The sequence below is a fragment of the Leuciscus leuciscus genome (genome assembly GCF_965113295.1).
Source record: "Leuciscus leuciscus genome assembly, chromosome: 19".
Taxonomy (NCBI): domain Eukaryota; kingdom Metazoa; phylum Chordata; class Actinopteri; order Cypriniformes; family Leuciscidae; genus Leuciscus; species Leuciscus leuciscus.
In genome coordinates, this window is record NC_138743.1 from 31,611,598 (window position 1) to 31,753,937 (window position 142,340).

Consider the following 142,340-nt stretch of genomic DNA (forward strand, 5'->3'; position numbering starts at 1 on the left):
ATGTATATGCACTGTTCATTTACACTACAAACAATTAATACTATGGCAGAGTGTATGAGTTTCAGAAAGGCAGTGTCATCTCAAATCAAACTTATCATGTGAAAATGCTATTCGTGCATACTGCAAAATGGCGTAGAAGTACAGAACGCCAAATAGGACACACGGTGATACCTACACTTGAATGCCTGAGTAGAGATTTGTGACTATCCCAACAAGTATCGGATCTTTGTGATTTAAAATGTATATTTTGCCCAAACAGTTTTAGTGCAGAAAAATGATAATAAAGAAGAAAATTATGAGTGTAGCCTATTTGTAACAACCTCTAAAGTATACTAAGCAGTCAAGACACCTATACTCAACCGCCTCTTCATTTTCATAACTAACTAACAAAGTGTGACAAGTAATTTACACCACAGATTCCTATCCTATCATATCGTTTACACAGGTAACTGCCATGCGTCATGGCATCTATGTAACCTATCTGCGCTGAACCACAGAAATAGAAAAGTCCTAAAGAAGGTGAGAGGATCGTATCAAATGTAATCGCATGCGGGAGAACACACAAACAGAACACTTCTTTATGGAGTGAAAAATACTGCAGAATTTAAGATCGGCAACCAGTGCACGAGCGCCAAATGGATTAATTTAGTAATCGCGCGCTCATTAACTCCTCTGTTGTAGCGTTCTAGACCATTACAACACAACAAAACACATATTTATATCTTCTTAGACAGACATGCACATCTCCCTCTCGCTAAAATTAAAGTGGCATAAACATCATTTGTCCTTGCACCTGCCTGATGCTCATTGAATTCCCATTCACGTGCGTTGACTACAGGTGCGTCGCGAGCGAAAACTCGCACCTGACTCAAGTTCCAAAAAAGGAATAATACTTTAAATAGCTGCTAATATGACACCTTGCTATAATATATGCATAAGGATGGAAAATAAATCAATATGACCACTGAGAAAAGCCCAACAGCGTTGCTTTAAACCCGGAGTACAAGCCAACATTTTTGATGTCTCAGCATTACACTGTCTTTATCGTAATTAATCATCAACAATGCGCAAAAAAACAAAACAAAACAAAAAATCTATATTGCATTTGCAAAAAAAAGACCGTGTTTTACTTACAGTTCGTAAGAACTGGACCTCATCTTCCCCTTCACCACCTTCGGCCATGGCTGTAGAAGAGCCTGCCTAGACTCCGAAAGCCACCACTGACAGCAGGCAGCGGAGCGGTGCTTCTCCTGTCCTGCCGATATTAGCATAGCGCTCCATCCACAGCCATATAAGGGAGAGCGGGCAAGCCCACTGCCGCTGCTGTCACTCAGTGTCTCAATGCCACCACGAGGACGAGCGCATCTGCATCACCTGCGGTCTTCCAGTCAATCGGAAAATATGGGGGGGTTAAGTTAAGTCAGCATGCAAAAATACTCTCCATGCTGCAATATTAAACGTATCTTAAAAGCAGATGAATGTGAGAAGGAATGATGCTGTATAAGGTTTTTTTTTCTTCTTTTTTTTTTCTTAATTTAAGCCACTGGGACGGTGTTATAAACACACCAAACAAAGAAATAATTGCATTATACTTTGATAAAGCTTACCAAAATCTATGCCGATACGACCATAAAGAAATAATGTTATTTCTGCTATATTTCTAATGCACTTTGGTAGCTAAAAAAATTTTAATAAAAAATTAATCATCAATTTTAAAGGTAGCCTACTTAATTGCCATAATTATTTTACATAACATAGGCTATAATATTGTCAAAGCATTAATGAAAAATAAGAGCAGGAAAATAACAAATAATCATGACATGCAAAATATAAAATTGAATAATATTTTTGTTTTCAATTTCAAATTTAGACCTATTGAAATTGGTATAATTAGGCTACATACAATAATCTATACAGCGTTATTAGCCAAGTACACACACACCATAAAAAAATAAAATAGGCTACTAGCTAATACAGGTTCAGTCAACTCAAAAAAAAAAAAAAAAGATACAATGGAATAAATTGACATTCAAACAGACATTAATGACTGTATCTTAAATATGAGATGCTGATTTTATATGAATGCTTGCCTATGACAGACAGGGCATAATACTAAGTAGGCTACTTGTTTACACGCGTCACATTCACGGTCGTCTTGGGTCACTTGGGTCTCTAGATTAAATTCTGGGGTAACAGCGCTCTCTGGCGGCCAACTCTGAACTGCAGTCACTGGATTCACAGCGCAGCTCTTCAAGAGGCTGTCGTGACACGCTATCAGTCATTTCCCCCTGCTAGATCATGCCTCCAAACACACACATTTCTAAATATTATACCTTTTTTTTTTTTTTTTTTTTTTTTTTACCTTTGCCTGCCCAATTAATACCTCTCCCATCGGTATCATTCCTGCTTGTTTTTATTTATCTATTTTTGTACAGAATACTTTGACATTGACCTCAGATCTTGGATTTGGATAATTCCTGTTCAAGTCAGTGTTGATTGGACAGTTATGTGTCAATCACAGCCAGAGGGGACAATACAGGAAAGACTCATGGGACAGACTACAGTTCGAATGAATACAGTGAAGTAGCCAGAGGATGATGCTGGTAAGAAATTAAAGTTCTATGGATTTTATATAAGCATTGATTGTAGATTTTATAAAGACTTTTACTTGCTTTATTTTGCAACCTGTTTATAGCAAATTCTCAACTTAAATGTTTTACTTTGTTGACACAACTGTTAAATTAATGCAGATAGCCCATAGTCAGAACTAAAATCAGTGTAAAGTTAAATTGAAATGTCTGAGAATATTTTTTTATTCACCCATGGTCCATTCTTTGGCGTAAAATCTTTATCATTAAGTATGTTGTATGAAATAATTCTCCACTATTACTGGCATTATATCAAATGATATATTAATTTATACACTACCGTTGAAAAGTTTTTGAAAGAAGCCTCTTGTGCTCACCAAGGCTGCATTTATTTAATCAAAAATACAGTAATATTGTGAAATATTACTCCGATTTAATATTTACTCGGATTTGTGGTGAACAAACTGAATTTTCAATTGCCACATGATCCTTCAGAAATCACTCTAATGTGCTGATTTGGTGCTCAAGAAACAGTTATTATTAGTTATATTATTATCATCAGTTATTATTTTTGTGGAAACCGTGATAAAAATAAATTTCAGACTTCTTTAATGAGTAGAAAGTTTAAACAGCATTTATTTGCAACTCATTTGGATAATTTCTTTTTTAGAAAGACCGTCATAATGGTTAACACTCTAATAAGGAAGCAGACTGTCAATGAGGGCACCAGCACTGTTCTTCAGCTTTACAAAACAATCAGAGAGAAAAACAAGATAAGTACATTTCTCCCAGTCATTAACGGTCCGGGCTCCGTAACGAAGAGAAGGGCAGCTCTTAAGGGCAAAGCTTTGATTAGTTCTGGCATGAAGGAGGTGGGACTGTCGGAAACTGAGCGTAAGGGTCTTGATGAGACAAATGAAGTCAGAAAAAAGCTGCTTTATGAGGACCTGTTGGATCTACGTGCGGATTGCAAAGCCGAGACTATAATGGGAAATCAACAGGGGAACAAGAATTCAGACTTGGAAAGTGACCATGGGAGTGGAGTGGATCTGTGTTGCACCAGCAGCCTGGAGCACAAGCTCATCATTTCTCCTAAAAGCCTGAGAAAAGCCTCCAGAGGGCGGAAAGAGAAGAAATTGTGGATGATGAGCTCGGTGAATGTGGAGAGGAGGATGCCCATGAGCACTACTGAACCACTCTCACTCAACGTTTTGACAAATGAAAAGGGGCAATGTGAGGATGAATGTCCCAGGACGCCGGCTGAATTGAAAAATAAAGAAATAGCTAAGGATTCAAGGAGTTTTGAGGAAGATCTGTCCAGTGAGCACTCCGAATATGAAAATGGATTCAATATTGACTCAGATGAGACACACAATCTAAATGCTAAGCATAGTCCTCAAGAGAAGTCTAAAACAACAGACATGATTCAACTGTACCGGTGTGGGAATGAAGGAATGGAGCAGCAGGAAGCGACGTCCAGAGTGAGAGACAAAATAGTCGAAGTGGAGAACATTATTCACCAAGTTTATTCCAGTTTAGACTGTTTGAGAGGTAGCACACATGCCTCGACCGCAGGTGGGATTTTGCATAAGGACAGTCACATACAGCACATGGAGAGTTTCCCTTTGGAGCTCTGCAAAGAATTTAAGCAAACAAATATAACATCAGGAATGAAGAACATTTCTTTCTCTTCTTTAGATGCTGCAATATCAACAAGTCTGGACACAGTTTCCACACCATTATCCCGTCTATCCTCACAAACCTCCAGGCTCCTGCCGCAATATCGTATTCTGCCGCTACCTGAAGGGGATGCAGTGGGTTACGACAGGATTTATGCATCCGGCAGCACAGAAACGAGCACCTATAATGGATCTGTATCAACAACAGTCATTGAGCAGAGTGTCAGTTGGACCCCATCCACTACAACAACCATCCCCACCTCTTCAACTATAGGTATGTGATCTCTCTGTCCTCAAGAATAGAACACTTCTGATTCTGTTCTTCTGTCTCTCACTTTTTTATGATAAATGAAATGAAATGAAATGAAATGAAATGAAATGAAATGAAAAGAAATGAAATGAAATGAAATGAAATGAAATGAAATGCATGATATTTAGTACTGGCCTGTGGCCTGTGATTCATTTCTACAGGGCAAATGTCAGTGAATCTTTATTTGAAAGAAATTAACACTTTTCTTTAGTAAAAACGCATTAAATCGATCAAAAGTGACAGCTGACATTCTTATTGTTACAAAAGATTTTCTATTCATCAAAGATTCCTGGGGGAAAAAAAATGCTCTGGAAAAAAAAACAGGGTTTCCACAGACGTGGAACGGTAGTTTTCACAAGTGTTCACAAGTGTTTTCAACGGTAATTATTATAAGAAACATGTAACATATTTACATTTTTAATTTTTATTTTATTTACATGAACATGAACATATTTTAAACTAATATTTGGATACACTTTATTTTGATGGTCCCAGACATTCTGTTGACTATGAGAATAAGTTGAAGTAGTTGCAAAGTTACTTATAGTCAGTGGAATGTCTAAATGGGACCATCAAAATAAAGTTTTACCTAATATTTTTACTGTATTTTTTAATCAAATAAATGCAGCCTTGGTGAGATTCAGAGACTTCTTTAAAAAATACAAAAAATATTAACCCCAAACTAACTTTTGAATAGTAGAGATTGTACACTATACACACTTTATACACACACACACATGCATATATATATATATATATATATATATATATATATACAGTATATACTGTATACACACACACGCACAGTATATACACTTGACGAGCCAAAACATTATGACCAGCAAATATCATTGATCATCTCCTAACAAGGCCACATATTAAGGTCTGGGTAGATTAGATGGTAAGCAAACAATAACTAACGTGTTGGATGCAGGAGAAATGGGCAGGAATAAAGACCAGAGTGACTTAGAAAAGGGCCAGATTGTTATGCCAAGGCGACTGGGTCAAAGCAAGGCTTGTGTGTTACTCCCAGTCAGCAGTGGTGAGATTTTACCAACAGAAGTCTGAGGAGGGACAAACCACAAACAGGCGACTTTCAGCAGGATAATTCACCCTGCCACACTGCACACATTGTTCAGGAATAGTTGGCCTCCAAATACCCCAGATCTCAATCCAATCCAAGTTCGATCCATAGCTGCTTCACCTCACAACCTACTGGACTTGAAGGATCTGCTGCTAATGTCTTGGTGCCAGATACCACAGGACACCTTGAGTGGTCTTGTAGAGTCCATGCCTCAGTGCTGTTTTGGCAGCACGCGGAGGACCAACAGCATATTAAGCATGTGGTCATAATGTTTTGGCTCATCAATGTGTGTGTGTGTGTGTCTATATATGTATATATGTGTATGTGGAGCTAAAGAGGCTAGATTAAGATGTGCAGCATTAATTCCTTATGCAATGCTCTTCAGCTTCAGTATTATGTATTGAAGGTACTTAGGTGTTTTGAAAGTAGAAACACATTGGGGAGGGGTTAAGAATACAGCAAAGCATAGGCTATTACTCCTCACAGAGTCTGTGATCACTGAGGTGGATAGGAATGCTAAACCTAAACCTTGTGATGGTTGTCATGATACAGATTAGCACGGGTGAGATGCTGAAACACTGAAGACTTCCCGTCCAAAACCTTAAGGCATTCTGTGTCAACCTCAATACTTTATTTTGCAGACGATCATATGATTTCAAGGGGTCAAAGAATGAAACATTATGGGCCTGTGGTCTGTTAACTGGTGGTGCTTGAGGTTTTCAGGAATGTGAACATTAAAACGCAAATGAGTCATCCTACCATGAAAGATTGTAGATGACTTTTGATCTCCCTGCTCTTGTTGAAGTAATGCCCAACTTGCCTAAAAAGGGAAAAGGATGAAGAATGAGGAAGTTACTTACTTGCAGTTGTGGTTAATCTCTTGGGAGATTCTTTCAGTCCAGATTTGTTTGAATACACATCAGTTAATAAGATTGTGTGATTTGTTGTGGGCTTACACCTGCTGTTCATCTATTGGCTGTAGGACACTCAGTGCCAGATAAAGCTAGTCAACCAATTTCTCAGGCTTGTGATCTATCAACTGTTATTAGATGTGCGGTGAATAGACCATGACATGTGGATGTGCAATCAATCCTGTGTGAAATTGGTTATTTAGAATGATATTTTTATTGCTTTATTTAACTCTGTATTGACTTTGCAATGACAGGCCTAAACTCCTTGGCTTTGATCTTATTTAAATTTCCTTTAGACATGTCGTCAATGCATGGACCCCATAGAATACAGGATGCTATAGAAAGCAATGAGAATGTGGCTACCTGCCGCATTGTGTTAAGACTCTCACGTATCACAGTAGCAGCAGTCGCAGCCCAACAGCTAGCTGTTAATGTTCCAATCCCTTGAGCTTTACAGGAAATGATATCCTGAAGATGAGTCAAGCCTCAAATGAGATTACAGGCACACAAAATGATTTGAGTTTGACAGCATGTGTGTGTGTGTGTGTGTGTGTGTGTGTGTGTGTGTGTGTGTGTGTGTGTGTGTGTGTGTGTGTGTGTGTGTGTGTGTGTGTGTGTGTGTGTGTGTGTGTGTGTGTGTGTGTGTCAGAATTCAATTGAGAATGCAAACTGAATTTGAACTGATGCAGTAATTTAAATTTGAATTCATTTGAAAAATAATGAAATTCTAAATTGCATATTTTTTACTTTAATGTGAAAAATACACATAAATAATTGTTTGGGTAATTACTCACCCTCATGTTGTTCCAACCCCGTAAGACTTTCGTTCATCTTCGGAACACAAATTAAGATATTTTTGATGAAATCTGAGAGCTGTCTCACTCCTCCATAGGCTTCTATGTAATTTCATTCTGCCAGCCTAGAAAAGTTAGTAAAGACATCGTTAAAATAGTCCAAGTGACTACAGTGGCTCAACCTTTAAGTTTATCAAGAGACGAGAATACTTTTTGTGCGCAAAAACAAACAAAAATAATGACTTTATTCAACTATTCATTTTCTTAATTATTTCAGTTTTGTTGCAAACAAGTGAGTCTGTTCTAACTGTATTTTAACTAATTCAGTGAAATTCCACTTAATGAATTGAAAGGGAGTCAAATCTAAATTTTGTTTGTGCCACAAAGTGTTTGAGCTATTGACATTTTTTTAGCCTCTTTTTGTTTTCTCTATTTTAATCCAACAGTCCGTAGAGTAGAATGAAGTTTAAATAAGGACAATGTGCTTGTTTCCCCACTACTATCTCTCAACTCATTAACCTACAGTATCTGGACCAAACAACAGTTTGCATCACTCCCCTCAGCGTTCTGTCCACTGCTTACAAAAATAACTCGCACTATGAAGCATTACCTCATGTCTACTATTATAGAGTTGTCCAAGAATAATGTTTAATCACAATGGATAAAAACTGAACTCCCAAGATAAATCAAAAGTGACCATCACATCACATATGTAACGTTACAATAAACCGGAATATTGTTCTGGGGCTGTTGGACACATTAAACAGTCCCAAGAATTATACAGTTTTGTTAAATAATAATAATAATAATCCAAAAAAAAATCTAATACAAATAATAATTAGTACCTGATTGAGACATTTTTCGTCGTCTGACATTGGATGTAGAAGTGACTTCACAGAGTAACTTTTCGGCCATCGAAAGAAGCAAACGGCAACATGGTGTCAAGTAAGTCACGTGAACAGAGATAATGGACAGAAAATTTACCCGCCAACATTACAGCACGTTTGCCAAAAATTAATAAGGTAAAATCGATATTACCGGTTAATGAGTCGAGATGTAATTCAGTGTTGTTATTTTTTTTTATTATTTTGTATTATTATTATTTACCTCAGGAGAGGAGTTGTCACTCTAGCTAGTTGTGCGGTAACGTTAGGCTAAAGTGCACGAGAAATGTGACCGTTATGATTACCATGCATGCAGGGGAAACACAATTGCACTATACATTATTTTTATTTACTATAAATGCACAACATTTTTATATACATTTTGTATGGAAGTATTGTGATTTATTTTAATTTACATAAAACATTGCAACAAGACGGTATCATTTCAATTTGAATGTATTTATGTATTTGAATGGTTTTTTTTTTCATAAAAGTACATGGATCTATAATATAAGCCTACATTTTATATGAAACTATGGTGTTTATTTGTTTATACCAATGTTAATCTGCGCGACTCTGATGCCGTCTGTATTTGATGACGTCATAGCCCGGCGTAAAGAACGCATTTTGTCAAATGTTAGCAAAATATTATAGCCTATATGCCAACATAAATGCAGATTACTTAAATGTTTAAGTACTTAATTGTAGCCCAGCTAGATGCACATTATTTAATTTCTAATAATGAAAAAAGCAACGACAGTCCTTTCGACAGTGTAGCTACCAGCTTGTCTTTCCACAACAGACAGCAATCTGTGACCTTTGCATGCCTAAAAAATTATGTAACTGTCTGCTGCACCGCACACTCCTGTTCTCTCCTGCACATTCAATGAAATCTGTCCATTGATTGTCTGTTCATTGTTTCCTGCTCTGCAGGGGGGAAGCCTGGGGAGAGGAGTGGATCTCAGGTCTCCTACACTCCCCTGCTGTGAACCTCAGCTGTATATTGGATAAAAGCTTTATTGATTCTTGGAGCTGTGTAGAGATTTTCCATGTGTTTTTCTGATTTATGTTCACTTTCAGAACGTCCAGCTATTGTGATCTGCATTTTTGTTTTTACTCTATATTATAATTTTAAAATGAAAGGTGATGAGGCAAGATACACTAACTGAAGACTAGAGTAAAATGCAGTACACTTCAATGTCCACTCTGTGGCAGTCTGTGTATTCCTGTTAGCTATGCTCACAGCAATCAGGAAAAACATGGATTTTCATATATTTCAATTTATAAGTTGACAAATACATCTTAAAATGATGTGCAACCGTTATCATGTGTCAAACAGCATTGCAGCTATAAATATGTATGCTTTTATTTTCTTCACTTTACTCAGGTCTACAGAGAGCTAGCGGCTGTCACTGACAAAACAACTTTTGGCTCATGCATCTGGCTAATGCATTGCATATTCATTACATTCTTTGTTGCAGAGTCCAAATCTAAAGCCACCTGTCTGGTGGGTTATTTTGAGTCATTAAAAACCTTGATTATGAATACATTTGTTTAGTTTAGTTTTGTTCGTTTGTTTGTGTTTTCACAGAGGAGAACGAGAACAGGGTGCATGCATTTGAGCACAGGGAAAATGTGCCCTTCTGCACCTCTGTGTCCAAGCACAAACAAGCTGAAGAAGATGAGATCGTCATTGTCCCACATGTCTCTCTTGACCATGACCTCACTGTGAGTATTAGTTTTATTTTTGACAGATTTGTAGTGAACCATTATTGTGTATTATTTTATACATTGATGTATGTCATACAAAAAAACAGTATTAAGAAAAAAACTATATTATGTATTTTCATGTGATGTAAAAATGTATATTTATTATTATTATTAGGTCTATTATTTAAAACGTGCTAAAGAATCTTTATTTACATTATTTCTTCCTCGTGGATAACTGTAGTAAAAACCTGACGGTGTCAGGAGGACTAGTCTCTACAAACAAAACCATAGGTGACAAAACAAGGATGTAGGTGGGGTTAACAGGTTAATCATGGTGATTAATGTGATGTTATCCAGTGTGAAGTGGACAGAAGGAGATATCCAGCTTTACAGAAGCAGGACAGACTGTCTTGTCTGGACAGTTACTCTTACTGGAGTTTTGTGTGCTCTTCTGGGTGTGGTACTGTGATGCTACGTCTTTCTCATGGATGACTGAGACCAGAAATCCTGTCATGTGGCAGAAAATAAGTGGGTGGAGCACTCACTGCCTGTATGCGTATCTCAGGATTGAATGTTTTGCCGTATGCGCTTTTGTTGCGAATTGTGGATTAAGAGCAAGTTCAAAATCTAACATGGAAAAGAAAGAAGAGGCTAAATAAAAGTAAAGGCTGGATAAAGGGAGCAAGCTGCATGCTGGCACTATTTTGGAATGTCCTTGCGGAATGTTTTTTCCATTTCTTCAGCTCTACTTTAATGAGAGCCTGAGAACAGCATCTCTGGTCTTTAATGCACATTTTCCTGGCATCCATGATTCTGGAAACTTCATGTAAGGACTACATGTTATGAAAAATAAAGACACATTAGACTTTAACCAAACTCAAATTATTTGAGTAAAACAGCAGTTGTTCATAACAGTAGAAGACTAATAAATGGAACTCATAGTAGGAATAAATTCGTATTCATAATTTGTCAATGGTTGTTGACATTCAGGGATGGGTGAATGGACTTGGGAAGGCTATTGGAAAGAACCTGGAATTATTATTATTTTTACTGCAAACATAGACATATCAGTTTTACCTATAGTTTGAATTTTGGTTTTGGTTTTAATCACTTGTTTGAATACAGACTACATTTGATCTGAAAGAGACTGTGAACCATACTGGAAGGAAATGGAGAGTAAGCCCATCAATAATTTTTTGGACAAATTAACTAACTTTTTTAATCACCATGAAAAACATGAACTCCGAACACTGACTGAGGAGAGTCCAGATTTGACTTCTTTTTGCTCGTTGACTAAGGAAAGAGAGGTTAATGGTCAACAAATAGTTGTTCAAAGGCAGGATGGTTTTGATGATCAAGGGGAGGATTTTGCTTTAATTGTTACAATTTTACATACAAACGCTGAGGAAGACAGGACAAATGACCATGTCAACAGATCGGAGCAACAGAATGTTAATGGAATAGATTTTTCTTCAGAAAAGGAGGAAGTGGACTTAGACCTCAATGTTATGCACCAGAGAGATAATTACAGTAAAACATCAGTTGTGCACCAGACTGTCCAGGATGTAGCAGATGGTCAAGCTGACACGCCGTCTAAATCACTTAGCGAAGTCTCAGCCAGTGGCAGCGCTAACAGACTGGACAAACAACTTGAGGATCCAGTAATCGGTACAGTGGATAATAAAGAACCTGTTTTCAGAGAAGGACACAGACTCAGTCAGGACATATCTGCAAATGAGACAGTTGTTATGGAATCGGATAACTCCAGCAATGAGGAGCTGTTTGCTGAGGAAGAACCATTGAAAGGGAGAGTCCTCACAGACAATCAAAGCAGAAATGATTTTTTAATAAAAGAGTCTTTGAATTCATCCACAAATAACAATAACGACATTTCAGTGCAAAGTCACCGGGAAGTATCGGCTCCTGAGAGCAAAATAGAGTCTGGTGGAAATCTTCAAAACACTGCAGATGTTCCAGAGGTGACCAAATCTGGTGTAAATGAACAAACTCTGACTAACCACGAGGCATCTGCAAACATGGACGATCAGACCACATTAGCACATTGTGAAGTTCACAATCTCATTGATAAAAATGTTCTTTCATCAAACTCACCTGTGAACACCAGACCTGTGGTCAACACCCTTACACGTGTTGAAGCTCTTTCTGCAGGACCGTGTGTTGATACTGAAGAGATCCAACTGAGAGATGAGACTGCAGGTAGCCAAGCTATATGCAATGAAAGCAGCGCAAGTTCAAACAGCATTTTTGTGGACGTCCATCCACCTACCACAAGCCAGGAGAACCAAATGAGACATTTTGAGGCTGGAGGTGCGATTTTAACATGTTCTGACCTCTGTGACACTGAAGAACACAGTTCCAGTTCATCTGAACTAGATAATAAGACTAATTCAGAAACAGAACCGGTGCCTTCAGTCGTCCAGGTGGAGACAAAAATGCATACAGAGGGGGAAATGAATAAAGAGAGCGTGGAAGAAATAATACAAGAAGACACCGTGTTAGATACAGATTCATCTTCCACTGAGAAGACCACAAAAGACCAAACCATACTCTCCCCCACTGCAGTAAAAGAGAAACCTCTCCAACTGTCGTCTCTCTTCACTGGGCTGCTCAACCCCAAGAAAGAAGCACTTGAGGAAAATGAAACTACAGAGCAGCCCCAAAGCCCTACCAAACGAGGACTTTTTACCAATCAGTCTAAGAAAGAAGTCAAGGGAGACTTACTGGAACAGCTTACCCAATTTCTCAGCAAGGGGGAAGGGAAGAGAAAGCAAGAGAGCATGTCAAGCCCCCCACTGTCTCCGATCGGTCAGGACCCTGCTGAAAAGCCAGAGACTGCTGTAGAGGAGCCGGTCATTCCCCAGTCTGAGGAAACCAACAAATCTACAAATGCAGAGACGGCCTTAGGTGCATTGAAGGCTTTCTTCACAGTTAAATCTGCCAAAAAAGACACTTCAAATCGCATGGACCTGGACATTGTAAAGAAGAAGATCAACAGGGACAAAGAGGTCCTCAGGGCTTTCTTTGACAGGAACTCAAGCAAGTCTCCAGACAACAAAGAAACGACGGATTCTAAAGTATGAAGTGAACAAGATGATTCCATTTATTGGTGACGTCTCAGTATCAATGCATAAAGTTTATATAAAGAGTCTTCCTATATGTACACCTAAAAAATATATGTATATTTTTTATTCATCCCTCTGCAGGGTTATGGGGATTCCTGCATCCTTTTTATTTTATTTTATTTTATTTTATTTTATTTTATTTTATTTTATTTTATTTTATTTTATTTTATTTTATTTTATTTTATTTTATTTTATTTTATTTTTTATTATTTTTTTTTATTTATATATATATATATATTTTTTTATTATTATTTTTTTCCAACAAATATTGACAGTACAATGCACATTAATTGTTGCTGTTTTGTGTCTTAGGCTGATGTGAGTGAGGAGCACACCCCAAAGCGACTTCAGACTGTCTGGCCTCCACCAAAACTGAAAAATGAGGAGGAGAAGATTGGTCTCAAATACACGGAAGCTGGTAAGGGCTTATTGTATAATTGAAGAAGAAAACAAGCAGTCAGTGTAAATGTTTGCTCTAATTCAAATATTTGCCTTTGTATAAAATGTGACAACACTGTCCAAACAAATCCCACTACACCTCCTCACTAAATGTGTTCCTAAAGGGCAACTCTGCAGATGAAATAACTTACTTTGGATACAATGTCAGATTGTTTGTTACTTGTAAGAAAATTAGTTTTCTCAGCTATGCAGTCATTCATCTTTTTGCATTGAAAACATACATGTTTACATCCATAACATTGCTCGTATTGCAGTATCTTGTAGATTTAAAGGGTGTGGAGTCCTCAAACACACCTAAGCACACATACTCAGTGTGTGTTGTTGTCATATGTCTAAGTATACTTGAGGAAATTATTTTTTCCCATGGTTCTCTTGACAAGGCAGTGATCATCCCTATATTACAGTCCTACCACTGCCATCTATTGGACAGTTTACATCTACAATATTTAATGGATATCCAATTCTTCATTTCATGTACACTACCATTCAAACGTTTATAGTCAGGAAGAAAAAAAGGACAGAAATTAATACTTTTATTCAGCCATTTTTTTATGTTACAAAAGATTTTTATTTCAAATAAATGCTGTTCTTTTGAACTTTCTATTAATCAAAGAATCCTGAAAAAAAATGATCACTGTTTCCATTAAGCAGCACAACTGTTTTCAACATTGATAATAGAAATGTTTCTTCATCAACAAATATGTAATATAATGATACAAAAAATTCAGCTTTGCCAACACATGAATATATTAAAATAGAAAACAGTTATTTGAAATTGTAATAATATTACTGTTTTTACTATATTATAGCATAAAAGGCTTTTTCCAAAGACATTAAAAAGTCTTACTGATCTCAAATGTTTGAACAGTAGTACATTTGTACACATTAGTTAGAGCACTATTTTATTGGGTTTCTGGCATTATTCAATGCATTTTGTGATATATTTAGCTATAATGATGTCCTTGTTTTATGTTCTCAGAGCATCAGGCTGCTCTTCTGCAACTAAAAAGAGAATGCAATGAAGAGGTGGAGAAGTTACAGGTGAGAAACTCAAGAACAGTATTTTACAACTGAAGGGAAACAGTTTACTAATAGCATCAAGAATTTAAAACCTCTCCCAGGAAAAGCGTGTTTCCAGAATCAGTGCTTTCAAATGTACTATGCTGCTTATTGAATATAGTCACACTTAATTCACACTTCTTCTATAAAAGTATCAAGCCAAATTACATTAAATTTAAAGAAAGCCAGCAAAACCCACTTTTCAAGAAAAAACATTTCAAGATTTCAAAGATTGTGTTGTCTGCTAGGACACTTCTGAATATGTTTACATTTACTTTACATTATATTTATCCATTTAACAGACACTTTTATCAAACGTTATACATTTTTTATTTTTGTTGTTTGGACTCTTTAATACAGGCCGACTTCAAACTTGAGCTCTTCCGGTTAAAAGAGAAGAACGAAGAAGATCTGTCCAGACTAGCGGTAACCATTGCAAGCTTACAAAGAGAGAAAGACAAAGATCTTCACAGAGATCACAGAGATGTTGCCGTGTCCACTGACGACAACATCAAAACACGGGCCTTCCACTCTGTGTGCATTCAGACAGACAGAGAGACATTCATCAGGTCTGAGGAGGCCAAGGAAGCGCAGAGCAGGAGTCTTGACCCCCTGCCTAAAAATGCTGACCTCAACTCAACAAAAAACTTTACTGAAAGACAAAAGACAGTTCCTCCTCCAGCTGCCCCACCTGTATCACCTCAGTTACAGATGGATAGAAACAATATTCCACCTCCTCCTCCACCTCCACCTGGCCCTGGCACTCCTAATGTACCTCCACTTCCTGCTCTGCCACTGGATCAGACAGGAAGTGTGCCTCCTCCTCCTCCTCCTCCTCCATCTGGCCCTTATATTCCTAATGTACCTCCACTTCCTGCTCCGCCACTGGACAAGACAGGGAGTGTGCCTCCTCCACCTCCTCCGCCACCTCCATCTGGCCCTTGTATTCCTAATGTACCTCCACTTCCTGCTCCGCCACTGGACAAGACAGGAAGTGTGCCTCCTCCACCTCCTCCGCCACCTCCATCTGGCCCTTGTATTCCTAATTTACCTCCACTTCCTGCTCCGCCACTGGATAAGACAGGAAGTGTGCCTCCTCCGCCACCTCCATCTGGCCCTTGTATTCATAATGTACCTCCACTTCCTGCTCCGCCACTGGACAGGACAGGAAGTGTGCCTCCTCCACCTCCTCCGCCACCTCCACCTGGCCCTTGTATTCCTAATTTACCTCCACTTCCTGCTCCGCCACTGGATAAGCCAGGAAGTGTGCCTCCTCCTCCACCTCCTCCGCCACCTCCACCCATGACAGGATGTGGTCTTCCACCGCCACCACCCGTCCTCCACTCGATCTCTAATCCCCCTCATGGAGTTGGTGTCTTCCTCAGTACAGCAGCAGACAATCCTCCTCGCAAACCTTTAGTGGATCCAGTGTGTCCAATGAAATCGCTCTACTGGACACGAATACAGATTCAAGATAACAGGTATCTCTCATCACCTTACCTCATGTTTTAATTAACACGGGGCAATGACATGATGCTCATTTGTTTAAATTGTATAATTTCTTTTATTGTTTAATTTCTGGGTTATTTTTATGGGGGAATAGTAAAAAAAAATGCTTATAATGAAGAAAAAACTCAATAATAAAATAATAAATGCTTATAATGAATAAAAAAATGAAATAATAAAAAAATTGTCATCTAAAAAAGACAATATTTGATCATATCTGCTTCACTACAGCGTCATTGAGTGTGGCCAAAAAAAACATAAAACAGGAAAATGTATTTTATAGAAAGCCCCTCATGACTGTGTGTGAATGTCAATAAGTCTTTTAAAATATCATATAAGTATTTAAAGGGTTAGTTCACCCAAAAATGAAAATTCTGTCAGTAATTACTCACCCTCATGTTGTTCCAAACCCGTAAGACCTTCGTTCATCTTCGGAACACAAATTAAGATATTTTTTATTAAATCTGAGAGCTGTCTCACTCCTCCATAGGCTTCTAAGACACTACATTTACATTTACATTTAGTCATTTAGCAGACGCCTTTATCCAAAGCGACTTACAAATTAGGACAAAAATTCAGCGAGGTGCACTATAACTATAAAATTCAGCACTATAACTTGCTGGCCCAGAAAATGTATTAAAAACATCGTTAATATAGTCCAAGTGACTACAGTGGCTCAATCTAAAGTTTATAAAGCGACGAGAATACTTTTTGTGCGCAAAACCCCCCCAAAATAACGACTTTATTCCACTATTCATTTCCTTCTCTCTGGGCCTCGAGTTTTTTCACGTAGTGTAATAGCGCAGCGCTTCTGTGTTGCACGTCACCACGTAGGCTCACTATTGGCCGACGCTGGTCATGTGTGTGACGTATAACACAGAAGCGCTGCGCTATTACACTACGTGAAAAAACTCGAGGCCCAGAGAGAAGGAAATTAATAGTGGAATAAAGTCGTTATTTTGGGGAGGTTTTGCACACAGAAAGTATTCTCGTCGCTTTATAAACTTAAGATTGAGCCACTGTAGTCACTTGGACTATATTAACGGTCTCTTTAATGCATTTTCTGGGCCAGCAAGTTATAGTGTCTTAGAAGCCTATGGAGGAGTGAGCCAGCTCTCAGATTTAATCAAAAATATCTTAATTTGTGTTCCGAAGATGAACGAAGGTCTTACGAGGTTGGAACAACATGAGGGTGAGTAATTACTGACAGAATTTTCATTTTTGGGTGAACTAACCCTTTAAAGTCTGATTGATTGATTGATTTAAGATATAATGAGATACAACATTGAACACAATTCATTTTTACAAATAGATAAAAAGTACTTTAAAGGGATAGTTCACCCAAAAATGAAAATTCTGTCATCATTTACTCACCCTCAAGTTGTTTCAAACCTGTATGAATTTCTATTTTCTGCGGAACACAAAAGAAGATATTTTGAAAAATGTCTGTAACCAAACAGTTGATGGACCCCATTGACTTATTTTTTTTCCTACTATGGAAGTCATTGGGGTCCATCAACTGTTTGGTTACCGACATTTTTCAAAATAACTTGAGGGTGAGTAAATGATGACAGAATTTTTTTTATTTTTGGGTGAACTATCCCTTTAAACTAAAAATAAACATCTTCCCACTCTACCTGTATTCAACCACAGACCTATAAACAACATTTCCATTGTTCCTCAATCAAAAGTTTCCTGAAACACGCAATGTATGTCCACAAGTGACGCTGACATTTTCAACTCTCCCTCGTCAGACCTCATGGGAAGTTTAAGACAGACCGCTGCAGACATTTGTCTGCATGAGGGGCCAGCCACAGGCTGAGCTGCAGTCTTTCCAGGACCTCTAGTGGCGGTGTGGATTTCTGTGGGATTCGGCTCCCCGGCCACCTCTGTGCTGTTGCAATGTTATTTGACTCCTCATGAAAGCTTTCTGCTCTCTTCGTGAGCATTTTGTCAAGCCAAAGCCGAACCCAGTCAAGCTTTGCTGAGCGCCGTCGTCCTGGCTCCTTAATTATTTTTATGGGAGAGAAAACTTAGCATGTCAGATCACTCACATGCTGCTCCTGTTGATTTTCCTTTTCCTGCTTTCAGCCAAGGTTGCTCAGCAACAGTAAATAACTTACGCAACACGTGTAACGTGGTTTTTACAGATGCTAGTATTAGAAAATGCTTTGGTTGGTGGCCTGTATGACTTTGATTCAATCTCGATAAGCCTTAGACTGAGCAGAAACTGTTGTAAATGCAAAATATTTGAAAACAATAAAATCTCTCATCATCTCTCTCTGTCTTTTCTTAGGAGCCATATGCTATGGAGTTCCCTGGAAGAGCCACAGATAATAAACACCAATGAATTTGCGGAACTGTTTGCTAAAGCCACATCGCCCACCAAAAGAAAGCCCCTATCCGAAGCCTATGAGAAGAAAACCAAAGCCAGGAAGGTACCGCTCTGCCCTGAAGATAAGAAAAAATTATATAACATAGAGTTGATCTTATTCTGAATGGCAGTCCCATTCATTTTATCCATGTGCTTATCTATATAGCAAATGCAGTTTGCTTCATGTTTTTTATAGCAAATGCAAGGTTGTGGGTTTGATTCAGCTCATTTAAAATATGTCCAAAGCGTCTGCAAAAATGCATAAATGTTATTCAAGATTTCAGATAGTTCAGATTTGAGACGTGTCCACTAGGTGGAGCAGTTGTCAACTCTTTCGAATTATATTTGACTAGAACACTAGCCTAACTGATGCATTCAACCATTCACCTCTGCTAATTACTTTTCTTAAACAGAAACATCATTTGTCAGGTGCAGTCACTTTGGACTTTAAAATCCATTAATTTAATACAAATGCTTGTGCGTAATATCAGGATCCCACAAATGCCTCTACAATTGCCTTTGAAATTGATATAATTATATAGGAAATGAGGATAATTTGAAATAAATGAACCTGTTTATGAAATGTGATCATGCCATTGTTACCTTTGGCAAGCGGATTTTATAATGGAGGTTTGGAATTTCCCAAAGGTTCTTTTGTTATTTATTCATTCCGCTTTTGCGTAATACAAGTCCTTAAGACATATGGTAGTGTAAGCTTTTTTTGATTGATGAACTTCTTTAGGTCATTAAATTACTGGATGGCAAGCGCTCTCAGGCTGTGGGCATCTTAATCTCAAGTCTCCACCTGGAGATGAAGGACATCCAGCAAGGTAAATCCCACCACCAGCTCAGCAGTGTCATTTATTTATTCTGTCCAGACTAATTTTGCCTCCACTAATAATAAACAGACATGTTAAAATGATACAAATTTGTGTGGCCTGGTTAGAAAAGGCTAGCTAAGACATGATGTTGAAATAATTCTGTATATAAAGACATATCTTGCAACAATGTGATTGGCTCCAGCTCTTATCAAGGATAAAATGGCTGTATGTTTGTTAAATAAACTTGTCTTGTGGTTTACCGCTAGAAATATTCTTTTGCACGTATAGCTATCAGCCCCACTTACCAAACATATACTTTTCACATTGACAATCTTGAATTCATCACAGCTTGCCTTAACATAGTCAGACAGGCAGATTTTTTTTTGATGATTTTAGTAAATTGAGCGAATTCAAAGTATATGTTTGGTAAGTGGGGCTGGTGGGGGTTTGGTTACAGGGGGGAAAAAAACTCTCAAATACATATTTAGACTTTTACATTCACATATCACATCCATGACACGAATGTCCAATAACTAATCAGTGTTCTTGTCTAGAGACTAATACTTCTTCATTTCACAGCTGTTTTGAATCTGGACAATTCTGTGGTTGACTTGGATGCTATTGAAGCCCTGTATGAAAATGTAAGTATACTGCCACATTGGAAACGTACTTATGTACAGGCCCACACTAAATCATAGCCTCCAAAACAGTAGAACTACACAAGTTCTTACACATTCGCACCACTTGCATGTTTTCTCCTTTTCAAATAGTACAAATTGAGGTTGAGTATAAGTGTATGAGGTAAATTTTTTAGAGGAGTAAGAAATATGGATATTATAATTGTTTATAAAGCACTTACATTCATTATTCTATTAAACTATTGTATTATGTGAGCTGTAAAACTATTTAAATCATAATTTGTAGTCACTTTAGGGATTATGGTATTTGTCATGGTGACAAAGTTGTAAAACTGGATATAACTTTACATTTTTACCACACTAAAATCATGGTAACACTCATTTTGTTTACATTTTGTGGCTATACTAAAATAGTGAATACTGAATATGCTGAAAAATCCTGAAATAGTGAGTATTTAATGTTTACGGATTGGCCACATTAACTTCCATTGTAAGTGTTTCACTGCAACTCGGAGATAAGTGGAAATAATTTTTGTTGTAATCAAGGAATATGGATATTCTTTTAAAAAAAGAAAGAAATTGATGACTTTCAGAGACCAATAAGATTTATTTAACTGTATTTAAGTTCATTCTACACACGTTTCTACCCAAAATCACTTCAAAAAAAGTCTGCAGATTCTGTATCACCAATCTTGTCTCTCTAGTTCCAGTTTCAACATAACTAAATAATAGATAGTTCCAGTGTGGTTTCATAAGTTTATGTGTGTATCATTGGTCAGTTTTCATATGAATGCGTCTGTTCTGTTTCTCCCAGAGAGCTCAGCCTGAGGAGTTAGAGAAGATTAAGAAACACTATGAAACCTCAGACGAGGAGCAGGTCAAACTACTGGACAAGCCTGAACAGTGAGATATTCCAGAAACACACCAGATAACTCACTTTTTAATGCAACTAGTGATACGTCAATTGTCACTTAAAAGGGCAATTTCTATATGCTCTTTGCAATGTATACTTCATTTGAAAACAAACGAAGAAAAAGTAGTGTTTTCAACACTACGCACTTTAGGTTGACAGATGTTCATTGCTTTTCCTTGACAGGTTCCTGTATGAACTCTCCCAGATCCCTGAGTTCTCCAATCGAGTTCACTGTTTCATTTTTCAGTCGAAGTTTACTGACGCCGTTGCCTCCATTCAGCGCAAGACCGAGATTATTCTCCAGGTCTGCAAGGTACAAAGGCACTTTCAAAGAGGTCAGATATTATCAAACATTTGATAAAGTATCGACGCTGGCATTTCTTCAGAGCCCTTCAGGCAGCTGCGGTTTATTCAAGAGAGGTTGTCTCCAACATCTCCATGTGATGAATGCACAAAATAAATGTTGATGTGTCTTTTGTGTTTTAGTGTCTTTTGGAGAAAGATAGTGTGAGGGAGGTTATGGGACTGGTGCTTGCTCTGGGAAACTACATGAATGGAGGGAGCAGAGCTAGAGGACAGGCCGACGGCTTTGGGCTTGAGATTCTTCCCAAGCTTAAAGATGTCAAGAGCAGGGTAAAGATTTCATGAGCCTATGTTTGGCACTGTTAAGACACTATAACCACACTGAGGTCTTTGATAGAACACGATTTGTTCTTTTTGTTTGCTAGCAGTTTGTACAGAATGACATACGTTTTTGACATAATTCTCCATAAATCTACAGGGAAATCACATTAGTCTGTTGGACTACATTGTTTCCTACTATCTGCGTCACTTTGATGAGGTAAAACTTGAACTTGTAATCTTTCACATGCAGTTTGTTTATTTTACACACTTCATCTTCATCTGTTCACATTGTTTTCAGTCAGTGACATGACTCATTTTTAATCCTATCTATTAATTTTTGGAGTGATGCATGACAAATGCAATTCATACAATGTCTTCAGTAAACCTCTTCTATGATAAACGTGTTTTTAATTTCTAAATTAAAATTAATTTTGATAGGTGGCATAGACTAAAAAATGTCAGGGTGCTATCATAATGAAAAAAATATTTTTAACAAAATTGCTTCACAGTGTATTAAATGTAAACTTTTCTTGTAAAGACGTTTATAATATTACAAAATATTTCTATTTCAAATAAACGCTGTTCTTTTGAACTTTCTATTCATCTGAGAATCCTGAAAAAAAAAATATCACGGTTTCCCCAAGCTTAATAGATTGATTTCTGAAGGATCATGTGACATTGAAGACACAGGAGCAAATTACATTTTAAAATAAATTAACTTAGAAAACAAATGTTTTAAATTGTACTAATATTGAACAATATTAGTGTTTTCACTGTATTTTTGATCAAATAAATGTAGGTGAGGAGAAGAGACTTCTTTCAAAAACATCCTTCCAACCACAAATATTTCTAAGAAAATGTGTTTTAATCTAAATCTTTAAGTCTTTCTTGGCCGTGGATATGTTTCACTGACCCTTCAATCTCTCTCCAGAACGCTGGGACAGAAAAGAGCATCTTTCCTTTGCCTGAACCTCAAGATGTTTTCCTTTCTTCTCAAGTGAAGTTTGATGACCTCTCGAAGGATCTCAGGAAGATGAACAGAGACTTGACAGGTAAGAATTACCAAAAACACTCTCAGGGTCTTCAGAAACGATTTTAGCGTGCCACTGATTTACTATAGCATCAAAAGAAGCAAGATTACATGGGTTTGGGTGGATGGATGTCTGCAATCCTGCAACATGGCTCCAGCTGAATCCTGAGGACTTTACAGCATCTGTTAGCAACAACTCATTATTAAACCACATTAGATCAGGTGGAATATACAGACGTGTTTGCCTATGTATATATGTGCACGCACAGATGCAGAGACGAAGTGGAGTCTGTGTGATTTTGCCATGGCGCCTTTTAGATATGACTTTAATCCTGCCCATCAGATGCTCTGGCATTGTGTGATTCTTTAGCTCCGTCGCAGGGGCCAAAGGCTACAGTGCTTTGGCGCTTATGTAATCTGAGAGAAGAGCAGCTTATCGCTGGCGGGATGGGCTTTATCTGCGCAGAGATGCACTGCCATTCTCCTGCTACACTGTATCAGTCCGTGTTCAGTGTGGCCCCGCAGATGTGTGTCAGAGATTCTTTTCTTTACCTCTCAACAAGCCTTTCTTATCGGGCGACGGAGAGACTGCCAAATCTGGCCCATCGCGCTCTCCCTTTTTTGTCCTGCTGTTTGAACTCCCCTCATGACTTAGAGAGAATCATGTCTTTGTTTTTTATGCTGTGTTTGTTCGATTTTTTTCGAATTACAGCCCCACTGAGGTTTTGGCTGCTCAAGGTGACCGCATTTGTCTGCGATGTAATTTTGCGGAGCAAAAAAGTGCTGCACTAATCAAATTAGTCACTGTGTGCCTACACAAAAAGGGAATGTCCCTGTGATTTTATTTTCCAGAGACAATGATGACAACATTGTGAAGCACATCTAATGCGTTGAGACTCCACAGCTGATTCATCTGGCTTGCGTTTGAGACATCTTTTTGATCTCTTTGAGATCATTGTGGCAGTGGTTTGGCTCGCCGAGGTTCACAGTTGAGAGAACCTGAATGTAGCTGTGAGCCGCCTTGGTGGACACACTATATGAGGATCCAATCAATTTAAGCTATAATTGATATTTCGCGTGGAAATGCTGCGGAAAAGATTCCCAACCGTTTCTTCATTTCCAGCTGTGTTCACAGTTTATACAAATGCTCAATGAAAACAGTAGTATGTGTAGCCTTATCCGGGGTGAGATGCAGATGGAGCATATCCAACAGTCCCGGGTTCCTATCAGGGTGTATTATGACTGAGGCAGGAGACTGGCTCCTCTGATCCTCTGATTGGACGTTGAACAAACAGTGCTGTGTAGGTCCACGGGTGATACAGTGACTATCTGAGGATGTGATCAGAGGTGCATCAAAACAGATCTTAGAGACAAAGACATTTGATTACCTCTGACTCTGTCACAGGTGGAGCTTTAGCTCTATGGTGTTTTCTTGACAATAGGTTATGAACAAGTGCAAACAAAAAGGGTTTAAAGGCAGGGTAGGTAGGATTTTTCAAAAAAAAAAAAAACATTCCAAATTTGTTTAAACTGTCTTTATATACCAATACATAATTAAAATGTAAGTACTCTGAAAAAGAGAGTATAAAAATCGAGTCTCTGTAGACCTTTTAATCTGCAATAAACACAGCTCATTATTTCCATTCACTCCACCCCCTCCCTTCTGAGCTCCTTCCAAAGCCACGCCCCCAAAACACATGAACGCGCGACGCCAAACGCTCAGGCTCAGCTGGAAGACACATTTATTTACTTACTTATTTATTTACCTGAGACGAGTGGAGAGGAAGGAGCGCAGTGCATGCAGTGACATCATATCAGAATCACATGTAATAAAATACCTAACTTTATCACTATAAATATAAACAAATAAGATGGCTTTTAGTAGGCTACTCACTATCAGAGCATGTGAGCGGAGTGGAGCGGGAGCGAGCGGGGAGCGTGAGCGGGCGGATCTTGGACAGAGCGCAGAGCGGCAATTTCAAAAGGACGGAGCGTCGCCCTATTTCCCGCTCCAATTCCGCTCCGCTCACGCCACGCATCAGTCAAAAAATGCGCCATGAAGAATACAAAACATATATAGGCATAGCCTAAGTCGCACTGGACTATAAGTCGCATATTTAGAAATTTATTAAAAAAAAAAATAAAAAAAAATGTTACAGATGGGACAGTTCTCCGTTACGGACGTGAGCGCTCTGACAGCGGCACTAAAAGACTGCTTTAAAACTTTCACTGAGACCTCAAACAGAAAGCACAAAGCCTGTCTTTAAATTTAATTTCGTTTTGTATTAATTGTATCTTAATTTTGATCAGTGTTTCATCAACCATTATTGTCTGGATTTAATAAATAAGTAAATATATTAGAAAATAGATAATCACGACACGAAGGCGCCGGCGGGTGAACCTGGAGTTTGTCTCATAAATGAACCGAAACTCAGCGTAGGCCTATAGCCTACTTGCCTGACAGACCTGAGACATAGGCTATATATAAAGCTTGAAATGTCTACTTTTAAACAGAACAATTCAAAACGAAAGAAAACAGACTGCTCTCTTATGTAATCCGTATGTGCATTTCTCTCTGGGGCGTTCAATACTGCGAAGATCGCGAGTCATCTTTCCAGCCGACACAGACATAAAAAAAATGGTTTATTAGTAAACAATTAAAATGTCTCCTGCTATATTTTACATATACATAATCATTCATTTTGCCAGTTCGTTGTGACAGCTTTTAGGTGCGTTATTGGCAGTGCCACCCAGGCCTACATGTTACATGAACGCATCAGCACCGAAAACATGGAGATTTTTTTCTTTTGAGGGCATTTTGTTTGTGTTCAGACTTTCTCAGTTGTCTTTAGGCGAGATGTTAGAGGACGCTGCTAATAAAGTTGCTAGTATGGCCTACACATATTGGATTCACGTTTATTATTATAGGCTATTTAAAAAAAATACCCCATTTTTTATGCCGTTCGTATCATTTTATTTTGTTGTAGCCTATTTATCCGCCACACCTTGGCCGGTCCGTGAAAATATTGTCTGATATTAAACCGGTCCGTGACGCAAAAAAGGTTGGGGACCGCTACAAGTGATATACATGTAGATTTTTTGCCTTTTTTTGAGCGAGCGGGGGGCGATTTGAGTGGAGCGCGAAGCAAACTGCGTTGAGCGCTGAGCGAAAATGAGCGGAGCGGCCTGATGTAGCTTTGAGAGGGGGAGCGGAGGGGTGAACAGTTACGTGAGCGATGAGCGGAGATTCTCACCGCTCCACTCCGCTCATATGCTCTGCTCACTATCAAGCTAGCATATCGATACTGGTAAAGTTTAAAATATATTTTGTTTGATTCGGTAACGAGCTATATTTAGGCTATAGGTAACGAGCTATATTTATAAGGCAAAGCTAAAAACAGTTTGCATTGATACACGTTTTTCCATTACCATCAGTTACACTGTGATGAAGGTGAATTTCGTGTAAGATTCATAATAGGCTACGGTGTTTTGCATGTAAGAGTTTCCATGATGAAAACATTGTTGAATCTGATGAGGACTAATGTTACACTCCGGAGACAAGTACCGCATCGTCGGTTCGAGGACAAGTCCGGGGTCGAGGGCGAAGCAGAGGAGGTCGTTCAAGAGTGCGGGCAACCAGGGTCCGAGGAAGTAGTTTTTGCCATGTTTGCCTTCGCTGATGCATATGCAGGTGCTTTGAATTTTGAATGCTCTTTCTCTGCCATAATTTTACTCTTCGTAGGTTTCGCGCCTCTCTTGCACTCCTCAAATCAAACGGGTGCGCGCGCATATGGGTAGATCTTGTAGCAACAGGGGTGGTAGCCATGGTTGCGAGAGTGAGTGACAGTCGCCCAAACCAATCAATTGTTTCTTCCCGGATGGAAATAATGAGCTGTGTTTATTGCAGATTAAAAGGTCTACAGTCACTCGATTTTTATACTCTCTTTTTCAGAGCACTTACATTTTAATTATGTATTGGTATATAAAGACAGTTTAAACAAATTTGAAAAAAAAATGTTTTAGAAAAATCCTACCTACCCTACCTTTAAAGGTGCATTGCGCAAGTCTCTGAGTTTTTGCAGAACTATGCCCCCTCTGGCGGCAAGCGAAACTGCAACCAGAAGTGTGCACGCTCACGGACAAAAGTTTTCTTTTTTTTATCTTACGTGGAGTTTGCGTTGGTGTTTGAAATGAACTACAAGCCGGTCTCTTAGAATCCATCTTCTACGGAGAATGGCGGCGAATACACAAACCTGCCAGACAGCCAGGTGAGCGTGCCGTGAACGCGCATGACGTCACGCCCAGTCTAAAATTCCGGCCCGAATCCCTCTTATTTATTTTACTTTACAGGATTATAGAGACAATCTCAGTAATCAGAGAAGGGCTCATTCAGCCCATCAGGCAATTGTTTAAGCATGTATGGGTTAGAAAACGGGTATTTTTAACATGAAAAGTTGCTTAATGCACCTTTAAAGAGAGAGTTCTCCCAAAAAAGAAAAACAAGGTAATCATTTATTCACCCTCATTAAATTTCAAACCTTTCTTTCTTCTGTGGGACAGAAAAGAAGATATTTTGAGAAATGTCATCATACAGTGAAATTCATGGGGGTTCAGTGCTGTTTTGGACCCCATTGACTTTCAATGTTGGAGCAGTTGTATGTACATTATACAGTTATTACAAGATCCAACATACATAGAAGGCTGACGCTCAGCTTGTTTATAGACTTTGGAAGTTCCCCCATTACTGTAACCATTGTTTTTACAGATGTAATCGACATAATTCACTGCACTGATGCCATAATTAAGGCACTAACAGCGTTTGCTTCACCAGCAGAAAGTGCTTTCATTCTATGTGCAAGTAATCAGTGATGCGCAAATGGCTTTGACCGCAGTAGCTGTTGTTTTAGATGACTTGATAAAACCAACGTAAGCTGAAGTTGTGAATGATTGTTGGACTTCTGGTAAAAAGCAATTGGTGCCTACTCAGAATGTGAGCGGACTGATAAACATGGCCACATACATTCTATTTAGTACATTATATTAAATAAATGTGTTTTATTAGTTTCACCAGCTGAATTTTCAGCTTCATTACTCCAATCTTCAGTGTCACATAATCCTTCAGAAATCATTGCTGCTTTAGAAACATTTCTTTCTATTATCAGTGTTGAAAACAGTTGTGCTGCTGAGTATTTTTGTAGAAAATAAATATTTTTCAGGATTATTTGTTGAATAGAAAGTTAAAAAGTTTTGTAACATTATAAATGTCTTTACTGTGACCTTCAATTTAATGCATCCTTGTTGAGTAAAAGTACTGATTTCTTTCACAAGAAATCTTACTGACCCCTAACTTCTGACCAGTAGTATATATTTAATTTTTTAATATATTATTTATTTAGAACTTTTTATTATTGTCACCAATAATGCCCAAATCACTTATCTTTATCATCTCAATCAACATTGTCTACTTGTAAAATAACATACTGGTTAAAATATTATATAAGCTTATTAGTAATGTGAAAGAGCTTCACTATATTTGCAGTTGTGTGCTTCTTGGCTTTTTTTTTTTTTTTTCAAGATCTGGGTTATTGGAATAAAAAGTAAGCGCTCATGGTGGTCTAACAGAAAAAAAAAAACTGTTTAGTTTAGAATAAAATATTGCGTTAAAGTAAGTGTAAACTTTGTTTTACAATGACTGGCTTCTGAAAATTGGACCTGATCGGGGATTTTACTCTAACCCAGTGTTATTCCTTTTGTCTCGTACAGTTTGTGAAAAGGATGCTCTAACCGTGTGTACCAACTCGTCTCAAGAGCACATACATCCCTTCAAGGAGAAAATTGACTTTTTCATTGCCAACGGTGAGCTAAGCTATGCTATGTTGCGTGAGATTAGGCCACATTACCTTTAAGAAGAGGATCTGCATTCAAAGTTTTTAAGTCTTCTTATTATATGATCCGTCACATCAGCCAATCCCTCTTGTCTTCCTTGTTCAGATATAAAGTCTAGTTAGTCTCTGAGACGACCTGCCTCTCTAGAAGATTGATGGAGAGGAGTACAAATGTTTGCTTGGATTGCACAAGATTGTTTTGTTTTGCAGATCATAGAGGCAGATATATGGAGATATAAACTGGATGAGACAATGCTAGTGAACTAGACTAATAAGATTAAGGGCCCTATCATACATCCGGCTCAATGCTGCGCCAGGCGCGACGCAAGTATTTTTTGCAAGTTTCAGCCCGACGCAGTTATCATTTTCACGTCCTGCGCCACGTTGTTTAAATATCAAATGCATTTGCGCCCATTTGTGCGCCCATGGGCGTGCTGGTCTGAAAACGAGGTGTGATTGATGCATTGATGGCGCGTTGCTATTTTGAGGCAACAGAAATAGACAATATTTTTGTTATTTAAAGAGTGCGTTAGTAATGTGCGCCTATAGGCGGGTCCACAACACTCTGCTTATTAAACACACGCAGCAGCACACAAACATGCCAAATATTAAAAATAAAAGGATTACAATGTAAACGATTATTATTGTGTACATAAAGATATGGTGGAATCCGGCTTGTCCCGTAGATGATCTGCTTGTGCACTTTAACCTTGCGCACGAGCAGATCCGTTTCCTCTCTGGAGAAGCGTTCAGTCTTTCCACTATCAAACTCTGTCATGTAAATAGCGAATCCGCCAGGCGCGAGCGCAACTGGCATTTAAAGGGAATGGGAGATGAGACTCTGATTGGTTTATTGCACGTAAAGCCCAAAACACACCCATTACTCATTAAGAGAATAGGGACATCCCTTTTAGACCATGCGCCTTAGACCTTTTTTCCCGTCGTAAAACTAGCAAAAGTGGAATCGGACACGGCCTAAGTGCACTTGCGCCGTGCGCTTTAGACCATGCGCTTAGATCGTTAAAATAGGGCCCTAATTCTGTATGTAGTTTATGTATATAGCAGCACGTTTAAAACCAAGCTTTTCCTTTCCTCACATTCTTCCTACTACAATTATTTGATTGTCTCCACTACACAGATAAGACAGCACACATCCTGCAGTCATGAAGAATATCTGCCGTATGCCCTTTTGGGGACCTGATAAGTGTCTGTGACTGCCTACCTGTACAAGATTGCTGGTCAGGTTCAGAAGACAGACGCAGAGATAGGAATCAGAGAGACTTTGGCTATGAAGGAGACTTCTTAGTAAAGGAGAAACATCAGTTTTAACATTGTCTTTGAGGCCCTGGCCAAAAGTAATGTTCCCATAATGTTTGCAAAATTCTAAAATGGAATGTGTCCTTAATGTTCTCATGGCAAAAAAAAAAACTAAAAAACTCAAGTTCAGAGAACATTCAGAAATAATGTTTTCATAACTGAATGGGAACGTCAGCAAAACGTTCTTAGAACATAATTTTGTTAGCTGGGATACGGCTGCTAAAGAGGTAAAATTAAGATCCTGAAGTAATAGAAGAGATATTGGCTCTCAATATTGAAACCATTTGCAGGAGTCTTTATGAAAATGAAAAATGTGGTACTGATTATGATACAATGCAAATGTTGATACACATCTTTTCATTTTACAGCACAAAAAGAGCTAACTGCTGTGGAACACCAAGTGATATCAGCACGTAAAAGGTACAAGCACATCACTCTTGTTGAAAATATTACAAAAAATGCAATCTTCATAAACATTTTTGACATTTAGTTACGTTCATTTACAATTATGGCCATCCTGAAAAAAGCCTGGTTGTTTTCTGGTTGCTTCATGTCTTTTCTTCCTCAGCTTCTCTTACCTAGTGGAGTATTTTGGGCTGCAGTCACGTTCCGGGGAGCAAGAGATTGTGCCAGGCCATGTTTTCACATTTTGGTTTGAATTTTGCAATGACTTCAAGATCAGATGGAAGAGAGAGAACAAGGTCATATCCAAACAGAGGTGAGAAGTTAACAGCATCTTGAGTATCTAGCATCATATTTTCTGATTTACAGAGCTCTAACCAACCACTCAATGTGATAACCAAGTTAAGGGTAATTTTGTCACCGACAGTTCATGTTTTTTGTTTTTTTTACTTCAGAATCAAAGAGGCCCAACAGTCAGTGCGCAACATGACAGCAGAGAAAAAGATTGAGACCAGAAGGGCCAATGCGAATGGACTGGTAAGCGTCTGTCCTCATTGGTGGCAGATACGCAAACACTAGCTGTTGTTCCTTTATGAATCCGATTTTTAAAACATTCATGAAGAATGTAAGCACAGCTGAATAAGAGTTCAAAATGATTTATGTTTCTGTATGTTTTTTATGACAGAAAGAGAGACTGCGTCTGAAAGAAGCAAGTCTGACCACCAGCTGACCCTTTCTCCAGACTGCATGTTACTGTACAACAGCCAATCATTCACTTGCACATTTATGATCCAAAGATCCCTTTGACTATGGTTTAGATATGAATGAATGCTGTTCAAAGTGAGTAACATTTAAGAAATGTTTATATTACAAGTTTAATCTGCTCTGGAATATTGACCAGTCTAAACAATTAAGCCTTCAAACATGTTGAAAATCTCGATATCTGACTTGGAAAAAGCAGTAACTTTATTTTGTATATTGAGTAACAAAGTTGTGTAACTTTTTATTGTCATATTAAATCATTACAGAATATTACAAAACATAAAGATAATGTACATGTAAAATAATATAATTTTAAACTTTTTATTTTGATCATCACACATTTTTTTATTGATGTCAGTTGTTGCTTCATCACATCTCATTGCCATTTAATCACAGTAATGTTGTTCCTTTTGCGATAAACGCATCATTGTAAAAAAAAATAAGAAAAAGTTATCATTGTTATACAAACATAATTGTCCATCCATTTAACTGTTCATCATCTTCATCAGTCATGAAATTCAAAGTGATCAAGAAGGTTGTAACTCTGACACCTCATTCATTTGACATTACTTTGAAGACCAGGACAACACGCGTTGGAATGTTTTTGTTTGTTTGTTTACAAAATGACTTATTTACACCCAAATGTATCTACATTACAAAGGTATATCTACATTGATCCACACAGTGGAAAACAATAAGCATATTGTTCATATGTCATTCTTTTTTTAGCAACTTGCTTATAGTAATGGCATAAATTGTATTTCTTCACAATATAAAGGCCACATTTAGATGATTTTTTTTGACTGAACGAGTAACGATGCAGGAAACAAATCGATAATGCTCCTTCATTATTAAGCTATAGGAGTGCATTGAATATTGACTTTCAGACAAACACACACACACACACAAGTTGCCCACACCAATGACGTCAGCAAGTTTAATCCAAGTCGACGGAAGTACAGCGGCACTGTTTCACGCGGCGCACGCGCTTCTTCTTGGTGCTGGGAATCTGCCCGGGACAGATGAGCGTGTAAGTGACAGTCGTGTAACTCTTTGGCTTACACACGGAGCACGACTGAAACGCACTGTCCTCTTGATAAACGTGTCGAGGTATGTAGAATGAGTTGCACTGTCCGTAACAGAAGCGATTGATGATGGTGCGCGGCTGGCACCCGTCCTCGTAAATCATCAGTTTCAGCGGCTGCGTTTTACACCAGTCAAGTTTGAGATAACGGCGCTCCGTTACGTGTAAAGCCTCCTGGCTGGAGTCCAGCACCTCGTCCCCGACTGAAGGCGGTCCCATTCCCCCAGAACTAGCCTGCGGTGTCTGCGGTGACTGTTCCGACTGGTTTGGGCTGTATTTATTTGGGTGAGGAATGGCGCCTTGAAATCCCCCGGTTCCCCTGATCCTCGCCGGATTGCAGAGCAGCCACAAGACCACTATAGTGACAGCTAATGCTTCTTTAGTCATTCTTTCACAAGAAAAAAAGAGATACAACATTATTTATATATATATATATATATATATATATATATATATATATATTATAATTTTTATAAAACTTTTCATATATAAAACTAACACAATACAGTTACCAAAACTATTTGAAAGCATATATAAAGTTATCAATTATTTAACCAAATTTAAATACAAAAAAAATTTAAATAACTAAAACTAAAAAAAAAACTATAAAAGTTCTCTACATAATTTTGAGAGACAACTGCTATTTCCCTCTGGCAACTTATTTCTTTAAACACATTTCAGATGTGATTTAAACCAAATATCCAGTACATATGCACACTTACCTCAGATTAATAATGGTTCAAACTTCTTCACATGGACTTCAGCTGTTCACAAAGTATTTGTATATCATAACAAACTACAATTAAAAATAGGTTGAACCAAAAGTTCCAGAGCTCAGAGTCAAAATAAGGTATGGAGCTGTGTTCTGAGCGCTGACATTTAAGAGAATGGGGCAGTCCACGCCTCCTCAGCCTAAAATCATTCACAGCACTTTGGGGATGGTCCAGTGCTTTTAGAGAGTACGGTCCTTCACGATGCAGGCATATCGGATGCGTATTGTGGTATTTGTAAGTTAGATGAATCTTGAAGTTAAAAATGCATGACCCTGATTATCTGCACATGAACATATACGTCATTTTTATTTGATTAAGTGGTATTACAACAAAAGTTGTGCCAAGAGAATAATCATTCATGTTACAATCACCATTTTGCACCCTTGCTCTATTAATAATATGATTTATTTGAATATCACACATAATTTAATGCTTACTTTACTGTGAAACAGAAAAGTCATTTTTATACAAATTTTATGAACATGATGTTCAGGCCTTGATATTGCTTGTAGCAGTTTCAACTTCATCTTCCTCAGGGAAATGTGGCACTGATTTCTTGGCCACTACGTTATCCAGCCTCTTTCCCATCAGATATGGATTTGCACTCTGAAACACAGTCAGTGACAGATCCTGTGACATTACTGAAAATACGAGACATGTATGGAATTATAAAATCTTATAATTCTTGTTCTGGTCTATTGAGAAGGATGCAGCAAAAAAAAAAAATGTTTTAGTTATTTCATATAGTTATGCATACTATTATATGAATTATAGTTTAATATAATAGTTATTATAGCATACCCTTTTTCTTCTCTTTGGCCCACCCTTCAGCTTTTCATACAACAGTCCTTTATTCTAAAAAAAGAAAGAAAATATATTTATGTGCAGTCTATTACAAACCAGTATTTACATATCTGTACATTATACATGCTCTGTACATTAACTTCTACAACACACTCTCATGGCAATTTGTAACTATTTAACATTTTGGTGAATTGGTGGCTTAGTCGAATGAATTCCTACAATCTCATTTACAAATATAAAAGGTTAGTTCACCCAGAAAATCAGAATTCTGTCATTAATTACTCATCTTCATGTCGTTCCAAACCCGTAAGACTTTTGTTCATTTTTGTAACACAAATAAATATCTTTTTGATGAAATCTGAGAGCTTTTGTCCTTCCTTAGACAGCTACACAACTACCACTTTGACGCTTCACGGAAAACTAATCCATATGAATTGAGTGGTTTAGTCCAGATTTTCTGAAGAGACTTTTAACTTAGCTATAGCTTTATATGATGAACAGAATTTTTAATATACATTATTAGCGAACACAAACAGAAGCTTAACTGAACCTGCTTGATGCGCGAGAACAAACACCATTGGTTCTTGCAGAAGCTCAAACGTGCTGCGTAAAACACAAGAATGAACCTCATTGGTTCTCGCACGTTAAGCAAACATGCTTGAGCTTCCGTTTACCATAACTGATGTATGAGTTGATGAATGTTCATATGTGAATAAAAACCTAAATTCAATCTGTTCATCATATAAGGTGATCTCTTCAAAAAAATTGGACTCAAGCGCTCAATCCGTATGGATTAGTTTTACGTTCTCCATCTTCATTTGTGTTCAGAAGATGAACGGAAGTCTAACGGGTTTGGAACGACATGAGGGTGAGTAATTAATGACAGAATTTTCATTTTTAGGTTAACTAACCCTTTAAGGTCCTTCTACACTGTTGTTTATATCATATTGTTATTTTGCATTAAATTACATAGTTATTTGTAGTAAATGTTATTTGTTATATGTAGTTAATTTGATTGATTCACCAATTAGGATGTATGAATCTTACTAAATAGAGGAGAACATGTATGTAAGTACAGGAAAGGTACTTGACAGAATCATCAAATATGATTAGTATAATAAAAGTCTGACAACTGAGAGAAACACTTTTCACTAAATTAATCATTCATTTCATTTAAATGAAAAATCAGAAGTCCAGCCTGTTTCAAGGTGCCAAGTGTGAACTTACCCACTTCGCCAGCGCAGGGTAGTCATGCTCAGGGTCAAAGAGGTGCTGATGTTTCTGGAATTCTCGGCTGAACTCAGCAGTGTCCGGAGCGTTCTCTAAACATCCATCAGCAGCTATGAAGACATGATCACATTTTTTCAACCAGGAGAAATGCATCCCATTCTCAAACCATTCACAGAAGTTTAGATTCCTTTAAATATTCCAAATATGGATTCTTCTTGGTTTTTATGTGATTGATAAACTAAATGAATGGTGACACCACTGTATATTTGTGCACTGCATTCGGTTGCATTTGGATCTGCATACCAGTCTTTCCAAGGGGGCAAGGATTGGGAGGGTCGGGGTAACCATGGTCCTCGCTGAAGTCTTTGGGAACACTATCCCCAGTTAACTCTGCAACAATGTTAGGGATGTTCCCATAAGGTCCGAGATGCTGGAGTCCCTCATGGGCACCACCTATTGGACAAAGTGTAAAATTACAGATAAAGGTAACCGCGTCATGAGTATTATACAGTTATTATATCCCCTGTATAATCATTTGCATCTTTTAAGACCTGCGCTTCTACAGAGAAACTCTTACCTTGGATGCTGAGAGGACCCACTATGTTGGTGGCCTGGTGCGCGGGATACTCGACCCTGGGCCGCGCGATTCCCAGTTGCTCCATCACTCCATGAAGCAGGCGCTGGATATCCGCCTCCGACACCTGATCCACCGTGCGTGGACTGCGGCCAGAAACCACGGCCATCGAGCATATAACGACACTCAGAAGAACCGTGTGTGTCATTTTCGGAGCCGAACCCATCGTTGACTTTCACTACGACAATAAACAACATGTAACGTTAGTGTACAAAATTATTGCTGCGATGTATGCTAGCTAAAACTTCAGATGTAAACAAAATATATACATTATTTTTTATTGTTTTATGTTCACCGACCAGATAATGTTGAAATTGGGTTGTTGAAACAATAATGTTGAATATCTAAATTAATAATTTTGATATTATTGCGCTCAAAGAAAACGCACATCCCAGATTGTAACTAAAATACGTATAACGTTACGTCACAAGGCTTGATAAAAACACAGGCCGTTATTTTATACGCGCACATTAAGAAACATTCGTTGTTCAGCTAAACATCCAACGTGTTGTAGACAATACAGAATAAAGAGTTAAGCAAACACAAAGAGGTGACCTACCATGTAATCTGGATTGAGAAAGAGTGTGTCGGGTCCTCCTCCTCCTCCTCCTCTTCCTAATCCTCGCTTCATTTGCTCTGTTGCCAAGCAGCAGAATCATCATCACACCTATTGGTTTACGTAGTGACTAGCACATAGCCGTTAAAACATCTGCTGTATTTTATAGGAAACGGAAAGCCTGGGGAAAAACTCATATTTTCCATATCATTATTTTTAATTATATAAAATAAAATAAATCACTTGGCTATGTATATCGTGTCGTCATATTCCTTTAATGTTAGGAACCTGTCCGTTTAATAGAATTATAATAAAAGATTAACGTTCACAATGCAAATACAGCCTCCAATGCAAAGAATAATAGCCAACAACAATGGTTAAATTATTCAGTGATGTCCTTGGTAGTCTATTCTCGCGAACAGACTTCGGCTGTAGGCTATAGCCTATTATGGAATATATATATGTGACATTCCAGTGCCAGTTCAATTGTTCACTTGTTTACACCGCAGTTAATAAAATATGATGGTATTGACATTTTACAATCCCATTTTTGTAAAATGCAATAAAATTAAGAATCTGTTATTTGTTAATTCTCTTTAATCTTTAATTAACTTACAAAAGATGTTCAATGTTTACAATGACCAACTTAATTGTATTTTATATAGGATATATTTGATGGCTGCCACACAATCCAAAAAAAGTTGGGACAGAGGCATGTTTACCACTGTGTCACATCACCTTTCCTTTTATTAATTTTTAATCATTTGGGAGTTGCATGAGGATACTAACTGTTTTTTGTTTGTTTGTTGTTGTTTTTTGGCCAATCTCTCCTGATACAAGACAGACCTAATAAAAGACCTAATCGCCGTGGTTGCCGTTGTCTGATTCTTCTTTTCATGATGCCATACATTTACAGTAGAAGACAGAACTGGACTGCAGGCAGGCAACTCTACGGTGTGTCTAGAAAACACTCTGTTGTAACGCGTGCATGAATCCTGGCATACAGCATCTCTGCATAGAATGGATGTAGGGCCTATAGATTTCTCCGTGCATAACAGAGATTCAAGTTGCATTTCTTGATGTTAAGTGACAACAGTTTTCCAAAGTACTTCCGAGCACATATGGCTATATTTAACACAGTAGCACGACGGTTTCTCATGCAGTGCCATCTGAGGGTTCGAAGGTCACACTCAACAGAGGTTTCCTGCCTTGCCCTATAAACTGAGATTTCTCTGGATCCCCTGAATCATTTCACAATGTTATGTAGGGTAGATGGTGTAAGACCTAAATACCTTGCAATCTTGCATTGAGACATGCCATTTATGAATTGTTTGACAATTCTCTCATGTAATTTGCCACAAAGTGATGAGTCATGACCTATATTTGCTTGCAAAGACAGAGTCTTTGGTTGGATGCTCCTTTTATACCCAAACACGATACCCTATTACCAATTCACCTAATTATCGTGGACTGTTTCAAAACAGTTTAACTTGGATATTCTGTAATCTTTTCACTTGTATTTTGCCTCTGCCCAAACTTTTTTGGAGTGCGTTGCTTCAAATTCAAAATTGGTTTATATTTTGGACAGTGAAAAGGAATTGGAATTTTTTCCTTTGTACTTTTGTCAGTTAAACAAAGGTTCAAGAGAATGAACTAATCACAGATTGTTGATTATTTTAGCATTTTACAAAATATCCCAACTTCTCTGAAATTGGGGCTGTAGTTTTTGAGGATTTAAAAAATGGAATAAGTTTAATTTAAGAACGCTAGAGAAACGTATTTTTGCTTTTGGACATTTTAGACCTTTTTGCACTAGGACTTGGACGATTCCACATTGTGTGTAAAGTTTTGAGGATTTCTAGAAATCCTTTTAAACAAAAAATATGTAGCCTACCAAATTTACAGATATTAAAAAACTGAGAGCTTTTGTTGAGTAAATGAGTAATACTTGCATTTTCTTCATTAAATATTTAGACAAAACACAAAGAGTACAGTTACACTTCACAACTTTTATTACAACAGTAAATGTATATACAGAACAAGACACAGTAACAAATGCATACGGAGGGTTAAATGGATTGACTTGAGGAGGATCGAAGGTTTAGAAGCACTTTCTATGAACGATGGAGGGACCTGCCTCATCATATTCCTGCTTGCTGATCCACATCTGCTGGAAGGTGGAGAGGGAAGCCAGGATGGAACCACCAATCCAGACGGAGTACTTACGTTCAGGGGGAGCAATGATCTAGAGAGGACGAACATGAGAACATGAATGTAGTTAGACTGTAAAACTGGAGCTATAAAGCAAACAAGAGCTCATTTAGAAAAGTTTACCTTGATCTTCATTGTGCTAGGGGCCAGAGCAGTGATCTCCTTCTGCATACGGTCAGCAATACCAGGGTACATGGTGGTACCACCAGACAGGACATTGTTGGCATACAGATCCTTGCGGATGTCAATGTCACACTTCATAATGCTGTTGTAGGCGGTTTCATGGATGCCAGCAGACTCCATACCTGTGAGGTGCAATGTCACAAACTGTTAGCGATATTTCCATATTTCAGAAGGGAGCACTATGTATGGACAGCAACATAGATGTAATGAAGTCATTTGAAGCCCAACTAAAACATACCAATGAAAGAGGGCTGGAAGAGGGTCTCGGGGCAGCGGAAACGCTCGTTTCCAATGGTGATGACCTGGCCATCAGGCAACTCATAGGACTTCTCCAAAGAGGAGGAAGAGGCAGCAGTGGCCATCTCATTCTCAAAGTCCAGAGCGACGTAGCAAAGCTTCTCCTTAATATCACGCACAATCTCACGCTCAGCTATGGAAGAGAAAAGTGAGAGTAAGTGAATTGGGAAAAGACAATGAAAACATTTGTTTTGAGTTAATGACAATACATGACTGTACGTTATCCTGTTTATTGCATGGCTTCTCACTGAATAAATGAATAACTTGGATATAATTTTTTTTTTTTTGTCTGTTAAGATTTTTTTTTACAGAAACGATCTGCCTAGCAACAATTTTACATTAATATTAAAACACTGAGGTAATTTATTTTTAGTGTTTACTAATTTCTAAACAAAATCATTAAAAGAAGTATGATTCTTCATAGAGCACCCACCAGTTGTCACGAAAGAGTAACCACGCTCTGTCAGGATCTTCATCAGGTAGTCAGTGAGATCTCGACCGGCCAGATCCAGACGCATGATGGCGTGAGGTAGAGCATAACCCTCATAGATGGGGACGTTGTGGGTCACACCATCACCAGAGTCCAGCACGATACCTGTAACATGATGCATTGGCATTTCAAGTTTTCTACTGGCATGTTAAGTATGTATTGCTTTCTATTACAGATTTATAGGATTGAATGCCTATAATGTTATGTATTGCTTCTGGTGATTTGATAGACACTGACCGGTGGTACGGCCAGAGGCGTACAGGGAGAGAACAGCCTGAATGGCAACATACATGGCAGGGACGTTGAAGGTTTCAAACATGATCTGAAAATAAAATTACAAAACATTTTCATTACTTGAAATAAAATAAACAAATGAAATATGTATAGATGATATATATGATGATTTGGTTTAGGGTTAGTTTTTTCCTGCCTTTTTCCACCTTAGAAACATTGCTAAGCTACGTAATATATGCTATCAGTTTCTAATGCAGAAAAGTTAGTTCATGCATTCATGACCTCGAGACTGGATTACTGTAATGCTTTAATAGCCGGTTGTCCTGCATCCTCAATAAACAAGCTACAGTTAGTCCAAAATGCCGCCGCTAGAGTTCTAACGAGATCAAGAAAATATGATCATATAACACCGATTTTATCATCACTGCATTGGTTACCTATAAAGCTCCGTATTAATTATAAGATATTGCTACTGACTTATAAAGCCCTAAACGGCTTAGCTCCAGTCTATTTAACGGATCTTCTATCGCCCTATAATCCATCGCGCTCTTTAAGATCACTAAATTCAAGGCTTTTGGTCATACCTAAGATATCCAGAACCACCAAAGGAGTGAGAGCATTTTCACATTTGGCTCCAAAACTCTGGAATAGTCTTCCTGATACTGTTCGTTGCTCAGACTCGCTCTCCCAGTTTAAAACTAGATTAAAGTCGCATCTCTTCAGCCAGGCATTCATATAATCCTACAGATCAAACTACAATCCGGCCTCTAGCTCATAAATGCCAGAGGAGAACTGGCCCCCGACTGAGCCTGGGTTCTCCCAAGGTTTTTTTTCTCCATTAGGTCACCTGATGGAGTTTTAGGACACCATTAGGTCACTTGATGGAGTTTTTCGGTTCCTTGCCACTGTTGCCTTTGGCTTGCTCAGTTGGGGATATTTTGGGGATATTTAATTTAATTTTATCAATCAATAAATTCCTCTTGAAACAAACTTTGTTGTATTATTTTAATTTAATACTGTGAAGCTGCTTTGATACAATCTGTATTGTGAAAAGCGCTATACAAATATACTTGACTTGACTTGACTTGACTTAGTTACTTGTAATTATGCATCATTTACTGTTATTACTATAGTAAGTAGTAGCGTGTACCTACTTCACCTTAAAATAAAGTGTTACCCAATTTTTTACAGTATAAATGTATTTGAATATTTGGCTGCTATTATACGCTTCCACATCATAGGGTCCCACACAAGGGGACATTCATATCCCTGCATTAGCTTACCTGTGTCATCTTCTCCCTGTTGGCTTTAGGGTTGAGGGGGGCCTCAGTGAGCAGAGTGGGGTGCTCCTCAGGGGCCACACGCAGCTCGTTGTAGAAGGTGTGGTGCCAGATCTGGAGAAATATATGAAATGAATGAATGAATGCATGGTGTGAATCCCTCGGTGACCAAACTAATAGGCGAAAAAATCCTTATGTTTGATTAATAGATGAAAAACAAATCAGCATTCTGTAATAATTCTGTGATTGCTACCTTCTCCATGTCATCCCAGTTGGTGATGATGCCGTGCTCGATGGGATATTTCAGAGTGAGGATACCCCTCTTGCTCTGAGCCTCGTCTCCCACATAGCTGTCTTTCTGACCCATACCGACCATCACACCCTGAGGTACAAGAGTCATGAATTACATCAGTAGTTCAGTTTGTTTGTATAATCTATTGCATACATTTTCCAATATGCAATATAATAAACATGCTTTGGAGGCCCACCTGGTGACGGGGTCTGCCAACAATAGAGGGAAAGACAGCACGGGGAGCATCATCACCGGCGAATCCAGCCTTGACCAAACCAGAACCATTGTCGCACACGAGCGCGGTAGTCTCATCGTCGTCACACATGATTGGTCTTTTTTAGAATGGTCCTGGGAGAAAGAAAACACGTGTTAGGAGAGTGTATAATTGTTCAACAATGGTAATAAAAGAAATATTAAATAACCTTTATATGTTTTTTTTAGCTTCAAAATGGTCAATATAGAGCCCGCAGTAGAAAACGTAGCATCAGGTAAGGTCAACAAAAGCAGCACAGCAGAACCACTTTAAACTATTTTAGGAATCAGCTCTTGTCAGTCTGAACAGAAGCCCCTGACCGAGTGTCCTATCTGTAGCTATTTCGCAGTTGTCTGATGACAAATGACAACAGGACCTAAAGATCGCCTCCTCAGCTGTCTAGAAACTGTAAGGAGATCCACTGGCAACATGTGTCACTTCACTACATCTGTTGATGACTCTCTTTATTAGAGCATTTTCAAGTGACCCTTATGAGATCTAGACATGGATTCCAATCCAGTCTAATACAACTCGTTCTATCCTTCATTACATCCAGTGTTATTTCTTTATGCCCACCAATCTGTTTTCATACATTTCTCTAGCTACAGCTACAGATATATTATCACAGAGGATGAGCAATTTTCAGTAGTTTCTGTTAAGACCATTGATGTAAAATCATCCACCATCTGCATCAACAATTCCAGAAATGTATGTTCCTTCCCATGAAGGAGATGAAGTGTTGGGTTATTCCATCTCAAATCTTTCTCTCTCTGTCTCTCTGAAGTAGTCCATATAGAGGAAGTAGCAAACACTCACCAAGTTGTAGCACAAGACTGGGGTTTCCACTGGGATGAAGGGCATCGGAGAAGGATGCCCCTTAAATATGCTGGTGGGTGGGGGGCGGGTTCAGGATTTCACACAACACCAAATAAGAGATGCTAGAAAACGGCCCACAGCCAGTATATCCTGTACTATATTCTCCTGCATGATTACCAAAATGGACAGATGTTTCTTAAGAGGGGACAGATCCTCTTTGGTAGCAATATTTGTTATGATTTCAGAGCCAAATGGAAGGCCTAAAGAAGCAAAGTACTATTCTTTCATCGTTCTCCATCTTTTATGTAATGTTTTATGTCATGTTCTGTTGTTATGTGTGTGACTGAATGTTACTAGATGTAATTTAGTCAAAAAATATAACGATAAATAGCATTGTTTTCTATGGATGTGGCTAAAGAGAAATGTTATGCTAACTGTTGCATTCTTCTAAAGATGCACAATAAATACAATAGCGGTAATCAGACCATATTAGAGTTTTTTTCTGCTGTCATCTAACATTTAAAAAATAATAATAATTTAACACTGTTAAACTTTAGCAAATATCAAAAGGAATATTCATTTTTCATACTGTACATTATAATATAATGGCAAAACCAGTGTTGCTAATGTTAACTAAAACTAAAATGATTAAAATGTGTTACCGTTACTTGAATACAGCTGAAATAAAATCAAATATAATTATTTGTTGGAAAACTTAAATGTAAAACAAAAAACAAAAATTGGAAATGCTGCCTTGGCAGATGACTGAAATAAAATAAGTTTAAGTTGAAGAACTATAACTTAAAAACTTTAAATAATTTTAAGTTAAATAAAAATATTCAAAAGTTATTAGCAAAAGTGACAAAAACACATAACAAAATTACTAAAACACTGAAATTAAACTTAATAGTAAAATAAAATAAAAGCTATTTTAAAATATTAATAAATACTAGTGTAAAAAATAATACTAAAATAGCCAACATTTTCTTGTACCATTTAAAATTTCAGATTTTTTTATTATTATTATTATTATTTAGACAAAATAGGATATAATTTAAACATTGATCACAATAGTGTAGTAATACTAAAATATCCCAAATTCACTTGTACCATTTTTTTTATATATTTTTTTTACAAAATAGTATGGAATTGTAATATTGACATTTTCTTGGCCAATAACAATCATATCAACCAGAATTGAAATATAAAATGTAGGCAAAAGGAGACAATAGCACATGCAAAATAGTTGGTTTGTGATGCCGTTACACACACCAAACAAATAAACTTAAAGGAATGTCAGGAAATCACACATCATGACCTTTGACACGGAACAATATATATGTACGGTCAGTCATCACTGATGACACAGTGTAAAAAAAATGATTTGACTTCACAGGCATTGGAAAGTTCAGGGGATGTAACACTAGACGTGTGGGGTCACGTCTAGGAGCCGGACCTGAGTAACGCCACCTTTGTCAAATGGCCTGGGCCCTGGTATGCGATCGGGCCCACGACATGCCAGACAGCTGAGAGGTGTTGGGGGTGTTAGGAAGGACCTGTGTCCTTTCTCTGCAACTGCTGTTCTCTGATTGGCTCAGCTCTGTCCTTTTAGGGTCATGGTGAGTGACAGGTGCTCCTGGCGACACATCAGTGCAGCTCCTTGCTTGGCTCCAACTCCTTATTTGTCACCTTCTCGCCCGTTATCTCTTTCACTCGACACTGTGAGAAAACAGAGAATGTTTCCTTTGTATATTCCTCTATATTTGCGAAAAAAGTTTGATTCTACGCATATAACCTGGGTTAAAACATGCATTTTACAGATTCATTTTCTTTCACCATTTGGTGTTAAAGGTGCTATTGCCTCCTGTTGTGGTGTGTGTGTGTGTATGTGTGTTATCTTGTGTTGTTTCAGGCTTGGTGAACAAGAGATAATGTTCTATTTGTGACCCTCAAAGCTCAAACCTGACTGAAAAAGGCCGTGATATCAGCGTGATAGTATTTTCTAACCTTTTGTTATCAGATTTCTGGAGTTTCTTACAGACCCTCTGGCTTGCTGAGCCAAAGTTGGATTATGTGTGAGCATTTTTGAGCATCATCCTCTATCCTCTCTGTTAGATGTGCTATTATTAGCAGTTTTTTTCACCCTAGCTTGATAGATATCTACAGCACACAATCCATTCGGATTCCCTTGAACCCTCACGTATACTGTGGCTGATACTAGCATCTTATTATAGCTCCGATGATGCCGTTTACCAAAATGAGATCATTGCTAATGATTTCTTCGCAGTTGTAGTGTGGTTTAGTATCTAGCGTGATGCTCAGTCAGGAAAGATAAATGAAGGAATTTGGGTGTCTTGTTGGGCTATTAAAGTACAGTAACAGTTGTGATTCTACCATGGCAATATTTACTGGGTTGATGATCTATTAGCGTCAGTTAAGAAGCACTGCTGTGTGGGAGGCCCAGTGGTCAAACAAAGCAGGCAACCAACACACGCACTTTGACAGGGTCCTGTCTCCTTAAAAGGGCATGGAGGGGACACAGGATTTGCCTGTTTCAGACAGCTGTGCTTGCCAGTAGACCACCACTTGGAGTGTGGCAACTGTTGGGCCCAAATGCTTTTTACATTGGGAACAATGGTTTGTTGATCAACCTGTTTGTGACATGAGCCTGCAGGGCCGTTCCAGCAAGTGATGTGGATCGTATGCTGGGCTGTTGATCCACATCATGTAGTGTTTGCAGGGCCTTTAGTATAGATGGTAAGGATGAATTCACCTTAAGTATGAAATGTGAGTACATAAAAGATGAGTAAATATCGATATTTCAGAATATCCAAAACAAATGACAAAATGGCTAAAAAATTGAGGGGGTAAATGCCAGTAAATAAGTCAGTGCTGTTAACTGTTAACTAAAACTATTGAAATTTGTTTTTAATAATTGAAATAAAGCTGAAAAAAAGTATATATATATACACACTACCGTTCAAAAGTTTGGCGTCAGTAAGATTTTTTTATGTTTTTAAAAGAAGTATCTTCTGCTCACCAAGGCTGCATTTATTTGATAAAAAAAACAATAAAAAAAAAAACAGAAATATTGTGAAATATTATGATAATTTAAAATGACTGTTTTCTATTTTAATATATTTTAAACTGTAATTTATTCCTGTAAACAAAAAGCTGAATTACTCCAATGATATTACTCCAATATCATTACTCCAGTCTTCAGTGTCACATGATCCTTCAGAAATCATTCTAATATGATGATTTGATGGTCAAGAAACAAGAAAGTTCAAAAGAACAGCATTTATTTAAAATAGAATATTTTCTAATATTATAAATGTCTTTACTGTAACTTTTGATCAGTTTAACTCCTCCTTGATGAATAAAAGTATTGATTTATTTTATTTCTTTGCCCCAAAAATAAAAGTAAAATTCTAAAATTCTAAAACCCCAAACTTTTGAACGGTAGTGTTTAATGTTACAAAAGCTTTAGATTTCAGGTTAAATGCTGTTCTTTTGAACTTTCCATTCATCATAGCATCATGAAATAAAAAATGTAAATAACTGTTTTCAACATTGATAATAATCATAAATGTTTCTTGAGCATCAAATCATCATATTAGAATGATTTCCGAAGGATCATGTGACACTGAAGACTGGAGTAATGATGCTGAAAATTCAGCTTTGATCACAAGATTAAATTACACTTTACTGTATATTCACATAGAAAACAGCTGTTTTAAATTGGAATAATATTTCACAATATTACAGTTTTTATTTCTATTTTTAATCAAATAAATGCAGCCTTGGTGAGCAGAAGATACTTCTTTTAAAAACATTAAAAATCTTACTGACCCCAAACTTTTGAACGATAGTGTGTATATATATCAAATGAGGAATACTGTACTTTAATACTTTTACGACCTGTTGTGCCACTGGGCTGTTTCAGTGATATGTCTGCTAACAAGATGTAATGTGTGTCAATGTGTCGGCTAAAGCAGCTGTTAACTCTTCAGAATGACGAACCACTGACAGGCATGCTAATAAGAAAAACCCCCTATAAATGATCCTCACAGTAATGTACATGTCCCAGCGTCAATCACTGTTCATACTCAGACACTCATACTGACTCTAGACAGGAAGTTCATGACTATCCATTACCGTGTTTTCACAGCAGTTACGGGTCAACTGACAAGTCAATGACAGTTGTGCCACTGATATAACAGTGTGGCATATAAGGAAAGATTTAACAGTTTTAGTACATGCAAAAGAAAACTGATATCAGCATATGTTAATAAGCATAAAAGATGATAATGTTAACGCTTTCTTCTTCGTGTTTAAGGAATGCGTTCCTACGACTTAAAGTTAACGCCGTCCCATTTCGAAATGTCCCGAGAGCACTTAGAGGAGAACAGCCGGTCACCAGCTCATGCCATGAGTGCCCCAGATAATGACTACTATAAATATATTGAGTGCTTTAGAAGTTTCCATGTCAGAAATGTTGTGCATTACAGGTGTGCATGGAGAAAACTATATAATCCACTAAGTCTATTTAAACAATAAGTCATGATTAACCTTGAGAAGTTGAAAAGAGAAAAAAAAAAGTTAATCAAAAAAATTGCACCGTGATTTTTTATATTGACTATTCAACAGCCAATAGTTACTGGCTTATTGTACTGACTAGCATTTCAAGATCAGTTATGAACTAACACTCAACAGTCAAGAGACTGAAGTCAGTTTGGGCAGAAGCTAAAAAGCTTTATATCAGCTGAAACAATTAAGCTTGTGTAGTAAACAATGGCAGCCAGGAGGAAAAACTTGCCAAATGTTACACGTTAAGTGGGATGTTTGGGATTTAAGGAAGTTAATCTGCACTATACATGTACCAACACGGCCATTTTACTCTCCTTTTCAATAAAACTATTGAAGAGGTACTTCTGTCTTACAAAATTAAACTAAATTACCTTATTTAAGCACTGATTAAGTCTGCTTTTAGTCACATCACTAATATTTGCAGTAGGCCGATGCATCAGTCACATTAAAAAAAACTCCCAGGCCCAGTTTTACAGATGGTTTAGATTAGGCCATAGAGTTCAATCAAGGCATTTAAGTAGCTTTAATGTGCCTTAGAAATAATTACTGGTGTGCATCTTGAGACAAAACACTGAATGGCACTGACAATCTTTAAGATATGTCAGTGCAAGTTCCTCTCAGTTAAAACAGCACAAACATGCATTTTAGTCTGGGACTAACTTAAGCCTTATCTGTGAAACCGGGGGCCAGAGTTGTAGACAGATGTCTAATCCTTGTCTCTGCCACACCCTAGAGGCAATGCAATGAGTAGAAAACCAGCAAGTAGATCAGTTCTTTTTATTATCATTTAAAACAACAAAAATAAAAAGTAATAGTAGAAGACATCATTAAAACAAATGAATAAAGAAAAATCATGTAAACGAGAATAAGTGAGTCTGAATCTCCTTAGAGTGCAAAGGGTCCATAGCTTACAAGTGTCCATTCAAGGCACTCAGAGCGAGTCTTTAAAAATCAGCATCCAGTGTGAAAGTGTTATCTGTAGATCCAGACATGACTCCCATCCGCTGGTACTCGCCAACTCGCTTCTCGAAGAAGTTGGTCTTGCCCTCCAAGGAAATGTTCTCCATAAAGTCAAAAGGGTTTTCCACTTTATAGACCTAGAGAGAAATTTAGAAGGTTAATGACACTTGAAATGCCATTTATTAAAGTGAAGGCACAGAACAAGCTTGATATTAGCCAAGGCTAACGATCTGAGGTCAGTCACAAAGACTACAGTACTATGAGCAAAGAAGCAAAACTACCACAAAATGCATAGTTTGACACGTCAGTTTAAGGTTTCCAAATAAACCTACCTTGTCAAATCCCAACTCCAGCAGTAGCCGGTCAGCCACAAACTCAATGTATTGTTTCATTAGGTCACAGTTCATGCCAATGAGCTTTACGGGCAGCGCATCAGTCAGGAACTCCTAGGAAGACAAGACAAATCACATGAGTTTCTTGCCAGTAGCATGCATTTCATTCAAAGCAGTTTAAAGTATAGCTTCTATACAAAGACTCCAAGGCCAAAGGAGACTGGCACTACTTGAAACCCTGAAAGAGACTGTTTTATACAAGCCCACAAACCTGTTCAATTTTAACTGCATTCATGATGATTTTCTTTACTGTAGCTTCTGATGGTTTGTTGATCAAGTGCTTGAACATGAGGCAGGCGAAGTCACAATGAAGACCCTGTGAAAAGAATGAGAATATAACTTAAGATCACATCTTCAACTTTCACACAACATATTCGAAAGCATTCATGCCCGTGTTAGAAGACACTTCTAAAATGGTTACCTCATCTCTGCTGATGAGTTCATTGGAGAAGGTGAGTCCAGGCATGAGTCCTCTCTTCTTTAGCCAGAAAATAGAAGCAAATGACCCAGAAAAGAAGATTCCTTCCACTGCAGCAAAAGCCACCACTCTCTCCCCTAAAGACAGACTTAAAATTAGCTCAGGCCATAATTTAAAGTCATTAGTAAATAAAATCTGAAGTAGTGCGTTAGTACAACATACCGAATTGTGCGTTTTTGTCACCAATCCAGTTGAGCGCCCAGTCAGCCTTCTTCTTTACACAAGGCATCGTCTCAATAGCATTGAACAGATATTCTCTACAGGAGCAAAACAAACAATTTATTAGTTAAATGTCTAAATGGATTGAAGTTAGACAAGCACATAGTTTTAAGGGCTCAGTCGCGGCGATATTTTCGTGCTGACACCCTACAACCAGTGGACCACATGTCCACTGATCTTGAGCAGTCAACACTCAGCTCCCATTATCAGCTGAGGTACGTACCCCTGCGCCACTCATCATCGCCCCCAATAACTCCCACGTGTGTCTAATAACTCACCTCTCTTTGGGATCTTTGATGTAGGTATTGATCAACAGGCTGTACATTTCAGAGTGAATGTTTTCCATTGCGATCTGGAAACCGTAGAAGCATCGGGCTTCTGTCACTTGGACTTCCTGAGTAAATCGCTCAACCTAGATTCAATCACAGAAGACATGATAAGAAAAGTGTGACTTCTTACAGAAGTTTAAAAACCTTGTGAAAGTTTGCCTCTGAACGCACCAAGTTCTCATTGACAATGCCATCACTTGCAGCAAAGAAAGCCAAAACATGAGAGATGAAGTATCTCTCCTCTTCTTTCAGGGAATCCCAGTGCTGAATATCTTTGGACAGGTCAACCTTGGAAAAATTAAAATATTTTAAAACACTGCAATATAAAAAAATCAAACAACCTTAAGCTGCTTGTATGCTTGCTTTGATGTCATGGTTTTAAGAACCATAAAAATGGTTAATGGAACAAACATGAATTTCTTCTGGTGTATCAAATATATATCGAAGCTCACCTCCTCAGCAGTCCAGAAGGAGGCCTCTGCCTTCTTGTACATCTGCCAGATGTCATGGTACTGAATTGGGAAGATGACAAAGCGATGGGGGTTCTCCTTTAGAAGGGGCTCTTCCACCACAGCTCCTTTCCTGACTTTTGTCTTCTCCTTAAAATAAATAAAAATGTACCTTTAAATCACCAGTGCCTATTCTGTTGCATGTGAATGGGAGGAGCATAGTTAATGCACAAACACTTCATGATTAACGATTCAAGTGCGTGACACATTTTGAAGATTTGATTGTTTTTAAACTACATGCATTTCCACCAACAAAAAAATATAATCTCAACTTTGCAGCGTTTAAATACTTCAAAATATTTACCATTTTGCATGAAAACCTAGTTTCACCTGGTTTGTTGCTTTGGTAACCAAACTTTTTTTTTCCTCATACTAAAAAGGTAGCAGCTAACGAGTTAGAGACTTCATAAAAGCATTAGCATATGCTATTTTCTGTAACTATTTATGTAGTACTACTATAAACGCAGTAAACGGGATTTTTTTCCCCCCAACTTGCCTCACTACTTCCGGTCTAGTTCGCCGGTGAAATAAGAGTTCTTCCAGTTGACAGAATAAAAGCCACAATAAAATATGGTAATGGGAACATCGCTCGAAACATGTACAGAATTTTTGCATATTTAATCGTACTTTTTTGCAACATTTCTGCGTAGCTTACACAACGAATCAGCTCGAGATACCGACCGCAAAAATCAGCATAAACCCTAATAAATTAACCGGCTTAAAATACACCGTAAACCCCCATTTTAGGTTACTATATAGCATGGTCTTCAGTTATATTCGCTTTTACGGGCCATTGTTCTCATTACAGTACTGGATAGTTTTGATGGACCAGCCCAACTTGGCGCCAAATTTGTATCTACCACTTTAAAACATAACTCTCAATTGGTATATATGTTTGACATGCATTACTGCTGTAAATCCTGAGGAAACGAGCAGGGTGCAGTTAAAGTAAGCGTACCTCTGAATCATCAAAGATTTTGCGCGCCGTTTTGGACGCCAGGATTCTGGTGGAGTTCAGGCTGGGTGGCTGAGGACAAAACAAATCACACATTTTACAATCTACATCGTGGCTAATGGTTTAGTATTTGGCTGTTAGTTCAACAGAAGTAATACTTCTGACATAGTAAGTTATATAGTATTGATCTAGGAACGTTAAGTTACTCCCGAAAAATAAAGTATCTCAGCACATGTCTTAGAATGTATCAGATAACTAAAAAATAAACGCGCTTACCGTGTTTTCTTTGTCCACCAAGGACATGTTAGTTATTTTAGCAGAAACTGTGTTTTCATTCTTGGCCTTCAGTGGAGAGCGAGTGGACATCATTGTAAAGATTAACGCGTTGGGTAAAACAGAAATGAGGTTAAGTTTAAAAAAAAAGGAACACAACTTCTACAACAAAGTCAGATACAAATAAATAAAAGCAAAGTATGAGCTTGAAGGTCCACAGTCCAGCTGAAGCGAAGAAATCGAAGAATGAATGCCAGGGTTGCTCTTTTATATTCGATTCTTGGCGCTCATTCTCAGCCAATGAGAAAATGGCTTTGTTTGGTCCTTTTAAATTTTTCATCAGATGAACCAATCAGAATTCTCCACGACGTCACGTGACGACCACGCCTCGCGGGAAATTCAAACATTTTGGGGGATGCGAGTGTTACACAAAACCGAACTTGCATAAGTTGCATAAGTTACACAAGTTACACAAGCAGGTTTAAAAGGGCGCGAATTAAGAAATAAAGAGAGAGAGAGAAAAAAAAGAAGAAAAAAAACAGGTATTTGTATTTTGTACAAAAACCTTTCATTTACACTATATTGTGCGAAATGTGTGTTAAAGTTAACTGCCCACTAAAGAAAATCTTACATTTACAGGATATGGAACAGAATAAGGTCAAATAAAATCACACGTAGTGTCATTTAAATCACTCAAGTGTGTAGTTGTCGAGTATACAGATGCCACATTTAACAGCACACACAATTGTTTAAGGGAAAACAACATGCCGACTAATGTATGAGGAAAAATCCATAAACAGTGGGGGGAAAACATGTCTCAGTGCCTCGTTTTATAACAAGCCAACAACAAACCCAAGCCCATTTTACACAACAGAAAAACCTGCCAGGAAGAACTTTTCGCGCCAGATTTGAGTAAACAATTAAAATACATAACTTCAACCCGTACTATTATCCATGATACTTATAAACTGAAATATTATTTTTTAATAATAAACATAAACTAGATGTGCAATTTTTAAAACTACTACTAACTTCATAAAATCATGGCGGAAAATGTTTTGTTTTGCTTTTCTTCTTGTTTCTCGTGTCAACAAGCACAAAGATCATAGTGAGCATCATTAATTAATATAAACTGTAGACTTTGGTGTATAAAAATAGGGATTATGTATTTATTGACGATTAAACATTACACCACATACAACTATCAGCTGTATGGCCAGTTGCTCACCACAGCCAAACCAACACACGAATTCCTACGAGCTTTGTCATTAATTAAAAGTCGGCAAAACACAATAACCCAAATTGTGTTGAAAATGTTGAAATCCTTTGTTTTCCTAATAAAAAAAAAATAATAAAAAAAAATTCAGGACGCGGGAACAACAAAAACGCCCAAGAGGTCACTTCCTGGGATAAAATACTGAATGCTTTTGGGATACTGCTTCCTAGTGGCAGGAGGACTCCAGATGTTATATTTTTTGTAGAAACTCTCATCAAATAAATTGTGGTAACAAAGTTAAACATCTGTACAAAAAATATGAAAAATTATCAGCTACATACACATTATCTTAAATCTTCTATTTTACTCGCAGACGACATTACATTACTTGTTTAGCTAGGATATTGATTGATGACTATTTGACTATTTAATTTTTAACAATATAATAACAATGCAAAGATAAAAACTTAACTAAATATACAGACACACACACAAAACATTTAGTTGCTCTGAATGCGATAGTGGGATCGGCACTGTGGAGGAAATAAAACAAATCTTCGTATATTATGCGATATTATGCAATAGCCTGCATGTGATGCTACAGACAGCAGGGGGCGCGCTTCACCTATATTAAAATTTGCCGTTCGAAAAGTTGTTAAAAGGCTATTATTATTATTATTATTATCAAATATACATGTTTTATCGTAAATTATAATGAAAACAACGATTCTGTAAAGTATAACTAAAATAAAAAAATAAAAAAAGTAATTGTATTCCTACAGTTGTTCACGTAATAGACCATCGTCGAGTTTTCCCATTTTTATTTACTTCTTTCACTTTGGTTTAGTTAATCATCATTTAAACAGTAAATACTGTATCTTAAATCGACTTTTAGTCCAGTTTCTGTTTTTGTTTATTTTGTGTTTCCTTTTCCCGTTTGGAAATATCGGTCAGTAAGGCAAATGGGCGGAAACCAAGGCTTGTCAGTCAAGCTGCTGCTGCCATATTTCCAACTCGTCATCCTTTGTGATTGGTCGCGCCCCCTAACCGCTCCACGATGAAGCGATGTGATTGGACGAGGTTTGTTACTGGGTGCTGTGGGGTGACAATGTTGAGAATTGATGTTGAGCTGGTGTTGTGTAACTGTGTCGTCACACCAGTTCGTGGCTATGTAATGATTCCATTGTTTTCTTTATCCACGTTTTACGCGTTGAGTAACACTTCATGCTATGTAAATATTAATGTGTTTTGTTGTTTTTTCATGTCTGAGTTTAATCTCTTTTTTGTAAAACATTTAAAACATGTAAAGTGTTTTTTGTTTCTTTCTTTCCTTTTAAGAAAAAGTAATGTTTTTAAAATGCCTTGAACACTTAGACGTCAGTCATTTATTTTCATTTGTTTATCAGAGGTACCAAATAAAACAAATTCTATATTCTTACTACAAATGTTTATTATTAAATAATATGGAATATTGCAGGTAGTATCACATTACAGGAATACTGTCCAATTAACAGAAGTAACATCAATAACATTTATTTATATATCAACAATAAATGCTAATTTGAATACACATTACATTCATATAGATAGTAATATTTATCTACAAATATACAACAATAAAGATTAAGTAACAGATGAAATGATGCAAAGACTTTGGCAAAGGGAGTAAAAACATTGGGAGACATAACTTATATAAAAGTAAACAAGAATTCCTTATAAACAACCATGATTAAAGTAAAAATCCAGTGCAATGTCACATTGTTTTATGTACATGGATGTGTAGCAGCCTTGGTTTTCTTGTATTTCCCCTGTTAAATGGTCAGTGGGATATTGTCCTGAGGTGACTGAGGTGAGTGGTCTGAGTCTCAACTTAGTTTGAGGCAGGAAGAAGCACACTAAGGGGTATGGAAGATGGTGCTTGGGAAGTGGCCATTTTGTTTACGTCACGAACTTCGTTAGGCCACACTGTAGACCTCTTGGTTGTCATATGACGGCGTGCGTGCTTGGTCAGGTGGTCGCTTCGCATAAACCGACGCTCGCAGACAGTACAGACGAACTTCTTTTCACCCGTGTGTGTCCGACGATGCCTGGAGAGTTCATCTGAACGGGCAAATTTTTTGTCACACCCTTCCCAATGACAACTGAAAGGCTTCTCACCTGAGAAATAGAGGGATATGATCAATAAACATGTTTATGGATGCAACCTTTTAGCACAAAATCATATTTTCTGCTAAGTGGATACAAACCTGTATGGGTTCTTAAATGAGCCTTCAAGTGGGAACTTTTAAAGTAAGTCTTCTTGCATCCTTGGAAGTTGCAGACGTAGTTGCGCCTGCGTGAGAAGTCAGACTGTGTCACTCCGCCGCTCTGACCTGAGGGCACGTACACTGGAGCGGGTGCCAAAGGCAGGAGCTTCGTGTTCCCAAGCGTCACAACGCTCTGCTGGCAGGTGGAGGATTGGGATACCTGAGACTGTGGGACTACAAACATCACAGTGCCCTGAGCCACAGATGAGCTCACCAGAAGAGGTTGAGAATGTGGAAGAATGGGCTTTGACCCTGAGGTCTGCATCTGAACTGGAGTCTGAACGAACGCTGAGATGATTCCGGTCTGCCCGTTAACAGGAAACACCTGACAGAGCACCGGCGGGCTGGAAATGGGCGACTGTGGAACGGCGGACTGTGTAGTGGGGATAGCAAAGCATGGGGAGCCAGGAGAAGGGGCCATTCTCTCCGTTTCTGCAGTGTCACATGGGCTGCTGGAGCTTTGCATTTCTGCTTTGAGGTTAGCACTGGGCTCTGTGTGCTGTAGAGGGATTTCTGCAGAACATGGCCTCTCCTGCCCTGTGGTCGGAGACGGAATGCTGTGGTCCACGGATCTGTCGGCGGTGTGCCGTATAACACTGGTGGCTCTGCGCAGCGAGGACTGTTCTGCCATCTGTGGCGGAGCTGGGTTGAGAAGGACTGTGGTACTGGGATGCAAGTTGATGTGACATGCAGCCCTGTTGGTCAAGGCTGAGCATAGTCTCGGGTGTGTTTTGAGACTTGAGCAGGCCACTGAGGTACTGAGAACCGCTGTGCCTGAGGTTTCCGCAAAGCTTGGGCTGTGGGGAGGGGTCATGCACTGGTGGGAGAGAAGAGATTTGCATTGAGCATTGGGAATTTCCTTTAAGGCTGGAATATACTACATGATTTTTGATTTTTTTAGTCTGGACAAGTTGCTGAAAGTCAGAGCCATCAGCAGATTTTGGAAAGTCAGAGTTGACTGATTTCACAGAAATTCACATAGTGTAAGATGGGAACAGACTCCAATTTTGTAGCTTCAGACTACGATTCTATCCAGTCAAATCCAGTTTGTTATTTTGAGCTGATTTTAGAACAAATATTGGTTATATTTATATTTATCATTTTGTGTCCTAGCAATTAGGTCTATGAATTTATTGTGTTCGTAATGACTTGAAAGTCTGGTAAGTGTGTGATAGTCATTTAGTGTATGATGACCAGTTTTTCTGGAACAAAAGTCGAGTAGTTTATTCCAGCCTAGTATACTAGCAACTCTACACTTCCTATTTTAAAATAATGTGGGCCATAACAGCTTTCATTTATGCAGCATCCACAAAGCATTTTTGGAAAAATGTATTTATACTGCTCACTCACACAGTCCAATTTCGAGTCACTCACCAGTGATGAAAGGGAGACCAGGTCTTTAGGGGACTCAGTGAGCTCAGGCTGCAAGGCGAGAGAATCACAGGAGTCTGAGGTGGGCGTCAGTGGGCGAGGCTTGTGCGTCCTCTGGACCCAGGAGCTCATGCACACCAAAGCCTCCGCAGCCTCCAGGTCATTGTATTCCAGAGTGGAGGAGCAGGACTTCTCACTGTCATGCCTGTTTCTCTCCATCATCACCTCGCAGATGTCCACAAGACTGGACTACAGATTATAAAAAAAAAAATCTTATTTTAATGCCACTAGTTTATAAACCACAACACACCGAATCTGAATTGACACCATCACGATAACGGTTCCTATAATTCTATCTAATTGCATGACATACAATGAAAGTGAAAAGATGGTGATGTCTGTTATGCATCTAGTGTTAAAAGCTGCTGCTGCCATTCATAAGCAAAGAAAGGGCCCCTAGTACTTTGCGACTACACCCACCCTGCGCCTTCATAGCGTTAACCGTGAGCTGATGGGAACCTCCCATCGCCAAATATAGATTTAAGAGTGACGTGCACCCAACCAAAAAGCCATGTGAGTATGCCATGCAAAAAAAAAAAAAAAGTATAATCTAAGTGGTTAACCATATCAAGACGTTTTGCACTAAGGTTACTCTTTTTGTTAAAGCGGAGCCATTATGATACATCAAGCATGATAGGAAAATACAGAACGTTGTTGTAATAACACAAACAATGCATTCTGAAATAACTGACAATTGCATGTATAATATAAGGATGAGAAAAATGAGGTTCAAACTCGAGTATGTTCAGGGGGCACATAAGGTCGCTAACAAAAAAAACACAAAAAACGATGACAACAGTTTGAACGTAAAGTAGCACTGCAGCTTAATGCAGGAGGCAAATGTAACTTACAACAATGATTGCGGCAAATGGCTCATCATGACATAATTTAATCAAAGCAATTTAACACAAAGAATGTGGTTCATTTCAAGTGTCAAGACGATCAAGTATGTTTTTTTGTGTGTGTGTAAACAGAAATTATAAACTCAAATAAGTCAACTGTTCTCCGTCAATGAGCATGGATTTATTTTTTATAGGGCACAACTTACAGCAAAAGCGGATGTCATTAGTGGGTCAATGCGCAAATACTAAAAAGTAGCAGTAAAGCCACTTTGTCAATAAAATCAACTTACCCGGCTGGAGTCAGAAGTGAAATTCAGCATATGTATAACGTTACGTCTCTTAAAAGCAACGAAAAAGACAGCTGTGATACGAAGCCCGGGTACATAAGTCTAACCACTTTTTTTTTACAGCAAGGTCCAACCTCAGCTGAGTGAATCAGAAGCGCGAAAAAAAAAACACAACAGAAAGAAGAAAAAAAAACAGAAACAAAATTCAGAGCACTCTGGCGGGTGGTAACATGTTACCAATCAAAAACAAAGGTGTAGCGGAAACGGACCAATGGAAAAGCAAGCAGCGCGTGATCAGTACGTGATCGCTCGCTGATTGGCTGAAACGGGGTGCGTGGCTGTTGGGGGGCGTTTCAGAGGAGTCAGCAGTGTCAGTGTAAACCCGGTGAACCCGGTGCTCGAGAACTGGGGGAAAGGTCGGCGCAGCGAACGAGCGGAATCGTGAGATACTCGCACGCGTCTGGCTAGCTCTGCCAGCGGAGTGTGGCATGCGCAGACGAGCGCAGTCCTCACTGAAAATACGTGAGCCAACGCCTGCATTCAAGACAAAACTGAAATAAAGAAGCGAAAACCACATCGTACATGTTGTTTAAAACATGGCTATGTTTTTTAGTTTTTTTTATGGATAGTCTGTATTGCTTTTATTATATAAAGTGTTGTCATGAATGTTCAGCAGCCTCACGTGACTGCACAAAGGGGGAACACAGTTAGATGCTGCCTATAAAATAAACAATGAATAATAGCTATAATAAAATGAAACAACAATGGGACTAATAGGAATAATAATATCGAAATGTATAAAGAGATTTAATTCGCCTTTTTAACAAATACAAACACTTTTAGAAAAAATACGGTTGTGCGAGGATGCACATTTTTTTATACGACAACCCCTTTTTTGTCATTTGTATTTGTCTCTATAAAAAGACAGTTGTCACAAGGGCGGTCCGGAAATCATTACATATCCCACATGCGCACACAGTAGTGAACTCAACTGAACTGAACTCAGGAACCTCGGTGGAACAGCTTTCTGTGAAAGAATCCAGGGCGGAGTCTATGAGGAGCCTATGCTGCATCTCTTTGTTGTTGCTACACTAATCTTTATGTGTCTCTCTCTTTGTCTGTTTTTTTCGTGATAATTAGCTGTTGTTACACTGAAATGATTAGTGGGAACAGGTGTAAATGTGTGCAAATCATATAGGTATATCCTAACTGTGCGTCCCTGCAGGAGGGCTGTGATTTTTTTGCTGGTCTGTCTAGTGAGCAGAGCTGAGCAGACAAAAGGCTTCATCAGTCCCCCTCCTCTTCAGAGATTCAGATATCCTGTGAAAAAGACAGAGGAGATTGTATTTCTCTGTCTGTGATGTGTTGTACAGCTGAGGAAGACATTTGCTGTTCTTATGTTCAACATTTAGTAATGTTCTTAGCAATTAAAGAAACAAAAGAAATGTAAGGTTGACATTCGTTAAAAAAAGAAAAAGAAAAAGAAAAGTAGCCTAGTCTATGGCAACACTTAACGTCTTTTAAATAATAATTAAATAATTTATATAATTGTCTCCACACAAAGATGATCCAATTGTAAAAATCAATGTGGAGTCCTAAACACGTATAATTGACGAGAACAAACTAAGGCAACTAATTAAAGTGCAATATTTAATTCTGTATTGATATTTAGGGAAGGTTCAGCCATTTTGTCTGGTAATAAAAATGGAATTTTCTGCTGCAGATCTGGAAATATTTAATCCCAAGGAACAAATTTAAACTAATTGGACATAATATCAAAATAATTGCTTCTTAAGCCTGCACAAAGTGCTAAACAACACATTTAAACAAAAAAAAGAGGACTTTTACTGGTGAAACACGTTTCTTTTACCGCATTGAGGTTTAGAGGGCAACATCTGGTTTTGCTTCATTACATTTTGATGGCAGGATTGGGATTTCTCTGTTGTCTTTATATCTGTTGAAACTGGTGTTGTGGGAGTCAGATGTAAAGAGAAAAGACATAAAGGTCTTTATGATTCCATGTAAATAAGGAGCATGTCTTCATTTTGCAAAAGCAAAAGACTGAGGAAAGCAGATCTCCTGTGTTGATGAAACAAGAAAACATGAGAAGTTGCACATGAACTAAAAACACTTTATTATTAAATATAACATATTTTTGTGGAAACCATGATTTTTTTTTCAGGATTCTTTGATAAAAGAATGAGGATGTCCTACCCTGCCTTTAATTTCTTTAAAATAATAATAATAATCTTACTGACCCCAAAACGGTAGTGTATGTGGATATATATATATATATATATATATATATATATATACTGTATATATATATACTCACTTAAAAATGTTGGGTTAAAAATAACCCAACTATGGGGTGGTATAGCACCTTCCCAACTGTGGGTTATTTTAACCCAATGCATTGGGTTAAATACGGTTAAAATAACCCAACAGTTGAGTAAAATTATTATTTTTAAATAATATTATTATAAATAACCCAACGGCATAAACAAATAACCCAACAAATTTAAAGATAACCCAACATAATGACCCAACATGCATACACCAACGGTTGGGTTAAAAAAATAACCCAATGTTTTTAAGTGTGTATATATATATCTGTTTAGCTACAACCAATGTAAGTAAGTGATATATTTATTTTTTAATCAAGATATAAACTGCATTACAAGAAAAGAAAAAATTAACTTTTTAAGGGAAATAGATACTGTTCATAACAATAAATCTCATAACAGATATAAAAGTCAGCAAAGTCAAAAGATATTTAATGAGAAATACAATTATTTAAACAGTTCTGGAGATGTGCAACCTTTGCTTTGCACACAAATCATTTCAAATGAAGCTGAGACATTATAACATGTTCAACCTAAAATAACCTAATTTTGCTGGGTTATACATAACAACTAGATTCATCACCATAGCTTGTGTTTTCGAGAATGAGCTGTGTGAACCCAGAGACCGTGGAATCTTGGGAGGGTAGTGAGGCCATGTATGGGGGTTAGGCTGCTAGCCAGCGGAGGCAGTGTGTGTGTGTGTGTGTGTGTGTGTGTGTGTGTGTGTGTGTGTGTGTCTGTGTGTGTGAAAGAGAGAGGCCAAACAGGGCATGCAAACACAGGCTATGAGGAGGGTTAGCAGATGTGCTGTCTGCTTTGGGCTGCTGAGGGAAAACAGTTGAAACTTTGAGGCTTCATCCAGTGTGCTGCTGCAGCCCATCTGAACTGAATGACTTGAGCTCAGATAGGTGGAGTTCTCAAAAAGTAGGTCAGCCAAAAAGGGCGGGCTTGCTTTTAACCTCTGAGATGCAACATGCTTTCCGTGTTGCGTAGCCCGAATCTTCCCATTCATGGCCGTTAGAAGTAAATATTATTGGTAAATTAACATCATAAATCAAAGTAAGAGCGTTGGTGCTTTATTCTCATAGTTTTTGTACTTGAATGAGACTTACTCAGCATTTTGAGGAAGTTACATGAATTCTCAAGAGGCACCATCACGACTAAGAGCAAACAGCTCGCCTCCACACCCACGACTCAAAAAAAAATAATTGTTCACAATATTCACATCACACCCCTTCTGAATATGCAACATAGTGGAAGAAAGGATAAATGCACATTGACTCATGATGGCCCATCTTCTTGGTTTAGCATTAGTAATAAATGCATATTCTGATTCTGGTTTATATTTTGCAAAGCATTTGTACATTTTTTTTATTTGTTATCAGTGTTGAAAACAGAGGCGCTGCTTAATATTTTTTCTTGAAACTGTGATACTTTTTATTTTCAGGATTCCTTGATTAATAGAAAGTTCAAAAGAACGCAGCATTTATTTAAAATATCTTTAGGAATCTTTTGTAACATTGTGAATGTCTTTACTGCCACTTGTGATCAATTGAATGTGAGCTAAATAAAATAAAATAAAATGATCTTTTTTTTTTTTTTTTTTTAAGTAGAAATCTGATCCCCTAGTTTTGAACGGTGTGTATTCTTATATAATCCAGCATTAAGTTGTGATAGTTTATCAATTTAAGCTTGATAAGATCACTGGCCAGATGTTTGACCAATGCCTTTAATGTACATAAACTGCAAGTAAATCATGCTCACACATTTCAGTATAAGGCCTACACAATTTTATTTTAGGCTATTTTGAAGGTAGGCTACAATTAGACAAGATTTTGAGGGGAAGTGGCTTGCTTCCAACAGGAAAAGTCTCTGTTATAAGCACTTTCCTTTCAAGTTTTTCTAACTGCAATTGTATAATATGAAAAATAAAATAAATGGTTGCGACACTTCCATAAGACAAGTTAACATTATTAGGCATATAAATATAGGCCTACATCTATCGAGCGAAACCTTAGCGTCAAATACTGACACAAAGCACTGTGGTGTGCGTCAAAGAAGGAAAGAGAGAACCATGCAGCGGTGGGGGAAGGAGAGGAAGTGAAGTGTGAGATAAAACACGAAAGATAAGACCGTCGGTTGTTTACATTGAAACTGTATCGGTCTGTTTATCTGTGTGTGTATACAGTACACTGGCCAGGAAGCAAAGGTTAAACCCAGTTCGTCGAGTGCAATCCCCAGACCGAGTGTTTTCCGTTTGGCACCATGGAGTGTGATCAGCTCAAAAATAGAGCTGTCTGTTGGGGAGAGCCCAAGACAAACAGAAAACATGCCAGGAAAACGGTCTCTCTACACGTGAGAAGGGAAAACAACCCTGAAAAGCTTGCTGGGCAATTTGTTTAGCTGGAAACAAGAATGTTTCTGTGAGAGTTTAGTACATGTTTGTGCACGTCAGGGCTTTTCGTGCAGAAAGCATGTGGACGGTGTTTACACGCACATACGCTCAGTCAGCTGGTTTGGTTGAGGAATAGTGCCAGAAAAACACCCATGACACCACACAGGCTCTCTGTCCTGGTTTTCCCTTATCTCACCCAGCCCCCTCTGGCTCAGTCTTTCTCAAATGTCTTCCTCCCTCCATCACTCATGCCCTGCTGTTCTAATGTTTATCTCTCCGGATCTACCCAGTTTTATTTCTTGGCTGAAATAGTCCAATTCCTTTTTAGCCAATGGGATTGTAGGCTACTCTTCGGTCAAAAAGTTTAAACATTCAAACAAAAGTTTTCCTTTGTTTTAGTTTTTTTTTTTTTGCTTTAGTTCTTTGCTTAATTATTTCTTATTTCTGAGAAATGTATTATGATAATAGCATGGTTTGGGGGCTGTACAATTTAATGTTTTTGAAATAAGTCTCTTGTGCTCACAAAAATTCAAAAATACAGTAAAACATTAATAGGCTACAATTTAAAATAATTGTCTTGTATTTTAATATAATAATATAAAATTTGATTTATTCCTGTGATGGCAAAGCAGAGTTTCCAGCAGCCTTTTTTGTAAAAGAGAGAAAAAACACAATTATAATAAAGCGTTTCCAAAACATTCTTGAATATAGGTGTTCATCAACTTAGAAAATAAATATATTTAGCCTGTCAAAGCAGCAAAAGTAATAATAACAAAGAAATCATGTGCATACAAATATGAACTCTTGTCATCAGTAGCTTTACCACATATTCTATTATTTCAATAGGTAATATTTTCTGAGATTTTTAAGAAAAACAAATGTGGCACTTGGAAATATAATATGATACAATTGAGGCATATTGAAAGGACATGTATGACAAGTTTAATTTCGTGACAGCAATCGGCCACAATACATACATCTTGAGCAGTGGAGGAATATGTATATATGCAATTACTTTAAGTCACAGTATGATCAAATATAAGCCACATTCTCCTACATGCGTCATTTATTGGACTAAAAATGTGTGAAATGGCTTTTGTTCCTTTACCCAGGTCTATTAAGACAAAGACTGTAAGAACAAAGAAAACTGCTCAGACACAAAACCCTCAAGCAGTACATCTACCCAGCAGAATTACTTAAATTTTTCCACCACCATCAATTTTGCTCGCACAAATAAGACAAAACAATTTTAGTAAGCTGCAGGACAAAAGAATCTATGACTCAATTATGAGGCGCATTACTTCCCCTGCTGGTACATCTGTGTAGCTACAACCAATGTAAGTAAAGATAATGTACATGTGAAAATCTTGCACAAGCAAAAAAAATAAAAAAAAATAAAAAAAATTTATATATATATATATAAAAAAATTGTTGCTGCCATTTTGATGGAGGGGAACAAAAGGGTTCTTGGAAACTGGTGTGCACATTTCACACTCTGTCAGTGGTATCAGTGATTTTTCCTTTAGCAACAGGGGTTGCAGTTTTGGACTTTTTTACTTTTTTCTTTGTGAGGGAACAATAAGTCCATTCAATCTTAGACTGATGACTTCTGCTCAAGAAGCGACGCTCAACATCGAGGACCTCTTGGTACACTTCTGCCTGACGGACCCCCAGAATGAAAGAGAAGAGATCAAGGACCCACACGTACATCTTGGGTAACCAGGGCTCCATTTCTGAGAAATGATTACCGCATGACCTATGAAGCGGAAAGTGAATGAGAACATATATTTTACACATTACATAGTATATTTTATAATGTAAATTCTCTTCAAATACAAAATAGTATTATAATATGTCCTTCAAAAAAAAAAGAAAAGCATTTGCAATGACTCACTTCTTAACGCATAACCTCAGTTCAGGATGCCAGTATTTTCGGTTGGCGAGGTACTTGACACCATTTTTCTTAAAGGTACAGTCCAAATGCTTGTTATGCATACTGGGTCCATCTGAACCCTCCTCCTTTCCCCAGCTGAAGCGAAAGCTGGAGTAAGGGTTTGTGGTGGAAGGCAGTTGCTCTGGTGCCGAGTCAGTTAACTTATGAAATCTCTGCTCCAAATAATCAGCCACACCTGGAGAGATATGAATGTAGACAGCATTGGATGAGAGACAGAGACACACTACTCGCAGGGGTGGGCAACTCCGGTCCTGGAGGGCAACTCCGGTCCTGGAGGGCCACTGTCCTACAGAGTTTAGCTTCAACCCTAATCAAACACACCTGAACAAGCTAATCAAGGTCCTCAGGATCACTAGAATATTACAGGCAGGTGATTTTTTCAGGGTTGGAGCTAAACTCTGTAGGACAGTGGCCCTCCAGGACCGAAGTTGCCCACCCCTGCCCTACTGAGATCATTACGGAGATGTGACCAGACCAGCTTACGTCTTTTTTTGAGGACCAAGCTCTTTTGTTGCAAAGATGTAATGAAAGGATTAGTGGGTTTCCATCGCCGCCTGAAAGAGAGGAACAGAAAAGATTGTAGTAAAAAAAAAAAAAGTCATGGAAATAACAAACTATTGAAATAATTGGGTCTTACAGGGCTTCTTCATGTTCCTCATTCTGTCTGGCTTTCTCCAAGACGGGTTGCACTATTTCAAACCAGGCTTTTAACCTGAAGACTGTGAAAAGCTTATGAGAGCATGTTGTGACCCCAAAAAACAAACAAAATGAAAATGATTCACATCAAAATGAAAACTAGCAAAATAGTTACTTGTCTTTTTCTTCTTGGCCGCTTCCTCGGATAACTTCCTTGAGACATTAATGAAAAAAAGAGAAACATTCAAAATCAGTAAAGATTTCATTTTACAAAGATAGTTAATTAAAATCCCCCCCCCCCCCCCCCCGAAAGATAACAGCAAAACCCTCAGTTACAAGTTATGAAGTGACGCACCACTCCACATGATCATCCAGCTTGAAAAGGAGCTTCATGGCAACAATGATGACAGCTGCCGCCTGAATATCATAGCGCAAGAGACCAGGGCTCTCTTTTTTGGGGTCAAAGGTCAGATAGGATTCGTCATCCATAGCTGCCCCCCTTATAACCTTGTGGACCCAAATATGAAGGGCATCTGAGGAGGATCAGAGACATATCAAACAAAAAGATAAAAAGAGGATTATGCATGTTGGATAAATTAGTTTCAAATCTAAAACCATCATTTGCCACAACCTCTCCACTACAGTCATAAACACTCACCTGGGAGGTTTGCATCCAGCAGATATCGGACAGAGAGTGGAAGTGGGTGGAGAAGGCAATCCTGGGAAACCGTTGGGAAGGAGGGTAATTGCATGATCTGAGCCAGATTAAAAGCTTCTCTATGGACCGTTGAGTAGGACGGAAGATGCTGTAGAAGAGTAGAAGTAGTCAAGGCTATTAGAAATACAACACACTGATTTATGACTGAAGAAGTGTGAACTGGTCGTGTCATTCTCACCCAAACTCGAAAGATATGGACATCTTTTCCAAACAGTCTCATCTCCTCTGGAAAAGCCTCTTGAATGTCCATATAAGGGACACGTCTCTCTGAGACCAGCCTGCAAAAAACATGACTGCAAAATCAAATTTTTCAAATGATCCCGTACAAGTGTAAAAAGCATCAAGTCATCACTAATAATACATCTAAATACACAGGCTGGAAAGACTGACAGCAATATTTGATGCTGCAAACTATGCAGAAATATAGCTTAGGAGGAAAACTTGGGCCTATAAATTGTCCAAAGCAAACATATCAAACATTTACACAGCATTGAGTCAGCATGACATCAAAATCCCATTTAAATGCATGTAAATGAAGAATGATTCATTGGTGCATGTTATTCCAAAGAAGAAGAAAAAAAGTGTCATTATAACCTGAATCTTAACTTAAAAGTAGAGCTACATGATTTGGGAAATTTAATTTTATAATTTTTTTTAAAGCTACAGGTTTGTTGTGTTGGTCCAAAATGCGAGTTTGTATCAATATGACTTTATAATAAGTACAAAATTAGAAAAAACATCTTAATTTTTACACATTATTTTGATGGAAAACCACAGAGAGGCCTTACAGTTTTTCTTTTGTTGACAACTGCCGTTTTTTTAAGCACAGTGTGGTATGGTGGTTGGCATATGCTATTACTGAATAATTATAAGTGACCCAAAATCAGCAGAGTAGATGCAGAGATGCGGTGAACCACTGCGAGAATGAAAGCATCAGATCGTGTGCTACACGTGTGTAAAAGAGCAAAGTGTTGATTCACTTTGAAACACGCAACACATATATTTAATAAAATCACAGACTTAGAAATTTGGTGATTGCACTAACTAAGCCATATCACAATCTTGCTTTTATTTCAATGAATTGTGCAGCCCAACTTAGCATCGCTTAGGACGTGCGGGCTACTGGATAATGTTAAAGGGATACTTCACCGATTAGCATTAAGCTTTGTATCAGTAGAAACCCGGTAATATTTTCCATTGACAGTAAAAGAAATTCAATAAAAAAAACTTCAACGGAGACAAGTGAAGTCAATTCGAAGCACTCACTTCCTGATGGCTGAGCACAGCCTCAAAATGAGCTTGACGACATAGATGTGACGTGAGCAACCTGTCTGACAGTTGTAAGTCTTCTAGTAGCTGTGCCAAGAGAAATCTGAATCATTCCCTTCCGAATCTTGCAAAGACAGAGAGCGTGAGTAGGAGCTGTCCATGAGCTAGGAGCAACTTTATGACTCTCTATGGGCTTCTCCCTTGACTTTATGCCTCCACGTCCCCCCGATTGCCCGTGAGCTTCTCCTCCTGTCTATACGGTCATTTCTCTACTGTGCGACAGAGAGTCGCGTGGTTATGACGCAATCGTTAGCCTATTTTTACAAAAACGGCTTCTACAGGGCCATAACGCAAGATACAAGGTAATGGAGCCTTTTATACATTGTCGTGTTTCTTTAGAAATAAACAATGGACAAATGGAGTCTTTAAACACCTCAGATGTAAAGTTATTCGCTGTCAAAGTGACGCCAAAATGAATGGGAGTCAATGGAATGCTAACAGCAGGTGCTGGCTTGTTAGCCAATGAACGCCCCCATAGAAGGTACGCTTTCCGGGTGCTGGATTACCCCCTTGGTATTTTCAAATGACCGTGCTTCACTCCCTTATGTCCCCCTGAGACGAGAGATTTCTGTATTGTGTGTCTGGAAAAATCGTCATTTTGCATCATCGGAGGCTTTTAGTTCCGCATGTTTTCAACCCGCCCATAGGGGGATCTCACGATGAAACAGCGTCTTTTCAGTTTCGACTCAACTAGTAGCCTAGTTGTATCATTTCTTCCGATACTGCCCTCTGTAACCGGTAGGCGTGGCTTGGGAGTGTCCTCGTAGAACAGCGAAGCAAGTGCATTCTGGGAGTTGTTGTCTTTCATCCACATGAGCCAAAAATACATTTTCTGGCTTTTCTCAGTCTAGAAGGCACCAACTTCTAAAATAATTTCACATTTCTGCTACATAAATGATCCAATTTAAATACACATTCATCTTTCCAGCGGTGAAATATCCCTTTAATTAATAGCCAAATATACATTCAGACATTCTTTTAGAGAACTTGCATTCAGGTCTGGCTCCGTTTGAGTACGTAACATTCACTTTTCACAATCCAATCCAATCAATTCCCAATGGATAGAATCATAACCTGCCCTATATCTTATTTCACTCGTAAATGTCACATTTTGAAGTACTGTATTGTTCCGAATATTCGACCCTGATTATAAGATGACCCGTCCTTTTTCGAGATGTACCTTTTGGAAAGGCTTTTTGAGGACTAAATTTAGTCTTTTGTAAAGAAAATGATTTTATTTGAAAAATAATTGTAATATTGCATATTTTTCACATTTACATTTTTATATTGAAAGTATGGTAAATACAAGTAAAAATGTGCCGACAATCAAATTGAAAAACAAATGCTTCATGGCATAACATAAAAATAAACTGTAGATCTCATTTCCAGTAGATTTCACAATGACTTATTTCTCATCTTTTTTATGTACAGTGATAGATGTTGGCATGTCAAAAAAGTGTTTGATCCGCATTAAATATCTGATCCAGGGGAGAGGAATGTTTTTTTCCCCAGGCTCGTTTTACGCGTATTTGGCGCTCCCTTTTGTTGCGGGTGTTTCATTGACATGTAAAAGTCTAGACCCTAAATATAAGACGATCACATTTTTTCAGATTAATTTCCAAGAAAAGAAAGAAAAAAAGTTTTATATTCGGAACAATAAGGTAAATGGGTTGCTAAAGGCAATTTGTGTTGAAATAAGCAGTGCTTGTTCTCCAAACCTCAGTAAGTCAGCCAGAGTGATGGCCTCTCGGACCCACAGCAGAGCCAGATAGCACAGGGCCAGTGTCCGTGGCATGTTCATAAGAGTGAATGTATGTTGGTAAGCTTCTGAACATAGTGATGACTGTACATCAGTGGTGTCACCTGCAGCAGAAAAACAAAATGCAGCTCAACTGACACTTTAAATCAGGTGTAAATGTGCCAGCTGACAGAAAGTAATCATATCCGTACCCGAGGCAGTCATTTCCGTTTCTGAAGAAACCGCACTACTGTGAAATGACATCTCGCTCTGAGTGTCAGACTCTGGCTCACTCTTCGGCTTCATGTACTTGAGGAAAAAACATTAGGGAAAAAGCAGAGCAGTGGTTATGGTTAATTAAAACGTGTAAAACTCATTATTTAACTTTTGGCCCTCTAGCGGTTAAAAAGCAAAACTGCGTGCATTTTGCAGATTTTTAAAGAACATGTTTTGGTTGTGCTTCAGCTCTATGTGACAGTGCGGATGAATATGGCTCTTTCTCATAACCAAAAAAAGAGAGGGAGATTATCCTTCTGCTCATAAATCATTCACTACTAGGCTTAAGAGATATAACCAGTTTAGATGGAAAGAATCTCAACCTGACTAGCTAAAGACGTTACAGTAGCTCTACCCATTAATAGACACGGTACTTCCTTAAATGAATACCAGCACAGCACTGCAACCATAATAAAATAACCCTTCACAATAGATGAAATCCCTTTACAATGACATCTGTTAGAGAGCTACATATGGCAATTTATCTGTCCAATAAAATATCTTACTCAAGATTCGAGATTCTATGTCGACCGTCTCTATTTATGGATATGACGAGTCATGCACAGGTGAGTGATGCATGTACGCAATTTCCCGTAATAACCATCCCGACAGGTCTAAAAGAACACTTACTATTGTGATCAGGGCAAGACAAAACATGTTTTAGATGAAGGATTGCCTACAATTTAAATTGAACAAAATTTTTTTTACATAGTGTACCTTTAAAATAAAATGAAAACTGAAAATACATAAAAGCAAATTGAAAATATTAATAAGTACTGTAATAGAACATAAATAATACTAAAATAACACCGGAGCAGAGAGGATGTGTGTGTTTTTTAACACTACACAATTATTATTTTTTTTTTATTTCAACATTAAAATTCAACATAAAACTTACCACTGTAAATCTTGGAGTGTATACAGCATTTTCGGTGAAAGCTTGCCGTGTGTTCTGCAGGTATTTCTTCCAGAAATTCCATAGAACTTCTGTCTGTCAAAACAAAATATGACATCTTAAAGAGACACTTTTTCTTGTCATCTATAGAGGGCCTTTCACACTGAGTGCGATTAAGTGAAGCGAATGTACGACGCGATGGCACTCATAAATCGAAACAATAGAACCCTATGGAGCTATTCACACAGAGCACAATAAATATCATGGTGTGACAATTTTTTTTTTTCTTCCCAATCACCCCACGATGAAACTGGCCGTCCAATTAGATTTGAGCTTTAGATCATGTGCCTGGACCTGCTGCACAAAAGGGCGAGATTAGTGGCACGATTTTGAAAACCAGTGTAAACACAGAAGTATTCAGGAAGAGAGAAGAGAATGCATGTTGAGTTCGTTATCAATGGTGTCTGATTTATTCCCACGTTTACTTAATATTTCTTTATAAAGAATATCATTTCTATTCATTTTTCATTGAATTATGTGATCTGAAGAGCTCTTAAACATTATAGATAGTTTGTGTTTCTGGTGTAGTATCAAACTTTATTTATATAGCTTAATTTACTGGTGTGTGCTGAGCAGTGGACGAGGTTAAAACCAAAGGAAAAATGCATTCTCGGTCAGCGCCGTATGACATCACTTTGTAGGCCAAAACGCTGAAGCGAGTTAGCATTTTAGCACTTACGTCACGAAGTCAATGGGTTTTTTGAACGGGGTTTTGGTTAAATGGCTGAACTAAGGTCTGTGGTGGTGAACAGAAGCTCTTTTGAGACACTTTCGAGTTTTATTCTACGAAATAAAATACATAAATATTACCCCACTTAGGGCTGGGTACCGAGTTCGATACTTTTTAGGTACCGACCGAATTGCCTCGATACTATCGAGTATCGAAAAATTACTTGTTTTTCGGTACCAGATTTCGATACCTAAGGGGTTAACTCGTCAACGTCAGTGCTCAAACAAATACATATGAAATGCACAACGACACGCCTAAAGTCGCTCACGCACATACACGCAAACTCTACACACACGAGACGCGCGGAACTCTGCGCACATACTCATATGAGACGCGAGCACACACAAACTGTCCACGCACACATTCTCATATGAGACGCGAGCACACACACACACAAACTCGCGCACATACTCAATGAGACGCGAGCACACACACTCACAATACCTTAAAGATGTGGAAAAGCCGATCAAAAGTGTGGCTACATTTCTCCATTCTCGATGCCAAGCGTGCGATGCAGTATTTGCGGTAAAATAATTGCTGCAAAGACGGTACCGCGACAGATATGATGAAGCCCTTGACAGTGCACGGAGTAAACATAAGAGCAGAAAGTTGCTCCGTCTTCGACTGGTAACTGAAGAGATACCTGTTGATCACTCTGACAGTGTTTATATTGCAATAATGACCTACTGAATGTACACTGCCGTTCAAAAATGTGTTGGTCAGAAATTTTTTTCAGTAAGGATGCATTAAAGTTATCAAAAATGACCTTAAAACATGTGTAATGTTACTAAAGATTTCTGTTTCAAATAAATGCTGTTCTTTTGAATTTTTTTATTCATCAAAGAATCATGAAAAAATGTATCATAGTTTCCAAAAACTGTTTTCAAATTTCTGAAGGATCATGTGACACTGAAGTAATGATTTTGAAAATTCAGCTTTGACAACACAGGAATAAATTACATTTTGAAATATATTCAAATACTATTTTAAATTGTAATACTATTCCACAATATTACAAGTTTTACTGTATTTTTGATCAAACAAATTCAGGTTTGGTGAGCATGAGCTCTTTATAAAAAAATATTTTGTTCCTTTGTGCTTTTTTTTGTTCCTTTCTGGACTGACTAAGGAGCATGAGTCAAACTGAAAAAATTAAACCAAAGTTTTTCTGAGGTAATGTGTTATGTAATCTTGTTAAAATGGATTTCATAAAATTGGTATCGAAAAAAGTATCGTTCAGGAACCGGTATCGAAATCAAGGTATCGGTATCGAAATTTTTTGAACGATACCCAGCCCTAACCCCACTCATGGTTAATGTGGTTGCTAACAAGTGGCTAAATGGGACTACAGAGTCTGTCGAGGAGATTAAACGTCATCACGCCGAACAGGTCAGCTCAGTTCGCTTTTACAGCCTCATTATGCTCATAATTGTGCTCTTATAAACCATTCTAACTCAAACATTCTGGGAAAATGTTTTTAGATAAAAACTGAAAGATTTGTCTGAAACTTAGTGATGGTGACGTTGAATATGTGGGACCGTGGTGTAACTAACCCCAACTACATTTAGCCTAGGCTTCAAAATTCATAAAAGTTGTAATCTGTGAGAATTATCTTGATGGACAAACATGTAAGTATCAAACTTTTATTGATCAAAGAACTTGTTTCTAGCGATTTCTAACAAAATCCTTTTGTTTTGTTTTTGTCGAGGGAACCAGTGTGATGCTAACTGCCGATTGGCCTACAAAGTGACATCATACCAGCACCACTCTATTGCGCAGCCGTGAATTGGCCAAAATAGATCAATCGTTTTGCGTTTGATGTGAAAGCACAGTTTGTTGGAGATTCAATTCGCTTTATCACGTCACACTCAGTATGAAAGGGCCTCAAGACTATGATATAGTAAACTAAGGCCTGGTTTCACAAACAGACAAAACAATGGCACTGATTCTACATGTTGTCACTTCTTCTTGAGTCTCTCCATTATTGCCCTACTCCAGTTTAAACATAATAGGCAGAACAGTTTCTGACATTTCAGTTCTTGTCTGCAGGTAATCGGAGCTGCTCCGCCCTCTGTGCTGGGAGCAGCAGCTCATTTGCATTTAAAGGGACACACACAAAACGTCACGTTTTTGCTCACCCTCAAAAAGGGACAATTTTAACATGCTGTAAAAAATAATCTGTGGGGTATTTTTTTTTAGCTAAAACTACACTCTGGGGACATCAGAGACTTATTTTACATCTTGTGATTATACCACCCCTTTAAAATAGCCTGTGTAGGTGCAAGTTGCTTTCAGTGAAAGGGATAGTTCACTTTGAAATTAAATTTTGGTATGTCGCGCGGGCGGGTATAGATATATACACTAGATGTCGCATTGGCTACGGTTTCGTTCCAATGAACTGCAGTAGCCAATGCGACTTCTATTGTATATATCTATACCCGCCCGCGCTCTCAGATCACTTGGACGTGGCTGTGTACAAGAGGTAACAACTATATAAATACTGTTCGTTTTCTCACACAAACCGCTCGTTTCGTGTCTTGGGCCATCAATGTGTACTTACGATGGCGAATTGTTTAATTTGGACGATGGGGAATTGTTTTAATTTGGACTCTGTGCATGCTCTTTGAGACAGTGACCATAGACCTGCATTATATGACTGACAGACAAGAACGGTTTGACCTAAAAATATCAAAATTGAAACTACTGCGGAAAAAAAGACACCTACATCCTGGATGCCCTTGAGGTAAGCTAAAACATACCAAAATTTAATTTCAAAGTTAACTATCCCTTTAAAACAGCTCAAACATGCATTTATTCTGGGACTAGGTCAAGGCAAGCCTTGCCTGTGAAACCGGGGGTAAAGCTACTAACCTCAAATTTCATGCAAACACCAAGACTGACCAAAGCCTTGGCCTGGAGTTTCAGGATGAACTGAAATCCCTCACACACCATCCACTCTCTTTCATCCTCTGAAAAATAACAGAAGACATGAGATCATAAAAAGGACTGTTTGTAACTCTAAATGTCTCACACCCGCTTATCAAAAGTGGATAGAAGACTGACCCGATCTCTTTCTCTTGGGTTTCTTTACTTGTGAGATCCTGCTGTATTTACAATAAAGGGCGGTGGAATCCACCACCTCCCTTGTTTTCTAGGGAAAGATGTGAAATTATAAAGCATTATTTCATTCATGTTTTGGTCATTTGCATTACTGGACGAAGGCCGTCTTAAAATTATTTTATGGACAACACATTTACAAAGAGAATCTGTAAAATAAAATGTACAATGAACGTATATAAAATGGTTTGAGGAGAGATCCCCTGATATGATTGTAAAGCGCTTTGGGTGTACAGTAGTACATATGAAAGCGCTATATAAATGCCCGATTCTATTCTATTCTTTTCTATATCGACTACCCAATTGTTCATTATTTTCAAAAAATAAAAATGTATTAATTAATAACCAGTGTTTCCATGACAGTGAGAGCCCAATTAAAACATTTTTTAATTTTTTATTAATAACCAGTGTTTCCATGACAGTGAAAGCCCCGGATATCTAATAGTTATTGTCTATTTACCAACCTCGATCACATTGTGACAGTTCTTGCAGAAGAAGTGCCCCCCATCTGAAACTCCCCAGTCCACAGCGGAGCACTGGCCACATGGCTCACTGAATCCATCCTGGAAGAAGAGTCCAGCGGTAACATCATCATAAGCTCACATATCGAAATACCAGTGCAGATCGACTAACAACACTAACTTCAGGAGAAACTCACAATAAGTTCGTCCATGATTTTAATTAAAGGTTCAGAAAACTTCCATATCAAATCCTGCGCACACAGTTTGTTTGCAAGCAGCGAAGGAAAACACGCTTTCAAAATGGCCACCAATATATATTTTTCATACTAAAAGTCTTAAAAATTTGTTTTACGACATTAGGTCATTTTATTATTGTTAATATTCATTATTTTGTTTTATATTTACTCCTAATTTTACTGTTTAATATTTTGATGTACCATAGTTTATGATATAATAAATTCATTTGTTTTTATATGTGCCTAATAATGTAAGAAACTGTGTAATGATTGTATATATTTATTTATTTTATATAATTAAAATAAATTACAATAAATACTTTAATAGAGAAGTTAAAATGAGTAAAAAGCGTACTAGCTTATAATAATGCATATTTGCACACTGTATGTACACTGTATGCAAATAATTCAAATTATTATACCCCTTATTTTATATATTTATTTCAAATTTGGTTTATTATTATTTATATTATTATATTTTATACATTGGCCTAATGATATAATTGTACATAGGCCTAATTATATTAATAATATAATTATATTAAATTTTTATAAAACTCAATAAATATATATATATATTTTTTTTTATATATATTTTTTATTATTATTTATTTTTTTATTTTTTTACTTGCATAGCACTCTCTCGTGTGTGTAGAAATAAAGACTTAAATTATTTTATTCTATTATTTTTTATAGGCTACAATTTTTATTATGTTATGTTATCAATTGCTATCATTAATTTACGCACTTTTTGTTTGTTTGTTTGCACCAATGTTTTGCTTTGGCAATACAAATGCATACTTAATGTCTCTCCTGAATAATTTGACATATGTCATCATGGACAATGAACAGTAGATGGCGTATAAGTGCATGAATCTGTCAGTGCCTTGGGGGTGTAAACAACATCATAGTAGGCTACTCCATACCTGGACTGCATCCGCTCCCCCCAAATTTCCTTCTCAAAAAGACCTGAGCACATTCTCTTCCTATTGCTCTCCTCACTCCATGACGATAGTGTCCTTGTCTGAATGACTGTGTTATTATGACACTGTGGAAGACCCATACTAAGTAAATGTTTAGCAGTATTCATATCAAACATTACCGTTTTATGACATTTCAAGCACACCATATTTTTTAATATGATTCATGACCATTTCTGTCCAGATTATGCATTTAAAGTTCAAAATGAAGATCTGCAGGGAATTTTAACACATTAGCAACAATTATATGGGACAGACAAATTAAAGGGGGGCTTAATGTGCAATGTGACATTTGTCTTTTGTGTGCGCCTATGTGGATTTTTTTCTCGCCCACTTGGGCTTCAGCAAAGCAAACCTCCCTTCCTCCTCCCCACTTCTTTGAAGAAAGCTGCTTCTTTCACCAATGGGCCAATTTCATGGTTTACTGCCTCCCATGCTTTCTGTTGTGTTCTCGATGCAAAACGCGGCATTGTTGCCAATGGAAATCAGGAATAGTCAGTAACTGCAGGTGGTATTATTCTTGACAGTAATAATACAGCGGATTGCCTATGGCACGTTTTACATCCCCACAGACGTTGCATGGCGTGGATAGAGATAGTGGGAGTGCTGTGGGTGAAGAGAAAATTATACTTGAGTGTCACTCACTTGGTTCCTATCTGGTATAAATATTACATGCTCTCACTGCTTTTCCCATCACGACTCTGCTTCCTGCTGTTCACGGCAGCTAAGGTTAGCCAAAACAAAGCAAAAAACAGCCACTGCTTGCTGTGAGCTGCACCATACAGTAGAGGGAGATACTTCATCTGTAATTAAAGCCTATGAAACAAAATTTACTATCATAACACTTATGTGTACACGCCTAAATGTGTACGTGTGTATGTGTGTTTTTTTTTTACCAATTCACTGGAAATGTCTCTGTTTCTTTGTAGTTAAAACCTAACCACAAAACAATATTTGCGGTCATATTTAACACTTAATATAAACTTAACACTCGACATGTGTAGGCCTATGTAGTAGATAGCACAGGTACGTCTGTAAGATGTCTGCTAGATCTGGAGATCTGGAAAACATCTCCAGTGTAAATACATCTGATAAACCTCTTAGAAAGAGTAGTTTTACATACATTCTAAATATCTTAAAGACATCTTCTAAATGTCTATATGACATCTGACAGGAGACGTCTCAGAGATGTATTGCAGATGAGCAAACACTCTTGCAGACATCAAATAGATGTCTCTAAGATGTTCGTGTGCTATCGTGTTGCTTGTGCATTGAGGCACAGTTCTCAGTTTCTCTGTTATTAACCTAACCATGAAAATAGCTATAACACCCAGCCTGAATATAACACCCAGTTCATGTGCATGCACCGTGAAAGATTTTGGAAGAACTTCAGTCTCAACCGTTTCAGAGTCAATACGCTGGAACTGTTCCGAATTCCAATCAATGTAATCTAAAACCGGTTCGTTCAGTCTAATAAAAACAACCAACCCAAAATAGTCATTAATTTTCTATTAATGCCCTTTGCTTGTTCTCCGGCCAACAGAAAATATTACACATAAAAAAAAAAACATTTAAGCCTGTTTTTAAGATTACTCGATCATTCAATTGTATAAAATCCCATCTAACTGAATTAAATAATCCCTAAATATTATTCATATTATGAAATAAGAATTTTAAATGAGTTAAAAAACAATAGGCCTAGAGCTTTATTGCATCTTTATTGCTGAAATGCTGTCAAGAAGAAAATCCAGAAAATAGCAATTCTCAACTACAAACAAACTTAGAAAAGCTACATGATTTAAAATGAGAAATGTAGTGAAACTTATTTAAACTAATTTAACCGATGTTACCGCACATCACTGTTAACCAGTTAACCTCTCTTGGTCAACCAGCTTCATCAGAAAGACATTTTTGTTGGTGAACAACATAGTTTTGCTGATCCAAAGAAAAGACCAGCACAAAACCAGCATAAACTACCTTGGACTAACATGGTCTGAGTTAGTCTTTTCAAAAGGTTATCAGTCTGTCTGGGCAGCATTATTTGATGAGTTGGGATGAATGCTGGTATGATGCAATAATGTTATTAATGTTGGCACGCACTGTATTGGCATACTAAAACCTTCTGTATACACATTTCTGTCATAACAACTCTCGGAGAGATAAGCATGGTAATGGATGTGGTAATGATTGTTAATGTATTTGTTCTTGGCGGAATAGACGCTGCTGCAGAGCAAGTACAGAGACTATACTGCCAATACATTCACATACATTGCTGTGAGCATGCAAGACACATGTGTAACAGACATGAATAACCCCCGTAGCAGATCTATACAGGTGGAGCTGGGGAAGGGGGAGGGTTTCTTAAAGTGCGCTGCAACAGCAACCAATAGCTGCGCTATGTAGATGACAATGTGATCGCTACCAATTGAGTTATGGACCTCAGCCTGCGCCATCTAGACTTTCTTGCCAGAACTTGGTATTGCAGTATTAAAGGGATACTCCACTTTTTTTGGAAATAGGCTCATTTTACAACTCCCCCAGAGTTAAACAGTTGAGTCTTACCGTTTTCGAATCCATTCAGCCGAACTCCGGGTCTGGCGGTACCACTTTTAGCATAGCTTAGCATAGATCATTGAATCGGACAGGACCATTAGCATCTCTCTCAAAAAAATGACCAAAGAGTTTCGATATTTTTCCTGTTTAAAACTTGACTCTTCTGTAGTTACATCGTGTACTAAGACCGACGGAAAATGTAAAGTTGCGATTTTCTAGGCTGATATGGCTAGGAACTTTACATTTTCCGTCGGTCTTAGTACACGATGTAACTACAGAAGAGTCAAGTTTTAAATAGGAAAAATATCGATATCGATTCGATGATCTATGCTAAGCTATGCTAAAAGTGGTACCGCCAGACCCGGAGTTCGGCTGAATGGATTCGAAAACAGTAAGACTCAACTGTATAACTCTGGGGGAGTTGTAAAATGAGCCTATTTCCAAAAAAAGTGGAGTATCCCTTTAACTAATTAAATTGGAGCAAATATAAACACATATAGCCTACACTATTTAAAAATTGAATCTATAACTTAAAACGTGCTTCACTTTTATAGATATTATCCATTGTCAAATTCATATTTTGATATGCTGAGGTGGAGGAAGGGGAATCTTCACTCACTCTCACACACTACACACATGGAAAATCCTATTGTTGCCCACCTCAGGTCTGCATACCGTCGGTTACTATGGCAACCACACCACGTAGTTGCAGCCGGAGCGAACGGAGGGGGTAGTTCATGCATAATCAAAGATGAGAGCATGTGCACAGCTCTCATCTCAAAGAGGCTGTCAGAACTCCTAGAATTATGCGCCCACAAAGGATCTGATGTTGTGTGGGGTCTGGAGGATCAACCACCGTTTTTACTGAGAACAATTAAATGTAAACAGGTAAATTCAGATCATCTGAATTGACCTGTTTTAATAAGTAGGCCTATCTAGGGTTAATATGCAGAAAACTAATGCTGTGGTGTTGTTAAGCATAATTTTCTGATTTTATATTCATGTTTGGGGTCCCGAAACCCCAATGTTATAAAAAAATATTAATATTAATTTAAATTTATTGTGGTATTAACTTGTTAAATGGCCTTGAAAATGAGAGTCAGATTGATCAATGAGCGACAAAACAACCTTGTTCTATTAGCAAATTATCTAAATGTTACATGATCAGGTACACACTTTTAGCTATACTCTTTGTTTATAATCCAGAACGTTCAAAACATAACCAGGCCTATATTTGTTGTTTTCCCTTGAAGCATTAAAATCTTTATAGCTGTAAATAATAGGCTGCATATTTCTTTGAACAATATCCATACTTCACTGTAGCGCACTACTGTAGTTTAAACAAGTACGGTATACACTTTCACTACATCTATGGGTGAGGCTACACATAGAGACATACACACCAGATTTAAGTTCCTCCCATCACTCTGGAACAAATGACCTCATTGCCATCATTAGTCAATGCGGTAGCCTGTCAGCAGACCCGCTGTTTACTCAGCCCGCCATCACCATGGTGATAAAAGCTGCACATATTTCCCTTCTTTCAGAAATACTTTGGACAGGCGTATGTTTAGAAGACAGTATAGTCCCATACGTTTGCTTACACAATCTGCTGTAAGACTAACACATCTCTAGAACGCTAAAGCTCAACATACTTCCTAGAATTTCTGGATCAATGAGCTGCTCTTCTTTTCCATGTGTATATTTATTCCTTCCAGACTGCTATTTATTCCTGCTTCATTGCAAACAAAAGACCAAAGACTTTCCTACTTCCCCACAACAGCAATATGGTCCTCAGAGCGCGACCAGTAATTGACTGACGTTTCTCTACCAGCCCCATTAGAATATACTGTGGTCAGCAGAAAGGAATGAGGCATTTCCCAGTATCCTGGGATGACCTTTGAAATACAGCTGGCTGCTTCGGCATCTGCTTCAACTTTCTACAATTGCGGGTGTTATTCATCAATAAGCTTGCAATTCATTTACGATAGCCTTCAGAACCACATATTCCCAGTAGCCTAAGAAACAAATGTTTAAAAATTGTATCAGAAATGGACAAAATGACTCTACAAAGATATTATTTTTGAGGAATAATAAGTATTATACAAAACACATGACAAAATGCAGCCAATATGCATATTGCACAGCTAGTAATAAACACGATCGCATGTAGTCTAGGCCTATTTAAACTGTTTTATGTGTTTTAATCAGTTTTGAAAATTGGCTCTCAAACATGTTCTCAGAAGAGAGCAGGGAAAGAGAAGTGTACAGAAAGCACATGGATATGGTTTGCATGTGTTTAATGAAAATAACAAGCTCTCTCTCTCTCTCTCTCTTAGAATAATTCAGATTCATGTACATTAAAACAGCAACAACAATAGAGTGCAACATTTGGGTTCGAGAAGTAAAAACTTCTTTCATTTTCTTCCTAAGAAAATTAATTTTGACAGAGGTTGTTAATAGGCAATATGGTATTTGTTTCTGTTGAAGCCGTCAGCCCACATTACTTCATTTCATTATTTTATAATAATAGTGGAATTCCTGGTGGAAAAACGACATTACCCATGATGCTGTAAAGAGAATTGTACCAATCAGAGAGTCGAATCAAGCAACACGCTCCAAAATAGCACTTTAGCTCCGCCCACTCTCATGAAGCACAGCAAATGTCGTAATAGAGTCGATCTCCCTACGCTCTTAAAATACTGAAACGCTTATATATATATGCATATTTTGCTACAAACTTAAAAAATATATAGTTTTTAATCAACATTTGTCAATGAGTAGCCTTTCTCCATAATTTTTTAAAGGGATACTATGCAGTTTCCGTTTTTGTCAAAGAGCAACCCCTAGAGTCGCATATGTGGAGTACTTGTATTTAACGTTACTGTCGTAAATACCACTCACGCAGAGCCGTCTCTGCACTCACGGCCTGATCCCCTCCCCGCTTTCTTCCTTTTCTTCGTCGACTCTGCCATGATTCACGTCTGAAATGCGTGCTAATGTCTTCCATAGAGGCTGCTTATTATGTTGTTGATTTATGTGACGTTGTGCCGTAAAGCAAGTCGTGATTCTCGCGAGATTTGGCGGGGTGCCACTTCTCAAACCAGCATTGCTGGTTTTGCCAGCGGCGTCCCCCCCCCCTTCTTTGCTATCGGGATGATTTACCCTACTCTGAGTTCGCTTACCATCGAAATGACTTCGAAGCTGTTATATTAAAGCTACACTGTGTACTTTTTTAAGTTTATTCTTAGCAAAAAACACTTTGTTCTTTCAAAATGATATGTGCTCATTAATGTGTAATTACTTCTGCCAACTAATCAAGTATTCTCGTAAGCGTAGAATCTGCCATTTAGAATACATACGAGCAAGTTGCTCGAGTGGCGGCAGCCATGTTGCGCCGCCATCTTGAAAATACATTAGCCAAAGAGGGACATACCTGGGAATTCAAGCTTCGCCTTTCGCGTTTTTACACTCAGTGGCACCGTGACGAATGCGAGGGGGAGATTACTCGCGACTGCCGGCAGATTTGAAATAATACGGCCACCGTAGGAGTTAAAACGCCCTCGGAATGGGAGGGGCTAGAAAGTAATATTCAGTTGGTAGTCATAAACAATTTCACCACTAGATGGGAGAAAATCCTACACAGTGTAGCTTTAAGGTACAGATCTTGCATAGTGTGCATTTGATTATGGTATTCGCAATGCAGTTTTTCAAAGGACATTTTCTACTCAAATAAATACACAAAATGTATGAAATTATTTGTGAATGAGGTCTACAGTATTGTTACAATGTATGAATGAAATAATAGGAGAGGTATATAGACTATTTTAATAATATGACACATGCATATTTATGTAGGCCGTGGCCTATTAGTTTCTTTTAGTGCTCATTGAACAGTAATGCACTGTGGCAGATGACCAATAGTTTATTTCTTTTAATTAAGCGATATAGCATGAGAGGCCATCTGATAGGAATATTAGCTGTGTCTGAAACCGAAGACACCCCAGTCATTAAAGACTTCACAGAAAGCATTTTTATATAATTACATCAAAGGTACAAATACCCAGGGTACCCCTGTGAGGTCTACTGTGATTGGTGCATATACCCATCGGCAGATCTGGTCTCTCCTCCACCTGCTAACGGGTCGTTCAGAATACAATACCAAGTCAGGGATAACGGGGGCTGTCTCCATAGCAACTACCGATGGACTCTACGACAATGAAAGATAGACTGTGTGAGAGAGAAAAAGAGGCAAAGAGAAGACGAATTCTATGGTAACTAACTCCTTGCAACCAACTAAAAATAGGTCCATCGTAAGTCACATGTCTTTTACATTCCAGTACACCTTTTACAGTAATTGCATAGCCTTTTATAAAACACCTCACTTGGACATACTTCATTTCTTTTGAAGATAGACTAAAGAACAAAAGCTTTGTGTGGGTGGGTTGTTCATAGTAAAAGCCTCTTCTGTTTTGGAGTGGCACACGTGTAGATTTAAAACTAAGAACTATTCTACGCAAGTACATGATTTTTCTGTTCAGGTCAACTACTGTCATGACAAAGAAAATCTAATCTAAAGAGAATCTCGAGCAACTTTGCATTATTCAATATGTTTATCTAGATAACTACTTTTATATCACATTTGAAGGGAACCATATCGCCCCCTAAAGCACTGAGGCTATTGCCAGAACAACATAATGGCTGTGTCCCAATTCAAAGGCTGCATCCTTTGAAGGACCCAGACTTCAAAAGCCAGGCCTATTTGCATATTAACAAATTAATATGCAAATTAGATACAATGTATATTGTATTGAATGGAACTACCCAATTATGGCCATTTTACCCACAAATGGCATAAAGTAAAATGGAATATTAATTCATTTCGTTATATCTCTCATAACATAGTTGAGAATAATCTTTATACAAAGTTTGGTTAAAAAAATCCTGAAACCTAAAAAAATGTTTACGATTATGTAAAACCATTCATCGAGGTTTTGCTCTGGAGGAATATGCAAATGCATTTTGCCCACGTGACATCAGAAGTCCCCCAATATCCAAACGAGCTGTTTTGGGAAATTGATTAAAATGCTTTGTTTATAGTGAGGAGGACATTTTAAGCTCTGAAACTTGCAGGATGTTTTAATTATAGGACTTAGCAGTCCGGTACATTTCCTCCTTTCTTCTAGCACTGTTGAATCCTGAAAAAAAAAAAAATCACAAGTATCACAACTCTGTAGTTTTCAACATTGATAATAATAAGAAATGTTTCTTTAGCACCAAATCATCATAGGCTATTCAAATGATTTCTGAATGATCATGTGACACTGAAGACTGAATTAATGAGGCGGAAAATTTTGCTTTAACATCACAGGAATATATTACATTTTAAAATATATTAAAGTAGAAAACAGTTATTTTAAATTGCAATAATATTTCACAGTATTAGTGTTTTTACTGTATTATATAAATAAATGCAGCCTTGTTGAGCATAAGAGACTTATTTCAAAAACATTAAAAACTTTTGATCGGTAAATTAAGTAATTACTGACACCAAATATCATAAATTTTCTACTTATATACTCGAGTCACCAAATAATCATTTTAAATTCTCTTCACAACATCTCAGTTTTATTTTTATATTCCTGATGATTCTTAATTCTAGGAAGATTGTTTTAATATGTTAGCATGAGACAAGCATCTGGTGATTCTGCAGTGAGAAGGTGATTTATCTGTATTAATGCGTTTGGTTACCACAGTGCTTTGCTCTTCTTACTTCACAGGGGACTGTAATTATTGCCGTGGCTTTTGACCCATTTACTTGAATAGCACTTTCACACATCAAAGGGATTATCAAGTTAGACATTAACCTGCAATTCAGTTTGATAACCTCTAGAAAACACAAATAGTATATACTGCAAGGTAACATATCTGTTTCAGAGATATATGTCTATGTTTAATATTTCTGCTGCATATAGGTATTGACATGCATTAGCTAGAGTAAAGCACCATTATTTTACGATTACTCTGCTGGTAGTCATGTACTCACAGATTAATTGCATCAGTGGGTGAGGGTCAGAACAAAGGATCACTCAATCTTATTTGTCATTATTGTTAATGTAAAGTTTTGTGGCTTTTAGTCACTAGAATTCTCAGGCTTGTCAGAATGTTATGACACCTGCCCACACATATGAATAATGCAGCCTTTATTCCTTAACCACACACATCTCACTCATCTGTTAGCTACAGGATGATTGTGTTTATATGTGTCAAAGTGTTTGTGATTAGAGGTGGTGGTGGGAAGAGGAGAGCGGTTTTGAAATGGCATTCCAACATAAAGTGACACACTGTGGGCAATTTTCCTGTTGTTATTTACAGATAATCAATGAGACAAGGAACAGGTGTGTCTAATAGGAAACCATGGTAACAAACATAGTATGAGAACTCAGGAAAAGACTATGGGCACGTTTACAATGATGAACTAAAACTTTTTCCTTCGCGTTTTTTGCATACTGATGACAACACTGTCAAACCGATCCCCGTTCACATGGATCCATGAAAACGATTAAAAACGCTGTATTATGCTGCCAGGCCAGTAGCTGGTGAGGTCATTTTGTAAAGAAAAACGATGCGCCTATAGACTGAACACGTAATACACATGTGTATGACTTCACCATTTTCACTAATTCACGTTTTTTGTAGTTTACAACGAGACAATAACGTTTTTCAAAAATGTAAACTTTGAAGCCCGTTTTGAAAAGTTTGCGTTTTGAGGCCCCCCAAAACTATAGTTGAAAACAGTGTCATGTAAACGGCCCCTAAGAAAGTGAAAACTAGACATTGAAACTAAACAGAATATGATAATGAAACTAAACAAGACATGATCGTGACAGACAGTGGCAAAAATGTTCAAAAATATTCATCCGTTTGGCATCTAAACAGAAGTAATTTTTTGCAGTTTGGTAACAAAAAATTGCCTTTTTAGAAGTTGTGAGATCTGAAACTGACAGCAAGTAGAAGAAAGTGAAGAAAGCCAGAGTATTATAGGGATATTCCACCCAAAAATGAAAATTATGTCACCCTATACTCACCCTCATGCCATCTCAGATGTAAAACAATGTAAAACGAACACAATGGTAAACCATGTGACCCCAGTGGATTAATCAATGTCTTCTGAAGCGAAATGATGGGTGTGTGTGAGAAAAATACTAACAGAAAAATACCATCGCTTCTGGCCAACTGTCACGTGCGGGTTCATGAGATGTGAAGTGCAACATCATCACAACGTGCTAACGTCAAACAAGAATTTATTGAAATATTAGTTTAAAGCTTTAGTATTAAAAACTAGCTCGGTCCTGGAGGGCCACTGTCCTGCACAGTTTAGCTCCAACCCTGATCAAACACACCTAGCTGTGAGTTTCTAGTGATCCTGAAGACATTGATTAGCTTGCTCAGGTGTGTTTGATCAGGGTTGGAGATAAACTGTGCAGGACAGTGGCCCTCCAGGACCGAGTTTGAGAAACCCTGGTTTAAATGATAGTTAGTTTCAAAAATGTAAAATATTTTCAGGCTATTTTTCTTACTTACACCTGTCATTCTGCTTCAGAAGACATTATTGATTCGTCCACTGGGGTCGTATGGGTTACCATCGTGGTTTTTGAAGCGTCAACTTTTAGGTTACAACACAATACTTTTATTATAATATGAGTCACTTGCAGAGATGGATTATTTTTCTAAAAATCTTTCAGTGTTCATCGGAGAAAAAAAGTCATAAACATCTGGAATGGCATGAGGGTGAGTAAATAATAAATAATAATTATAATTTTTGGCTTGAGTATCCCTTTAATAGAGCCCAGCATAACTCCATCTTTCCATAAAGGGGCGGAGTCGAAACGACCTCATCATTTTGACTCCGCCCCTTTATGGAAAGATGGAGTTATGCTGGGCTCTATTGAAGGGATACTGCAAAACTGTGGTGGAGAATTCTCTGAGGAGAATCTGTACACTGTGCATGCGCTGACAGCTCTCACACTTCATTATTCAACACATACAAACACTCACACACACACACATACTGAGAGCACAGAAAAGCTCTTTGGGCTTTTGAGAGGATGTATTTTTAGAGTGATGAAATCTCATGACCAGACTAAAGCTGCATGTCTCCCTAGATTCTTTGCTCTAGGCACTGTCCTTCCACCAACTCTAACTCGCTCCCTGAAGGTTAAGCTTCTTTAAGTGTCCTGTTTTGTTTTATAACTCATCTTCTGTGTCCCATATAATAGGAGTTTGTATTTAATTCATTCAAAGTGTCCAACTGCCATTGTTTCATCTGTTATGCAGAAGAGTTAATTTTTTTATATTGTACAAATCTGTGTGAACTACAATGCTGCAGCAGTATTAAAAAAAACATTCTTTAATATATGCTTTATTCAGAAATTCACTGTATGAGGTAATGTGGGCAGAAGCAGCAACACAGTATGTGTGGGATCCTGAGCTTTCTCAAAAATGAGATAAAACATGAGTTATTGATAGTCAAATCTTCAGTCTCTTCTGAAGGACCCAACAGAGAGTCCTCAAAGCCATTACACATGATAAGGGGAAGCCGCACAATTTGTAAATTTCGATTTGTAAACAAATGACTCTTATACGAATCGGTTCTTATAAATTATTCTCAAAATGTTCATGTAAGTTTGAGGTATACGCAACAATATATTTCTGTAAATTAATATAAAAATACTATAGGCTACTTTATTCATGTGTATTGATATAAAATGTAGACCATTATAATTGCAATTAATATAATTTTCACATTTAAAAATGCCCTTTAACTATGTGATCAGTGTCTGTTATGTAACTGTCACACGCTTGGACACAATGATCAGAACTGAGGCAAAACTCAAACAAGTTTATTTGGAGATATGGCAAGAACACAATGTATAAACAGATAAGTGATGATACTTGAGGTTGGTAGCAGATGAGACACTTGTATTGTTAACTTTGAGTCTTTGTCTTACAGAACCACACACACACACACACACACACACAAGGGAACCACGCTGAGACGAAGGATGACTGGAAGACGACTTGGATGATTGGAAGATGACTGGTGATCGACTTGGATGAGGTAACAGCAGTAAATAGCAAGGTAGTGAGGAACATAAAGCAGGTACTTAGTGTGTCAGATGAGGTCAGACATGGTGATGAGGGCTAGGGGTTGGCACAGTGACAAAGTGGGTAGCACTGTCACCTCACAGCAAGAAGGTCCCTGGTTCGAGTCCTTTCTGTGTGGAAAATTCTCCTTGTGTCTGCGTGGGTTTCCTAGAGTTGGCCCGGTTTCCCCAACAATCCAAAAAACATGCAGTATAGGTGAATTGAAGATGCTAAAATTAACTATAGGTGTGTGTGTGTGCGCAATATGTATCATGTATGGCAAGAGATGGCCATAGAATCACCAAGAGTTGGATATGACTGAAATGGTAATAGGTAGATGAGTTCCAGGTGTGTGTGGTTTGGTGCCAGGGAGGATGATGGAAAATGCAGTCTGTGACAGTAATTGGGTTATTTTAGGCGTCTTTTGTATTTAGCTCGTAATCATGATAGCTCCATTTCAACTCCATTTCAACTTTTTTACCCGCAAAAAACTGCATATACAAACCACACCCGACACTAAACTCAGTAAAAACGTTTATTTTTTTCACACTTATTATGCTATATGGGGGTGATGTGCAGTATTTAACTGGCTGAATTATGGGCCTATAATGAAATTTCTATGGCACAAATAGAATAAAGACCACAACAACAACAGAAGGTATGCGATACAAATGGATTAGTAGAGTTAGTGTTGACAGAACTATAGTGACCCCTAAGTCAGTCATCTCAGTGAGAGTAATACGATCTGATGGCTTTGGAAAGTTAAAGTACTTATGTGTTTATTTCATATCTAAGAAGGTTATTCCCCAGTTAGGCTGCTGTGTGTGTGCATTTGATGCTCACCAGATGAAAACCTGATTGAATTACGGCCAATATGATGCGAAGTCCCACTTTTTAAAAAAAAAATGGAGGAAACCTGCTCTGTCTGTTTGAGCATTCTCAATAAATATTTCATCACCCTGAGAGCTGATGCTCGCATTGAATGTGAGTGGTCTACGGACTCCATATGTGGGCTTTCCCTTTCACTCTCTCTTGGACTGAGAGGCCCGATGGAACTCTGCCAAACTAGAGCACCAGCATGTGCTATCAGGGTCCGGATAGAGAAGATTTATGCACTGAATGGAATTGCTGCAAATTCATGCTTGTATGCCCAAGAACAAACCAAAGGAATGTTTGACTGTGTGTGAGTCAGTGATGTAAAAATATTCCTTTGCGTATTTGTGTACATCTGACAGAAACCACAGAAAAGTATTAAGCCTTGCCTTTGGCTCAAATGACCAGATGCAGGATGTGATAAAGCATTTGTCTGCTAATGTTACATTTTATGCTTGTGATCACAGATTGTACTTATATAACACAGTGTAGGCAACAAAAGCATTAGCTGGAAGCACCATGGGCAGTCACTTTCTCTTTAAACAAGAGAATGCTCATATATGCACCAGAGATGTGGTTTTAACACTGATCCATATTTTGTTTTGTTGTAGAAGCTCCCTTATGATTTGAGATTTACAGTTAATTCAAGAGACTGTGCAGACATTTAAAACCCCTCATTGCTTTTGTGCCAGCAAAAACATGGATTATATAGGCATATATATAAAACGACTTCATATTACGATTGGCTTCAACTTGCCAACATTCTGTAACATTGTTACTTTTCTGACATGTCGCATTTTTCTGAGGATTTACAGAACCTCTTATGCAGATGTAAGAAGAACATTCACAGCAGACATATTTAGCATCAGTGCTAAATACTTTAACAGCTTCTGTAAAGTGATAAATGAGATCTGACGGCCAGGAGGAGCATACTGACAGAGCCAGAAATGAGGGCGATAACTTGTGTCCAAGCGTTATACTACATAAAAGCAATGATGTGACACCTAGAGTTTCCATCTACCTCCTGCTTTTGGAAGGCCCCAGAAATTTAACAGGGTTATGCTGTATTATCCAATAACATCAGAAACTGTTAAATCAAGGTTAGAGTAATACCATTGCTCTTTAATTTTCAGCTTGCTCATATGAATTCAAGCTGAAGCTATATGAGTGTGAGAGATGAAATGAATTGAGATGGTGCCAGTGGTGAAAATTAACTATTGCCAAACTTTTCAATAATGTGCCCATACAAGCTTAGCCTGATCCCAGAATGAGACATTGGCAACAGCCCTAAGACACATTATTTTTACAGCATATGATGGCGGCTTCTGACCGAGGCGAAGCCGGCATGCCGAGGGAGCCCGGTGCAGCAGTAAGCCCGATGGTCCCCTGTGGAGCCGAGGGAGGGAGGAGCGAAGGTGGAGGAGTCGAGGTGGAGTGATGGGATCAGCGGCTGGAGGCGGAGCCAGGGGACCCACTCACCCAGGGGTAGAGGTGGATCCACGTCACTGTGAGGAGGCGGAGGAGGAACAGAGGCTCACAGCAGAGACTGTGCTGCAGACATTTAAGTCAATTTATTTGGTTTCATATCTTTGTTACAGTTTTATGTTATTAATTGTTTGTTTTGTTTTAATTGAATCTGTTAATTAATAATGGGATACGTCATAAAGGGCGTGGAAATGGATTGAACACAATATGTCGGGAGATATGGAGTGGGTCGGAGATGATTTTTCGAAGTTTTTGCGCTTCGTATAATTTGTACCCTAATTTCAGTTGATGTTTTGTAAATCAATGAAGTGCGTAACAAAGCACAAGCACACTACCATGCTTCTGCGGCCTTGAGAAAAGGGCGAAACAGACTGGGTAGAAGGACTGGCTGAGGTGTGGAGAGAAGGTGGGAGAGGGATGCTGGGTGGGATCCATAGATCTGAATATGAAGAATCTGATTCAGGTGGAATAAGAGGGGTCAGGGAATAATCCTCTCCAAAACAGTGGCAGGAGTGTGGGTGGGGCTCAACTCCATTCCCTCACACACCTGGCCAGACATGTACCCAGTCACTCCTTCTGGCGCTAGCTCTCCGTCTGCGGTGGGCTCGGGTGTCTTGTCCATCTCACATGGTGGTGTCTGGCTGGACTCTGGGTTGGGAGTGGGGCTTGTGTCCTCAGGACTGACAATAAGATCTAGTCCATTATGCACCAGTACCCACTCCACATAGGTAGCGAATTCCTCACGGGGACCGTTCGACCGTTTGAGCGAGCAGTCTTCATAGTGTGTAAAGCACACCAGATCTAAAAAGTCCTGGGTATAATCCCCCGGTGAATGGTCCATCTGCTCCAGGCATAACAGTCTTACTGCGAGCAGATCCATGGTTAAGAGGGGAATGAAACACAAATATTCAAAATCACACACACACACACACACACACACACACACACACACACACACACACACACACACACACACACACACAAAAAGCTGCACAAAAGTCTGGTATTCTGTAACGTCTAAGTCCAAGGGCAGATTCAGTAGTTCCAAATAACAAAAGGATTTATTAAATGAGCGCTGACAACATGAAACAGTGTGATAACGTGACAATACCGGACAATGAGGGAGAGGAGGTGATAAATACACAATGGTGATGAGCAAGATGACAAACAGCTGTGATGATAGATTAGTGTCCATGGAAACTGATGAGAGGCGGGAAATTTGAACAAATGAAACTAACTGAATACAAACTTGACAGTAATAATGTGTTTCTTTGGTTATGAATCACATAGTGTCCACATAACCACAAAACAAAGGTGGCTCTTGTAAATGTATACATAAAATCAAATCACAACACAATTTGTGATGCAGCCAGAGAGTGCTGTGTATGCGAACATCAATATAATCAAAGGCTGAAACCAGATAAATAATAGAGGTGGAGAAATGGGGGAATGACAAGATAATAGTCCCCAGAGATGCCCATGCTTCAGCTGTGCTGGATCGCAGGTTCACAGAGGACATGCACAGGCACATTCAAGACATCAGCAGTCTTGAAACACCACACTGAATCTTACTCCATATGCTTCTTTAGGTTTCTGTTGATCGTTTTTTTCTAATGAGTCTTGTTTTTCTTGAACATCCCTGTTTCGGGATGCTGTAACTGCAAGGAGGGGTTGAGAGAAATTTTAAATAGAAACTATTGTACGTGGCCATGATAACAGGTCTAAGTATCCTTTGTTTCCAGGCAGGTTTTCAGGAGACGAGACAACGCCCTGGGACATTTTTCCTTCTTAACCATTACGTAATAATGCTTGCCTGTGCAGACAGTGTGAGCCGACAGCCTGACTGGTCCACTTCGTGAACGCGCATGACAGCAGACGGGCTGGGAGGCGGTGGAGGAAAAATTGGAGAGGGTGTGAGCAATGCAATATGCATTTCACTAAAAGGCTTAATCTTGCTCTGTACTCAATATAAATCTCAAAATGATGTGTTCTTCATCATGCACTGCCCAGTTTTATTGATCCAAAAGATTGGTTCATTGACAAAAGGTGCATTTTTAAATAACTTGATCTTAATATATTTTTTTTAATGTTGTAGGTTTATGTTGCTAATGAGAATACCTATACATTTTTAGATATATAATTAAAACCAAAAATATTATATCATTCCATATAATTTATTCATTTATCAGATGCTTTTATCCAAAGTAACTTACAAATGAGGAATACAGGCGATTCATCTTCAGGACGCAAAAACTCGAGAAGTGATGGTAATATAAAGTTTCAAACATTGTCCAGAATAGTACAAGCTAGAACAGGGAGGGATATAAGAAATAATAAAAACAAAGAAAAAGAATAATAATTATTATTATAAAATCAAAAATTCACAGTTAAGTGTTCACGGAAGAGAGGATTTTTGGATTTTGTTGAAGGTGATCAAAATGGTGCAAAAAAAGTTTTCAAATAAAGCTGCCAAATAAAAAAGTGAGAAAAAATTATTAAAAGTCTACCTTGAAATACTCAAATTTACTAAGTTAGTGATATTTAAGCAATACAAGCAAAATGATGATTCATAAAGTACTTGAAAGTTATTCAAGAAACATCTTTCTATTTCAAAAACATTTTTATATGGTGAAAAGATTATGCTATATCACTTTTGCTATCTATCTATATATCTATATCTATATATCACTATATGCTCTTCTGACTGCCTTTAGATTTATATGATTTTTAATAAAAACAACGTTGTTTCACCATTTCCTGTTACACAAATTACGTTGCTCAATCAGTATTATTAGTAGTATTATTATCAATTTTATTTAAAAAAATTATTCATCATATATGATATGTTATTTATTTTAGGACCAGAAAATCATAAAACCAGCTTCTTGAAAGGGTGGCCTACTTCATTGGAGACATCTCACTTATCTTAGGCTTTTCTAATCAGGGAACACTTTCCCTCTCCCTCTTTCTCTTTCCGCTCTTTATGAATGTTTTACAGCCCTGAGGCCAGAGAGGGTGCAGCAGTTCAGAAACTTCACATAAATGCCCAGCACTCATCATATGCCGACTCTCACACATTCTCAACAGCTCTCAGGCTCCATGTGAGTGTTAGATAAGCCAAGTATAGGCTACGAGTGCTTAGAAGGAGGCTCAGTGTATTACTGCTCTCTTTCACTGTAATATCCCCTTATCATTTTAAGCCTCATAGGAATATAAAGTGAAGTAAATAGAGGTATAAAGTGGAAGATTTTGAAAGATAGCTCTATAAAGTGGTGTAAGATTTAAAACAGAAGGTAATGCAGGTCTATTAGCATCTCTGTCACCGTGTGTTCCTGCTATTCAGTAAATTATGATCTGAGTTAAGTATTAAACATTGCATCATGGAGTTGAGGAATGCCATGTCATGAATCAGAAAGGCCCCATTCAGTTTTTAAAACACTATACACCCTTCCACTCCATGGGGCATAACAATCGGATGGGATTACAGGACAAGAGATCATTCCCGGTAACCGATCTGCAGTTTTTCCTGTTTTAGAGCAGCCACGTGACCTATTGTGAAGTCAGACCGGAGCCAAGTGTGACCTGGAGCAAAAGGTCCTCTATTTTCAATTCAGTCCCCATTTTATTCCCTTTGCTGGACCAGTTTTGGGTACAGTTTTAAAATTCAAGTTTGAGTGCTTCTTTTCTTTAGAAGCATTTAATGTCTTGTGATCAAAAAAAGTGATCAGAACTCTTAAGTCAGACATGATGAATATGGTTCATCGGCATGAACACAAAGTAAGTGGTAATTTACAACCACTTTGCAGCCATTTTCAGACTCTGGTTGATTCAGTCATTGTACATATTAAGTGCAACATAATGTATGTCTGTTCTTTGTAAACTGGCACATTACTGAAAACATTTATAATGCATGGATCTTCAATTAAAGTAATGGACAGTTGGGCTCTCTGCGTGGCATTTAAAAATTATGCACATCCTAAAGATCCTGGGATCTTTCTTGCAACAAAATGATATCTATGAAAAGTTTCAGTCTGGATTCAGACCGCATCATAGCACTGAAACTGCGCTCGTTAAAATCACAAATGATTTACTTTTAGCTTCTGACCAAGGCTGTATCTCAATACTAGTTTTACTTGATCTTAGTGCTGCGTTCGATACTATAGATCACACAATACTCTTAGATCGACTACAAAATTATACTGGTGTTCAAGGACAAGCACTAAGCTGGTTCAAATCATACCTATCTGACCGCTACCATTTTGTCTATTTAAATGGAGAAAAATCGATCATAACTCCAGTAAACTATGGAGTGCCACAGGGATCTGTATTAGGCCCTCTGTTATTTTCAATATATATGATGCCACTTGGAAATATTATAAGGAAACATGGAATTAGTTTCCATTGTTATGCTGATGACACTCAAATATATATTTCATCACGGCCGGATGAAAACGCTACATTTTCCAAATTGACAGAGTGTGTTAAAGATATAAAAGATTGGATGACGCGTAATTTTCTTTTATTAAATCCAGACAAGACAGAGGTAATACTTATCGGTTCAAAAAACCGCCCACAAAACCTTGCACAATACAACTTTAACATCATAGGATGTCCTGTTACTTTATCCTCTACAGTAAAAGGCCTGGGTGTTATACTCGATTGCAACCTGTCTTTTGAAAATCATATTTCATATGTTACAAAAACAGCCTTTTTCCACCTTAGAAACATTGCTAAGCTACGTAATATGCTATCAGTTTCTGATGCAGAAAAGTTAGTTAATGCATTCATGACCTCGAGACTGGATTACTGTAATGCTTTATTAGCTGGTTGTCCTGCATCCTCAATAAACAAGCTACAGTTAGTCCAAAATGCCGCCGCTAGAGTTCTTACGAGATCAAGAAAATATGATCATATAACACCGATTTTATCATCACTGCATTGGTTACCTATAAAGTTCCGTATTAATTACAAGGTATTGCTACTGACTTATAAAGCCCTAAACGGCTTAGCTCCAGTCTATTTAACGGATCTTCTATCGCCCTATAATCCATCGCGCTCTTTAAGATCACTAAATTCAAGGCTTTTGGTCATACCTAGGATATCCAGAACCACCAAAGGAGGGAGAGCATTTTCACATTTGGCTCCAAAACTCTGGAATAGTCTTCCTGATACTGTTCGTTGCTCAGACTCGCTCTCCCAGTTTAAAACTAGATTAAAGTCGCATCTCTTCAGCCAGGCATTCATATAATCCTACAGTTCAAACTACAATCCGGCCTCTATCCAATGCCAGAGGAGAACTGGCCCCCGACTGAGCCTGGGTTCTCCCAAGGTTTTTTTTTCTCCATTAAGGCACCTGATGGAGTTTTAGGACACCATTAGGTCACTTGATGGAGTTTTTCGGTTCCTTGCCACTGTTGCCTTTGGCTTGCTCAGTTGGGGATATTTTGGGGATATTTAATTTAATTTTATCAATCAATAAATTCCTCTTGAAACAAACTTTGTTGTATTATTTTAATTTAATACTGTGAAGCTGCTTTGATGCAATCTGTATTGTGAAAAGCGCTATACAAATAAACTTGACTTGACTTGACTAAACTACCTCTTATTATATGGAAGATTATTAGATGCATATGGGTCCACGAACATTCAAATTTTACTTCAATCATATAAAATATATTAGGCTATCCCAAAGCTCTGATCATGATCCATAAACATGCACATTTATAGGCAGCCTAAATGTGGTGTGTGGCCTACATATTTTTTTTTGCAGACACCTTCTTATCAAAGCAATGCATACATAGATCCTCCATGTAGCCAATAGAGTTTATGACAGTTACCTAAGCAGATTATTAGAATAGTTAAATTGCGCCAATTTAGAAGTGCCTATAAGAGCACTATGCAAACACTATAGCAAACAGCGCTACATGATGAATGTTTAGACAAAATACGACGTAAAAGTGGATATAACATATTTACAATGTTGTGTGAAACATTTGCACATCATTAATTTTCCGAATTAATGATCTTACTACCACGCCCGCTGAGTGCACAAGAATCGGGGGGTCGTGTACGCATCGTGATGATGACGTCCTCTCACGTTAACTCCATGGTCTCAGAGTGAACCTCCTCTACTCCCGCCTTTATTTCAATATTTTATCGGCCATTGGTCAATTTAGCTTGACCTACGCTAAAATGCATGAGAAATCTAAGACATGATTGGACTCGCGTTCAAAGAGCCACGCCCCCTTTCAGTTTGGTTGAGGGGAAGGGGAATCTTTTCTCCCAAAGCGGATATAGCTTTCGCGGAGTAGCTGATTGGTACCGTTCTTCAAGGTGGGAAACATTTCTTATCTTTTTTTGTTGCCTTGTCGTACATTATTCCTTACTCCAGTTATATAACGAATTTGATCATGTTTGACCTAAGCGTTTGCAGCCAGGCGTTATTTTGTAAAACTCAGACAAGCCCTGTCAGACAAGACGAGTGCAGTCGTTAGCTGTCACAAGCTAACCAAATCAATTACACGCGCTATCAGGTGAACTGGGCTTTATTAAAAGCCAATGCAAATATTTGATATGTATTGACATTACTTATGTTGAACGATGTTTAAAATATCTTCGCGAACAGCGGGGCAGGTTTGCTGGAAGTGACACGAAATCGTGGCGCTCGTCGTGGTCCATTAGTAGTAACGTTCGGTTAGTTAGCCATCGGCTGGTTAATGGACAGTATTAGATTAGATAAGCGTGAGTAACCAGAACAGGCGAAATTTATTTAAATATTAAACCTCTATATGCTATTTATTTTGTGAATTAAATAAAGAGGTTAACAGGACAGTTTTCCTCTAATCCTCTTCATGTGATTTAAATTGACATGTTAAAGATATAAAATATGTATCGTGTATAGCATAACACGTCTTTGTGTGAAATATTTTAAAATACGTTATTTGCACATCTAAACAAATCGCTATGTCCGTTTCTGAACATGTGATTGATTAAAACTGTCATATTTTATCCTCAGGTGCTCCTGGATCACTTCACCCTAACTGCTTCGGCCAGCCAGCTTCTCCTTTCCCCCTTTACACACTGTTTTTCTCTCCCTTCCCACTTTGCCGGACTCATTTCCCGGAGTTTAAACGGTGCGATTAAATCATGGATAAGACGGAGCTGATTCAGAAAGCCAAGCTGGCGGAGCAGGCGGAGCGCTATGATGACATGGCGGCGTGCATGAAGCAGGTGACGGAGCAGGGAGCCGAGCTCACCAACGAGGAGAGGAACCTGCTCTCCGTCGCCTACAAGAACGTCGTCGGGGCCCGGAGGTCGGCCTGGAGGGTTATCTCCAGTATTGAACAGAAAACCGAGGGCAACGACAAGAAGCTTCAGATGGTGAAGGAGTACAGGGAGAAGGTGGAGGGCGAATTACGCGACATTTGCAACGAGGTGTTGGTAAGGCTGTGCTCTTTAATGCTTGTATACTATACTGAATGTACTCCATATTGGCTATGTCCTAACTACTGAATCTCTATGATAGGTAAATATAACGGCTATACTGTAGTCACAATATCTGAACTATACTACTCAATACTGACTCTGTATTGACTAGATCTATACTGGCTCAATATGTATTTAATTCATACTGCCTCTATATTTGCTAATCTGTCTATATATGAAATGCTGTATACACTCAATGCTGACTAAATGCTAAGTATACTAAATTTTGACACTGATAAAAGTGACTTTACACTTAAAGTCACCATGAAATCAAAATTTGTATTTCTTATTTTTTTTAATGGAATATTGCAGTATTTATTATGAATTATTTATCTGCGCACATCATTTTCTAATAAGTGAATTAACTTCCAATGACATCTCTTCTCTGATGACGTTTTTCGGAGCGAGGGTGGGACAACCTGTCACTTGCATAATGAGATTCGCAGCAATAGCAAATGACAACGATCCAATCAATTTATGAAGGGCACAATCAAGTCCTGCCCTACATTTTTCATATTTGAGCTTCATTTGAGAAAATCACAATAAGGAAGAAAAGACTATTGTATCGGTTTCATGCCGACTTTAAAGTTGGTTTAAAGCAAGTTTAAAAGTTAGTTTTAAGCAGGTTGCTGGAAGAAAAAGGTTATTGTCCCTCCCTCCCTCCCTCGTGCCAGCAAACGCGTCATCAAAGAAGAGAAGAGCTGTCATTGCAAGATCATATGAATTGCATGGATAATAAATACTGCAATATTCCATAAAATACAAGAACAGTAAATTATGATTTCATTGTATTATTTTATATGCTATTTTTAATGATTTTTTTGGTTTTTATATTTATTTATTTTTGCTATGCATCAGTATTACATATGGACCATCATTATATATGGATATGCATATGGAGCCTTTAAGGTTTAGTGATGATATGGAACTGGTTTTGAGCACCAGCAGGGATCTGTCACTGTTAGCAGTGTCATCGCTGGCAGTACATGACAGACAAGTATTGAACCCAGTGGTTATGTACCCCCCAACCTCATTGAATTAAGAAGAATCGAATTCATCTTGAAAGGAGTGCTGTGTTTGAGCCATGGGACATTTTGAGGCGAAAACAGCTGCATACAGTGTTCCAGTGTATAGCTTGGCACCTCATCACAGTGCTCTTGTTGTAAGAGGCTCTCATGGAACTATTAGAGAATTGATTCCTCTGAACAGTGGTGCAGAGAGCAAGAACCAAGCCTTTAGCTTCTCACAATCGATATGTAGGCTATTGCAGGCAGAAGTACAGCATCTTTCTTCCTCCTCTCCCACAGGGTTTGACAGGGAGGTTCTGTGTCATCACTATTGGATTCCCACTGTCACTCCCCTGGTAGCCCAGTCATCTAATCAAACTTGTTGAAATTCTGCTGCAGCACAGACAAGGCCATTCATGTCATGTGATGACATTGACAGACCGACAGATCATTTAAAGAGAGAGTTCACCTTAAAATAATTTTGTTTTCATTTGTGCACCCTCATGTTATTCTGAACCTTTTCTGACTTTTTTTCTTCCTCTGTGGAACACAATTATTATTATTTTTTTCATCCATACATTGAAAGTCAATGGGATCCAGTGTTGTTTCATACCAAAGTAGCTTCTTTTGTTTTCCACAGAATAAAGTCAGTCATGTATATGTAGAATGACATAAGTGAGAAAATATTTTATGGTGACCAAACTCTTTAAAATGCTTTGTCATTTTGAGAAATTTTTGCATTTCCTTACTTTCGAGACATGAGTATAGATTTCTTGAGAAAACCTTAAGATTCCAATGCAATAATTAATGGGTTATTGTTCATTAAATCAGGTGACCAGATCACAAGAGTGAAAGTGTTGTCTTTTATATTGTGAGAGCGCAGAATTTAAAAAAGAAAGAACCTGCAAACAGAGCATTTGACAAGACCAAAAAGATCAGAAGTTCTTGTTCATTAGAAATACCAAGTGTTACACTAATTTACTGACGGATAAACAGGATTGGGGTAGGGCATGATTGAAAATGTTCAACCCAGGCCATCATAGTAGTGGATAATGATAATTTTGTTGTGCAACCTCTGACTTTTTGACTTAAACTCAAGCTGGGCTGTATATTATAAAGGTTCGTCTGTTAAACCAGCTTGAAAGGAGCAAATAATTCAGCAGCTTTTTCTTGATCATGAGAGTTTTGCTGATGGGCCTCCAGCTTACATTTTCTTCATCTTTCTCTCGCAGGTCTTTTGCAGTTGTCACATGCTGCAGATAGAAAAATAGTTGTGGTTAGAAACAAATGACCTCAGCTGCTAAAAGTAGCCGTTAAGACAGTTTCCGTGGCGATGCATTGCCTTGCAGTTGACTGTTGTAGTGTGCTCGGTTTTTTAATAGCGCGGTTCATTTCAGGATTGTGTCTTGCTAATCCGTCTGCGTGGAGGGGCATCCGTAACATGAGGGCGCTCATCCTGTAATGGGTGAGCGATTGTGTGTATGCATAGTACTGTAGGCTATATGGCGCACAGTCTGGCAGGAAATGGACGTGCACATCATCATGTCAGCCACTGTTTTCTCTGAATCTCTTTATGCTGAAGAGAACGGGAGGAAGGGCATTAAAAGAGCTGGTTTCCTGTCAAACAGAGAAAGGAGAGTGCGTGAAGACAGGAAGGTCAGGGGCCGCTGACACACAGGGAGGTAAAGGGCATGACTCATTGTCTAAAGGGTTGCTATTGTGGGGTCAAGGATTGGCTGTTTAGCATGGCCCAGTTTGCCCCTGCTGGTAGATTCTGTAACTACACCATGTGACTGCAAATGGGTCTTTGTCCATTGTTTGCAATTCAAAAGTAGCTAGTATGTACATTTACATTTAGTCATTTAGCAGACGCCTTTGTCCAAAGCGACTTACAAATTAGGACAAAGTTCAGCGAGTCATCATAAAGAGGCAAAAGCAACAACAACGCAAGAAGTGCTCAAAATACGAAGTTCAGGTATTTTTCAGAGTAGCATAAGCCTGATAAGTGATGTTTCAAAGGGAAAGGACATTTTTTTTCTATTTTTTTTTCTATAAGGTTAATACATAATAGTATGTATGTAAATCACTGTTTTTTTAAAGTTTTTTTACTATTAATAATAATGAAATAATGCTAAATAAATTATAATTACTAGATAAACTTAAACGAAAATGAGAAATACTGTCTAGCAACTAGCTGAGATAAAATGAGTTTAAATACTACTGCAGTTACTAAAACTCAAATGTAAATTTTACAAAAATGAAAGCAATATAAAAATATTAAATAATTAAATTGAATTAAATCATGCTATATATATATATATATATATATATATATATATATTTTTTTTTATATAGAGGGTATGCATTGACAAATTTCCCACCAGAACATGCCCCCTCAGCTGGATTTAGGGGCACAACATCCTGCAACATGACTGGATTTAATAGGAGAAACTGCAAAATCAAGAGTAAAACAAACAATTATCTTCTTAAATTAAAGGCAATTGGACTCAAGTGTTCTTTACGACTTACAAAAGAACCAGTGGTCCATGGATTTCAATGATGGGGAAAAGCATAAAGCAAACCCTGTTAACGCTTTTATCTACTACAATACTATAAATACAATTTAGGTAGATCTAAATCCGGATGAGCACATATATCATTGATATATTGTCATACCGCCCAGCGCTAAAACTTGTTAAAGCACTAAGGCATTATAGAGACAACATTATGACATTCTGTAAAGCTGCTCGGAAACTGTGTATTGCAAAGCGCTAATTAAATTTGACTTGACTTGACAGATGGGATAAAAGTGATGAGGACATCAATGGATTTTCAGGTTGTTTCAGTATGTTTTGTTGAAACTTTAAAAAGATATCTGGATAACTCAACTGTTACCATCAGGCAGATGATACAGAGTTTTGCTTTGTAAGGACATTACCTAACCATCCACCTCTGTAGAACACAAGGCTCATCGTAATGGATGGTTTTTAATAAATCACAAAGCTCTTTCCCATTTTAGATGCGATTTTGTGTTTTTCGCGTCCTTCAAGCTGCACACCAACGCTGCCGCTCAGCATATAACACTTCAGGGTGTGAACGTAGTGATTCCCACCTACTGTGACGTCATGTTAGCCTTGAAATCTAGACGCACCCTAGCGGCAGAACAAATTTATTTTGCAGCCAGGGTAGTCTAGCAACTCTCCGCTGACTTTTGAGCTGGAAAAACCAAACTCTAGTCAGGCCAATCAAATCAGGTGGGCGGGCTTAACATAATGACGACAGAGTTGTGGCGGTTCCGTGTGAATTCCCTGCTACTTGAAAACAAAGAAGAGTTGCTGCTGCTGGCGAACGGCGGTCTTTCGAATCGGCTCTGGAGGACTTGGAGTTAAGCTTTTCTTTGAGAAAAGAACAAAAAACGGCACTTAAGTCATTCTTAAAAAAGGAAGATGTGTTCGTAGTTTGGCAGACCAGATACGGCAAAAGTTTAATCTATCAACTAGCTCTGCTGGTGGGAAAACGCTCTGGTTGGTTGTAGCGCTGTCCTAATGCGTGCAAAGGGAATTTGAAAGACAACCGTTTATCCCGCCCCTCGGATTGAGCCGTGCCAATGGTGAGTTGCCAGACCTAAAATCTTGATGTAGGGCTTGCCAGGCTAACGTCATGTGCATACCAAAACTAAGTTACTAAAACGTAAACTGAAATTAAAATAAAAACTGAAAATACAAAAATTAACTACTATAATAGTACACAAGTAACGCTAAAATAAATCTCTCAAACAACTTTTAAATCAAAACAGAGGGACTGATTTCTATTTCAGTGTGTTTTAATGTGAATGGTGTGGCTTGAACGCTGCTTGTTCAAGCAATACAAATAACAAGCCATGACCTTTCACCATTTTGCCCTTGAAGAAGGCACTCAACCTCCAGGGGAAATGACTACCTGTTTGTTTCCTGTTTTGCTGTAATGCAACTTAGTCTTATCATCTGTCTAACTGTCACGCTAGTTTCATCAGCAGATTTCCACAGATTGCTCATAAAGATGCATCAGATCTCTTCATGTAAAATGTCTCTGACTGTCGCTACACTTTGCAAGGAACTCGTGATCAGTTCTTTTTCATTCTTCAGCTGGTCTGAAGTGTTCATGCCATGGCTGCATAAATTCACTGCTCTAATCAAATCCTGTTCCAGTTCCTTTTCTTAAGGTGGTACCAGCTGGATTACTGGATGGTAAACAGGAAAGTGATCCCTGGCTTCATTGACATTAGATATGTGCTGATCGTCTGTTAGACTTATGAATGTGTTCAGTGGGGGTAAAATGTCACGCTTGCTTAACGGACATTTGGCCTTTTAATTTTATTTGCTGTTAACAGCTGGCAGTAAACACTGACGTTTAAACAACTTTAACTTGCATTAGGAGATTGAAAATGCATTCATTTTTTGTTTTATCCTTCCTAATATTACATAGTTTTTTGAGGGTTCCTGTAGGACTGTCCCATTGATATCTGATTGCTGGAATGAACTGATGGCATATCTGAATGTGGTAGTTTGCATAAAATAGACTTCTGTTCAAAAGTGGGTTTTTTGTTGTTGTTTATTTTGAAAGAAATGTATACTTTTATTCAGCAAGGACACATTAAATTGATCAAAAGAGCCAGTAAAAACATTTATGTTCTTTTGAACTTTCTGTTTTTCAAAGAATCCTGGAAAAATGTATCACAGTTTCTACAAATCTTTTAAGCAGCACAACTGTTTTCAACATTGATAATTAGAAGGAATGTGTTTTGAGCAACAAATCAGCATATTAGAATAATTTCTAAAGGGTTCATGTTACACTGAAGACTAGAATAATGGCTGCTGAAAATTCTGCTTTGTCATCGCAGGTATTATATTAATAGAAAATCTAAGCTTTACCTCAATCAGGTCATAGTAGCATACGGTAGTTTCTAAATGTGTTTTTGGTTTATGCAAGATTTGCCTATATGTGGTTTCACTTTGGGTAACACCCAAAGTTACCTTTATTCCCTCAACAGTGAGTTACTCTTCTGGGCTCATATTTAGACACTTTATACTTGGTAGGAAGTAGGAACACTCTAATAATTTTTTTAATTATGATTGGCCGACACAAACCCGATCATTCAAGCTTTATAAAAGTAATATTTAATATATCTTATCTTAACTTTTGGACCATTCTTTTGACCATTTCTTTTGCCATATTTCTAACATGCAGTCAAACTTGACACTCAACAAACCCAGCCAGTTCTGATATTTCATGTGTTCTAGCTTAAGCACACCTGATGCAACTAATGAAGCTCTTGATTAGTTGCATCAGGTGTGCTTGAGACAACACCTGTTTTACAGATTTGTGCTGTTTTGAGGGAGTCTATTCAGGGGGTTGAATAGAGACTGCAGAAGTCAAAAAGTGGCATTTTCAGTTGAATTTGGGGAAACCATTTGAAACATTTGAGTTGAGCGGTGTGGTCATGAGCGGGGCTCTACAGTGCATGTAGAACAGTTGTTGCAATTACAATTACTGCATGCGACTGTGAAAAAGTATTTAGGAGCACCAGTGCGACTGACCTGATCAGGCCCAGTTCTAGTTGAAAGTAATAGCAGCATATTGGCCAAACAGATTCTGCAAACGCACCAGTGTGCATTTGTGTTTGCACTCTGGAGAGCGGGTAGCCTAGAAATCTAGACGCACCCTAGCGGCAGCAAAACTTATTTTGCAGCCAGGGCAGTCTAGCAACTCTCTGTTGACTATCGAGCTGGAAAAAACAAAATTAGGTCAGGCCAATCACATCGTGTATAGAGTAGGTGGTGTGGGCTTAACATAATGATGATAGAGTTGCGACGGTTCCCTGTTACTTGAAAACAAAGAATGGCGGCTGCTGCTGGCGAACTTTTTTTCGAAACGGCTTTGGCCGCGACTCTAGAGGACTTGGAGTTACATTTATCTTTGAGAAAAGAGCAAAGAACGGCACTTAAGTCATTCTTAAAGTAAGATGTGTTCGTAGTTTTGCCCATAGATATCATATGATAAAGGCTAGATGTCTTACGGCGGAGTCACTTCCGGCATCGCCGGCGGCCATCTTACCACAGGGAAGCTGTGAATCAAGGTGAGTGATCAGCAAGCACACAAATCCACGGTTTGGTTTCTTACAAACGTTATTAACGTGGCTATAATTCTTTCATATGGAAGTCCGTTGTTATAATTATTCAAATGTATGCAGTGTCATAGCTACATCTCTGACGTTTATAACAAACCAAACCGTTTGAAAATCGGTAGAAAATGTAGCAAGTTATGGTTATTTAAAAGTACATGCACCATGTTACGAGTCAGCACCCTGTGGTAAGATGGCCGCCGTGTGTGGACGTCGACCTCCATTGGCCAGCAGCGCGGACGAGACATCTAGCCTTCATTATATGATATCTATGGTTTTGCCGGCCAGATATGGCAAAACTTGAATCTATCAACTAACGTTAGCTCCGCTGTTGGGAAAACGCTCTGGTTGGTTGAAGCGCTGTCCTATTGCGTGCAGAGGGAATTTAAAAGACAGCCGTTTATCCCGCCCCTCGGATTGAGCCGTGTCAATGGTGAGTTGCCAGACCTAACATCTTGATGTAGTTCTGGCTTGCCAGGCTAGAGAGCGGGATGAGAGAACGTGTTTTTGCAGCGTAGAGCAATGTAGCCAATCACAGACATAGGCTATCTGTTGACATCTTGAGACACAATGGCCAATCAGAGGCGTTTAAGTTAAAACCCACTCACGGCTCAAAACGCTGGGGTTTGTTCAGTCCTGAGTTATGCAAGCTTGCCAATCTTTATCATAACCAAGCACAGACACGATGTAAATTAGAGATTCATTGTGCAATGTAGACTATTTCATTGATTATAAGGGACGTTTGTGAGATCGCGATGAACTGAGACGAGTGACATGTTTTTAATGATTATAAGGGAGTTTGCAAATGTTATATTGATTTTATACAACAATTCAATAAACATGAAGTTTATATTAAGTGACTTACATTTTAGGAACAGTATTTTGCTCTATTTCGTCAACGAAAATGGAACCGCTGTGCATCTCCGAGCAAACACGGGTGTTTCACTTATGAAGGAATCTGTTTTCAAACGAATCTAGTGAGTCAATGATTCAATGACCCATTCATAACACCAGTTTGCTTGCTCTGTTCCTGAATGAATCAGCCGTTTGAACGAATCGATTGAATGAATGATTCTGTCACGAAGACGGTGACTCTCTGCCCCCTACTGATGGTTTTAGTTTCATTTTTAAAGTATAATTTCAGTTATTTAAATAATTTAATATTATTATATTCAAAACCTTCTATTTAAAACACTAATCTCATAACATTGTAATTATGAATTGAAATGCATTCATACCACTTCTGAGCCTTTGTTCTTCAATGCCACCTCTGCAGTGCAAAGATGAATTTTGTTGATACCGATTTAATTTGTTTGGTAACTTATTCTTCCTCATTGCGTCTTATTATTCTAGCTCAATCTATGAATATAAATGTATACATTTGACATTAAAAAGGACACATTTAATAAAGTTAGAAAAAATGCCTTTACAAAGGCTAAAAAATTGCCCCGGCAAGTCATTTTAAGGAGTCAAATATCGCCTCATAATGGGAAGTTTAATTTCTGTCATTGGTCAAGGTGCTCCTAAATTTTTTACTGTGCTCCTAAAAAGAAATGTAAGCGTAGAGCCGTGACGAGGGGTGTGTGTTGCAGTGCTCAGGCGTGCTGTTAAATCAGGCATCAGGAAGCACATGTGATGTGACTGCTGCTCTGACTGTGCAACCATAGGGTCATGTGGGGCCAGAGTGTCATGACTGCACTCTTTAGACTAAATGCACTGTCAGTCTTTTACTTTTTCATTTCTCCATTTGTTCCATTTTTCTGTTTCTTCTCTTTTTAGTTTCCTTTTTTTCTTTATCATCTTTTTAACATTGAGGACATGTACAGTTGGCTCAACAGATCTAAAATGACAGGCTGAGCAGTGAGGGCTGGGCTGTCACACAGGAAGTCTGCACCATTCTGTGCACCATTCAGTTGTGTTGTGTGTATGTGTGTTTGCATTGTTCGTCTAACAGCCCCACTGAACCACCAACACCTAAAATGTGGTAAACTGGGGACGATGCAGAATGTCAGTGTATTTGCCTCTAACTGGAGTGGAGAAGAATTTGGGTTATGAAAAACAACAGACTTTGTGCATACTTTTGCAATGGATATTTTGCATTTATAATCCCATAAAACTGCAGCTATTTTCACCTTCATTTAGTTATTTGCATCAGTTGTAACTGTTCTGTTTAAAGTAGATAAAACAAGCTCTCTATCTGTCTTTCCTTACACATGGTCTCTCTCTCTCTCCCCCACCCTCAGGGACTGCTGAGCAAATATTTGATCGAGAACTCAACAAATCCTGAGAGCAAAGTCTTCTATTTAAAGATGAAGGGTGACTACTTCAGATATCTTGCAGAGGTTGCCTCTGGAGATGACAGGAAGGGTAAGTGTCTTAATGCATTTCTGCTATAAGGGGAGGGAGTATATGCCTGTTATTTTCTCAATAATGCATTTAGGACCTGGTAGAACTCCAGGATTCCGGATGAATTCTTTAAAATAAAGATCACAATTCTCTCACGGTTCTGAATGGACAACTAAACAAAATAATGTCATTAGATTTTTTATGACAAAATGTTAATTGCTGCAGTCTATTTAAAAATATTGTATTAATTTGAAATTATTTTATTTTTTTTAATTGCTTTGCATTTGTTTCCAAGCATCTATTTCACCATCTTGATCTTTAATCAGTTTTTTTTTTTACTCAATTTATGTTCTCTGGTTTTGTATGTTAAGTTCAATGACTCGCTCATAAAGACTTCACTTGTTTCATTACAGCATTTTTGAGTGAATCTCTTGCATGAATGATTCAATGACAAATGTATTTTTAACAGTCACTTGTCATCACCTACTGGTGTAATGATGCAATTGATACAATCTTTATTTGAAGCGTTACTTTCAAAAGGTGATTTACTCTATTTTGATTGTTACTGTAAACATTATTGTTTATGTCCAAACTATAAAGTTGAGACTTTAAAAAGGTTAAACTTTAAAGTCTTAAATTGCCCTTACACAAATTAAGGCCTTAAAGGGGTCATCGGATACCAGCTTGTGGAAAATGGGCATGATTCTTTAGGGTCTTCATGTAAGGTTTGTAACATACTTTGGTTAAAATTCCTCAATGGTTGTGTAAAACAACACCCTTTTTACCTCCTCAAAAACAGCTCTGTTCACAGCGACCCGTTTCGGTGCATGTCTCTTTAAATAATGAGCAGCTGCTTACCCCACCCCTCTCTTACATGGGGGGTGTCGACACAAGACACATAAAGTGCTTCCTTGGTGGACTGTATACAAATGGCTGAGGGCGGAAATATGCTAATACGGTACAGTCCGTCAGTGGTTGTGGGCGGAGCATAAGCAATATGACATCATATTGACACAATATGACACATTCTATAGCAATGGCTTTAAAGGGTTAGTTCACCTAAAAATTTTAATTCTGTCATTTACTTACCCTCATAAACCCGCCAAACAAAGACTCTCGTTCATCTTCGGGACACAAATTAAGATATTTTTGAATTTCTGTCCCTCCATTGACAGTCTACACAACTACCACTTTGACGCTTCAAAAAGTTCATAAAGAGATTGTAAAATGAATCCATTATGAATTGAGCGGTTTAATGTCAATGGATGGACTGAAATCTCTCAGATTTCATTAACATTATCTTCATTTGTGTTCTGAAGATGGCTGAAAGTCTTACGGGTTTAAAACAACATGAAGGTGAGTCAATGACAGAATTTTCATGTTTTTGGTGAAATATCTGTTTAAAGCAATGATTCTCAAATAGGGGGCGGTGGCTCATTACGGCGTCTCTGCAAACTTCCAGGGGTGCCCAATAACTACAAAATCGTACTAAAACGCTAAAAAATACTAAAAATAAAGATGTACGACATTAGACTGACATCATATTTTTTAGTTTATACATCTCAGAATGGGTAGTAGGACCTTTGAATATTGTCTTGGACAAAGGGAAATAGGAGTCATAATGGTTATGAACAACTAAACTAAAGTCAACCAATGAAAGGATTTAAAGGTCCACATTCCTAGATCTTGGTTTTTAAGAAATCTCTCCTGTCCAGAACCACGGACTCATTGCCACTAGTTAGTTATTTTTTTTATTTTATAACTATTATTATATAACTATTAACTAACTATTTTTCATATATAATAATTTTTTGTCCCTACAGACACGATAACCAACTCTCAAGGCGCCTACCAGGATGCATTCGACATCAGTAAGAAGGAGATGCAGCCCACACACCCCATCCGTCTGGGACTGGCTCTCAACTTCTCTGTCTTCTTCTATGAGATCCTCAACTCTCCTGAGCAGGCCTGCGCTCTGGCCAAACAAGTAGGATTTTTAGATGACCGCACCACTCTGTTGCTCTTTACTACATTGATTTATGAGGAAAAGTTTACCTAAAAATGAAAATTCTTTTTAATGTTTTTAATGAAATTTGAGAGGTTTCTGTGGCTCCATTGAAAGTCCCAAGGGCCTGATGTATAAACGTTGCGTACGCACAAAATGGGCATAGAAATATGCGTACGCATTTTTCCACGCACATATCGGGATTTATAAAAAATAAACTTGGCGTAAATAAGTGCGCACCGTAAGGATGCTCTTGACCGTGCGTACGCACTCTTTTAGAAGAGTATGTGTTTTGGCGACACCAACTGGCCCAAATAGCAATAACTATTGAAAATGAAAAACTTCTAAATTATCCTATTACATCACCCAATAAATCAAATTGCATCAACCTGAATTATCATTATCAGCATTCTTAACCAGGTGCAAATACTTTGAATTTACACATTTTTTTAAATGAATGGGCTATAAAAAGGTATGTGCGTATATAACATATCATACCGTGAAGATTTCCTCGCTTTCAGAGTTTCCTGTGCTCTCTTTCTTCACAAAAGATTTGCCACCATCTATTTTTTCCTCAATGCCTTCATTATCTTCTGATACATTAGCCCCTTCTTTGTTTTCCTCTCGTTCCTCCTCGTCTTGTTCTTCTTCCCCACTTCCACCTGTGCTTTTAGTTTAGTTCACCGTTTAGTGAAACTGACGCAACAGTTTAAAATAAATAAAATAATGATTTAAACTATGTTTTACTTCTGATATAAACATTTAGATTAAATATGCCATTCAATTTAATGGAGTTAAACACTTAAACATGAAATCATTACTGAGAAGTTACAACATTTTTTATATTCAAATTCAATCAATAGAAATATTTGTTGTGGATGTTTTTGAACACTTTTCCTGTAGCGTGCTGTGTTTTAATGTTTTAACCACAGAGATAATTTCTTATCATGATAATACAAGATTGTCTGAGAAAATAGTTTCGTGCAAATAATGCCCAAGGCCTATCTGTTTCCATTAAAAATATAAATCAATTAAAAATACTATTCGGCCAGTGGAAAAGATGTTTTTTACACTATTTGATTTATGTATTCAAAAACAAGACAAGGATAGGCAAGTACATTATTTTTATTAATGTAATGTGTCTTGTACCGTTAAACGTTATCACGTGGATGAATAATCATATGCAAATGATATGAAGATGAGGGTATGCATGGTAAAACTAGGCGTTGAAAGCTCCATATATGGTTATTTCGGGGTGGAGACGCCTGTGCGCACAATCTTCCGCTGACTGAGATTTATAAAGTGAATTCTGCGCAGGTTCTGGCGTACGAACGGTTTTATAAGTCTGAATATTTTTTTTGCGTACGCCATTTTTGGCTTTCGGGCGCACGTACACTTTTAGTAAGGTTCCTACGCACAGTTTTATAAATGAGGCCCCAGGTATTTCAAATTGTGAAGATCCAAAAAGGTTATTAATCCGAGTCTTGTGAAAAGATACAATCACTTTATTTGATGAGCAGATTTAATTTAGGCTTTTATTTACATCTAAACCATGATCGACATGCATAGATGTGGCTCATTGCATTTGGTAAGTACAGAAGGTAAAATGTGCGAGCATGATGTGTGAGAAACAATGGTGTGTTTTAGTGTGATGTTTTTATGTAATTACTAGCCTAAATTAAATCTGTTCATCATATTAAGCGATCATATCTCTTCAAGCAACAGAAACATCTCGGGCGTCATTAACAATATTTTTGTGTTTCAAAGAGTTTTTATTTGTGGATGAACTCTTAATGGTCATTCCCCCCCCCCCCCCCCCCCCCCCCCCCCCCAACAAATCAGCTTCTAGCTTGACCAATAATATGAGTTTGGGGTTGGACTACCTGTAATATGCTTTTTAGCTGGGAATTAAAAAAAAAAAACCTTTCTTTTAGGTGGTGGAAGTTATTCACCTTTAATTAAACTCAGTGAAGGGAAAATTCCTATTGAAAATTGACCCACTACATTTTTCCACTTTCCTCAAGCTTTGAATTTCGTCAGGCATGTGGTTCACATACCAGGGGCTTGACTGTTCATTCACATACCTCAACTTATTGTGGCCTTGTGCTTGCAGGCATTTGATGAAGCCATTGCAGAGCTGGATACACTGAACGAAGACTCGTACAAAGACAGCACACTTATCATGCAGCTGCTTAGAGACAACCTCACAGTGAGTTACAGAGTCATACTGACATAAAAAATAGTCTTCTCCGAGACTGTGGAATGTAGATTTTACAAGTTATATTACAATCATTTATATTTATTGTGCAAAATATAGATATTCAGTATTCAAGCATACATTTGTCCTCTTTTTATTTTTTATCAGTTATGGACCTCTGACAACGCTGCAGATGAGGGTGAAGGAGGAGACGGAGGAGAGAACTAAACGCCCACATCTCTCCTCAGATTAAAGTGAAAGAATCCTGGATAAAGACAACTTTTTACACTTCTTCATTCCTTATTGTTTCACTTATGATTATTCTAGCCATGTTAAAGCCCATGATCATTACCAATGAGCTGTGAGTGTGGGAATTCCAATCAGTCTGTTTTTTTTTTCTCTCTCCATTTTCCACCACCTGGCTTGTGGTTGTACTGAAAGTAAATATTAAGTTAAAGTAACATCTTCATTCCTCAGTTTTGTGTTTTTGTCCTTTGGCCTTCTTTATGTGCAGTGTCTGCTGTAGAAAAGTATTAGCCTCACATAAAAACAATTGTCCTTTAATTGTGACAGCGACTAGTGTGTATATTCTGGTAAACTGAAATATTGGAAGTGTCGGTCACAAAATGCAGAGCGTTTTGCCTCAAGCATGGCTAGTTCCTGTCCTGCTATATCACCTTCCATTTGTACGTCTCTCTAGGGAAATCAACATACACTTGAATGAGATAAATGTGTTGTTGACTGTCATAGTGTTGGCTTAAAATGGGCCTGTGCTTTAGTATTGATAGCAAGAAGGCTGTTTTCTGATGTACCAAGTCAGCTAGCATTGCTCAGCCAAGTATGCACTTTTCATTGACCATTTGAATCATGTCTTCATCTTGAAGGTCACGAAACACTCCTGCCTGGTTATGGTTTTCACTTTAATGTGTGACCTTGCAATGGCTTGTGATGATAAAAAAAAACTAAAAACTAAAAAAAAAAGATATCATGCATGCCCATTTTTCAATATACACTGGAATGGGAACCAATACTGCATACATGTTCCACAGTTTGGTTAAGTACTTTTTTCATTGCAGGTTTATGCACATGTTGAGAGGATGTTTGATTTGTCAAGTGATGTCAATAGTTATTTGGACCACCGTTGTGTTTTTGCTAATCATTGACTGTAGTCCCCCAAAGCCTTGTGAAAATGTACAAGCCCTACATAACAGCTATGTAACCTGAATTAAAATGACCATTTTATAAACCATACAGTTTTGTCTTGAAATTTGTTTTATCTCAAGTCTTTCCTGGCGACTGATGATGTACTGCATTTTGACTGGTTTTCAAGTAGTATTTTGACTTCTTTAATAGTGACAAAATAAAAACAATTTCTTTGACTTATTGCTGTAGATGCATTTCCAATTGAAATGGGAAGTTTGTGTATCCCTTATTTTTTTTATTGTTTTAGCCAGTAGTATTTTACATTACTTAACTTAAACTACATGTCTAATGATAATCAAAATAATTTCATTCTAGAATGCAAATGATTGGTTAAAATGACTGGGTACAGGATGGCATCAGTGTTTTTTTTGCACAATTTTCCAGAAGAGGAAACGATACATGATGGTTAACTATAAATATATCAGCACAATTCTGCTGTTTCCTCATTCACACGTTCAATTACAGATGAAGTAATTTGAAAAATAATTACTTGTACAAATTAATTGAATGCTTTGAGTTTGTGATAATGGCCAAAATAAAAGATTTTCAGCTGCGTGTATACTGTCCCCCAAGTGAGCCTGGACGCTAGGCTGAATTTCATGGGGTTTGAGGTAAGAATTTAAAAATAGAGTCTACGAGACTGAGACTGTTCTCAAAACTCAGTGAGCTGTCTATCTAGAGACACACGTTCACCCGCATGCGACGCCCACTAAATGCGGTCTAGATAGACAGCTCACTAGTTTTTGAGCACAGCCCGAGAGTTTATCCACTTACGTAACTCAAACCGCGGATACACTCTCTAAAACCCACTTAAAATACTCAGCGTAATGTCACGCGTGAATTTAAAATCAAGCGCCCTTCAAATCAGTGTTTTGATGACGCCTTCAACACGAGCTGTAGAGTTAATAACAGGGATTTCCTGGCGAGGTGAATCTGATCCATCCATCTCACATTAAACACTTCCGGGTATTTCACTAGTCTCAGATGTTGGCATGATTTGGTTTTGAGTGAATCTTTTTCTTTATAACATCAAGCGACGAGAGCGTCTTGAAGTGAGCGTGTTTTTGTTCTTCTTTGATACTTTGTGGCTTTGTTTTATCCAGCCAGATGTGTGCGTGTACATTTGTTTGGCCATGTCCAGATGTTCATGTTGATCTCAGGCAGATTGGTAATCCATGGGATTAAATGCTGCTGCTGCTGCTGCTGTGTGAAGTACTGTATGCTGCATTAACGTGCTCGCCATGAAACGCATCGTTTTCTTTCTGGCGTCTTTATTCCTGACGGAGTGTTCAAGGAGACCCATTAGGGATGTCCTAGACGACGAGTACGGTGAGTTATTGGGAATAATACGAATAGGAATACTTTGAAACAATTATGGATACATTTAAATCGAAAGAGTGTGTTGTTTCGATTACATCATCATAACCTAGTGTGCTTTTTCAAATCCCGTACTGTAGTTTCAGATCTCAGATCCACTTTTTGTCATTGGACTGAATGACTTTCACCAAACATTTTGTGAAGAAGCTCAATTGCAAAGAAGACTTTTTCTTACAAGAGTTTACTGTGGCACCAGACCTTTCACCAAAACCTTTTTAGTTATGTAGTATAGACAGTGGTTGTAAAAACTAAGACAAATCAAATTTGTCTATTTAATTAACCTTTTTTTCTTTCTTTGTCAACGAAAATCGTTGCAAAAGAAGCCAAAGCATCATTGTTTCCCTGTTACGAAAAACAAGCCATGGACTGGAGCTCTGAAGGAGTGGAAGGGATTGACAGTTTCCTAAGATTTCTTGAGAAAAAGTCAGAATTGCGAGATGTACTTAGAGGAAAAAAAAAGTTTCAATTCTGAGATAATATTGAGAAATAATCTGAATTGTGTCACAATTCACACTTTCTCAGAATTGTGATCTTATGACACAATTCAGTATTTCTCACAATTATCTGAGAAATGCAAGTTTACATCTCCCAATTCTCCCTCTGAATTCTGAATTTACATCTCTAAACTTGCAATTCTGACAGAAAAAATTGTGAGAATTGTGAGATGTTAAGAATTGTATTTTATAAACTTGCAATTCTGAGAAAATCACAGATTGTGAGAAATAAAACCAGAATTGTCAGATAAAAGTTGCAATTACTTTTAGATTTTTTTCCATAGTTGAGAGAAACCCATTTTTAGCGATTACGGAGTAAGAGAAACCACAGATACCCCAAGTCCTTCAAACTGCTCCTTGAAACCTGTAATTCCACTTTAAAATGAACTGGTCCTAATTCAGTCATATGTATCGAGTTGTTCACTGTGACTCTTTCAGACCAGCTCAGCTCATTGCTGTCAGACTTTGATGTTCTTCAGCTGTCCAGTCTTCAACAGCATTCGGTCCGCAAGAGAGATGTCCAGTCACAAACACACGCAGAGAGGCTTCTCGGTTTCACTGCGTTACAGAGGTGAATACTCGTCACCCATGTACCAAGAAACACTGTCACCGCCAAGATTAGACCTCAGTCATTTAATAAGCTCTCCTAAATATTTCCCAGGCATTTCAAATTGTACCTGGCAACCAACACAGAGCTCTTCACTCATGACTTTAAGGCTGTGGTAGTAGGAGAAGATGGCACTCAAAAGACGTACGAGGTCCAGAGAGAAAACTTCTTCATCGGTCACGTCATTGGTAACTGCAACTTTATGTATTTTAACGTCTAAAAATTAGGTTCTAGCGAATTTCATTTGCAGTTCACATTGTTTTTTCCCCCTTAATTTCTAGGAGAGGAGAATTCCCGTGTACAAGCGCATATCGGTGTCAATGACTTCACTGCTCATATTCTTACTGATGAAGCCGAATACAATATTGAGGTATTATTATAACACCACAAATCTAATGGTTATGCCACTCAGCGAAGAGAATGCAATAATTGTTAACCCATTCATCTGGTTACTGCAGCCCCTGTGGAGGTTTATCGAAGACTCGCATGATGACCGGCTGCTTGTATATCGCTCTGAGGACATCAGGAACGTGAGCCGGTTGGCGGCTTCAAAAGTGTGCGGCTACATCGGCACAGATGCCTCCGAGATGCTGCCAGAGAGTGTGCGGGCTGCCAGAGCACTAGATGAAGGGGAAGAGGAGGAGGATGGTAAGTCTTTGAGTTAATTTGCATGTTTAACATGTCAAAACTGGTTATTAAATCCTGAAAGCTCATTCTATGGCTCTCTGTCACAACACATCTGGTTTAAATGAGACTTTTCCTGCTCATCTGAGACAGATCTAGACAGTGTAATGCGAGTTGGCACTTTATATAGTTACTTTGTCACCCATGTGTTATGTCTCTCGCCTTCTCATCCCTTTGTCTATTTTTGCCATCTTTTTCACTCCATTGCATCTGTTCCACAGGGCACATGAGAGAGAGAAGACAGACCCCGGACCACAGCAAGAACACCTGCCCTCTGCTGCTTGTGGCCGACTATCGTTTTTTCAAATACATGGGCCGTGAGGAGGAGAGCACCACCCTCAACTACCTGGTAAATAAAAAGTCTTCTGTTTTGATATTGTCATTTTTGCCCTATTCATGAAACACACAAACACATTTCTGCATTAATTGAGCATAAAATCATTCTGATGCAAATGTGCCAGTGCTTATTAGACCAGTGTTTCTCAACCATTCTGACTACAATTTCAAATTTCTAACCGATATAATATTTTTGTGCTTGACATATACTTCCAGTGAAAAGTTTGGGGTTTATAAGATTTTTTTTTAATTAATACTTTTATTTAGCAAGGATGCATTAAATTGCATCAAAAGTGACAGTAAAGACATTTATAATGCTACAAAAGATTTTATTTAAAATAAATGCTTTTCTTTTTAAACTTTCTATTCATCAGAGAATGAAAGAAAAAACGGTTTCCACAAAAAATATTAACAATATTAACTGTTTTCAACATTGATAATAATAAGAAATGTTTTTTGAGCACCAAATCAACATAATAGAATGATTTCTGAAGGATCATGTGACACTGAATGCTGAATGCTGAATTCATAGGAATAAATTACATTTTAATATATATTCAAATAGAAAAGTTATTTTAAATTGTAATAATTTTCCACAATATTTCTGTTTTTACTATTTTTTTTATCAAATAAATGCAGCCTTGGTGAGACTTCTTTTAAAAGCATAAAAAAAAATGTACTGACCCCAAACTTTTGAACAATATTGTAATGAAAATTTTAAAGTAGGTTTAAGTCATTTTGTTGCCCTCTTGGATGTTTGCTGAGGCCCACTTTTTTTCCCCCCCACATTGTCATCTGAGTAGAAGGTTGTATAAAGTTGTTGTCAGCAGATGTCTAACAAATTTGCCTTGGATATGTTTAGATTGAGCTGATTGATCGCGTGGATGACATTTACCGCAATACGTCTTGGGATGAGGAGTATAAAGGTTATGGAGTTCAGATTCAGCAGGTAAGCGTGGTTCTTTGAGGAGAACAAGGTGAAGAACTCCAATGAAATGCTATTTTGGAGCCGGCAACAAGCATTTGTCTCTTTCAGATCATAATTAACCAGGCACCCACAAAAGTATCACTGGGAGGTGCCCACTTCAACATGAAAGGGACTCCTGTGAAGAACAAACAAGTCTGGGACGTCAAGAGGCTCCTGGAGGTGAGCGAGCTGGAACTGTGGGAGTTTCGCAAATGACTGAATTAATGAGAGCGCCCTTTCTGTATTCTGAGCTGTGCTGATTTGAAACGATGAGAGACGCTTCTATTTGAGAGTAAAGAACATTGAGGACTTGTGTATTGTTTCATTATCCATCTCTGTTTTGGCAGAGAACCAGCAAAGAGAAACAACATGCTTTGTAGTTCTAAAACTACGGAGGAGAATTAGCATCTTCCAGCCATTTTGTGTGATTTTTGATTTGAGTAAAATAAGGTCTGTGGGTACAATTATTTAAAGATACTTTTAGGTTTTGTTCTACAACACAGATTACCCATAGTCATACCTCTAATGTGAATTGTAAACGTTGAGTGATTTGAAAAGATACTCTACCATTCAAAAATTTGGGGTTGGTAAAAAAGTCTCTTATACTTACCAAGGCTGCTTTTATTTGATCAAAAATATGTTATAAAACAGTAACAGTGTGAAATATTATTACAATTTAAAATAACGGTTTTAATATATCATTTATTTTAATATTTAATAAAAAAATAATTTATTCCTTTGATGGCAAAGCTGAAATTTCAGCCTCATTCCTGCAGTCTTCAGTGTCACATGATCCTTCTGAAATCATTCTAATATGTTGATTTGGTGCTTAAGAAACATTTCTTATTATTATCAAAGTTGAAAAAAGTTGTGCTGCTTAATCATTTTTGTGGAAACTGTGATACATTTTAGGATGTAAAGAACAGAATTTATTTGAAACTGAAAACATTATTAATGTCTTTACTGTCATGTTTGATCATTTTAATGCATCCTTGCTGAATGGAAGCAAGTTGTTGCTACATAAGTTACAGTGATATTCTGTTTCGTCAAGCATGTAAACTTGCATCCTTGTAGTTTGTAGTCCTTATGTCCTTAAAGGGGTGGTTGATTATGATTTAACTTTTCTAACTTTAGTACTTTAGTTAGTGCTTAATGTTGCTGTTTGGGTATAAACAACATCTGCAAAATTACGACACTCGTATTTCAAAGCAAAGGGAGATATTTTCTTTTAATTAAATCGCTTTATAAGGACTACAACAAACGGCTGATTGGGACTACACAGCATTCCTCCTGGGTTAGTGACATCACTAACCCTAAAATTTACATAAACCCCTCCCTCGGGAGCGCGATTTATAGATTATCAAGACAGAATATGCCAATCAATGAAGATAACTACACTCAAGCAACATAAATTCATCAACTAACCATTCAGAAATGTCGTCTACATGTTGTCACTTCTTCTTGAATCTCTCCATCTTTGTCTGACTCCGGTTTGAACATAAAAGGCTAAAAGTTTTTGAAATTTTCAGTGCATGTCTAATCGAAGCTGCTAAGAACAAGTTGTTGTAGCTCCGCCCTCTGTGCCGGGAGCAGCAGCTCATTTGCTTTTAAAGGGACAGACACAAAAACTCAAAAAGTGACAATTTTAACATGAGTATTTTGAGCTGAAACTTCACATACACACTCTGGGGACATCAAAGACTTATTTTACATCTTGTGAAAAGGGCATTATACCACCCCTTTAAGACATTATTTTGCTTGCAAATAGAAAAGCAAGCCAAAAACAAACAAAATGAACTTGGGGTACCTGATTGGTCCCGAATAAACAGCTGTGCTATAATTGTAGTAAGAATTGTCATTTTGTCTTTCTCCTGCAGCAATTTAGCATTGACATTGCAGATAATGCATCCCAAGTGTGCTTGGCTCATCTGTTCACATATCAGGATTTTGATGAAGGCACGCTCGGCTTGGCTTACGTGGCTCCCTCCAAACCAGGCTTTCCTGGAGGTCTTTGCTCTGAGAGTGAGTGTTATGGATCAATCAATTTGGTCTAACACATTCCCCATGCTTAGACATTTTGTTTTTTGTTGTCATCTGTCTTTCTTAAGAGTGTCCTCCTTCAGGAAATGACAATCGTGCTATATACCTCAACACTGGACTAACCAGCACCAAAAATTATGGAAAAACCATTCTTACCAAGGCAAGTGAAGTCCAAACAAATGTTCTTGTCGTTTTTATTTTAGTAAGCTAATTTTCTGACTATATACCAACAGGAAGCGGATTTGGTTACCACTCATGAGCTTGGCCACAACTTTGGTGCTGTTCATGATCCAGATACTGTGTCGGACTGCGTGCCCAGAGAGGATCAGGGGGGCAAATACGTAATGTACCCCATTGCGGTGAGCGGGGACCACTCTAACAACAAAGTACGTCCTTCGTCGATGTGAATTCAGCTTGGTGTCATTGTTCACAGCGTCACGTGATCAGTTTGTAAGTGTTTTGTTTTGGTGCTCCCCTATAGTTGTTTTCAATCTGCAGCAAGAAATCCATAGTAAAGAGTCTGAAGGCCAAGGCCTCCACTTGCTTCAGAGAGAGGAACAGCAATGTGTGTGGAAACTCACGGGTGGAGGAAGGTGAGGAGTGTGATCCTGGACTGATCCACCTCAACAGCGACCGCTGCTGCACGTCAGACTGCAAACTTCGGCCCAATGTGCAGTGCAGGTACAGCTCCTCCATGTGGCCTCATGATAAAAAATGCTGATGCAGATATGGTGAATTAAAGGGACGGTTCACCCAAAATCTCCTGGGTATATGTCAGTTTCTGTCTTTAATTTTTCTGTGTTTTTTTTCTTGACTCTAGTGACCGAAACAGTGCGTGCTGCAAAGACTGCATGTTTGAGAGGAAGGGCAAGGTGTGTCAGGAGCCAATGAATGCCACTTGCAAGGGAAGGTCTTACTGTACAGGTGAGGCATCAACTAACAAGCTTCAAGTTTACACAACTGAATATACTACTTTGATTCTATATATCTGATCAACATGTTTAGGAATTCAGGTTGAGAACAGTTTTAGGAAGATTTATAGTATTTATTTATATTTTGAATTAACTTGTATTTTTGAATAAACTTATTTGTTTTAGTTAATTGCCCAGGCACAATTTCTCAAGTTTTTTTGTTTTATTTTTTTGTTTTATTTGATTTCAATGACTAAAATTTGATCAATATTAGTTTTTGTTTTTGATTTGGCTTTAGTTAACAGTAACAACACTACTTGTGCAATTATGTTTTATTATAAAAATTTTTTAAAAAATGCTTTTATATAATACTTTTTAATAATACTTTGCATATTTGCTTTTTATGGTACAATAGATTTTTATGGTAAAATATTTTGCAATGTGACATCAATACCCTTATGCAAAAAAATCCAATTCTCATTACTGAAATTCAAAGAAATTATGCTGTATTATATAAATTATGAAATATTTATATATTATGGTTGTCATTTGAGATTGTATGATGATATAATGAGAATCACTTCTGAGGTAAATAGAAGATTTTGGAAGTAAAATATCCGTATGGATTATAGTAATAAGAAATTGGGAAGAAATTGTGCTTAAATGTCATGGAAAACAATGCTGAAATGCTAAGAATCTCATTTTCTTTATGCAAAATTCCTTGCGGATGAGATTTAACTGCATAGCTCTTTGTCCTCACTGAAACTCTATTCTTCTGTGCTTCTTACAGGACTCAGCAGTGCATGCCCTCCTCCAGAGAACGTCCCTAATAAGACCATCTGTGTGGACAATGGGCGGTGTCTGAACGGAGATTGCATCCCATTCTGTGAAGCTGTGAAGAGCCTGCAGTCGTGTGCTTGCAATGGTAAACTGAGCTTCTGATAAAGCTAATACTGTTGGTATATTGCAAGTCTGTTTTGAGGAGACGTGCACTTTTTTACTCTTCCTGTATGTCATTTCCAGAGACGAACAACTCCTGTAAGGTGTGCTGCAAGGATAAGAGCGCTGTGTGCACTCCTTATATTGATGACAAGGGTAACCCCATCTTCCTGCGGAAAGGCAAACCCTGCACTGTGGGCTTTTGTGATGGAGCGGTGAGTGGCAGTGTTCACAACATACACTTATTTACATCATGTAAGACATTTATTGAAGCTGCTGATTAATCGCAGCAGTTCACAAGACGATTGTAAATGGTTTAGGTTCAGTTATTCAAAAATATGTTCTTATTGCTTCCAGGGTAAATGCATGAAACAGGTCCAGGATGTTATTGAGAGATTGTGGGATTTCATTGAGAAGTTGGACATTAATACTTTTGGTAAGTTATCTGTGAACACAGTGATGTCATCTTACTTGAAACCCAATGGAGGATATGAGATCTGTGTATGTGTTCTCAGGGAAGTTCTTGGCAGACAACATTGTTGGCTCAGTGGTGGTCTTCTCACTTCTTTTCTGGATCCCGCTCAGCATTCTGGTCCATTGTGTGGTGAGTCATCTCCACTAACATCTAACAGTTAGTTGTAGCTCTGAAGAAATGTCTGCCACTATAATGGACTGACCTTGAGTTGTATTATGGTCTAAAGGACTGTTTACGGTGAGAGCAAAACAAAAAGTGAAATGAATGTGAAGTTGTTTCTATAGAGCAGAGATGGGGGACTCGAGTCATATGACTTGACTCGAGTCAGACTTAAGTCGCAAATTTTAGGACTTGAGACTTGCTTGACAAATATTAATAAAAGACTTGACTTGACTTTGACTTGATATTCATGACTTGAGACTTGACTCGGACTTGAGGTAAATGACTCGAAATAACTTGTCTTTTTAAAAATAAATATCTGTATTTGAACGCACCGCAACAATCACGTGACGCAGCAGGAACGCGCGCTGTGTGAACAAAAGCCGTGATAATGCAGTGTCGTGGTGATGACGCTGAAGCGCGGGATCGTTCGCCAGCTGTGAAACGGTACGTAATGCGCAAGTTTATGATCGAATCAGAGAAGAAGAAAAAAATGCACAAGCGTGGCAAACTTAAGACGCTGCTAAGACATTACATGTCTTTAGGGGTTGTGTGTGAACGCAATCTCTGATTCCGGGAAATCACTGGCACTGCCAGACTGGCAGTGTGAATGAACCTAAATCAAACGAACCCGGGTCAAATCTTGGGTCACTTTATCCGTGTATTTTCCGGAATCTCTGTGTGAAAGGGGCTTTGGTCACACTCCCTGACAAAGGCTCATTAGCCACAACGCATAGTTGTCCAAGTACTTGTCACCTGATTTTACAATATTAAAGCCATGATGAAATAAAGGCTTTCTATATATTTTTTATAATATTCGAGTGCCTTTGGGTTAATGATTTTTTTAATGATCTGAATAATCCCTTACATACAAAAGCACAGAGAAAAAATATTTTCTTGAAAATGAAAATGAAAATCGGGTTAAAATATGTTAAAATATGCCATATTCCAGTTTTTCTTACCCGCATGCATCCCTTTGTACTGTCTAGTTATATGCTACCAATATAGTCTGCTATGATCCCAGGGTTGACTTGAATGTTAAAAGAAATATAAAAAACATGTAACTGTAATTTAATAATAATTAATAATGCATTGGTACAGTCTACCGTTCTCTGGGATTTGTTTTCATGATAATCGAATGTAAAGAGTTTTATCTCTAAAAACTGTTTAGCTTATAACGCTAGTATATAGGGCATAGAGTAAGTAAAAAGAAATCGCTAGTTAATACCACTAAAAGATTGTAAAAAGACACCTACACACAAAGAAAAAAAACATACAGACTTTCGAACCGAACCATGCATACACAAATACACAAAACAAAAATTCAAACTTGCAAGCACAACCATGCACACATGCAAACAAACAATACACTCTTCACTCATACACACGCACACACATTCACTCACAAATATTAATGAATCAATCACACTCAATCAAATCACCTCTCTCTCTCTCTCTCTCTCTCTCACACACACACACACACAGTCAAACACAACCATGGACATGCAAACAATACACTTTTCACACATACACATGCACACACATTCATTCACAAATATTAATAAATCCCTCACTCACACAGATTAATAATGTACAATAGTCAATCCACCTGATTGACAGGTGTAAGTTTTGTGTCAATTCAATTATTACTGTTTTTTTCTTGTTATTCTTTTGTTAAAAAGGAAAGATCTAACTTGTTGGGATGTGTTCATGTTCCATAAAGGGGATGCCAGTTTGAAGAATGCCATTTGGTGGCATAGGAACCATTATACTTGAATTGTGAATTGTTTAATACCTTTTAATGGTCTTCTGCAATGTTTGAGGCATATTTATTTTTCATGCTTTAATGTTGGCCTAATTTGAATTTCAGTTACATTTACATTTTAGGCTATGTAGTTTGAAATTTTTTAATTTTATTTAATTTTATTTTTTTTATTGTAGTAACCACTCAGCTGTATGTGGAAATGCATATTTAAAAAAAAAATGTTGCAAATAAAACCATAGTCCACAGCTTATGTAGTTTTAACTTATTTTAATATATAAATTCAGTGAAATCATCAAACGTTTGTATGACTTGCCAGTGACTTGTGACCCAAGCTACGACTTGACTTGACTTGCTTGACATAAAGCAGTGACTTGACTTGACTTGACTTGCTTTTCACAAAATTGACTCGGACTTGCTTGAGACTTGAAGGTTAAGACTTGAGACTTGCTTGTGACTTGCACATGTGTGACTTACTCCCACCTCTGCTATAGAGAAACAACTATTCACACCAAGAGCAAAAAAGATAAATGAATCGCAGACAAAACATTTATTTACACCAAGAGCAAAACAAAAAAGTTAAATGAATCAGACGAAATGCCTATTTAGACAAAAGAGTAAAACAAAAAATTCTGTGAATCACAGACGAAGAGCACAAGAGCACAAAAAATATTTTCTATCATAGGCCAAAGGTTTATTCACACTAAGATCGAAACTAAACAACACTCTTAGAAGAGTCATTCAGGTTCTTACAAGACAATCCATTTGATGATGTATCTTGTCTCTTTTGTCTTTAGGATAAAAAACTTGACCAGCAATATGAATTTAACACAAAGTCACTCTTCTACCCCAGTGTAAGTACAAATCAGAACACAGAAAAAGTAATTTTTCTTTTGATAATAGGAAGCATAACAAATGCCTGACTGTGTTTATGTGCTGTCCCAGAATGCAGAGCTGCTGAGCAGTCTAGAATCAGCCTCAGTGCGGATCTTCAAACCATCATCCTCGGGCTCCTCTGCGGTGCCACGCTTTCAGGCGTCTGAACCCTTGCAGACCAGCACGCCACCGGTCTCGATCTCCCAGGTGGCTCCAGCCTTAACCCCAACCCCGTGCCCTCACTCCACCATGGAGCACCAACGCATGGCCACCATCCAAGAAGATCCCAGCTATGATTCCCACCTGGATGAACTAGCCCTGGGAGAGGACTTCCCTACCTCCGGCACAGTGTCGCGCTCCTTTGATGATCTGACGGACAACCGAGAGAATGCCATGTCCTTCAGGGTAAAGAGACATGCACAAAATAACAGCAAGGAGACTGAATGTTAAGAGTGCGACTGTATAGAAATTGTAAGGGAATATGATCGGGAATGCTCAAAGCTGAGCAGAACAAGCATTACATATGCGCTGAAATGCAATGTGCCTGCCGCTCAAGTATTGAAAAAAACTAAAACAGAATGCAGTGTTTTAAAGGCATAGTTCACAGAAAATTCACCCTCATGTCGTTCCAAACCTGTATGACTGGCTGACTTCTGTGGAGCTCAGAAGGAGATAATCTTGATGATGTGTTGGTCTCTTTCCCCGAGTAATTACAAAGCACACAAAAGCACAAATAAAGTACGCTAAAAGTGATTCATATGACTTGTGCCCAATATTCCAAGTCTTACGATAAGATTGTGAGGAACAGACAAATATTTCTTCTCCTTAAAGCTACACGGTGTAATTTTTTAAGTTGATTCTTAGCAAAAAACACTTTGATCTTTCAAAATGATATGTGCTCATTAATGTGTAATTACTTCTACCAACTAATCAAGTATTCTCGTAAGCGTAGAATCTGCCATTTAGAGCGAGTCGCTCGAATGGCGGCATCCATGTTGCGCCTCCATCTTGAAAATACATTAGCCAAAGAGGGACATACCTGGAAATTCAAGCTTCGCCTTTCGCGGTTTTACACTCAGTGGCACCGTGACGAATGCGAGGGGGAGATTACTCGCGACTGCCGGCAGATTTGAAATAATACGGCCACCGTAGGAGTTAAAACACCCTCGGAATGGGAGGGGCTAGAAAGTAATATTCAGTTGGTAGTCATAAACAATTTCACCGCTAGATGGGAGAAAATCCTACACAGTGTAGCTTTAAACCAAGTCCCTGCCCTAAATTTTTACTCTGATGTATGGTACAATATGGAATAAAATATCTATTACTACTTCTCGTACATCTCAATTTTAGTTGCTGCAACCGGAGTTTTAATTGTCGAGTTGAACTTCAGTCCGATTCCTGAACAAATCATTGAGACTGATTTTGTGCACGAGAAGAACCATGCTTTTAAGGAGCAGATTCAGAAGAGACAAAGTCTTACATGTTTGGAAAGACATGAGTGTGATTAAAAGAGGACAGAATGTTCATTTTTGGGTGAACTATCCCTTTAAGAGCACTGGTCTTTTATAAAGCAACAGATGGCACAAATCATTCAGTGTCTAGGCATTACATGGGAATTCAATGTTGTTAATCCTGTTAGGATTATTGCAATATGCATATTTTTACACACGCACACTGGATCTCAACAGAGTAATCTACACGTGACCAGCTTCATTGTTAAATCTTAACTACCCAATACCAAGATGTTTACAGGTCTGTTTTTGTCAAAGGGATTGAGCTAATGCTAACAGATCTTGAAAACCATTAACTGTTATATTTTAGTTGATATTTTACTTGTATGTGCTCTCACACACCAGCAAATTATGTTTTGTAACCTCTATAGAGCACAATCTTGTGTTCTTGCTTTTTATTGTTTGCAAAAGACAATCGGATTTTTTAGAGGCACTTTTTTTTGCTTTCATTTGTACTGTTCTTGAATGTAACATGTTACAGTAATTTAAACAGTTATACCAGCAGACATTATCCCCTGGTTTCCCAGATAAGGCTTAAGCCTAGTCCCAGACTAAAAGGCATGTTTAAGCTGTTTTAACTGAAAGCAACTTGCACTGACATATCTTAAAATATACGTGTGGTTTGGTATATGAGAACGCTTTTGGCTCATTGGCTTTTTATGAAATACCAAAGTCACTAGTTAAATGAAAAGACAGGCAATCAGTTTTATCTCTCCACGTTATTATACTTTTCTGCGACACAATGTCCATGACTGTAACTGTATGCAAGAATATGTTTCTTGCAGCTGCTCCCTTAAGAATGTACTGATGTTGAACACTGCTCTGAGATCAGTATCCAAAGTGCCTTGTATTTGTTTTTTTATTCATCTTGTGAAAAAGTATTTTACTCCCATGTGTTTTGCAATGTAATCTACAGGAAAACTCAAAAAGGGAGTGTGACGATGTCATTTATTGGTGGGTAAACAGTCATCTTTTTCAGAATTTTGCTCGTAACTGTAATCGTCTTTTGGGAATATATTTGTGTGTTGATCTTGTAGAATACCAAGCATTCTTGTGTCATTTCTAAGTAGGAGATCTTATTACGTGACTTTACCCTGAAAACGTGGTTTATTTTTATTATCGGGTGTGAAATCCTTTTTTCATGTTAAGAAATGTGCCCATAATAATCTGCATGATTCCCAGAAACGTTGTGATGGGTCAAGAGAGAAAGTATTGAATGTTAAGACAGTGTTTTGTATCTGTGTTAGATTTGTATAACTTAATAGTTTTTGACTTGGTGTTTTGCAAGCTTTCATTTTTAAATAAAACATCACCCTTAATGTGAAGTGTGTATTGAAATTCAAGCTCAAATTCACTCAAAAACCTCTTTTATTAAATCAATACACTGATCTTAAACATAAAATGTCAGATACAAAAAAAAAAAAAGACGACAAAAACAATTAAATGATCACAACATAATGTATATTTAACTAGTGGAACTAAAAAACAGTGACTCCTGAATGCACATACGTATCAACATCTATCTTTAACTGGTATCCGTTCGGTTTTAATGGCAATTCAATCCTTTGAAGTGCTTTGGCCAGTCCAACATCTGGTGTCTTCAGTCTGGTTTAAGTAGTTCAAGTTAGATGGTCTAATAACAAAAGTTCTTGAGGTAAATTAAGAGCCTGATAGTAGGCAGATGGGAATTGGCGATCTCACATGACAGGGTTCATGGCTTCATACAGCCTCTGCACAGCGAGCTCCACCATTTCTCTGAGAGAATCATCTTCAGAATCAGCTTCCTCATACTCCACGGTCTGAACACAAACATAAGAATCCCAATATTTCAGTTTCCATAAAACTTAGGTGCGTACACTTCACAGAGTCTGATACTTACTCGGGTTTCCAGGTTGATGTAGGCAGTCTTCTCATCTACACTTATAGCGAGACAGTTCTTGTCTTTAAAGTCGACACACTCCTCTCCAAACATGTCTCTGCAGATCGTGGCAGAAAAAGAATTTAGTTCATCATAAATATCACTGCCGGTTAGCGGAGGGCTGTGAAGATGAACTTACTGGAACATTTTCAGTAATCTGGTCTGGTAAACATCCACATCCATCTTCTTTTCTTGGGGCTGAACAACTAAGATGAAGAAATAAAAAAAAATAAAAAAAGATATTGGTGTAAATAAGACTTACAGTTTATTAAAATTTGCAAGCAGAAAGTGAAAAAGAGGTAGAAGCAAAGATGGAAGAAAAAACAAACAAGGAAGAAAGCAAGTAATAACCTGTAATAAATAGAAAGGAAGGAAAGAAAGAAGTAAAAAAGGAAGGATTAAAGATAATGTGGGAAATAAAGGAAGGAAAAAGGTAGCAAGAAAAAATGAGAAAGGTAACAAATCAAAGAAAGAAACTAGAATTAAGGAAGGAAGGAAGGAAGGAAGATAAAGTAAGCAAGCAAGAAAGGAAGCAAGGTAAAAACAATAATGAAAAAGGAATAATAGACAGAAGGAAGGAAGGAATAAAGATAAAAAGGTGGGAAATAAAGGAAGATAACAGTATAGAAAAAGGAAAGGAAGCAAGCAAGCAGAGGAAAGAAAGAAAAAGGAATTTCAAAGAAACAAGAATTAAGGAAGGAGTGAAGGAAGGAAAAGGAAGGGAAAGAAAGGAAGGAAGAACATGAAAGGAAAGAATAAAGATAAAAGTGGGAAATACAGGAAGATAAAAATAATAAGGAAGAGAAGAAAGCAAGAAATGAAGAAATAAAAGAAAGAACTGTCTCTCTAGAAGTCTTTGAGCTGTTCACCTTTCTGAGCTTTAGGGTTTGACTGCACCTCCAGCACCACTGTGGTGACGGCATCAGCGTACATGTCATTCAGAGGGTTGGCAAACCACTGGTGGAAGAACACCACAGACACACAATTAACAATACCAGTCACTCCTGTTGCCATAGTTACACCGGTGCATCAATGACTGCGGTGCCGCCCTACCTCCAACACGACCAAGTTTTGATCATGAACCACTGTGATACTGTTAAACACTCTTAGTGTGCTCTTCTCTGACGTCTCAATCTCCTCCACATCACCTGTAACACACACACACACACACACACAATGAGCGCCACATTTAAACACGAGACACACACACACACACACACACACACACACACACACACACACACACACACACACACTCACCTGTCAGGTGGCGTAGTTGATTCAAAAGCAAGGGAAAGGGGCCAGTGAAGGGAATGGCTTGAGTCTGTTTCACTGTGCTCATGGCCAGCTCAGTGTAATCTGCATCATTAACAACAAAGAAAAAGCGTGAGAAGCGAACACACACAAACACACACATGAAACACCTGAACCGATCACAAACACCAACTCACTGGAGAGGTCAGAGGGGGAGAGGATGTGATAACTGAAGTTCTTTTTCACCAGGATGCCAGAGACCCTCTGACCTTGTGCACACTTCTTATCCGCAAGAGAGCCCATCACCTTCAGATACCACACACAAAAACATTCAGTAACAAAATGATAAAAGGACAGTTCAAACCGTTGATGATCCATCATAGAGATGAACGATTCATAATAAGACTTAACTGTGCAGTGTATTTGTAATATGATTATTTTTGTAACTTTTTTGAATTTTTAGCACAACAGCATACCATTTAAACAAGTTCTAGTGTAAAAGAAAGAAAGAAAGAATGACAGACAGAATGAGAAAAGAAAGAACAAAAAGACAGAGACAGAAAGAAAAAGACAAAGAACAAAAGAAAAAGAAAGAAATAACAAAAGACAGACAGAAAGAAGGAAAGAAAGAAAGAGAACAAAGACAGAAAGTGAAAAAACAAAAAGACAGAAAGTGAAAAAACAAAAAGACAGAAAGTGAAAGAACAAAAGACAGAAAAAAGGGAAAAAAGACAGACAAAGAAAAATAACAAAGAAAGAAAAAAGACAGAAAGACAGAACAAAGACAGACAGAAAGAAAAAAGACAGAAAAATAACAAAAAGGAAAAAGAAAGAAAGAAAGAAAGAAAGAAAGAAAGAAAGAAAGAAAGAAAGAAAGAAAGAAAGAATGGATGGATGGATCATCCGGATGGATCTGATGAAGCACTTTACTAGGCAGAAGAAATGTTTGTGATTATTATCATTATTAATAATCTGAATGATTTATTGACCACTGATGAGAAAGACAGCCATTAACCCAGGTAAAGCAGTGTCTCTCTGACACAGCCCTACAGTAACGGTCTCTAACTGAGCAGAAGAGGAAGAACCTGGACCAATGAGAGCTGCAGTCTCACCTTAGCCAGTTTCTCTCCTCTGAAGTTCAGCGTGACGGCCTCAGTGTTACGAGGGTTGTGCACCTCGATGTGAACCTCGTCGTTGTCCTCGTACTCTCGAATCAGGGCGGCTTTCAATCGAGCCATCTCGTTCTGCTCTCCATGAACCAGGATCTGAAACCCACAGTAATAACATGACACCTGACCTCCAACCTGACCACCCATCTCAGGACACAACCACTCACCACGTGAGGAGGTTTCAGAGCTCGGATGAACTCGCTGGTCTGCTGGTAATCCGTGTGAGCAGAGAAGGAGATGTAGTCCACGGACATCTTCAGAGGAAGCTTCTGTCCTGACATGGTGGTGATCTCCTCCGGCTCAGACATGATATGCTGCACAGAAAACAGTGTGAGGAGAGTTCGATCACGCCCAAAGAAACCCGACGCTGAAGATCGGAGATTCACCTTGGCGAGAGTTCCTTCCACGCAATAACCGGCGATGATGACGCCGTTTCTCTTGTCAGTGCACCAACTCTCGAAAAGCTCTCTGGAGAGACCGCTCTGCATCATACCTGGAGATGCCATCACCACACTAGGGCCGATGTCATCGAAGTGGTCCATGCTCTGGAGGACAGCAAATTATGAAACTTGTATATCATAAAAATGGACAAAAATACCACGGTTCTACTTCAATTCTGGGCGGTTTTGAAGATGCTTACCTTGAGATTGCTGATGTGCTTGAAGACAAAAGGGTTGTTAATGTTGATGGCCTTGCGGATCTTGTCGTTCATGGCGTTCACGTAGGTTTGGTACACGGCCATGCACTTCTTAGCCAGGGAGGAGGCATAGTAGATAGGAATGTCATGGAGTTCAGGGTGATTCTGCCAGTACTCATCTGAAATAGAGGACACGCAGGACGTCAGTGAGGCATTGTTGGTTGATGATGCGGCTGAGAGTCTACTCTAAACTGCTGAGGTTTACCCAGAATGAGTAGCAGCTCCTGGGCCCGACCCAAGGCAAACACAGGGATGAGACAGCGGCCCTCGCGGTTCACTATGTCATGGACCGTGTTACAGAAACGAGCCTCTCTCTCCTCTCTCTTCTCATGGATGTGTGTGCCATATGTAGACTCCTACAAGCACAAGGAGAAGGAGAAATTGATGTGTAAAAACTGGCTAGTGCTGTAGTCTTTTGTTAGAAGATTATATACACATGCTTTTATGGGTTGCAAACTTAAGTGTTTCGTTTTCTGTGTATTAAATGCATTGAATATTGTTTTTGACATTTTTTGCTGATTTTAATGTCCAAAAAGTATTTTTTTCTTCAAAAAGTGTAATTATGAATTCCCATTACATTAGTGTTAATAGGGTAAATAAATATTGTATAATTTTCAACCATTATTGCACAAATAATAAAAAACATTAATTATGATTATTTTATAATGTAATATATATATTTTTTTGTAATGTATATATATTTTTTTGTGTGTGTGTGTGCAGTCAAATCGATTAATCGCATCTAACATAAAAGTTTGTGTTGACAGTGTGTATATATATCTTATTTAATTTATATATATATATATATATCATACGTATGTCTGTGTCTGTCTGTGTATATATGCACCCACATATATGTATATAAATATATATATGTGTGTGTGTGTGTGTATATATATATATATATATTATACATTTAATAATATATACACACACATATATTATGTAAACAAACTTTTACGTTAGATGCAATTAATCGCATAGCACTAATATATACACACACACAGACACACATATATATATGAAGAGTTCAGATGCAAAAGCCTCTAAGTGCCATCTGAAATTTCCTTCTAGAATGATCATTTTTATTAAGCTTGTATGTTCATGTTCAGTTATTTCACTTTAATGGCAATGAAAATTACCTATTAATTGTCATTAAAGTGAAATTCCTGAACTTAAACGTACAAGCTTGAAAAAAAGTATCATTCTAGAAGGAAATTTCAGATGGCACTTAGAGGCTTTTGCATCTGAACTCTTCATATATATATATATATATATACATAAAAAAATAACTTTAAATATATATACATATATATATATATATATATATACATATACATACATATACATATATATATATACTTTTGGTATATAAAACTGTGTTAAATAATATATCTATAAATATATATAAAAAAGATATATTTTAAATATTAAATTTTTTATATTTTATATTATTATAAAAGTTTTATGTAACATATTTTTATAAAATGTCAAACATACATTACAAAAAATAAATTTTATTATATATATATATATATATATATATAATAAAATTGATTTTTTGTAATGTATGTTTGACATTTTATAAAAATATGTTACATAAAACTTTTATTTTACTGGTGGGAACAGATAAAAATCCACATTGTTGAGCCCTGGAGAAAGAAATCATATTTCAAGCATAAACAATAGTACATACTGTGATGAGAATGTCTGGTTTTACGCTGGGAATCTCAGCTGCCATGAGATGTCTGTCTTCTTGACGTGAGAAATCTCCTGTGTACAGTAGCTGAAGACAATGACCGTGATCAATATCAGAAACTGTGTGAAGGTAAGAGAGCAGGTTTGAATGAATAAACTACACCTACCTTCACTCCTGCAATCTCAATCATGAACATGGCTGCTCCCAGAACATGACCCGCATGATAGCACCAAAACTTGATGCCCGCCACCTCTTTCACTTCATGGAAGTTGATGGTCTCGATCTTGTCCATGCTTTCTTCTAAATCGGTCTCGGTGTACAGCATGTCATCCGCTGAGATGTTGCTACAGACACAAGGAAACAAGAGGATATGTTAGAGAGCTGGATCTTTATAAAACTTTCATTTATAAAACCTTTTCAAGAGCTTTAGTGTACCTGACTTTCACATAGTCTGAAAGCAACCAGCGGTAAATGGCTTTGGTGGCATGAGTCATGAAAGTCCTCCCTTTGAAACTTGTCTTTTGTAGAAACCATGGCAAGGCTCCACAATGATCCAAGTGAAAACTGGCAGAGAAAAAGAGGTCAGCAGAATTTTCAATGTCACTGACCCGATGTCTTTCGTTCAAAGAATGGGACTCACTGGCTGATGAGGAGCAGGTCAATCTCAGCTGGGTCTATCAAATCAATGTAAGGCAATGCATCCATGCCCTCCAATCCAGGGTGGATGCCACAGTCCAGCTGCAAAGACACGGCATGTCAGAAAACATCGGTCAAATCCATCAAAAGTAGGATAAACAGCAAAACTGTGCTTACCATGATTTTACGGCCCTTGAACTCTAGGATGATACAAGACCTGCCCACCTCTTGACCAGCTCCTCTGTTTAAACACCACAGTAAAAAAGATTAATAGTTACAAGGCCTACTCAGGAAAAGGATTAACACAGATGACAATCAATCTCACTTTGGTCCTGTTAGGTATGATGTTTATCATTTTAAAACTGTAAGACAAACAATCAACAAAACATTTGGCGCGGAACAGAACTTCACTTAGAACAGTCTGAGTCTGAATGAAGTGAACTCACAGTGGTCTTATGAGAAGCTGGTCGCTTTCTTCTGCAGGCACTGATACATCCGCTTTACGTTTTGTAGCCATGCTTGTAACGTTTTTTTTAATACTTAAATAAAATTAGTTATTCCATAATCATCGATACTTCTAATAATAAAATACAACGATCATACGCAGCAGCATTGAGAACCTGTGGACATGAGACAAGTACTTCCGGTGTAGCCACGAGTCAAAATAAAAGTCTTAGGTGACAATAAAGAAACATAATAAAGGTTATAAATCAGATAGTTAAATAATTTATCAAATTATACTGAAAAGCATACTCAATTTTGGATAGGCAAAAAAAATATTTTCGAAGTAACACACACACACACACACACACACACACACACACACACACACACACACACACACGCAAACACGATTTCTAAATATTTTTAACGCATTAAACTGAGAAAGAAAGAAAGAAAGAAAGAAAGAAAGAAAGAAAGAAAGAAAGAAAGAAAGAAAGAAAGAAAGAAAGAAAGAAAGAAAGAAAGAAAGAAATTACATCTGGAAATATGTGTAAGGCAAAAGCGTATCTTTTTTCTAACAATATTTCAACTTTTCGGCTTGGCTCTTCAGGTTTTCAGCGTTAGGTTACGCCCCTCAACTGTAATTGGACAGCAACTTCGGAAGGCTCTCTCTCATTGGCGGATTGGAAATGATTGACGGGCGATGTGGTTCCGCCTACAAATCATGTAACTGAAACTTCTACTGTACAGGTAGGATGGGTGAAATCCAGAAGTGTTGATCTGGTCAGCTGCGCGTGTGATGGAGCTGTTCAACTCTCCTGTTCAAAGTCGAATTTACTTCTCATTGCCTCTTTTTCTTTTGAATCATTTTGGACTTAAAGCGGAACTTTTTAAATTGAATACTTTAAGGAATGACTGATACGGACTGAGTTTGATTCGGGTTTTGTGCGGTCTTTTAGTAAAGTGCAACTTTAAACAAAACTTTTATGTTTCTTGTCTTGGATGTAGTGTTGATTTAAACGGGAATAATCATGCCTGATCCACTGACAGTTCCGGAGTTTATGGACATTACCAATGAGGATTATAAAGCGCCAACAACATCAGTGTTCTTCTCACGCATGCTCCACTGTAGGAATACAGTTGCCACTTTGGAAGAGGTAAGACACCTTTACAGTGTCAGTACCGTATAACAATTGACAGACTAACGCGTAGTGCACAATACACAATTCTAAACTGTATCTATTATAAAAAGTCTGCGGTCTAACCCCAGATTATAGGTTTCCTTTAGTAGCTATGTACTATAAAATAGCCTATTTTACAAAAGCAGCCTGAAAAATGACTTCCTTCTTGTAACACTAAAGCTCAACGTATCCCAGCTGTTGGAAGTGAACCTCGCCCATGCTCAGCTTTCTCGTGTAGCTTCTTATCGCAGAGTTATGAAATAAATGGTCTACTAGTCTCTTATGTTGACATCACTCTTAACTTATTTAAGTTTTCGTCTCAAAGTCAGTAATACAGTGTTCACATAATGGTCCAGATATATACATATATTTACCATAACAGTGCTTTGTTATTAATGAATGCATATGGCAGATTGTATGCACCCATTTAAAAAGGCCTGTGCCTGTCTGAGGTAACAGAGCTGTCATTAACAAATAGTCTAGGCATACAGATATTACAGAAATGAGAGAAATATAAAAAATATGGTTCCGTGGAATAATTTTAAGACTAAAATGATAAACATTTAACACTATTCACAAGATCAAAATAAAGAAAGTGTCATTGGCATTGGTATGGACACATATCCAAAACAGTTCCTTGGAGTTCCATATACTAAATATGTAAGTAGCATGATTGTGCCACACTGGTTCTGCCATAAAACACTGTAAAAAAAAAAAATGAAGTTGAGAAAACTCAACACCTCAAGATAACTAGCTAAGGAGAATTTTGAGTATACACAACTTATCTGGAAAATTAGCCTACTGCATCAACTAAACAATTAAAGGTGGTCTGGACTTTCATCAAAACATATTACGCTTTATAAACACACTGTTTTTTACTAGTTGATCCAATTTCACTAAGCTTGCATATTAAGTTAAGCTGAGCATTCACTTTACAGTCAGTAATAGTGATGTATAACTTTTTATTATTTGTCTAACTTGTGTATTGGTTTCTTGAGCTAACTGAAGAAGTTATGTGGAGTTACTTATTCACCAAAACAAGTTGTTCATACTCCTTGAAATCGAAGGAATTTCACTGAAGTGAACATTAATCACTCAAACAGTGATTAACAAAATATAATCAAAAACACTAAATAGAGCAAAAAACATCTATTAATTCTGAATAACAAATGTTTATGTTATCATAAGTCCCCATCCTTTGACTAAAAACAAATTATTCAAGTGATCACTGATCAAACAGCAGCTTTTTAATTGGACCCTCACCACCAAACTTGACATTGTATGTTATTGCTGTGTAATATTTTAAGTATAGCTTGAGCTAAATTGGCTAAAATGGACTTACATTTTTATGTAATGCTAACATTTCATAGTTCAATCTTTTAAAATGATTTGGAAGTTGTATTTTATTTTGTAGTGTGCAAGGGTTGACCTGCATGATACCATTTATTAGTATTAGTCCACATGATGGGTACTGTAAATCATATTTGTTTTATAACTAGAAGGTATAAATAGAAATGTTGAACTTACATTGTAATAACATAATGCCAGATAACCTATGTGTTTTTATGTGGTAAAATCAGTAACTGGTTTACATACATTTTAATAGTTAGATGAGGTAGAATTAGACTTAAAAAAAACTTTGTGTATTCGCTTTGTATATATACTTATTTCTAGGAATGGTAACAACTATGTATGTGTTCTGTACTTACTAAAACAGTTCTTGTAAAGTTTTGCATTATAGTTTGAAAATTCTTCAACGTAAATATAAAAGAGCTTAGTTTGTGAGAATCGTTCTGAACTCTGTCAGCCTGTTTTAATGGTTGAAAAAATCTTTACCGATGTCTAAGATTAATCTACTGTAAAAACTGCTGGGTTGTTTCAACCCAACTTTGGGTCAAATATGGACAAACCCAGCCGTTGGGTTACATTTTTTTAGCTACATTTTTAACCCATCGTTTGGGTTTGTCCATATTTGACCCAAATTGGGTTAAAACAACTCAGCATTTTTTAGAGTGGAAAGAAGCTCCACAGCTCTTCTTCTTTTATTGAGATACTGCATTCTGACTCCAAACTTGAACTTAGGATATTGACCTCTGATGAAAGGGGGAAAGTGTCAGTCATTACTGATGACGAAGAATCGGCATGTTGATTTTGACTCCTCCTCTCAAACAAATCTCTTCATAAAGGAGATTCTTAGTTTCAATGTGATTTTTTAAAAGCAGGCATGAGTAAAATTGACTGCGCCGGGCTCTTAGAGGAACTGGCGTCTTCATGTGACTGGGATACATAGAGGGAGACTCTCTTTATGAGTTGCCCTTTGACACTACCCCATTTGCATTTAGCCTTAATGGAGGAAGTAACTGAGGTAAACACATGTTCATGGTTTATGTATACTCTGGACCAGGATCTTGTGCGAATTTCTTTATGCATAAGTTTGCTCATCTAGACAAAGCAGCCACCGGTTTAGACATACAGTGATGTCACATGCTAGGGTTATTTAGTCAAACCCTTCAAATATTTGGATATGCTGTTTCAGTGTAGCATGAGGGCTGCGTACACCCACAGATGCCATAAAAATGGCAGTTAGTATACTTTTTCCTGGTTGTTTCCGGTTCTTCCATCTCTGTGCATGGTGTCCTGCTGAGACTTGCCTTTGATGGAAACCCCAGTGCAGCTAATATCTCCCATCTCTTTCTCGCCTTTTCTGTTCTCTCTTTCTTTCCCTTCATCTTTTCTAATTCCTTAAGGCTAAGGCGGGATGGCTGCCCCACTTCTTGTCCCAGCTTGTCCCGTCTAGTCTCTTTCTCGCACATACATGTCTACTCACCGTTTTTTTTTTTTTTTTTGATGTGTATGTAGCCCTGCTGGTCACTCTCTGTCTTTTGTAAACCGGTGAGCTCAGATTGGACTGTTCTGATACTCAAGGCCAATTTCGGCAAAGTGTCGCACCTGAACAGACATCACAACCTATGTAAATAGGGGTGTATAGTAGTAGGCTACTATTGTTCTTATTGTATTCTATTGTAATTTTTATAATTCATTGTTATACTTGAATATTTGTAGGAGTATTTATTTAGTATTGAAACTCAGTTTAGTTATATTCCCAAGGAATTTTTTTTTTTTAATTGTTATTATTTCATGTATCTTTAAAAGTACCAAATGCATTTTTTTGGAGGTCATCATGACAGTCTTTCCTATTTCTGTCCATTTTACTGAACTTACACAAGCGGATCAAAATAAAGTCCATGTTGAACTTGTATAGCCAATGATCATTTCTCATAAAAAGAATAACTACAGTCACTCTTCCTTCTTGTGAAAAGACACCTCCACATTAATAAAACTTTGGTTAAATTGTTTATTTTACAGTTTGTGTATGAATGTTGATTTCTTCAGTCCATTTCTAAAACTAAGAAATTTGACTTTAAAATACTTAAGTGCAATTAAATATGGAAACCCTTTTTATTTTGATTGGAGTATGTTGTAAGATTGATACGTTTTAATTGAGTAAAATATTTATAGACAGTATCCATATTTTCTCTGTATTTTAGATAAAATCTTACCATTTGGAAAAATTAAATTAAATTAGACTTACTAAAAACTTAGTAACTTATTAACTTATTAAATAGATTTACACTACTGCTAAAAGTAGTGTAGTTCAAAAGAACACAATTTATTTGAGATAGAAATCTTTTGTTACATTAAAATTGTATTCACTGTCACCTTTGATCATATAAAAGAATCTATAAAAAATATCTTCTTACTGATCCCAAATTTTTGAACGGTATTATATGTCATTGATGGTTAAATGCTCTTTATGCTCAATGTAGACTGTGAAAGTGGGTAAAGAGTGTTGTCAGCTTTGGCGGGCACCAGGCTTACCCCTCGTCAGAAGGTTTTGTCTTGGTGTCGTACCAGACATGACTCCTGCATAAACACAGATTTTAGGCCACAAGTCTGTCTACTTCACTCGGCTCTTTATGTGCAAAATTCCCAGCGTGTGATTCAGCATGAGTGATGGGTGGCTAAATTACAAGCTATCTGAGTACGTCTGGATGTAAAAGCTTTGTGTCGTGTGTGTGAGTGAGTGAGAGGGAAGTATAAACCAAACCACACTGTACAAAACTGGGTTACAAGTTATTTGTTATTATAGTGTGACCTTCTTTATGCAGAACAAGGTATTGGTTGTGCTTACTAGGCAATAGAATATGCACCATTTTAAAGCGTTGTAATACATTTTAGGGCCTTTAAGTAAAGATGCATGCAGCTCCTTATTGATGCAGTTTATTCCTTATTGTGGAATTGTTTTTTCTTCACATAATTATCATTCTTTGTGTATTCAGAACCTGTCCATTCATCATAAGAAAATCCCTTTTAGCATGTTTCGTGTTGTTTTGCAGGCATTGGATCTGGACCGCAGTGTACTGCACAAAATGAAGAAGTCAGTCAAGGCCATAAACAGCTCTGGTCTGAGTGAGTATTACAAACAAAGCCACTTCAAGGCAATCCTGCAAGGTTAGCAAAAAAAGCGTAATGCCTACTAAACGCTGCGGTATGCAGGGAAGGAGACCAGAGGTCGTGTTTTTAATGTACTGTATGAGAGGCTTCACATGCTTATCATTTAATGAGTCGACTGCTCGTCGAGCTGTCAAGAGTCGAGCTGTTTTATAAGAGAAGTCACAGACAATTGCGCGACAGGTATGATTCAGTTTGCGGCACTTCTGATTCATTTCTATGGTGAAAAGACCATTTCTGATTACAAAAATGACCATTTGCCTCTGAGCTTTAATCAATAACTCTGCACCAATAAGCTCACCAGTTTAGTTTTTGAACGTATAGACAAGTGTGTTATTGTTCTGGTAACCCTATTTATCTAAACAATTCCATATGATAACAATAGCAAGGACAAAGCTTTTGGTTTCATAATGATTCAGGTCATTGTTACTCTAGTAGTGAGCAGGTTTTGTGCTCTACCTCACACATTCCTCTCATTCTTACCAGGAACACCGATACCTGTTCTAGCAGGAACCTGCTTATTTCCCCTCTCTCTTTCTTTTCCTATTTACTTTGTTAGCGTACGTTACTTCTCTTGTGGTGAACAATTAAACCGCAGAATTTTTTTTTTTGTCATTATAATCGAAATCTGAAAATCTTCAGTGATTCTTCTCTGATTATGTCAGTTTGACAGTTTGGGCAGAACATCTTTTCCGTCCAACAATCAGAAAACTAAACTAAAATGGTTAAAAATGTAAATATAAATAAATAAATAAATAATGCAAATATAAATAAATAAAGTAAATATAAATATTAGATGAAAAACTTCAACTTAAAATATGTTGCCTTTGCAACTAACTGGAAAAAGTTTTTTAGTTGAAGTACTAAAATGACTAAATGAAATAAAAATAAATTAAAGCAAAAATCACAGATTTTAGGCCACAAGTCTGTCAACTTCACCTGGCTCTTTTTGTGCAAAATCCCTAAAATGTGATTAAGCATGAGTGATCAGTGGATATATATATATATTAGTGCTGGGCAAAGATTAATCGCGATTAATCGCATCCAAAATAAAAGTTTGTGTTTGCATAATATATGTGTGTGTACTGTGTATAATTATTTTGTATATATAAATACACACATATGCATGTATTTATTTAAGAAATATTTGCATGTATATACTGTATACGTATTTATACATAATTTGTATTATATATAAATATAAATAATTTATATATAAATTGAAAAAAAAATCTTAAATATATACATGCATATGTGTGTATTTATATATACAAAATAATTATACACAGTACACACACATATATTATGCAAACACAAACTTTTATTTTGGATGCGATTAATCGCGATTAATCTTTGCCCAGCACTAATATATATATAACTAAAACTAATAAAATGACGAAAGATAAAACATTACTAAATCTTGAACTAAAATTAAGATGAAAAGTAAAAAAAATATTCAAATATAATACACATAAATAAATAATACACGGATATCAAAATTAGGGCCCTCTGATGTGGTGTAAAATGGGTCAAATTCTGAAAAGAGTTGAAACGCTTGTATTCAGCACAAGAACCTGCTTATTCTCTATCCATCTGCAGTCCAGTTAAAAACAATGTCATATTTAAACCCTCATATTTTAGTACATAGATTGTGCAAGTCACGTTCAGCTCAGACTTTTTGACACATTTGCAGCTCTTCCAAATTTGCAAGGTGTTATATTTTTAATCAGATGCTAAACAAGGCAAGGCAAGTTTATTTATACAGCCCATTCTATACACAGTGACATTTCAAAGTGCTTTACATAGCCGTGATGAAGAGAAAGAAATAAAAGACACACAAAACTCATTTGTAAAATCATTTAAGAATAAATATTAAATCAGTGGTAATTCCTTCTTAGTGAATGCCTCTAGTGAAGGAAGAGACTTTGTTAGCACACTGTATTTTCTTTATATTAAACCAGATCTTAAACAGCCTGTTGGCCTTCTGCTGTACAGCAAAGGACCGGGGAGTGGTTACTACGCTATTTTCTACAGCACTCTGGTCATAAACTAGGAAGTATGTTCTTTTGCAAGCGGTAGGAATGAAAAAGGCCCACGTGACAAGAGTTTGCTCAAGCCCGCATGAAACACTGTGAAGCAAAGTGTGTGAGCAAATGAGCTTCATAAGGCAACATTTTGGAAAATGCATGAAGTATCCTTGATCATCAAACAAACATTTGTATATAATAAATAAATGTGGAAGGTAAATGAACAGACTGTTTCTGTGTGTCTCCAGCTCACGTAGAGAATGAGGAGCAGTACATCCAGGCACTGGAGAGGTTTACAGATACTTCTGTGTACAAAGACGATCCTGATATGTCCGGTCACTTCCTCAAATTTGCTAGTTTCACCAAAGAGCTCACTGGTCTCTTGAAGAACTTGGTGAGCTAGTCTCCGACATCCATATACTGTAGATCATTTCATGAGACACTGTGGGTTTACGTGCAGAGTGTTTTCACACATTTAACACTTGTTATTATATACATACTTTATCACATATCTCATTTTGTGCCCACAGCTGCAGAACATGAACAACATCATCACTTTCCCACTAGACAGCCTGCTGAAGGGAGACCTCAAAGGAGTAAAAGGGGTATGCAATGATGTGGATATATATATGTAAGACTGGATCTGGCACACTAGGGGTTTTTCCTTTTGCCTGGCATATATTTTCACGAAAATATATGCCAGGCAAAAGGAAAAACCCCTAGTGTGCCAGATCCAGTCTTGACAACATTCTCCGCACCTTGCTCTTCCTCGTCCTCATCCTCTTCCTCCTCATCCTCTTCCTCCTCTCCCTCTCAGATTGTTTCCATCTATTGTCTGCCTGTGTTTAGCGCTTTGCAACACAGATGCATAAAGAGTGCATGAGACTTGCAAACAGTGTCTAACTGCCTGAACTTGTTTAACGTTTGGCAGAAAGAGTGCAAATCCGACAAATTGGCTTAGGCTATTGAGAATTTGGTTCAAAGAATGGGGTTTAGCGTCTTAGCAATTGTGAAAAACTGTAATGAACCAAACTTTCATGTATATATACACAACATAAACATCTTTCATATAAATACAGTGATCATGGTGGTTTGCTTAAGTGTGTATTGAATTATTTGACCTTTAAGACTCTTGATTATCATGTTAACTGTGTTCTTGTTTGTTTTTGCAGGATTTGAAAAAGCCTTTTGATAAAGCATGGAAGGATTACGAAACTAAACTGTAAGCACCTATTAACCTCTTAATATCTCAGAAAAAATATAAACAAGTAATAATTACCACAAATCTGTGAAATTTAAACTTGAGCCTTAGACACTCTTGTTATGTTCTTTTAGATATTCCAGTACCTTACAGCACGATGCATGAAAAGAATCACATTTTTAATGATTGTAGATCAGTTTATTTTGATCCACTATGCAGAGGAAGGGGAGGTTTATTTATTTCAGATGTTTGAGCGTAATTCATTAGCCTGTAGCGTAGCTGAAGAGCTTATCCTAATTTGGGGCCATACCTTAAGTAAACATCAGCACTAGCATTTATGGTTCGCTTGTGCATTCTGAGCATTATGAGGCATTGATGAAAGACTAATGTTTTTTCCTGCCAACGCACTAAACTTGTTCACAGGAGCAAGATTGAGAAAGAAAAACGGGAACATGCCAAACAGCACGGTCTGATCAGAACAGAGATCAGCGGAGGGGAGATTGCGGAAGAGATGGAGAAAGAGAGACGCCTCTTTCAGCTTCAGATGTGTGAAGTAAGGAATGTGGTCATATACAGCTAGGGCTGTCACGATGTTAGGTTTTTCACACCACGAATATATACATCTATAAATACACACATCTATTGTGGCCAAAAGAATTCAGTCAATTATTGACTGAGGGGGGTTATCAGTCAAATTAATTTTGTGCTTTGTTTATATAGTTTTTCTTTTTTACCCAACAAACATAAGGATACTGATAAACACAAGGCACATGCATTTTTACTTCTTGCGTACTCAATCTATGGCAAATTTTTGTGAAGGGAGACAAGCATGTGAAGTTTGTCTGGTTTCAAACTGAAGCGAAACACTGTCTGAAGGTTTCCTGAAGAACTGAAAAGCTCTTAAACCTATTGTTGCGCCGGCGCCAATAAAGTCATGCAGATAGCAGATTTGAACAAAAAAAATCAAGTGCAAATACAAATACATAAATAAGATTGAAGGAAACAGGGTTTTAATTATCAACTACAACCTTTATTATATGAACACAGAAACCCCCTGTTAAAGGGTCATGACACCCCCCTCTTTCAGCTCAAATCTAGCTCACAATCTTTTTGAAAAATGCAACTTAAATGGGCGTGGTGGCTGTGAGATGAAGGGAGGGGAGTGGGTGTGGTATGGCACGGCAGGAGAGAGGGGTGAGGGGTGGGGGGTGGGGGAACTGTCATCGCCAGTGGTCCATGCATATCGACTGTCACTAAAAATCAGTGGTAAAACGTGAGGAAATGCTAGACTTTTTTATAGTTGACAAAGTCTAATG

The 142,340-nt window shown here is 37.8% G+C and overlaps 12 protein-coding genes and 1 long non-coding RNA gene across 20 annotated transcripts in view; 5 read left to right on the forward strand and 8 right to left on the reverse strand.

The window, feature by feature from the left end:
• The window catches only part of ryr3 (ryanodine receptor 3), an 87,529-nt gene extending 86,259 nt beyond the window's left edge, over positions 1-1,270 (reverse strand). For all 4 annotated transcript variants that reach the window (XM_082147425.1, XM_082147426.1, XM_082147424.1 and 1 more), the window contains exon 1: positions 1,135-1,270. In XM_082147425.1, coding sequence (XP_082003551.1) covers positions 1,135-1,182 — 48 coding nt within the window. In that variant the 5' untranslated portion in view covers positions 1,183-1,270. The remainder of the gene's footprint in view (positions 1-1,134) is intronic.
• Positions 1,271-10,347: 9,077 nt separating this feature from the next.
• Positions 10,348-31,390, forward strand: fmn1 (formin 1). The gene is made up of 17 exons (XM_082147472.1): positions 10,348-13,055; positions 13,416-13,521; positions 14,542-14,603; positions 14,982-16,102; positions 18,424-18,565; positions 19,244-19,331; positions 19,902-19,963; positions 20,775-20,863; positions 21,057-21,186; positions 21,360-21,506; positions 21,655-21,714; positions 22,429-22,549; positions 28,291-28,383; positions 30,098-30,149; positions 30,298-30,447; positions 30,587-30,668; positions 30,817-31,390. Exons 1-17 carry the CDS (start codon positions 11,130-11,132, stop codon positions 30,859-30,861), a joined length of 4,476 nt encoding a protein of 1,491 aa, XP_082003598.1. The 5' UTR covers positions 10,348-11,129; the 3' UTR covers positions 30,862-31,390.
• On the reverse strand, positions 31,074-32,890 carry grem1a (gremlin 1a, DAN family BMP antagonist). The gene is made up of 2 exons (XM_082148420.1): positions 32,700-32,890; positions 31,074-32,365 (listed from the first exon to the last, which is right to left on the reverse strand). Exon 2 carries the CDS (start codon positions 32,362-32,364, stop codon positions 31,831-31,833), a length of 534 nt encoding a protein of 177 aa, XP_082004546.1. The 5' UTR covers position 32,365; positions 32,700-32,890; the 3' UTR covers positions 31,074-31,830.
• A 306-nt stretch (positions 32,891-33,196) lies between these two features.
• scg5 (secretogranin V) lies at positions 33,197-36,111 on the reverse strand. The gene is made up of 6 exons (XM_082148413.1): positions 35,978-36,111; positions 35,362-35,596; positions 35,088-35,237; positions 34,782-34,894; positions 33,552-33,605; positions 33,197-33,356 (listed from the first exon to the last, which is right to left on the reverse strand). Exons 2-6 carry the CDS (start codon positions 35,582-35,584, stop codon positions 33,240-33,242), a joined length of 657 nt encoding a protein of 218 aa, XP_082004539.1. The 5' UTR covers positions 35,585-35,596; positions 35,978-36,111; the 3' UTR covers positions 33,197-33,239.
• Positions 36,112-37,963: 1,852 nt separating this feature from the next.
• On the reverse strand, positions 37,964-42,114 carry actc1a (actin alpha cardiac muscle 1a). The gene is made up of 9 exons (XM_082148397.1): positions 42,031-42,114; positions 41,158-41,309; positions 40,923-41,051; positions 40,673-40,783; positions 39,393-39,477; positions 39,099-39,260; positions 38,607-38,798; positions 38,309-38,490; positions 37,964-38,219 (listed from the first exon to the last, which is right to left on the reverse strand). The coding sequence occupies exons 2-9, from the start codon at positions 41,284-41,286 to the stop codon at positions 38,076-38,078; spliced, it is 1,134 nt and encodes a 377-aa protein (XP_082004523.1). The 5' UTR covers positions 41,287-41,309; positions 42,031-42,114; the 3' UTR covers positions 37,964-38,075.
• Positions 42,115-47,383: 5,269 nt separating this feature from the next.
• On the reverse strand, positions 47,384-51,180 carry rrm2 (ribonucleotide reductase M2 polypeptide). Of its 2 annotated transcripts, XM_082148395.1 has the most exons (10): positions 50,739-51,180; positions 50,466-50,534; positions 49,451-49,597; positions 49,170-49,286; positions 48,948-49,081; positions 48,613-48,707; positions 48,394-48,527; positions 48,184-48,288; positions 47,913-48,026; positions 47,384-47,717 (listed from the first exon to the last, which is right to left on the reverse strand). In XM_082148395.1, exons 1-10 carry the CDS (start codon positions 50,829-50,831, stop codon positions 47,565-47,567), a joined length of 1,161 nt encoding a protein of 386 aa, XP_082004521.1. In that variant the 5' UTR covers positions 50,832-51,180; the 3' UTR covers positions 47,384-47,564. The 2 variants fall into 2 exon arrangements, with proteins under 2 accessions (XP_082004521.1, XP_082004522.1); XM_082148396.1 differs by lacking the exons at positions 50,466-50,534; positions 50,739-51,180 and adding an exon at positions 49,812-50,147.
• Positions 51,181-53,376: 2,196 nt separating this feature from the next.
• On the reverse strand, positions 53,377-56,994 carry klf11a (Kruppel like factor 11a). The gene is made up of 4 exons (XM_082147505.1): positions 56,821-56,994; positions 55,632-55,877; positions 54,198-55,074; positions 53,377-54,108 (listed from the first exon to the last, which is right to left on the reverse strand). The coding sequence occupies exons 1-4, from the start codon at positions 56,848-56,850 to the stop codon at positions 53,822-53,824; spliced, it is 1,440 nt and encodes a 479-aa protein (XP_082003631.1). The 5' UTR covers positions 56,851-56,994; the 3' UTR covers positions 53,377-53,821.
• A 5,482-nt stretch (positions 56,995-62,476) lies between these two features.
• taf1b (TATA box binding protein (Tbp)-associated factor, RNA polymerase I, B) lies at positions 62,477-73,795 on the reverse strand. The gene is made up of 15 exons (XM_082147490.1): positions 73,669-73,795; positions 73,475-73,573; positions 72,957-73,044; positions 72,765-72,862; positions 69,107-69,199; positions 68,145-68,241; positions 67,913-68,057; positions 65,044-65,143; positions 64,806-64,953; positions 64,503-64,680; positions 64,323-64,360; positions 64,149-64,230; positions 63,995-64,065; positions 63,452-63,686; positions 62,477-63,313 (listed from the first exon to the last, which is right to left on the reverse strand). Exons 1-15 carry the CDS (start codon positions 73,681-73,683, stop codon positions 63,046-63,048), a joined length of 1,755 nt encoding a protein of 584 aa, XP_082003616.1. The 5' UTR covers positions 73,684-73,795; the 3' UTR covers positions 62,477-63,045.
• A 21,140-nt stretch (positions 73,796-94,935) lies between these two features.
• Positions 94,936-111,196, forward strand: ywhaqa (tyrosine 3-monooxygenase/tryptophan 5-monooxygenase activation protein, theta polypeptide a). Its single transcript, XM_082148410.1, has 6 exons — positions 94,936-95,078; positions 95,761-96,185; positions 105,641-105,764; positions 107,567-107,730; positions 109,862-109,957; positions 110,114-111,196. The coding sequence occupies exons 2-6, from the start codon at positions 95,892-95,894 to the stop codon at positions 110,171-110,173; spliced, it is 738 nt and encodes a 245-aa protein (XP_082004536.1). The 5' UTR covers positions 94,936-95,078; positions 95,761-95,891; the 3' UTR covers positions 110,174-111,196.
• A 138-nt stretch (positions 111,197-111,334) lies between these two features.
• On the forward strand, positions 111,335-125,611 carry adam17b (ADAM metallopeptidase domain 17b). 3 transcript variants are annotated; one of them, XM_082147485.1, is made up of 20 exons: positions 111,335-111,759; positions 112,309-112,477; positions 113,458-113,590; positions 113,681-113,814; positions 113,908-113,996; positions 114,085-114,274; positions 114,532-114,659; positions 115,509-115,595; positions 115,683-115,793; positions 117,491-117,635; positions 117,722-117,817; positions 117,891-118,039; positions 118,135-118,334; positions 118,474-118,577; positions 119,355-119,489; positions 119,588-119,718; positions 119,861-119,939; positions 120,019-120,107; positions 122,697-122,753; positions 122,845-125,611. In XM_082147485.1, exons 2-20 carry the CDS (start codon positions 112,390-112,392, stop codon positions 123,223-123,225), a joined length of 2,526 nt encoding a protein of 841 aa, XP_082003611.1. In that variant the 5' UTR covers positions 111,335-111,759; positions 112,309-112,389; the 3' UTR covers positions 123,226-125,611. The 3 variants fall into 3 exon arrangements, with proteins under 3 accessions (XP_082003611.1, XP_082003612.1, XP_082003610.1); XM_082147484.1 differs by lacking the exon at positions 111,335-111,759 and adding an exon at positions 111,816-112,200; XM_082147486.1 differs by lacking the exon at positions 111,335-111,759 and having other exon boundaries at positions 111,814-112,477; positions 117,737-117,817.
• A 25-nt stretch (positions 125,612-125,636) lies between these two features.
• cpsf3 (cleavage and polyadenylation specific factor 3) lies at positions 125,637-132,318 on the reverse strand. The gene is made up of 18 exons (XM_082147487.1): positions 132,106-132,318; positions 131,837-131,900; positions 131,664-131,761; positions 131,459-131,587; positions 131,190-131,367; positions 131,021-131,110; positions 129,530-129,680; positions 129,268-129,443; positions 129,014-129,172; positions 128,795-128,941; positions 128,571-128,723; positions 127,656-127,764; positions 127,465-127,563; positions 127,258-127,352; positions 127,074-127,161; positions 126,344-126,410; positions 126,166-126,262; positions 125,637-126,085 (listed from the first exon to the last, which is right to left on the reverse strand). Exons 1-18 carry the CDS (start codon positions 132,174-132,176, stop codon positions 125,984-125,986), a joined length of 2,073 nt encoding a protein of 690 aa, XP_082003613.1. The 5' UTR covers positions 132,177-132,318; the 3' UTR covers positions 125,637-125,983.
• Positions 132,319-132,841: 523 nt separating this feature from the next.
• Positions 132,842-142,340, forward strand: part of asap2b (ArfGAP with SH3 domain, ankyrin repeat and PH domain 2b) — a 20,712-nt gene continuing 11,213 nt past the window's right edge. For both annotated transcript variants that reach the window (XM_082147481.1, XM_082147482.1), the window contains exons 1-6: positions 132,842-133,260; positions 137,682-137,754; positions 140,072-140,217; positions 140,354-140,428; positions 140,996-141,045; positions 141,448-141,577. In XM_082147481.1, the coding sequence (XP_082003607.1) occupies positions 133,135-133,260; positions 137,682-137,754; positions 140,072-140,217; positions 140,354-140,428; positions 140,996-141,045; positions 141,448-141,577 (600 nt within the window). In that variant the 5' untranslated portion in view covers positions 132,842-133,134. The remainder of the gene's footprint in view (positions 133,261-137,681; positions 137,755-140,071; positions 140,218-140,353; positions 140,429-140,995; positions 141,046-141,447; positions 141,578-142,340) is intronic.
• LOC309482862 lies at positions 133,267-136,116 on the forward strand. Its single transcript, XR_014200405.1, has 2 exons — positions 133,267-135,142; positions 135,308-136,116. It is a non-coding gene; the product is annotated as an uncharacterized lncRNA (long non-coding RNA).

What these genes read in the sequence shown, in the direction of transcription:
- fmn1 (XM_082147472.1), top strand. Translation starts at nt 11,130, where the DNA reads ATGGAGAGTAAGCCCATCAATAATTTTTTGGACAAATTAACTAACTTT. An exon ending in AAGAAACGACGGATTCTAAA is followed by an intron (nt 13,056 to 13,415) that starts GTATGAAGTGAA and finishes TTTGTGTCTTAG; the next exon opens with GCTGATGTGAGTGAGGAGCA. An exon ending in TTGAAGCCCTGTATGAAAAT is followed by an intron (nt 19,964 to 20,774) that starts GTAAGTATACTG and finishes TGTTTCTCCCAG; the next exon opens with AGAGCTCAGCCTGAGGAGTT.
- grem1a (XM_082148420.1), bottom strand. Translation starts at nt 32,364, where the DNA reads ATGACTAAAGAAGCATTAGCTGTCACTATAGTGGTCTTGTGGCTGCTC.
- scg5 (XM_082148413.1), bottom strand. Translation starts at nt 35,584, where the DNA reads ATGGGTTCGGCTCCGAAAATGACACACACGGTTCTTCTGAGTGTCGTT. An exon ending in GGGTCCTCTCAGCATCCAAG is followed by an intron (nt 35,238 to 35,361) that starts GTAAGAGTTTCT and finishes TTTGTCCAATAG; the next exon opens with GTGGTGCCCATGAGGGACTC. An exon ending in GGCCAAAGAGAAGAAAAAGG is followed by an intron (nt 33,357 to 33,551) that starts GTATGCTATAAT and finishes ACTGTGTTTCAG; the next exon opens with AGTGCAAATCCATATCTGAT.
- actc1a (XM_082148397.1), bottom strand. Translation starts at nt 41,286, where the DNA reads ATGTGTGACGACGATGAGACTACCGCGCTCGTGTGCGACAATGGTTCT. An exon ending in ACAGGGAGAAGATGACACAG is followed by an intron (nt 39,478 to 40,672) that starts GTAAGCTAATGC and finishes TTTTATTTTCAG; the next exon opens with ATCATGTTTGAAACCTTCAA. An exon ending in CTTCCAGCCCTCTTTCATTG is followed by an intron (nt 38,491 to 38,606) that starts GTATGTTTTAGT and finishes TGCACCTCACAG; the next exon opens with GTATGGAGTCTGCTGGCATC.
- rrm2 (XM_082148395.1), bottom strand. Translation starts at nt 50,831, where the DNA reads ATGATGTCCACTCGCTCTCCACTGAAGGCCAAGAATGAAAACACAGTT. An exon ending in TGGTGGACAAAGAAAACACG is followed by an intron (nt 50,535 to 50,738) that starts GTAAGCGCGTTT and finishes TTTTGTCCTCAG; the next exon opens with CCACCCAGCCTGAACTCCAC. An exon ending in CCTTCTGGACTGCTGAGGAG is followed by an intron (nt 49,287 to 49,450) that starts GTGAGCTTCGAT and finishes AATTTTTCCAAG; the next exon opens with GTTGACCTGTCCAAAGATAT.
- klf11a (XM_082147505.1), bottom strand. Translation starts at nt 56,850, where the DNA reads ATGCTGAATTTCACTTCTGACTCCAGCCGG. An exon ending in TGGTCTCCCTTTCATCACTG is followed by an intron (nt 55,075 to 55,631) that starts GTGAGTGACTCG and finishes CTCTCCCACCAG; the next exon opens with TGCATGACCCCTCCCCACAG. An exon ending in TCATTTAAGAACCCATACAG is followed by an intron (nt 54,109 to 54,197) that starts GTTTGTATCCAC and finishes TCTATTTCTCAG; the next exon opens with GTGAGAAGCCTTTCAGTTGT.
- taf1b (XM_082147490.1), bottom strand. An exon ending in GGCCAAGAAGAAAAAGACAA is followed by an intron (nt 64,231 to 64,322) that starts GTAACTATTTTG and finishes AGCTTTTCACAG; the next exon opens with TCTTCAGGTTAAAAGCCTGG. An exon ending in GAGGAACATGAAGAAGCCCT is followed by an intron (nt 64,066 to 64,148) that starts GTAAGACCCAAT and finishes CCTCTCTTTCAG; the next exon opens with GCGGCGATGGAAACCCACTA.
- ywhaqa (XM_082148410.1), top strand. Translation starts at nt 95,892, where the DNA reads ATGGATAAGACGGAGCTGATTCAGAAAGCCAAGCTGGCGGAGCAGGCG. An exon ending in ACATTTGCAACGAGGTGTTG is followed by an intron (nt 96,186 to 105,640) that starts GTAAGGCTGTGC and finishes CCCCACCCTCAG; the next exon opens with GGACTGCTGAGCAAATATTT. An exon ending in TGCTTAGAGACAACCTCACA is followed by an intron (nt 109,958 to 110,113) that starts GTGAGTTACAGA and finishes ATTTTTTATCAG; the next exon opens with TTATGGACCTCTGACAACGC.
- adam17b (XM_082147485.1), top strand. Translation starts at nt 112,390, where the DNA reads ATGAAACGCATCGTTTTCTTTCTGGCGTCTTTATTCCTGACGGAGTGT. An exon ending in AAGCCGAATACAATATTGAG is followed by an intron (nt 113,997 to 114,084) that starts GTATTATTATAA and finishes TGGTTACTGCAG; the next exon opens with CCCCTGTGGAGGTTTATCGA. An exon ending in ACGTCAAGAGGCTCCTGGAG is followed by an intron (nt 115,794 to 117,490) that starts GTGAGCGAGCTG and finishes TTTCTCCTGCAG; the next exon opens with CAATTTAGCATTGACATTGC.
- cpsf3 (XM_082147487.1), bottom strand. Translation starts at nt 132,176, where the DNA reads ATGGCTACAAAACGTAAAGCGGATGTATCAGTGCCTGCAGAAGAAAGC. An exon ending in GAGGAGAGAAACTGGCTAAG is followed by an intron (nt 127,765 to 128,570) that starts GTGAGACTGCAG and finishes TGGTATCTGAAG; the next exon opens with GTGATGGGCTCTCTTGCGGA. An exon ending in AAACCCTAAAGCTCAGAAAG is followed by an intron (nt 126,411 to 127,073) that starts GTGAACAGCTCA and finishes TCTTCATCTTAG; the next exon opens with TTGTTCAGCCCCAAGAAAAG.